A 144,179-nucleotide genomic window follows, 5' to 3' on the forward strand; every position below is an offset into this window, starting at 1 on the left:
CATCCGTTTATCTGCTTCAGACTATACATCATCATTATTATTATCATATTATTATTCTCATTAGGCCCCTATTGTTATATTGCTATTATAATTATTATTGTTATTTGGGGAGGGGGATCATAGTCATTAGGTTTTATAAGTATTAGGCACCCGTGGGAACCTACGGATCTCAGGGCTTCGTATTTTTCTTTAATGTTTCTTCAACCACGTTATGAGCGAAGAAATATACAAAGAATATTTTCGTCTTCATTTGCTCCCTCATTTCTGTTTTCATAATCAAAACTTGGTTTGATGGATCTAGAACCACCCGTTTATCTCATTGATATTGTTCATTGTTTTTATTATCATGATAATTAGCATGATCATTACTATCATTATTGTTGTTATTGTTATTGTTATTTTGTGGGAGGGGAGATCATAGTCATTCGGTTTTATTATTATTTTATATTATTCATTGACATGGGGATGAATCAAGGGAATTAAGGAAAAAAGTTTATCGGTCAAGGATAGTGAATATCTTTTTTTTTTCCGTCATGTCAAGGTTACTCTACGACTGATAGACGTTTCAAATAGTTTCATTATCATTGCTATTTCATTTTAAATATCAAAACAATCCAGTACCTGTCTTTCTCTTCCGCCCACTCTTACGTTATGGATCATAGCACCCCCTCTCCATTCATTTGCATTGGCCTATTGTATTATTATCATTATTTCAGTGTATATTATTGTTATCGTTATTATCATTATTATTATTACTAACATTATTATTATCATTTAGGGGAGAGGAGAGAGTTGAGTCATAATATAGGGATGATCAACCAAGGGAGGCGAAAATGTTAATTTGTTAAGAATTGTAAAAATCTGTTTCCCCCATTTTTCTGCTCTTGATAAAAAGCTTTTCTGAAGACAGTCCTGCGCAAACTGTCCAAAACTGGTTCACTGCACTAACATACGTATTCTTGTGCTGAGTAGGACTACTTCATACAGGCCTATATACCCCTAGTGTTTTTGTTACTATTGTGCTGAGAGAAATAAAATATTTTCGTCTTCGTTTGCTCTCTTCTTTCTGTTTCTATCACCAAACCTTGGTTTGATGGATCATAGAACCACCCGTTTATCTGCTTCAGACTGTACATTTTTATTATCATTATTATCATAATCATTAATGTCCTTCTTATGTTTCAGACTGTAAATTATCATCATTATTATCATCATTATTGTTATTATTAGTATTATAACTATCACTATTATTATTGTTATTATTATTATCATTACCGTTTACCTGCTTCAGACTGTAAATTATCATCATTATTATCATCATTATTGTTATTATTAGTATTATGACTATCACTATTATTATTATAATTTTTATTATCATTATTATTATTATTATTATTATTATTATTATTATTATATTATCCTTATAATCATTGTTATATTTGGGGAGGGGGAGATCATAGTCATTAGGTTTAATAAGTAGGCACCCGTGGGAATCCATGGGTCTCAGGGCCTCGTATTTTTTCCTTAATATTTCTTTTCCCACGTTATGGGAAAAAGAAGAATATTTTTGTCATCATTTGCTCCCTCTTTTTTATTTTTATCACCAAAACTTGATTTGATGCACCATAGAACCACACATTTGATGTCCACTTGTACTTGTAACTTCAAAAATTGGCGGTCAGCAAAGCGAGGGTTTCCCCCGCGTCCGCTCGTCTCATGAATATTCATGTTTACAGCAGCCATACAGTAAACGAATGAACAGCGGCGCGTGTACTCTGATATGGAAGGGTACGATCGGCAAGGACAAAATTTAAGTGGATATTTAGCCGTCCTGAACAGTCTGAGTACAATGATACCCGACTTGAGAGTAAACTAAATGACGTACCTGAGCTGCATAATATCCTGCAGTTGTGCAAAATACAATAAAATAACAGCATTCGTTGTTTTCATTTGGGCACGCCAATGGCGAACGTCACTGTACGTAAATGCCCTTGTATGACCGCGCCGTGTATTATACCATATGAGAGTCCATATCACGCAGATAGTGTTTCGTGTAACCATCGTCAATACATACACAGGCGCATGCAGGCCACACACTGGCATACCGTACCCACCCGAGAGTACATCACAGAACTCTGAGTTCTGTGGAGTACATTAATGTGTGCGTGCGTGCGTGTCCGCCGGAAGATGTCAGAGACTTCGCTGCACCCATCATCTTTAGTATCCCACTGTCTCTGCAAGCTAAAAGATGGACGATCGAGAAAGCAGGAGTCCAGCGCAGGATTGGTGAATATTAAAACGCTCGGCTCTTTCGTCACGCACAAAAATGCATTATGCATCTATCTAATTAATTTTTCTTTTTCGTCTTCGACGTCGACACGGAGGCGGAGCGGGGACGAAACCCGCGCCATTCGATGCAGGATACTCCCCTGCGGCCGACGGCACCGGTCGCAGCTGCCCGGAGCCGACGGCTCGGGAGGAGATAGACAATCCAGCAACGCCGGAATAAAACAGGAAATACATAAGGCCGCGACAACAACAACAACTTCGCGTATTATATATATATATATATATATATATATACAGTTGTAGTAATGTGTATACTGCAACCTTTTCATTGTTACACTCAGTAACAGACCCCAAAATAGAGGTGTATGTTAATGTTGGAAGTAATATGTAATTCATGTGTGTTTGTGTAGGAGTTCTAAGGAGTTGGGAATCCCCCTTTCCTCCCGTAATTATTAAAAAAAAAAAAAAAATCACGGCGAGATTGCGTCCGTATAATAGAGAGATCCGGATAAAGGGAGGCCGGATAAGAGAGGTTCAACTGCATATATATATATATATATATATATATATATATATTTTTTTTTTTGAGGAGGGGGGGGGGGGGGGTATTACAAATAGCTTCCCAGCAATAATTCCGCCCTGTGAAGTTACTTGAATGTTTCGACAATCTCTTAAGCATAGTTACAGACAAGCACACACACACACACACAACACTTTTCCTGCATAATTATGTGCGCAAAGTAGAACTACAAACTGATTTATAGAAACGTGGTATAATGTGGCCCTTTGTACAGTGTTCTGTATAACATGTGAAACGCTGCGACTTTGAACATGACATTTCAGATACAATGGAATCCATATAGGGCCTACTGTTGTTATCAAGCCGCTCGAGCAAATACAAAAATCTGCGGCCCGTTTTGTCCAAGGTGACTACAGACTTAACGGTTACAGTTCGTTAATCCGAAGGTTCGCTATTCCGAAGTTTCTTTAGTCCGAAGGTTCGTTATTCCGAAGATTCGTTATTTCGAAGGTTCGTTAATCCGAAAATTACACAAAGCTCGTTATTCCGAAGGCTCGTTACGGACCCTATTAAATTTCATTTCGGATCAACGAACCTTCGGAACAACGAACCCTATTTCATTTTCGGATTAACGAACCTTCGGAATAATGAACCCTATTTCATTTTCGGATAAACGAGCCTTCGGAATAGCGAACCCTATTTCATTTTCGGATTAACGAAACTTTGGAATAACGAACCTTATCACATTTTCGGATTAACGAACCTTCGGAATAACGAATCTTCGGAATAACGATCAGCACCCGACTCGACAACATCTTCCACGCCACAAATGTTCAGATTAACGAACCCCTTTTTTCATTTTCGGATTAACGAACCTCTAGGTATAGGGAATTTGTGTGTTTCGGATTAACAAACCTTCGGAATAACGAACCTTCGGAATAACGAACAGCACCCGACTCGACAACATCTTCCACAGCCCTATAGTATCAGCACCAATTACTTGGTTGGGACAGCCTAGAATTCACTCTCGCCGCCTTCTTGCACAGTGAGCACTTTTTCACAAAAACCAACATCACCTGGTTGTCATGTCCTTTCCACCTGATATCATCCCAGCTAACTACATTGGAAGGCAACATCATCAACTCAAATACACAGTTCCATATAGGTCCACCATTGACGCCATAAGTATTCATTCTACCCAAGAGCCATAAGACTATGGGATCGCCTGCCGGGACCGGTAATAACCACTGCCGACCGTTATTCCAAGGAGCTGCTCTACCCATTCTCAGAACAATGCATCCTCATGTTGGACCTGCCACCATGTAGGAGGATCGACGTTGTTTTACTCGCACTCTTGAATATGAAGTTTATAAGCTACAGAACAACACGAGCACCTTCACAAAACGATGGTCTCACAATAACTCACTCTTCACGATGCACGGGGAAAACATCACATGGTTGATATAATAATTGATATTATTGTCAATATTATGACCTCCATTGATTTTGTGTCACTCTCAGCTCAACATATTTTAAGCAAAAGTATGAGAATTTTTCATGCTGACTATAAGCACAGCTTATTGTTTGATTTGGCGGCCATATAGGGCCAGTTTCCACCTATTATTGATTGACACTCCTGATATGTATTAAACACCTCGATTTTTATACAAATAGTGAATGGTCACGAGTGCAATGGTACGAGATTTCGCACGAGGTGAAAGATGGAGGCGCTCTATTCAACGAGGCGAAGCCGAGTTGAATAGTGCGCCTCATCTTTCACCTAGTGCGAAATCTCGTTCCATTGCACGAGTAAAGACCATACACTATTTGTTTTATACAACGTCCAAGTAGATCTTTGTTATTTGGTTGGAGGATCGTTGGGTAGGTCTAAGTAGGCCTATATCTAGGCCTATAGGCCTATATATGTATGAAAAATATTGCCATACTTACATGTGGATCCACTGCGATTCTCTTTCTGGCTTGTGCAATCAGTGTAGATACAGGTCACAGCTAGAGCTAGCGCTCGCGTACACTAGCACTACGTAGGCCTACGCGCATGCATGTACCGCACACGTACACTACTGCGCTAGCTGCATGCGATCCTCAATATGCAACACACAGTACACGCAGTACCGTACAATTTCTCGAACCGTGGAATAGAACGAAAAAATCGTACCAAGTTGCACGCAAAAATAGAACCAAAATTGCACGGCGCGTTGAATGGAGTACTTATTGAATATCACGTCACCAACAATCCTCCAATCAAATTACAAGGATCTACTTGGACGTTGTATAAACTGCATTATAGAAACGGCAAATCACCCGTGATGTACTAAATGCAAAAAAAAAAAAAAAAAAAAAAAGGAGGAAAATTTCGAGGACGAATGTGTTTCCCGCTTAAAATAAATTGTATGTATGTATTATAATATGTTCCAATGTGAATAGCATGCAAGTGTGATGTAAACAAAGTATCTTTTTGAAAAGCCACGAAGTTTTCCCTTTCTTCGGTGTAAAGCTTATTGCCTCCCCATAACGCCGCACAATATTTTGCGATGTTTATACCCTATCCGCTGTTACCACAGTATGTACGCAATAACCTGGCCAAATAAGCATACCAGAGTCATTCATGTATACCCGCTGAAAACAGCTAACTAGTTTTCAACAACACCGTCATGAGCGTTCTGCTAACAAGCTGACTGCAGCACTTTTGTAAAATCCCCCTTTAGTTGTTATAATAATGCAATCATGCCGACCTCAAATGCAGTCATTAAATATTGTTTGACTTACCAATCATGCAGAGCCATGCAGTTCATTTACATTTGCTATTTACTGAATTCCCTGATTTGCATTTAACACTTCGATTTTATTTTGTGAAAATTGTAAACCACCCGTGATGTATTAAATGCAAAAAAAAAAAAAAAAAAAAAAAAAAGAGAGAAGAAAATATCGAGGGCGGATATGTTTCCCCCTTTTTAAACACCTTGTATGTAAACACCACGTTCACTATGTGAATATCGTGCAAGAGTGATGTAAATAAAGTACCACTTTGAAAAGTCAAAAAGTCTTCTTCTTCTTCTTCTTCTTCTTCTTCTTCTTCTTCTTCTTCTTCTTCTTTAATGCAGTCCACCATCTGGTGTATTTTCGCACTGTTGATAGTGTATTGTTGTATGATAGTGAGACTGTTGTACACATACTAAATGGCACCCCCTCACGACACACAGCTCAAGTTCATCCCAGTATAGCTTCATATAAGAGCTGCTTCAAGGGATTACTATATCAAGGTATCAAGGTATATGGAGAATCAATGGATACATATTGATACATAGACACGTCTGCAACACACAAACTCTTCACCACATCACATTGTAATTATACTTGTATATAAATTGTCCGCTAGTCGTAAGGCTAGGGTAACTTACAGTGAAACATGATGGATATTGTTCTTCTTCGCTGATGAAATCCAGAGAGCACCCCAAACACACTAGGCAGACCTTGCAACCTCTGATCTACCGTACAGCTGCGACGGGTATGATTATATCCTGTCGAGAAGAAGAGGAGCGTCCACCGAATGTAGCGTTGGAAACAATAATGAAGACTTTAGCCCTCCTCGGAATTCTCGTCCTTACATCACTCGTTTCCTTGACCGGTGGAGTTTTCGTCCTTATGTAATCGATCATTCTCTTGACCGCTACCCCATTTACCATCCCTGTTCATCTCGCGCCACTGCCATTCAAACATTCTCCTCCGGTGACTTCACGCTATATCGATTTTACTCAATACGGATTAGTTATGTAATTGTCCCTTGGAAAGAGAGCGATTCCTCAAAATCGCTCTCGAGGCGAATCACACGTCACTCTTGAGAGAACTCATTCTTAAATTCACGCTGGGTCATTTTGCCTCTGATGAAGATTCTGCTAGGATCGAAACAACGGCGTAAATCCATACTGAGGAGTGGGGGGGATGGTCACCATCACCACGATTACAAGCCCATAACCGGACCGGCGCAGCCTTTTTTTTTTGGGGGGGGGGGGGGAGAAGCTTTGTGCCCCCCTCCCCCCCCCCCCACACACACACACACACTTTACAGGGATCGGATGCCCCACTCTTTTGCATGAAATATAAAGTGGGAGAAAAGTGGCAGCAACAACAAAAAGACTTTTTGTTCTTGTTGCTTTTTTTTTTTTGCTTGTCAGACGACTTTCGGCGGAAAATCAGACCTTAAAAGTATGAAAACATTTTTTTTTTTTTGTGTGTGTGTGGAAATATCTGTGAAAGGGAGCGGAACGACCGAACGGGGGAAGGGTGTGTATGGGGGGTGGGGGTCGGTATCCCTCTCCCACACGAGGAAGATTTTGCATTTTCAGACCTGAAATTCAGCGATCTGGTGCTCACTTGTGGTGAAAATTTTGTTTTCTTTTCTTAAAAAAAAAAACAATAAGAAAATGAAATATTCACAATATATCATTGAATGACAAAATCGTGGTATTTCAGCTCTTGCTGTGCGACATCACTGTGAAGGCCTACTAAATAATGGGGCCTATCATCGGCGTAGACAGGATTTGATCTTAGGAGGAGCGGTTATGTGAGGGAACAAATCAAGCGAGGGGGGAGGGTATGGTAGGGGGGTTTTAGGGGGGTTTCCCCCTCCTACGGTGAAATCTCTTTGCGTTGACAATTTTGACATTTTTCAGTCCATAACTGCCGTTTGTAGCTATATTCTTCGCTTTGGAAATTAAGGGGGGCACACCAGGCGCAACTGCTGTCAATCACTGGCAGCAACGTCAGGAGAATGGCATAGCGATTAAATGCGAGCGAGCGGAGCGAGCGAGCATGAAAATTTTAACATTTTACAGTCTAAAAACTGCTGTTTGTAGCTATACTTTTTCGCTTTGGAAATTAAGGGGGGCCGCATCAGGCGCAACTGCTGGCAATTACTGGCAGCAACATCAGGAGAATGGCATAGCAGTTAAATGCGAGCGAGCGGGGCGAGCGAGCTTGAAAATTTTGACATTTTACAGTCCAAAGACTGCCGTTTGTGGCTGTATTTTTTCGCTTTGGAAATTATGGGGGCACACCGGGCGCAACTGCCGGCAATCGGGCAGCAACATCAGAATGGCATAACGATTAAATGCGAGCGAGCGAAGCGAGTGAGCTTGAAAATTTTGACATTTTACAGTCCAAAAACTGCCGTTTGTGGCTGTATTCTTTCGCTTTGGAAATTATGGGGGCACACCGGGCGCAACTGCCGGCAATTACTGGCAGCAACATCAGGAGAATGGAATAATAATTAAATGCGAGCGAGCGTAGCGAGCGAGCTTCAAAAATTTGACGTTTTACAGTCCCCAAACTGCAGTTTGTAGCTATATTTTTCCGCTTTGGAAATTAAGGGGGGCGCACCTGCTCACAATCACAGGCAGCAACATCAGGAGAATGGCATAGCGATTAAATGCGAGCGAGCGGAGCGAGTGAGCTTCAAAATTTTGACATTTTACAGTCTAAAAACTGCCGTTTGTAGCTATACTTTTTCGCTTTGGAAATTTAGGGGGCACACCGAATGCAACTGCCGGCAATTACTGGCAGCAACATCAGGAGAATGGCATAGCGGTTGAATGCGAGCGAGCTTGAAAATTTTGACATTTTACAGTCTAAAAACTGCCGTTTGTAGCTATATTTTTCGCTTTGGAAATTAAGGGGGGCGCACCTGCTCACAATCACTGGCAGCAACATCAGGAGAATGGCATAGCGATTAAATGCGAGCGAGCGGAGCGAGCGAGCTTGAAAATTTTGACATTTTACAGTCTAAAAACTGCCGTTTGTAGCTATACTTTTTCGCTTTGGAAATTTAGGGGGCACACCTGGCGCAACTGCCGGCAATTACTGGCAGCAACATCAGGAGAATGGTATACTGATTAAATGCTAGCGAGCGAAGCGAGTGAGCTTGAAAAATTTGACATTTTCCAGTCCTAAAAGCTGTCGTTTGTAGCTACATTTTCGCTTTAGAAATTAAGGGGGGCCGCATCAGGCGCAACTGCTGGCAATTACTGGCAGCAACATCAGGAGAATGGCATAGCAGTTAAATGCGAGCGAGCGGGGCGAGCGAGCTTGAAAATTTTGACATTTTACAGTCCAAAGACTGCCGTTTGTGGCTGTATTTTTTCGCTTTGGAAATTATGGGGGCACACCGGGCGCAACTGCCGGCAATCGGGCAGCAACATCAGAATGGCATAACGATTAAATGCGAGCGAGCGAAGCGAGTGAGCTTGAAAATTTTGACATTTTACAGTCCAAAGACTGCCGTTTGTGGCTGTATTCTTTCGCTTTGGAAATTATGGGGGCACACCGGGCGCAACTGCCGGCAATCGGGCAGCAACATCAGAATGGCATAACGATTAAATGCGAGCGAGTGAAGCGAGTGAGCTTGAAAATTTTGATATTTTACAGTCCCACATGTCCTTTGTGGCTGTACTAGTATTTTTTCGCTTTGGAAATTAAGGGGGGGGGGGCGCACCGGGCGAAAACTGCTGGCAATTACTGGCAGCAACATCAGGAGAATGGCATAATGATTAAATGCGAGCGAGCGAGGCGAATGAGCTTGAAAATTTTGACATTTTCCAGTCCCAAAAACTGTCGTTTGTGGCTGCATTTTTTCGCTTTGGAAATTAAGGGGGCGCACAGGGCAAAAACTGTTGGCAATTACTGGCAGCAACATCAGGAGAATGGCATAATGATTAAATGCGAGCGAGCGAAGCGAGCGAGCTTCAAAATTTTGACATTTGACAGTCCAAAAACTGCCGTTTGTAGCTATATTTTTCGCTTTGGAAATTAAGGGGGCGCACCGGGCGAAAACTGCTGGCAATTACTGGCAGCAACATCAGGAGAATGGAATAATAATTGAATGCGAGCGAGCGTAGCGAGCGAGCTTCAAAAATTTGACGTTTTACAGTCCCCAAACTGCAGTTTGTAGCTATATTTTTTCGCTTTGGAAATTAAGGGGGGCGCACCTGCTCACAATCACTGGCAGCAACATCAGGAGAATGGCATAGCGATTAAATGCGAGCGAGCGGAGCGAGTGAGCTTGAAAATTTTGACATTTTACAGTCTAAAAACTGCCGTTTGTAGCTATACTTTTTCGCTTTGGAAATTTAGGGGGCACACCGAATGCAACTGCCGGCAATTACTGGCAGCAACATCAGGAGAATGGCATAGCGGTTAAATGCGAGCGAGCTTGAAAATTTTGACATTTTACAGTCTAAAAACTGCCGTTTGTAGCTATATTTTTCGCTTTGGAAATTAAGGGGGGCGCACCTGCTCACAATCACTGGCAGCAACATCAGGAGAATGGCATAGCGATTAAATGCGAGCGAGCGGAGCGAGCGAGCTTGAAAATTTTGACATTTTACAGTCTAAAAACTGCCGTTTGTAGCTATACTTTTTCGCTTTGGAAATTTAGGGGGCACACCTGGCGCAACTGCCGGCAATTACTGGCAGCAACATCAGGAGAATGGTATACTGATTAAATGCTAGCGAGCGAAGAGAGTGAGCTTGAAAAATTTGATATTTTCCAGTCCTAAAAACTGTCGTTTGTAGCTACATTTTCGCTTTAGAAATTAAGGGGGGCGCACCGGGTGCACCTGCTGTCAATCACTGGCAGCAACATCAGGAGAATGGCATAGCGGTTAAATGCGAGCGAGCGGAGCGAGCGAGCTTTAAAATTTTAACATTTTACACTCCAAAAACTGCCGTTTGTACCTATATTTTTCGCTTTTGTTTGTCCCACTTTTATTTGAGAACCATCCCCCCCCCCCCATCGACGCCTCTATACATATTAGGTTGCTTTTGTTAAGTGAAAGATCTGCTGCACACTCTTTGATAAATTAGGGAATATACGTCTATGTCAAAAGTGTACAAAGTTTATCCCTTATCCTGTATAGCGGACCTTTTGCATGTTCATGATTGCAATACAACGATCTGGTGCATAGTTCTGGCGATATTTGGACAATTTTTTATTAAGAAAGTTCGAGATTTGTCCTCATCTCGGGAATTGCTTGGGGGATAAATGATTTGTCTGTCTAAACACTTCCTTTGGGGCGGGGCAAATGCCCCTTTGCCCCCCATAGATTCGACGTCCCTGATCTTCCCTTGGTATGCCCATAGATGTATCCTGACTGAGTCATCAGTCACTGTCGTTTCTCAGGAATGATTCAGGAAATGGAGGGGATTCAATTATGGCGATAAAGTTGTTGTTATTGTTTGTTTGTATGTGTTCGTACATATTTTGCAGATGGTCCCCAGTTACTCGCGTCATAGCATGTTTATTTTCATTTCATTTCAATTTATTTTCATATTTCTCACATATATCACAATAAAGTATATGAATACGAAAATTATACAAAACATAATTCAGATGAGACTTCATCAGAATGTACAGAAGTTTGATTTGGTATAAACACGAGGTCTGTATGCATGCTAATTACACTGTGGTCATAATGTGAAAAAAATATGATGGGGCCTGCGTAAAAGCATTAGCTTGTACAGCCGCAGGTCCCGTGAGTAATCAGATCAGGGGAAGTTTAAAGTACGGATGTTTTTTTAAGACCAACTATATCTGGGGAAACCGATTAGAACAAACAAAACAAAAAATCCAATTAAATATATGTCACTAAATAAAAATACAGAAAACAGAAAGCTTTATATGTAGACCTATACTATTTGACGTTGTCAACGCCTGAGCCATACCTTACAGTATATGTCGATGTTACTTTCTTCGCGAGCGAGCGAAGCGAGCGAGCGCTTGAGAAAATTATACATTTTCCTACAAGATAGAATACTGTTCAGCTCTGTTACCTGTCTGAAGGCCGGCGTACAAACGTCATGCAATATGCCAAAATTTATACAATCACATTTCTGCTTCCTCCATTTTTCCCCCTCAAAATTCAGGGGGGGATGATTGTACAGGCCATCCCCCCCTCCTCCATTTCAGGGGGGGATATATCCCCCCCATCCCCCCCGGGATTTACGCCCATGGATCGAAAGCTCAGGCCCCTTTTGACTCCATTTTACTCCTTTGACTCGCCACTATTGGATTATCAGTTTTCAGCAGTTTTTTTTTTTTTTTTTTTTTTTTTTTTTTTTTTTTTTGCTACACTTAAATCTTAAATTGACGTTGTGACGGCCGTACCTATACTCGTGTATAACAAAAGACACCATTAGGCTGTCATGGATAGGTGGAGAAAATTCGAGTTGGGCAGAATTCTCTTTTCCCACCATCCTTTCTCCCCTTACGTAATATTCTCGAAATTTACCGTCAATAGTAGCGGGTGTGGCTCTTGTCTTCTCACACTGAAATATAGGACTCGCATTGCCCGTTCCAGATGGAAGCTTGTGAATTTATAAGGTATCTATTTTGGGCGGCGTTCTAATGATCGCTAATTAAGGATCTCCAAAGAATGATAGAGAAGTAATAACCATGCTATTCGTAGAATTGTTTGGTAACCCCCCCCCCCCACCCCCGAGGAAATGCCTTCAGCTCCCCCACGGCTTTTCACACTTTTGTCATTCAGTTCACGCACACACACACACACACACACACACACACACACACACACACACATCTATCTAATCTTCTGTCAATCTTTATTGCACTGATATTTACAGTTTGTTTTTAGCACGATCGTTTGCTTCAGGCTCAAACCAAAAATCAAGACGTAACAAATCAAAACCTTCATAGAATTTCTAAAATAGTATACCTTTGATAAACATGAGAATGAAATGAGGGATGGGAATATAAAGTTTCCTTAAGATAAATAGAAAACAAAATGAAAAGAGCTTCTTCTTGATTGTTTCACCACGCGATACTGGCTGTACTGTTCTTCTTGAAAAAAAAAAAAAAGTTAACGCATTTGCCCTGACCGATCAATAGTTCTATTCGTGCGGGTAAATCCCCCAAAAGAATGCAGGACGGGGTGGAGTGGGAGTATAGGTTTATACCGCAATCTAAGCATGTGGGTAAGGAAATTAAATGGAACGTAGATGACAAAACCTTTGATGGTGGTTTCATAATCCGTTCTTTAATATTCAAACGTGAGCTGGGGGGGGGGGCAGAGAGTGGGCCATGCTATTTTTAGTAATTTGGGCTATTTACAGAATGGTAAGCAACTTCTAGCTGGCATCCAAAACCAGGCTTTCTAAGAAATTCTAAGTTAACAACTTTTTGGTTTGTTTACCTTTTTTTGGTGATATCTAGGAGATACCAAGTTTCTCACCTGCCTGGAAGTGAGTTAACTGCAAGGGAGCGAAACGAAAGAGTACTTTACAAGTGTATGACAGATGATGTCATTGACAGAATCTTGGTTTGGAAGGGATTTGTTTTTGTTTGTTTGTTGTTGTTGTTGTTTTTTTTTTTGGGGGGGGGGGGGAAGCAAATCTAAGTATTCTGAAGAAATGTAATAGAAGACTTTGAGTATACTATGACACACATTTAGATATTCCTTTGGCCATATTACATAAGTGATAATAGGCGATTATGAATCATTACAAATAACATGTACTGTGCATTGCATGGTCCCTTTAATGAATGTCCAAAGAGAACAGCCACCTATTTTAACACGTCAAGATCTTGGGGGGGGGGGGGGGGGGTTGCAAAGGAAGCCTTAATCTTAAAGTAAAGTATTGGTAGAGATCAGGATTCAGCTTTTAATGCAAGATACTTACTTTATGAAATGTTGATGAGCATACAGTATTCTATGATGAATTCAAATTTATTTCATGAAAATCAGTTTTGAAATAACTGAGATATCCAAAAACAAAGTAAAACAAAGCAATCCTGATAAAAGGTGGGTCCCACTTTTTATCAGATCTTTATATGTTGGATATCTCAGCTATTTCAAAACCGATTTTTCATCAAATAAACTTTGAATTCCCCTTAGAATTGTATGCTCTATAACATTTGAAAAAGTGGATGAACCTACTGAAATTTATCAGGCCTGTCCAAAAATCAGAAAAAACAAAATGCAAAATTTACCAACTGAGAAATTTGTTCTGTAGTGTCAATATACTTACCCGTCAACAAAGATATAAAAAGATTTTGAACAGTTGTGATCTTTTTTTTTTTCTTTTTTTTTTTGAGGCGCACACAGTGTATTTACAGATTGAATTTCTTCTTCTTTTTGTTATTGTTATTTTGGTTTTGTATTGTCCTGGTGTTACTGTATTTTCTAGTTTTCTTGTATAAATAGCATCAGTGCGCTTAGAAAAACTTGTATACCTGTGCCATATAAATGCAATTATTATTATGTGAAATTCTAACAATTAAACCAGCAACTGAAATATGTGTCCTGTCGAGAAAAAAAAAATGGACAGGTAACATCAAACAACAATGACAAAACCACTCATTATTTATCTGCATTTTCAATATATTTGGCTATCATTTGCATGTTATGTTGACCAGGCTACAATTAAATTCATGATAAATATTCTTTTGTAACATATAAAATTACAGCGAAATATCGACATGTTCATCTTGCACATTGTCGCTGATAGGTATTATAGCATATAAGTTACAAGTACACATAAGAAGTAGGCAAAATATGTATATACAGTACATCATACAATACCTTGTCATATTTGACGTAAAGACTTTGTCCCCGTAGCAAAATAAGTGATGATATTAATCCTCTTCGCTGGTGAGGGTAAGAGATAGATAATTCTATCCAACAAAAATTATATTCTACATTTTACAGCTGTCTCTGATACATTCTTCCCGCACTTCAAGCTGGGAGACATTGTAATAATCAGATGATGCATGTCTTACGCAGTGGCATTTTCCTTGAACAGTATACCTACATGCACTCAAGATGAATACATGTAGCAAAATCACCATGTACCGGTAGATGTAGCCGCAGTCACACGTATAAAATAGTGGAATGATGATACCACTCCAAATCTCAAGATTTGTTGAGTCTCCCGATAATTCGTGTATGTGCGAATCCCACTGCTTTCTTTCTGTTCTGCCTCTGCCACTGTGATGAAAATGGCGATGCTACATGATATACCATGATTGCTCACCTGCTGATTGCATAAAAACATATTTGGCAGACACCAACACCTTGTGCTGCTGTTCAATTTTGCACGGACGAAAAAAACAAACAAACAAATACCAGCAGTTTTCTTTTTATCCTTCACAACAATGTGGCGACTCTTGAGCTGTAAAAACGGCAGGCGGCCCATCTCATATATATGTAATAATGTATCCTATGAAATGAATGGACAGATTGAATATGTGGAGAATGAATACATTGTCCCTTTCATTCATGCCTGCTTGATTTAGCCATGTCATGCGACAAACATGCATGCAAGTGTATTGAATTGAATTTCCTTCATACTGAATTCTTCAAAGCTACACAATGAAAAGGTTATTTCATGGAGTGCTGTCCTTTCACCTCTACATCCGACAGTTGTTTGTTTTTCTGTAGTAAATGTTCCCTCCTGTACTAGGATGAAATCATATACACATTCAAGTTGACTTTTATAGAGCAAAATCAGAGGCAGAAGTTTCGAAAAAAAAAACACAAAACACTTGGAATGTAAGAGAGTGTTATAGAATTCCAAATCTTTGACGTTTTGGCATCAGTGCTACAGTTGTGGAAATGACATGGGGCAATGATGTTGTATCTTCAAAGGATTCAGAGTAACTTGCATATAAATCTGAAGTACATTTAAAGTATGAAATTATCACCTTTCATTCTGCTTAATGAAATAAACTGCACACCTTGATTAGCCTGAGTTGTAATGAATGATTTTTCATATTTGGAGGGAGTTAGTTGTCAAGTTCTACACAAGTGACATTGCTTGGTTCTGACAATATGCTCAGTGTGCACACCAACGGTGGAGTTGTGCAAAGATGATGTCATAATCTCATCTAATTTGCATATGACTGTCATCAAAATGGCATCAGCATGAAAGCATTGGAATTGAACACAGTCTGGGTAATGGCCTTATTGCATGCTGTTCGCGACAAGACAGAAACAAAGCATGAATTCATCGTGAGATGATTGCCACATGCAATCATTTTATCTGGCTCAAATCTTTTACCACCATGTCACCAAGTACATGTACATTTGAAGAGTTTCATTGCAAAATGGGTCAAATGCCATTTTTACACATTTTAAAGGAAGTCCATCATCAGACAGTGCACATTAAACCTCTCGAATGACAACTCACTTGTTGAACAAGGATTTTTCTTGAAGCTATGATAAATTATATCCCATATTTTCTTATCATTTTCACTGTTTTTATTTCAGCAGGATTAATTGCAAATATGTCAATTGACAAGAATGGAGTTAACTCCTTTTGCAAATCAAACTTTTCATTTGTATTGTTGGGACTACAAGAAATGTACACCTTCTCAACTTTCAGAGATGGGTCCCTCATCTGCTCTTTTTCTTCCTTTTTTAAGTGCTAAGTTAAAATTGTCCTATAAAGACAAAGCAGATACTGAAGGTCCTATTCAGCTTTGGGGGCAGTGATTCAAAAAATATTCAAGATATCACATTTGATGCATATGCGTAGGTCTTTTGTACCACAAAACATCCTACTATATAAAATTTTTGCAATAAAACCTAAAATATGAGGAGATATTGTTTTTTTTTTCTCAATAAAACGTAACTATAGATGGTTTAGTCTGGAAACATTTTTATCATGACTATTCACATTTTGTATACAAGTATTCAACAATACTGTACTTAACATCAATTTTACTGATTCAAATTTTTTACAGTGGTTGTTTCTATCCCTAACTGTTATTTTAGAACTATTTAAAAGCAGTAATGCTGGGTTTTTGTTTCATCTGCAAATGGTAAACTATGCCTTGAATTGATTTTGGCAACAGTGATATACCCCTCAATAACAATGTGTGCAATCAGGTACAAAGGGCAGTGGGCGACCCAAAGTGTCCAGAGAGTTGGACAATGGACCACAACAACCTACTCACTCCATTGCATAATCCTCTCACACCCAGGTGGCCTGTCTATTATCATTGTAGTTCTAACAGTGTTTGGGGTTGGGGATACAGTGCCTGCATAATTTGGAGGTGTTTCCGTTGCATAACTCTAAATCCGAAAGACTTATCGGTGTCTTTTGTACTTCAGTGGTAATGAGGGGTAGGTTAGTTTGCAAGTCTGAAATTTAGAAGTGATGGAAATTGTCATAATGTGGTGCTGACACATTGTTGCAATATGCCAAACCCAGAGATCGGAGTATTTTCATCTGCAGTATTACTACAAAAGAAATGGCATCCTGCCTACATACAGCATATAAAGAAAGAAACAAGCACTCTGCGAGCGCAAACCCCCGCCATGCCAATAACTCATTTCCACCCATACACGCATGAAATTTCACAATAAAAGAAGCCTTTTGTTACGTCATCAGCTTCCATGCAGCTGTGTGGCGCCTTGGCCGAGCAGATCACGCGCTTTAGTGCGTGTTTGTAAACCTCCAGTACGCACAGCTAGAACTCCACAGTTCATTGACCTTAGATGCCACTTGATTAAAAATCCTACCAAAATCCAGAAAAATTCCCGCATCACTACCAAAATTTAATCACCTATTCCTTGTGTTATTACTGACTTTTCCTGCAACTTTTTGAGTTATTTTGCAAACAGACAAAACAATGCTGATGATCACTACACCTCCTCCTTCCTTGGCAGAGGCAATTACAAGTCCATCATGCAGGCTGCAAACGAGCGAGAGCCATTTACTGATAAAGAGTGCAACTATATAATGTGGATGAATATTGAATGGTGAATACGATACAAAAATATACTATTTTCAATCTATGGTACAGAACATTTTGTTTCATATTTTACAGATATGCATCACAATGCAATCATATACAGGAATTGTCAACAAACATGTTGATATATCCCGAGATTACAGAGTGGCACTAGACGGAAGGACTTCTTCAAAGACACATTGCAGGAGCTAAACACGAGATGGGTGGTATCTGTCAAAAACAAGCTCAATAAAATTCAATAAACACCACCTCAAGAATAACAACTAATATAGACATAAACCCTCACACTGCTAAACACCTAACAGGACTGATTTTACATTTTTGGAAAGAAAGAGAGAGAAAAAATATTTTAGTCACGAAATTAGTGATATACATAGTGTCTGACGTTTTTATTTTGATATGAGGTGCAGAATTTATTGAGAAACAAGGGTAATATGTTACTACAAGACACTAAAAAAGCAACATGGATGTTAATATCAAATATATTATACTCCCTATAGCTAGTCTTATACAAAAGGCTTTGGCACAAGCACTCCAAAACTGCCACATGATTTATCCTTCCCATGCTATTTTGCATCCTTTTCACACTGGGCATTTTTCTTGACCTACGGACACAGCTGACCCTCTGTCATATTGGCTGGTTAAACTGGGGATGGTATGAGAATCTATTCATTTCCTGTTTGAAACTGACGGGGTCATTTACATATTGTATTGGTTTAATGCAAGCCAAACACCCTACCATATCATGCACTTACATGTACTTTCCTGTGCAATTGCTTTAGTGGGCAGTTCCACTATGCAGTGTGCTATTGATCTGAATTACTCAGAATGACAATGATATGTACTTCTGCTGCATTTTGGTGTACGTAAATCTTTCTTCACTTTTCTTTTCTTGCTATTCACGTACATGTACAATGAAACGTGCTGGTATCATTGCAGAACAAATACATCTTCTGTATAGGTTGTTAGCACCTCACACTGGTACCAATCATGTAAAGGAACTAATGCGCAATGCAAATGCATGTTGAATTAATGTTGTTTCAGAATACCCTCAACATCACTTATGAACCCCAAAGAACATCTGAATGTGTGTCACATATTTTATTATATTTTTTTCTCCTAATTTTTTTTTTTTTTTTTTTTCAGAAATATTACTTTGAAAAGCCCACGAAAAACCTCCCGAACCTTCGTTCGGTTAATATCATTATTTGTCAATCAAGTGCTCATATTTGATTAAGAAAAGACATTGGAATGCACCTCTCCCTACACTGAGTATAATCTGCACGTTCCCTGCGATGTCTTTTGTTAGTCATATTTAGTGACAGGTAAACATGCAAGTTCTGCTCAATCTACAGGAAGGTGCATTGCAATGAGTTCAGTCTGTTAACCCGTTGAGGACGAGTCACGAGTATACTCGGGCAAGTGTCTATGGGAAATGCGTGTTGTAGCAAAATAGTCTGTTGTCAATGAGTTAATTATTATAGTATTTGTGAGTACCAGTGATTTACAGATGATGTCATTGACAGAATCATGGTTTGAAAGTTGTTGTTGTTGTTTTTTTTTATAACTTATTTGGCTGTATCCGAATTATCTGTTTAAAAAAAAAAAAAAAGAAGAAGAAGAAAAATTACAATAGAATATATTGCACACATTGAGACATTCTTTTGGCCACATATGTAATGATCCATGTATCATGAATCCATACAAGTTAACATGTACTAGATTTTTTTGATAACCACACAATTCTCACAGGATGCATCAGCTTTATGTAGAGATATAAAAAGGCAATTCTTCTTAACTTTTAAAGAGATGCTGTAGTTGTGTGGAACAAATGGATCCAGCTGACATACACATATTTGTAGTTGTCAGTGTTTGTAGAAACGCTGTCAGAATCAGATGATAGTTCATCCTCCATAAACATGCCATTTTCACAACTCAGAATAGCCAGTGGCTTTTAATATATTCTTTGATGACCTATCTTGAACAAATACATAAATGTACATGAAAATTCATGAAAAGAAATGCACCAGATAAACATGAGACATAGCATAAGGGGATGTATAAGAAGCCCAAGATTACGCTGTGGTAAAAGATCGAAAGCTATGATGTGATTAACATTAATTTTGTTTTTGTTTTGTTCTCCGACTGTAGCAAATTTATATGAACAAAAGAAAATAGGAATTTAACATGAGGAAGTCTACATAACAACTACTCCTTACCTCCAATAAAAATGAGCAATGACAAAGAGAGAGAGAGAGAGAGAGAGAGGGAGAGAGAAAGAAAGCAAGGGAGAAATAATGACTGGAAACAAAAATGTTGGTACTAAATGCCCATCAGTTCATTACTGTTCAGTTTCCAAGACCATGACTGTGTACAAAGTTCATGAGACCTTTGCTGCATAGCACTGACGTTGCCCATCATCCTCACAAACTTGATTTGTCTTGAAGAAACAATGACAATAACTTTGTTTTTCCCCCTGGTTTGCTTCACAGAATCCTGCAAAAACATGCTCATCCACTGACGTGTAAGTTCTAATGGTCCATCCATGATTCCAGCTGTAAGTAAACAAAGCAAAGATTCCTTGCCAACACATAGCCCAGATGATCATACATTGTACATTCCGCGAGCTACGTGCTCGTTTCTTCAAAGCGTCAGAGATTCCCACGGGAGGTTCGGCTTCGGCTCAGTCGACGATGTGAAAGATGAGTTCCAGAATCACCGGAGCGCCCTCGTGCTGTGACACGGCGCCATGTACCACTGGGATCAACTCATTGTCCAGGTTGTTCATGTACTGAGGCGGGAGAAGGTGACCTTTTGACCCTGACTCGTATCCCACCTATATCAAAGTTAAACAGACACACAAAGTCACTCAACATGGCTTCCTAAGGGGAAGTAAAATAAGGCATCCTATTCACATTGCCATGGCAAGTTAGTATGCAAGTTTCGCAGTAAAAACAAGTATTTATGTAGTACATCAATTTTTACACATCATATTACATGGAAATGTCAAATCAAATTGCATTTTTTTTTTTTTTGGTCAACTGGATGAAAACATACATGAGTATGCACATATGCAGTATGCATTTGAGAACACACAGATACATTTTTGAGCTGCTCAAGGCAAAAAATTCAATGACACAAAAATATTGATGTTTACAGTAAATGAATGAACCAGATAGGAATGACAGGGGTAACGCACCTGTTCCATGTCAATAGTGACCCTGAGCCCCAGCTTGACGAGGCCCGCCTCCCGAAGCTCGTTGAGATTGGGGCTGAGTGCCAGGCAGAAGGCCGTGGCCAGGCTCTCGGCCAGACGGCTGAGGTCCACCGGCTCGGGCACGTTGGGCCGTCCCAGGGTCTCCCCCTCCCCCAGCCCGTTCTGCAGGAAGAAGACCTCGGTCCAGCGGATGGCCCGGCTATGGCCATGGTAATCCGTGCTGTTGTGGATGCGTACACTCTCCACACCGGCCAGGGAGCGGCCATCAATGGGACTTGTCACCCTGATGAATTATATAAAAAACAAGACAACAAAAATGACAAACAAACAAAAAGTTTAGAAAGGAGAACAACCACATGTTAACAAATTCATGGATGCTACATCAGTGCAAATCTTGATTATGAATTCAACCACTTGTAAAAAGTGTCCTACAAGTCCCAAGTTGCACAATGTTGTACTGAGTATTTCATTTTTGCATTTTTCATGAGTCAGGTGCTATTTCTGTATTTAAAGACATGCAATAATTTTGACTCTGATCCCAATATGAATGTAACAATTACTTATACATTTCTCTGCTCAGTACCATACTCCATGATCGCGAAATTAACCACTCGCGAAATCGTCGGGAAGTCCCAATTTGCGAATTTAAAGGCATATACAGTACGACAGTACAGGGAAACTGCGTAATAATGAAGACTTAAAAACTAACACAATTACCTTGTTATATTACACTTCTCACTGTATCAGGGTATCAAAAAAAAAGAGAAAGAAATATAAATATTGGGGACCTGCAAAACATTCTTGTTATACGAGGGCTTTGCTACAAAAAGTCACCCCATTATAACAAGCTCACTTTCAACACGATTTAGCTTTTAACAAGGTGAATTCGGTGGTCCCAATTTTCCATAACAGTATCTATTTGGTCTCTTTTTTTTTTTAATATCTACAACGAGATACCAGTTACAACAGGGTAAAATCGGCAGTCCCAGCGACCTTCTTTTACCACGGTTTCCCCGCATCTGACCTCTTCATAAGGCCAAAAAAAAAAAATTGTTTGTTTGCCCTTAATTGTCAAAACCCAAGAGGGTCGGTAGGTCGGTTTTTTTTTTTTTTTTTTTTTTTTTTTTTTTTAATACAGGGTACCCTTTTTTCCACGTCAATGCACTCAAAACTCCAAGAGATTCATTCAAATTTACGTCTTGCCAGGGCCCGGTAAGCGAGGTAGAAACACTCACTGACAAACACTTATAACGTTCATCTTTGTTAAATTTTGCAAACAGCTCCAAAAAAGTACCTTCCAGTGAGATGCTGGCAACTGAACTACAAACAGTTTTGGTGCCATGACAGCTGGTAACGGATGCTGCAAAAGTAGCCATTTTGTGAAGGGCTGCACACTAACCCATTTTTTCTGCCGGTTCGACCTGTCTTTGTCGGACCGGTAAATGCCCCGTTTTACCATTTTTTACAGGTCCGAACAGAAAATTTACCGGTCAACAACGACAACATAAAAAACATTAAATGACTTGCAAACTTATTTTCTTGTTTTTTATGGATGTACCCCCCCCCCCCCATGTACATTTTACAGATTAATATTTATTTAAAATTTGCATTATCTATTGCACAAGAAATTTAGAAATAAAGACAGGAAAAAATTAGAATGTTTGTTTGGATGTAAATTAGTGTAAAATGATAATGAACAAAATCAGATTGTATCAAATGCGTTTGTGACTTTTTCTAAACATCAGCGCACGAACTTGCTGCGTAACCTGCTCTTGGTGGTCAGTTGGATTGCGATGATTTAATGAATTATTTTAGCTGTGACATTTTCTGATGCACGCGATACAAGGGGTTCTTTATTTTTCGCATTTGTGCATGCGTTCTTGAAAGTACGACATGCAGGGCCGAATTCGCAATCCTTTTTGCGCCCATTTCCACCTCAAATATTAGCGGGATTGTGACGATTTCATAAATTACTTCGGCTGTAATATTTTACGATGCACACGCCAAAAGGGGTTGAAAAGGCGTCCTTTATTTTTTCCCGATAAACTCTTCGAATTTCGTAAGTTCGTTCTTAAAAGATGTACCACACGGCCGAATTCATGATACTTTTTTGCGCCTATTTGTCAGCGGGATTGTGACGATTTCATAAATTACTTCGGATGTAATCTTTTGTGATGCACGCACCAGCTAGAATGGTTGAAAATGCGTTCTTTATGTTTCTCCCCATAATCTCTTCGCATTCCGTATAAACAAAATGCGTTCTTAAAAGATATACGACACGGCCAAAAATCATGATTCTTTTTGCGCCTATTGTTTCCTCAAACTTCAGCGGGATTGCGATGATTTTATGAATTATTATTCGGCTGTAATCTTTATGATGCACGGGCCAAAAGGGGTGGAAAATGTGTCCTGTATTTTTCTCCCTATAATCTCTTCGCATTTCGTACATGCGTATACTTGTACGACACGGCCGAATTTGCGATCCTTTTAGTGCCTATTTCTACATCAAATATCAGCGGGATTGCGATATTTCGTTAATTATTTCGGCTGTAATCTATTGTGATACATGCACCAGAAGGGTTGAAAATGCGTTCTTTATTTTTCTCCCGATAATCTCTTCGCATTCATGCATGCGTTTTCAAAACTATACACTGCATGCAGGGCCGAATTCGAGATTCTTTTTGCGCCTATTATTGTTTACTCAAATTTCAACGGGATTGCGAAATTTTCATGAATTACTACTCGGCTGTAATCTATATCACGCAAGCGCCAAATGGGGATAAAAATGTGTCCTTTATTTTTCTCCCGCTAATCTCTTCCCATTTCGTACATGCGTCCTTAAAAGGTATAGACACGGCCGAATTCACGTTCCTTTTTGCGCCTATTTCTACCTCAAATATCAGCGGGTTTGTGGCGATTTCATTAATTACTTCGGATGTAATCTTTTGTAATGCACGCACCAGAAGGGTAAAAATGTGTTTTGTATTTTTCTCCCCATAATCTCGTCGCATTTGTGCATGCGTTTTTGATAACCAACACGGCATGCATGACTGAATTCAAGATCCTTTTTGCGCCTATTATTTCGTCAAATTTCAACGGGATTGCGTTGATTTCATGAATTTTTATTCGGCTGTAATCTTTTATGATGCACGTACCAAAATTAATGTGTCCTTTATTATTTTTTTTCTCCTCTATAATCTCTTCGCATTTCGTACATGAGCTTTTGAAAGGTGTACGACGCGGCCGGCCGAATTCATGATCCTTTTTGGGACGATTTCTACCTCAAATATGTAAGCGGGACTGCGATGATTTCATGATTTATTTTTCTCCATAGTATTATATCTTCACATTTTGTGCATGCGTTCTTAAAAAGTACACGGAAGGGCCGATTTCGTGATCCTTTCTTCATTGTGAGATCATTCTGAACGAATGAAAATATTCATTTGTGAAATGACTGTGTAAAATGAAACTGTTGTCCCAAACGCAATCAGATTCATTTACTGTATCGCTGAATATCGAATATGTTTTTACTTTTCTAAAAATCGACACAAGTAAATTAGTTCTAACATGTCAACTGCCACGCTGCTGCGAAGCCGGGATCGGATCGTGAGTAAAATGACCCAGAAATGCGTGCGCTTCTAATTCTATCAATGCTTCTTGTCTGGCATGACCGCCGATCGCAAGCAAACGAAAAGCAGTTACACTGTACATGCTTTGCATGTATTGCATGGCATGGCAGTGCGTGAGCAGCGCCAATGCGCAAGCTTGCGCGAATAACTGGTCGCCAGTGTGCAGCCCTGTACTAAGTGCATTATACATGCATTGATTGGATTTCGTGCGCGGCCCGAACACAATTACGACGGGTCGATGAGATGAAAAGAAAACAAACATTTTTAGACTATTTTTTATTCTTTCTCTAGCTTAAAATTGATAATTTTGGGTTTAAAACCATTCACAAATTTGTAGAAGATGAAATTTGTGGAAAAAAAAAATAAACTTGAAAGAGCAAAAAAAAAAAAAAAAAAAAAAAAAACGCGACCCGAAATTTCCGTGATTTTCGGTCGGTCGCGAAGGGCAAACAAACCATTTTTTTTTTTTGGCCTAATGAGGTTCCACTGTACTAGATATGAGTGGCTTCTCACCCGACGTTGAAGTTGGTATCATCGTCCACCCACTGGACCAGCACGGTTTCCTCCGGCACGAGGGATTCACTGCTGCCGCACGGGATGGTCACCTCCTGCATCTGCCTCATGGCCTCCTTCAGCTGTGCCATGGTCTCCGGCCGGATCTGGACCATCAGACCGTCCTCCACGATGCTGGACTTGGCCGTCAGGCCCGAGCTGGCCTTGAGCGCCCCGTTGAAGACCACGAAGCTGGCCCCTGTCACTGCAACAGGCCCACATGGAAAGAATGGCATGTAATTTGTGATACACATGTTTACTGCAAAGGCCGCTTGAAAAAATACTGTGTGATTTGTGGTATACATGATTACTGCAAAGGCCATGCGTAAAGAACATACATGATTTGCGATGCACACAACTACCTATGAGGTGATTCCCCTGGAATCATTATGATGTAACAGCATCCATGGGGTAACTCTAGGATGGTCTGAGAAAAAGACTGGAAGAAAATGCTCTTGGACTTATACAGGCACCTTCTTCCAAACTAAAGAAATTCTCACAAATCTCAAAACTCAGCATCGAAGTAAAGTGCATTATCTAATTTTGAAGGAAAAAATTGCATTAATAAACATTTCGATTGAGAGAATGCAGCAATATTAGTGGAACACGTGAGTGAAAGTGTGAGAAAAATTGGACAATCCGTTCAAAAGTTATGAATTTTTGAAGTGTTAGTGTTGCCATCGCTGGAGAAGAAGACTACTACAGTTTGTGACGTCCCATGTGTAGAACGATATAAAGAAAATTAATGTTTTCACTTTTCTACCACAACAAAAGAGCACTTGACTTTCAGAAGACAGGTGGTATAAAGTGACCCTTAACACATGTTAGTAAAAACTTAAGGGAATGTGTACGTTTTTCAAAAAATGACCCTTTGTGGAATTCACTTTATATTTTCCTTGTATCATTTTATGTATGTGACGTTATAATCTGTAGTAATCTTCTCATCAAGTAGTGACTGCACAGAAACTTTAAAAATTCATGTTTGAACAGATTTTCTGAATTTTCTTCAAACCTTCACTGATGTGTTCTACTAATATTGCTGCATTCACTCAATCCACGTACATGTATATCTAGGTGAACTTGTCCCATAAGTGATAACCCACTGAGGACAGGCTGATTTTGCTTTGACAAACATTCCCTACAGACACCTGCCAGAGTTGGCGTCAATGGGTGAAGCCTTATTGTGCTTTGTTCATTAATGGGCTAGCATGCCTGAGTGCTTTCTTTGCCAATTCATGTCAGTCCAGAACTCAAGTGTCAACCAATGCAGATTACCTAATCCCCTAATCCCTGTTGCATCAGCATGACCTTTCTCTTTTGGACTGAGGCGCAATGCTTTACATGTGTGGGCTTCCTAATCTACAACTAATTCAAGTTTGAGTGGATTACGAAACAGTGAGGTGGAAGGGCACACAAAGGGTTCAGCCTACTGGATTTCTTCCTTTTTTTCGTCAGACAATAAAACCAGTTTACGTAAGTCAGAACTGGACAACATTTTACGTCACACACCAGGCCATACTCATCAGAGAGTGGTAGTTGAGGTCTGCCAATTAAACAAGGCCATTGTCAAAATCCCAATCACAAGCTTCTCACTATGTTATTGTTGGTTAAGCCTCTTCCTCTTTTGAGAAGAGGCACATTGCTCTACATGTGAGTCTGGTGAAAAAAACAAAACTAGAAATGTTGCTATGGCGACTGGTATGCCTCCACCATAATGCATGGTTCTCCTGATAGGTCTATAGTACAATGTCTTGACAATGTGTGAAGACAGTTTCACATAATTGACAAAATATTAAAATGACAAGTTTGTCACAAATGTGTTGAATGTTCACTTTCCTTAAGCAAGGTTTAATTGGACGACTGGCTATACTGTCTAAGAGTGCAGGTATTTGGGGATTTGAGGATTTGTACCTGACTTTTGATCCTTTTATACGTTTAAGGAAGAAATTACATTTAGCACTTTCACTTCACCTTTGACCTTTTGGCAAGAAACTTCCAAGAGAATCTCTATTGGGTGATACATGCAAACACTAAAGTTTCAAGAAAAATCCTGCAGGCATTGCATAGATAAGAGGGAAATAGTGACATTTTGATGAGTTGACCTTGACCTTTCACCCCTGACCTTTGACCCATGACCCCTAAATTCCCTAAATGATCACTGCTAGTTAGTACATGCATATGTACTAAGTTCCATGAAGATATCTTGAAATATTTGAGATATGGAGAAAAAAAAGAAATTTTAACATTTTCACTTGACCTTTGAACCTTGACCTTAGAACTCATGAACCAAAACTCTCTGGTGAATATTTATTTGGTAGTTCATGTATACACTAAGTTTCAAGAAAATACCTTCAGGCACTGCATAGATATGGGGGAAATAGGGAGATTTTGAACATTTGACCTTGACCTTTTGACCTTTGACCTCAAGCATGTGCACCCAAAAGTTGATAGGCACAACTTCACCCACTCATATATACACATGCCAAGTTTCATTAGGATACCTCAAACTGTTTTTGATTTACGCTGTCCACAAAAATTGATTACGGACGGACGGAAGGACGGACGGACAGACGGACAACCCGAAAACATAATGCCTCTGGCGACACTTCATGGCGGAGGCATAAAAAATGTGAGGATATAGTTTCACAGACTTTCCAGCACACAAGTCTATACACACACTCACCAATCTTCATTGCTCAGCACCTTATCAAAGGGGAAATCCTGTCCAAAAATAAATTAGTCTGATAAAAAAAAAGAGTAAAATCTTACAAATTCAAACGGTAAAAATTCAACTGAAATTGGATGAAAAATAAGGAAGTTATGAAATTTTGAAGTTTTCCTTAGTTCTGCAAAACAGTCCTTGTAGAGTAGATATGAATATGCAAATGAGTGAGCTGACCATGTCATACCCTCACAATTATTCCATTGCTCGTGTACAAAAAATGACAAAAATTCAATGTTTCTGTCATTGAAGTCTAAAACATGATGTTATTCCTGGTTGAATAACTTCAGAATAGTGTTCAGTTAGATATATTAGGATTTGAGCCCCTGGCATGATTGCATTTGAATGAAAAACTGGAAATTCCAAAATTTTATGTACAAACTATATGTCAAGTTGTGAGGGTATGACATGCTCACTTTGCCATTTGCATATTCATATTGACCATTCAAGAACTGTTTCCTATGAAATTAGCAAAACTTCCAAATGTCATAACTTCCTTATTTTACCACTGAACTCGTAATATTTTACTCTTTCTTATCAGATAACTTATATTTGGACTGGATTTCCTCTGTCTTGCACATACCTGCAGCACAACCCTTTCTCATTCATGCTTAGAGGATAACGGCATGCAAGTCAATCATACATGCTTGAGTACTATATAAACATCTTTCTTTCTTTTTTTAGGGGGGGGGGGGTTATTTTCGTAAATTTTGTGAGTCAGATGGTATTTGTGCATTCAAAGGACAAGTTCACCTTCATAGAATGTTGACTGAGTGAATGCAGCAATATTAGTAGAACACATCAGTGAGAGTGAGGAAAATGGGACTATCCGTTCAAAAGTTATGAATTTTTAAGTTTCTGCACAGTCACTACTGGATGAGAAGACTACACAGTGTGTGATGTCACATGCATAGAATGATATATAATAAGTAAAACATAAAGAGAATTTAAAAAATTTTATTTTTTGAAAAAAAGTACACATTTCCTTGACTTGTCACTGAAGTATGTACAAGGGTAATATCCTTCCCCCTGCTTTCTGAAAGAGGCAAGTCAAGTGTTCTTTTATCATGCGAGAAGAGTGAAAATATGTTGACTTTTCTTTATATTTTCTTTACATCATTTTACACGTGACATCACAAACTTTTGTCCTTTAAGAACATACGAAAATATAAACTCTGATCCTGACCAGAATGCAATGTGCACACGTGTATGTGCTGGTATGCAGTACACAGTACATGAGCAAGGTCCGTGATAAAAGTATATTCCATGGTTGCGAATTTAATCACTCCCAAAAATGTCAGGAACTCCCCACTCGCGAAAAATCAGATTTGCAAAATATATGGCATATGAAGTAGCTGATTCAACTTGTCACTGTTTCCCTGAAGGGCAAGTGGGTGGGGCCTCACCTTTTCGCGGCTTGTTCTGGATGTTGATGGCCTGCGTCTGGTACGTGCCCTGGTCGTTCTGCATGCAGACCAGATGGGAGTCGGCATCCTGACTGAAGGCTGCGGCTAGCGCCATCACATGCTCGTTGGAGTTGTTCAACACTTTCATGAGCTACAAAGAACCCACACATACATGTACATGTTAAGAATGTCAACATCCTCAAACTGGTGATTAGTAATAAACATTCACTCAAATTCAAGAAGGTGGTTTAAACTTAGACCATAGTACAAGACCATGGTCTATAATGAGTGTGAAATAAGCGTATCTTTGACATGCGTGTATCAATGCGCGTTTGGTACTGGCCATCTGTTGGCGTACGCAATCTGTCAATCGTATTTACGCGGAAGAAATTTGCATAAACCATGGTTTACACCATGGTTTACACCATGGTTTCAATTGAACCACCTTCGTAAATTCGTGCAAATGGGTTTCAGATGTGGATGCAATTAATTTCCTAAACCCCTGGTTGATCATACACTATGAAAGGTGATACAGAAAACATTTTCGGTTGGGGAGAGATATACAGCTGTAAAAGTAAGCTCCAACCAACAGTATATTTGACTAGCTATTTTCCACTTTAATTTACTTCCTCAAGTCAATGATTCTTTGGCACCTTCACTGCCCATCTGGTGATGGGATCAATGGAACATGAATAGATGACAATGTGTCTTCAGGACCCCTAATCAAGGCAGAGTTATTCTTTATAAGGATCACTTCTTTGATTTTCCTGGGCCAAACGTAGGACGGTTTCAGAGTCAATTATGAAGGCGCGGCAATACGGTGCAATTAACTCGCCAAAAGCATATGACCTCGAAGCCTCATTTGCATGAAGTAGACAGCTTGTGTACGCAAAACCACTGGGGAAGTGTTGCAGGACAATTGCAATTCATATCTCATCTCAGAAACCATCGAATGATTAAATCTATACAGCAAATTGAAGAAGAAACTATTCTCTGACTCGCAATGTTAGTTATTTTTGGTTTTATTGAGGATAAACCTGTGAAAATAATGTCAAAACTTAGCTTCCAAAACAGAAAATTTGGTCTCAAAACAAGTGTCTTTTTTTCACATTTTCCTTCAATGCCCCAAAATAAAACTTCAGTATATGACTTATGGTAGTATATTCATACTGTGTTCCAAATATCTTTTCTGTATAATTTGGCGCACGGTTATGTCGGGAAAAAATTGAGATCACTGTCACTTGTGACCCATGTAAAATCCATAGCGTAAGCAGTATGCACTCTGATGTATAGGTTTTTGTGCTGCCTGAAACAGTTGAAGCACATTGCAGGGTTCCTCTCTTGCCCACTCACCACCCTGTGGACCGAAAACCGAACCCTATCGCATTGCGCCGAACCTGACACGCTGATTGGCTAAGCGTGCACTGACCAGTAGAGAACGCATGCGCAGGAGGATGATCTAATTGTGCATGTCCAGTATTTTCTCTTAAATTCGGTTGTCTTTTTGCTCTTATTTTCACCAAACTACTAATTGCGCAAACACGAAACTTCGCAGGTAGTGAGTCTGGTGTCTACAGACTAGCAATATGTTAATCAAATGCATATTCATGCAGGGGCAGACTTATGTCCAGAAAAAAATTATAACCCTTTCCCACCGTTGACTCAAACAGAAAAACACACATATCTCTAAAGATACATCAGCATTTTCGCCCAAAAATCATATGAAGGATGATATATCCATATTAGATATATGTGTGAAGTTTCAAGGGATTTGGTGGTAAAATAAGGGAGATATGAGAAGGTGAACTTTCGAGATTTTTTTGTCCTTCCCTCCGCACAGTGTTAGATGACCGTTACGAGTTCAAAAGCTTTGGCCTCTTTTCGGTGAGTTAATTGCACCGTATCGCCGGGGCTGTATGAGGACATCATACCATCCAAAGCAAGGTTTTTATTTCAAGTGTAAATGATAAATTTACAGTCAGTTTTTTATTATTATTAATATCATTATTATTATTATCATTATTATTATTATTATCATTATCATTATTATTATCACTATTATTATTATCATTATTATTATCATTATTATTATTTTTATCACTATTATTATCATTATCATTATCAGTATCATTATCATTATTATCATTATTATTATCATTATTATTATCATTATTACTACTACTACTACTACTATTACTACTACTATTATTATCATTAATATCATCAATATTCTTTAATTGTACATTGAAGCTGGATATCATACATTGCACACTGCCATGGTATATTATTCTGTTTTGTTAAAATTGATGTATTTTTCATTAAGAAATAAGAAAATACAATGAAATAAAATAAAGAGTGATAAAAATATATAAGGGATTGGCCACTGAGAGGGAGTGCCAACAGGTACATGTCTAACTTGGGGGGGGGGGGGATTCTGAAGAGCAATCAGGGAGTTTCTTGTGTATCACACAAATCTCTAACAAGGAAAGAAAAGTATTCCCACATCAGGAAGGCTTATATATATATATATATATATATATATATATATATATATATATATATATATATATATATATATATATATATATATATATATAGATATAGATATATAGATATATATACTCCTAGATGGGTCATTTGGAAGACATTTCCATTTGTTTTATATGCAAATTTATTATTACATGTTCAATGGCAGTTTACGCAATGGAGACACGAAAATTGTCTCCTTAATGACCAGTTGTCTCCCTAATGAAGACACTTCCCCCCAATATGTCTCCCTAAGGTGCCAACTAGGGATATATATATATATATATATATAGATATATATATACACACACACACACACACATGTATAAATATATTTTTTTGTTCGGGGGGGGGGGGGAGGGGTGGGGGTCAGGATAGTACGAAAATGTCAATATTTCAGTCAGCTTCCTGCTGTATCGAAGAGACTAGGCTGCACTGCAATCGAGAGCAACCACCAATCAGATCAGGTGCAACATACCATGGACTCACCTCATCGTATCTATTTCGCGGAAACTTGATGACCGTCTGTCTGTCCTGCATGTGGATGACCACTCCTCTGATGACCGGCAGCTTGTACTGGTAATTCTTGAAGTCCTGACGAAAATTAATGAATATGAAAGTAAATAATGATCCATGAATGTTTCTTCTTTCATGACATAAATCTACATCAGCACCTTTCTTTAGAATTGATGCAAACTAGCCTTCCTAAAATGGCACTATGATGGGCAAAAGACAGCACAAATGGTGGGAATTACAATGTACTTCCTTTGCAGAAAGCTCAGAAAGAAAGAACAATGACAGAATATCACCCCTCTTCTTCAGTTCTACTGAAAGATTTTAAGGTTCATCTTTAGTATTTAAGCCTGTAAATGCCTGCATTAGATAGTCATTGCCAAAATAATATCCTGCAGAATTTCAAAATAGGCTAGCAATTTCTTCATTGAAAATAATAAAAACAAAGCATTAAAAATAACCACCAGCTATCATTGCTGAGCAAGTTAGAAACATCACAATTTCTTTTATCCGTCTAATTCATTCATGTACCAACTCTAAAACTGTAAATAAAAAAAGAAAACAATATCACGTAAAGAGTAGGTTGATTAGCTTTTGATGGCCATACTAGTGCCATAACGAAAAAACCACACTTCCTTATACTGCACTACAGGCTTACTCAAATCGAATAACACACACTTTACTGAATTGATTGGGAACAAGCAGATTTGAGTGACTGATCTATATTGCAAGCATTCTCTGATGTTAATTGCTCCATCAAACCATTTTACAATCGACATCACTCAACTCGGGGCAATGCCCCTACTCTTGCTGCGGAGCTCTTTTACTTACAGCAAGCAGGTTCATAATGGTGTGGCCAATCTCGCCAAAGACTGGTTTTCTAAACCTTACGCTCATCAGTGGACATGGGTAATCTGCACAGGAGTGAATAAACAGTAATAACATAACTACTTATATATCTTATTTCAACTACCTATACCACCCAGATATTTTTGCAAACGAGGAAGTCGCAGACATTTTCGATAAAGGGTTTCATGATTTGACACAAGGTAAATTGTCAGTGCACAAATGCCTATCCGAGTACCAATATTTTCACGTTTTCTTAAATTTGCAGCCCTACAGTGATTCGCGAAATCACGAAGATCATGAAAATCCTTGCAAAATAACAGCTTTTACAGTAAACAGTAATGATCAATGCTGCCACTCCTAAAAATACAGTACATGTACTGAGAGTATGCTAGAATACCCATCCTGAGTAACACTGGAGAGTCAAAAATCCCCTTCTGCTCTGCTTTAATTGCTTTATAGAATACATTTTGATGATCATTTCTACAAATGCCCTCTTAAGTGGGGCTCATCACTCAAATATTTATTCATCCATTTATCTACAGATGTATCTATCTATCTACCATGGTACCTTTCTATAAACTTATGTCTGTAAGTCAATCACCTCCTCGCTATAAAGTCAAATATTTTGTTGTTGGGTTGAATTTATAGTATTTTTCAAACGTAATGCATATCATGCCCCCAAAAGTTGTAAATCATTTAATACTTATTTTTGTTACTTGTCTCACATTCTGCTGCAATTTTGTCATTCTTATAATTACATTTCTTTCATCTTTCATTGTTCATTTGCTTATCAATGATGAATACAGTCTCAATGCAAAGCTTTTCAAAAACTCACATTTGAATTCTGTGCAGAGGATTGAATACATACAATCACTGGTCACTGGAGAGCTTATTCTCAATACAAAACTCCTTAAAGGGATGGTATAGTATTGGTAGAGATATGAATTGGGCTTTCAACTTTTTGCGAGATACCAAGAAACCACTTAAATGAAATAGTACAGACCATACCATGCTATGAGGAATTCAAAGTTTATTTGATGACTATCAGTTTTGGAATGGCTGAGAAATCCAAAAACAGAGTAAAACAAAGCGATCGTAATAAAAGATGGGTCCCACCTTTTATTAGGCGGGCACTATTTTGGATATCTCAGCCATTTCAAAACCAATTTTCATCAAATAGACATTGAATTCCTCTTGGAATTACTATTCTTTCATATTTCATAAAAGGTTTCTCATTATTTCACACACAAAAAAAAAAATATTAGAAACCTGAAGTTGGGTCTCAACCAAAACTATATGATCCCTTTAAACAAATTGTTTCTCCCCAAAAAGACTCACATCTGAACTCAGCGCCGAGCCTGAGAAGCAGCCTGAGGGGAAAGACCTTGGCCCAGGGGGTCTCCCACTTCTGGAGGAGGACGGCCACCAGGTAGGGCGCCTCGGGCAGGATCAGCTTCTGCAGGCACTGGAAGGTGGGGCGGATGTAGAGGAAGCCCCCGTGGTCCCTGCTACCAAGGAAACTGCCTCCAGAAAACAGGGTGTGGCTCATGTCTGTTACTGTGATGCCTACAAAAGAATCACACACAAAAAAAGATGCTTCCTTTGCTAGTTGCTATTCAGAATTTTACAGCCAACATTATGGGCCTCTTCTTATCAACAAATGCACCAATACATGTGCACGATCACTACGAGTGTGAGCAAAACACAATCATATTGCTCTATATAAATTTTATAAATTCTTTTTCTACCATACACCAGGAAATTACTGAGATGACTTGTAAATTGGTCTAAACTGATACTCCCATTTGGCAGTGGGTGAATAGAACGTTACGAGATGATTGATTGTGTCCTAGCAATCACACTGACATTCACTCCAGCACTGAAGATGAGTGGATACTGCTGTGGCCTGATTTGCTGATCATTGATTATGAATTAAAAATATATATATATATATAGAAATATGTAGCAACCACAATCAGGTGTGCTCAGAGACTGTAGTATGTCCGGTAAACTTTTGTGGTTTATGTTTTCCATTTTCGCCATTACCCAACTTAAATCTTGTTATCACGATATTCTTTCATGCATTTTTTATACATACATTGTAAGTGTACATTTTAGAGCATAAATCAACAGTTTTGCAGGCAAGTGAAAATTATGTTCTCCCTTTAATAAAGGTACTACATTCTAATATCAGGATGTCCGTGATGGAGAAGCAAGTGTATGAGTGAAATGCATAGGATTTTCTGAAGTCAAAGGTCAAACAAGCTACAAGGAATGGGTACACAAGGCCTGATCATGAAGAGAGAAGGGGTACAAGACTCACCCCTCTTGGCGTCTTCATACAGGCTGTACATGTGGCAGAAGATGTCTCTGGGGATGTCCTTCTCCTCCGGTAGACACTCCAGGACGACCACCACCTCGTCCTGCCCGACGGTGGCCAGACCTTTGGAGCTGAAGCACCAGCAGGTGCGGTTCACGCAGCAGTTCACTGCAAGCACCGTCGGTACAGAGCAAAGGATGAACAGCAATTGAGAAAGATTAACGCTACCACCACTGCTGGGAATCCGTTTGCAAGTAACATCATTGGCAGCAAGATATTATTCAGAGGGGTGGAGGTTCAGGTGTGAGTTTCTTCAATTTGTCTCCCTCTACAAATGAAATCTGTTAAGATTGCAACTGCTGATCTGTAAATAAACCAACATGTTGCACTGCGATCTTAACAAATTTCACTTGTAGAGGGAGACAAATTGAAGAAACTCACACCTGAACATCATTAAAACTTTGATATTCTGGTCGTGAGAGAGTTACATTTTACCCCACGAACTGATGATGACATCACATTTCAAAAGTTTCAAGAGTTGTTGGTGCACAGGAATGGACTTGCTGTCGCCTATTGCTACTACTCATTGCAGCTTCAAAGGGACACTAAGCCTATCTGACTCCTCAGCATTACTTATGACATAGAATATCTTGATTCCTCCAAACAATTACATGAATAATAATAATGATTAAAAAAAAAAACAGGAGTTACTTTCTGAATTAAAGAAGAAATCATTCTCTTTTCTCTCATTAAGTATGTATACATATACATCTTTATATAATACAAATCAAACATTTGTAAATGGTGTACATCATATGAAAGTCATAGAAAGGTGTAAACTTCAGCCAGTGAAGTTTGAATTGGATGGCTTAAAGCCCATGGCTTAAAGCCGGCTTCTTTTTACTCACAGTCAACTATCTGGACCACCACCATCAGGTTCTTGCTGAGCACGAATACAACAGGATCTGGATTCTCACCTGGTTGAATAAAAGACAAGAATTTGACTCCACAGTATCCGACTAGCAGCAGTAACAGACAAAGCACATTATAGTATGATAATATTATGTATTGGTACCCAAATAAATGTAAGATGAGAAAACAGCATTACTCTTAATAATGGTTTCTCTAAGAAAAAGGACCTGAAATTAAAGTCTCGCAACATGCATGGAGAAGCATGAGGTGAAAGCAGGAATTCATTGTGCAGCTAGGAGAAAGCAAAGCTTGAATTTCAGCCAAGTCATCTCTATTGGACTACAAAAGTCATTTCACAGCTTTTTTTGTTTGTTTTTCATGACACATTCAACTTAAGGTGATCAAGATCACCATGAGTTATGGAGCATAATGTAAGGAAAATGTGTTACCAAGCATTATTGCATAACAATGAATTCCTGTTGGGCTGTAGGCAAGTATGGTCCAGTTTTAATCTGAGATGAGGTGGCATTACATATGGGTAATCAAACACCATTTCTTTGATGTTTCTTTAGGACAATTGTGACTCTGCACCTCAAAACAAACAAAAAGTCGCCAGACATGAACTTTTAGTTAAGACCATATTCTGAAAGAACAGACTTTAAGCTTTAAAATGATGTATAACTCAAATCAAATGGACTCTCCTAACCTATCTAAATATTGGAAAGAAAGCACAAACTCAGGAAAAGTGTGAACTGAGAAAAGAGGCTCTGAAGTACAGTGTCTATTCAAGCGCTTAGTCTTTACCAAACCCTGCTGGTTGTGCGATGAATGGGACAAAAAACAGGAAGTACACCACCAGAGTAACAACAATGAAGGGATTATCAGATTATACTGAAATTAAGCATGCCTCATTAACACATTCTGTCAATAATCAATACCAACTTTCAAAGAAGTAGCACTATCCTTTCAAAAGTTATTAGAGTTGAAAGTGAAGAGTGTGGACAAGGTTTTACAGAAATGAAAAAGGGATTCTAAAGACACACCTAATCACACTATTCTACCAAAAATGTTCGAAATAAACTGCTAAAAAAATACACTTTCCTGCCCATTTTATGATACCAAATTTTAGCATAATGTAAAAGAAGACCCGCTCTTTCAGAAAATATGAAAAATTCAAATTCGGCTTGGTTGACCCATTTCACTTATTTTCAGTCCTCACGCAAAATCAGTGTGTGCGACTTTATGTTCGTTTTGAGGTGCACGGTCACAATTGGAGGAAAATGCAAAATAGAAGACATATCAACAGATTTCATGAACTCATTCACTATGGAGACAATTCAAAGATTTTACTTGCTCATCTTTTTCTGTTCATTTATCTAATACAGTCAAACCTGCCACAGTGGCCACCTGTCTACAGCAGCCACCTGCTGTATATGGCCACTAACAGCAATTTCCTGGAAGGAAAATCCATTTTGAAGACCCTGTGTATAGCTTCGGCCACCTGTGTACATTGTAACAGCCACATTTTTCATCTCCCTTGGGTGGCCGCTATAAATAGATATGACTGTAAACTGTACATATTTTTTTTTTTTTTTTTTTATCATGTTGGACAGCAAATTTTATCAGTAGGTGTTTTTCATGACTCATCCTCACTGAAGCGGTGAGATGATTGAACGTGGAAAATGATGCCAATGAAAACATATTTCCCTATCATTTTATGCCTCTACCATCAATAAATTGTCATCTTGGAAAAATATCGAATATTAATACAAAATTAAGGGGATCACTCAGTTCTCTGCCTGTTTTAGCCTGCTATAAAGCAGACACCATCAATGCATAACCTTCAAGAACATAATGTCCACCAGACTCTGCATGAAGCTACTCACTCTTAAGATCAGAGAGAATCTTTTCCATGCTTGGGTTGTCATCGACGGAAAATTCTGCCCAAAAAGGAAGAAAATGGAGCAATAGATTTCAAAGAAACTCACATAATGATGCTCAAGGTTCAATATCACTATCATACATAATGTAGGAAATGACTATATTTCAAGACACAGAAAAACAGGGACATGTACATGTATCTATCAACACATACTGCCATTTCTCCTTCTTAAGTACAAATGAAGGCACTCTTGATGCTGGATACAAACTCTGGAATACCACCCCAAATATATTCCTGCATCCTTCTTTATCAGAACGGGTCTCATGAAATATGTAATACAAGAATACTATTTCGAAATTAATGATATTACCACCTTGGTTTGTCTTTCATCTCGACTACTAGCTGTCAACATGTTTTAAAACCTTGATACATGGAAACCCCATTTGCAGTAAGGTTGCAGGGAACACCAACTTTGCCTTACTATGACCAGTACCTCATAAATGAAGTGAAAAAGAGACCATCTTAGTACAGAAGTGGAAAATCTGGACCAGTGAAGTCATTTTGGTAAAAGCAGAACCTTGTCGTAAGTGAGCTTTTTTATATGAGGGTTTCCCTGTTGCAACTGATTGACAATTGGCCCTTCACTGACGTAAATAAGCACCAATTATTCAGTGTTTAAAGGACAAGTTCACCTTCATAGACATGTGGGCTGAGTGAATGCAGCAATATTAGTAGAACACATCAGTGAAAGTTTGAGGAAAATCAAACAATCCGTTCAAAAGTTATGAATTTTTGAAGTTTCTGCTCAGTCACGGCTGGATGAAAAGACTACTATAGCTTGTGATGTCACATGTGTACGTTATAAAGAAAGAATAAAGAAAATTCAACATATTTCCATTTTTCTCGCATAACAAAAGAACACTCAACTTCTCTCTTTCAGAAGGCAGTGGGAATAATATTACCCTTAACATAAGTCAGTAACAAGTTGAAGAAATTTGCATTTTATTCAAAAAGTAAAGTTTTGTAAAATTCTCTTTTTTTTTCCTTATATCGTTGTACGCATGTGACATCATACACTGTAGTAGTCTTCTTATCCAGCAGTGACTGCGCATATACTTAAAAAATTCATAACTTTTGAACGGATTGTCCGATTTTCCTCAAACTTTCACTGATGTGTTCTACTAATATTGCTGCATTCTCTTAATCCTCATGTATATGAAGGTGGACTTGTCCTTTAAGAAGAAGCCATGACAAAAACTCATGGGCATACACACTTGGATTAGACTCAAACCAACGATCTCCTGATTACTAGACAGGAGTCATATCCACTGGACTACCAAGCTCCCACTTGACAGCCAGTGCACTCCCTGTACCACTGCCATCTTTCATTCCACCCTCCATGTCCTGCACCCTATCTCCTTCTTGCGATCCTCACCTTCACAATACCCCTCACTCTTCTACGTATACCCTACTATTCTTTCCTGTAAAATGCAAATTTTCTCACTTCACAAACCTCACCTATTTTTCTTCTATTTTTCTTCAGAAGTACTACCCACTACCGGCAGACCACAAATAACATCATATTACCTTTCTGCCATGCAAGAGACTTCCTACAAATATTAAATATCACAATCTTTATCTTTTTTTAAATAAAAGTCTTGTACAAATGACAAATATATTGTAACGGATGTAACAAAAAACCCTTTCCTCTGCACCTGCAATCACAGAGTTATCCCTACACAAACATTTCCCTAAGCCAACAGGTCTGAAAGATGATGTATTTCAAGAAGACGAGCAGAGATGAGTACCGACCTCCCTTCACTTCTGTGGTGAGAATGACTGGGGGCAGCCTGCTCTCATCCTCCGGTATGAGGCTCTTGTGCCAGCCCTGCCTCTGCAGCCGCCTCCGGTTGCCGCCCTGCAGTTCGGGGATGCCACGGATGGAGGTTGGGATGGCCTGGGACTGGGAAGGGGGTTCGACGGGTGCGACTGTCACACCACCTTCCCCCACACCTGACACCGCCGGGGTCTCCCCACTATCCTCCGCTTGCACTGGCGACTGGCCGGAATCCATACCAGGGGCAGTGCCGTCTGAAAAATGGACGTTTCTAGTCTCCCTTGGTCTGGAGCCTGAGGAAAGAAGGTAAGTACCATAATTTCCTGTTCTTGCTCAGTAATCCCATTTTCTTTTGTCAATGGCATGCCACTTTATACACTATGTCACTCTTTCCTGCTATTCATTTTTCCTCCATGACTTCTCAAAATCTGAATTGTTATTACTTCCTGACACTTGCTGAAAGAAAGCTTAGCCTTCATTCTCTTATTTTATGCAAAATATTGTATGTCTCTGTCTATTCTTAGTATTTTCATACAATGTAAAAAAAAAAAAGATGGAAAGAAAAGAAATGAGAAACAGCAAAGCAACACGTGCCTCAGCATAATGTGGCCAGTAACTTTGTAACTGCACTATTAGAAATTCCTAGTATGCTGGTATTTTAATTCAGTGGTGATCATTTCTTGGTGATCTCTTCAACACAAAAGCATGCACACAAGCATCGGCTTGTATCGTTGAGATGTGGCTATGCACCATTCTCAGTGCTACTGTAGGTCTTTCCTCACCCTCTGACATGGGTCTCCTGAGAACCGACTTGCTCCTCTGGATGGAGCCGTCCTGAGCCGGGCCTGCCTCGGACTGGGCTGCCTGGCTAACGGCCGGCTGGTGGGCCGGTGAACCAGCCGGACTGTTCTCCAGCGACGTGTTGCCGCCTTGCCTTCTCACTCGCTCTAGTGCCTCGGCTGGATGGAGCGTGGAGAGAACAAAAAGACACAGACATAAATTAAGCATCAACAACTGCAAAGTTTCTCATGATTGGATTTGATGTGATATATTTGAACTCTGAATATTAACACATCACAACTTAAATCATAAATCCTGATATTCAGCAGTTTCTATCATGCATATTTGTACACGAGGGCTTACGGGGAGTGCAGCTTTTAAAGGGGAAACATACACATGTAGACAAACATTTATATATAATTGCTTTGGTTGCATGATATCAAATGCTTCTTCATTGCTAACTTTTTAACTCCTTAAATTGGCAACAAACTTTGAGAGAATAAAGTTTATGTTTGTCTTTTAATTGGCAAATTTCGGCAAATTTCTTTGTCTGATTTTGCACAGACTTAATTCACTAGTTTCATACAATCTTTCTCCAGTAAGAAACATGCAGTGAAATTCACATGTGCTAATTTCATGATGGGAAGGTAATAATTTTGGCAACAAAATTTCCCTAGGACTTGAAAGGTTAAAATAATAGATAGCTGTCTCACTCACAGGGAGAAACCACTGTAGCAATGTAAAAGTCCTAGAGAAATAGTATCAGAGTCCGCTTCTACAAAAAAGTATGAGAAATGAGTCCTATCATAGACTTTCAAGAGATAGAGTGAAAATCGTTACGAAAAGATACCACATCCATAGAATTCTCTGGTATAATGAGTCCTTTTCTGGGTCCTGTTGCATAAAAAGATGCAACTAAACATAAGTCAATCCTGGACAGAAAATTAAATATATGTCAGATATCGGCCAATCAGAATTGAGTATTCAGAGACTTATGTTTGATTTCCTGAGTTGTGATTGATGTCAACTTATATGCAACAGAGCCTGGTTGGTATACATGCCTGTGAGTATTGCATTGAGGCAGTTGACACACACTCTCGCCTCCTTGCTGTCCATGTACTTCAGCCTGATTCTAATATTGCAGCACTTGGAACAGAACACCTGATGATGAGATCGAACAAAGAGGGCTTTGTGTTAGCCTGCCATTGATTCTGATCACATATAATACTACAATAAGTAGGCATGACATGTTCTAATAGTTATAGCCATAAAAGTTTCAGTTTGGAAAGAAAAAAATGGTCTGTGTGGCCAATGCTTCTTGGGTTTAAAACCAGCACTTTCTTAAATGCATATTATAATGCAGAACACTAGTATATCTCTCCACAGCAATTTTACAGATTTTGATCTGAATGAATATATTAAGCACTGATGATAAAAGATGAATATTTACAATGGTAGATATAGAAACTTTCAATATGAGCAAAAAAGGAATATGTTAGCAAAAGATGGCTGCTGATGTAAGTGATTTGTCTATTCAAAGAGAAGAGGGACCTGTATTTATATAATTTTGCAAGAACTGGGGGAGGGGTGGGGTAGAGCAGGGGGGTACGTTCATACCTTCCCACAGGCACGGCAGTGATGCCTTCGCTTTCTGAATGTGAACTTGACGCTACACTTCATACAGGTGGGTGCCTCCGAGTCAGGAATCCAGATTGGTGCAACCTCCCCGGGCACGGCCAGATTTCCCCCCTCTCCATCCTGCCCCGGCAGCATGTGTTGGGCATTGAGGGCATTGTTCTGTGCAATCATGGGGTCGATGCCCTCGGGAATGGAAGCATCACCATTCTCCACCACGATCCCACTGTCAACCGGCACCATGGCATGGGATGCCTCAGTAACACCGTTCGGTCCATCCACCGGAAGAGCAAAGTCCGGAGTCAGAGCGACATTGGGCGGTGTAGTGAAATGGGAGGATTCACTTCCTCCATACACGTAATCTTGAGGAGTGTCAGTTAGGGAGGGGCCGTATCCATTCACTTGCTCATGGTTGGTGTGGTCAAAGTTAAGGGTAAGCCCCTGCCGCGACACTACGGGATGCTCCCTGGTTGTAGCCTGCTCCACTTGTTGGTAGGTGGGAGGATCTGGAGGAAGCTCCTGACTCTGGTCAGCAAGCTGGGCATCAATACCCATCTCTGGCACCATACCAGGCTGAATGGGTTGGGCTGTTGAGAGTTGTGCGGGTGCCCCAGCAGGGAGAGCTAGGCTTTGGACTGGGGCGAGATCTTGTAGGGAATCACTTGTCCTGACTTCTTGGGAACTGGCAGCATTGTTTGTGAGGGCCTCGCCATACTGGCCTTGCGGATGTTGCATCGCCAATGTGGTCTCCAGAGCGGTACCCTGTTGACTATACTGCTGACCACCAACACTCTCTGGGAGAGCCTGCTGATGAATCTGCTCCGAGTGGTTCACAGGAGTTCCAAGAGAACTTTGCGGATGGACACTTTCTGTCTGGGCGTCGATGGCAAAGCCCATTGTATTACTCTCAGGGGGAGTCAAACTGTCCCTACTCACGGTAACTTCAGGTTGCACATTTTGACTGACAGAGGGCTCCTGCAGTACTTGCATAGTTGATGGTATTTCCGAAAGTTTATCCACATTCTCCGAAGGTCTCTCCTCTTCTGTGGATGACTCAAACTGTTTTCCCCCATAGAATGGGTCCATGCTGGAAAGCTCATTGCTGCCTACTTTTGGACCATGTGAATGAATATCCATCTCATACTGGCGATCAAGAATTTTTGACAGTGGACTAACTCTATCATCAATGGTTTCCTGATCATTTGGAACTAGCAGGGAACTACTTTGTGGTCCAACACCTGTATTTACAGGCGCTAGACCAGAAGAGGGTAGAGTATTGACAGAACTTGGAATTTGGGAATTGTTCCTGAAACTATCAGGAGCTGTATTTTGCAGCATGACACCATTATCAGATGTCCCCATTTGTTGGCTTCCTACTGTGGTGTTCACATTGGGCAGAACGGGACCAATACTGGTGCTCGGTGATCCAAACGGAGCGTTTGTGGCAGGGCATGGCACACTATTCCCAGACACATCACATGCCAAAGGCTTTGAATCCAATCGATCCAACTCGTCCAGGTCTGACTGGGACACCGTCACGTTCTGCAGAGTTCCAAATCCAATCACTGGCCCTTTGCCAGAAACCTTGGTCATCTTCGCGTTCCCATCTTTGGGTACCTCCTTGCCTTTCTCAACAGTGTTTTTCAGAGGACTCTGCTCAGGAGTTCTGTAGCCTGGCAGCTTTGGCCTGGCACCCTGCCTCATGTATTCCTGCATGATTTCTGTGTCAACAGGTGGTGTGCTGGAGCTCAGCGAGTTACTTGCTGGTGAACCCTTTCCAGTAATAGGCTCTTCCTCACTCTGCACACTGGTATTAACGTTGGTCCTGGTGTCCTGGGATAAAGTTTCAATGTTACTGCTCTTACCAATGCTGTTGTTCTCACCACCGTTCAAAGAACTATAATCCTGAGATGTTTTCTCTTCTAACTGTGCTGGATTTGTAGTTTCACTACTGGGCTCTTTAGTTGTTTCATGCTCAATGTATAGTTTACTGTCACTGCTGGTTATTTCAGTCGTATCAACAGGAGAGCTGTCTTGCACAGTAGATCCCTCCATGAAGCCATTTGACAAGCCACTGTGTGAGACATGCGGCAAGGAATTCTGTTCTGTTGAAGTCACAACATGAGTTTGCTCCACCGCACTGACTTCTCCGATCCCTGGCTGCGGGTCACTGTGTGAACCATGCTCCTCTGTCGGGGAAGAGGTCCCAATGCTCTGCAAATCACTAATCGACATTGACCGGGTTGAGCCACTGGACATGTATGTGGTGAGGTCTTGTTTATCCAGCTGGGAATTGCTATCAGAGGCAATGTCACTGATCACACCCGTAGTATCGGGAGTATCACTTTTTTGTTCAGATCCTTCCTGGTTACTCTGGGAGGCTAGACTTTCCTGCAGGGCTGAGAGGAGAGGTGAGGGCTTTGCGGAGGGGGCAAAGTCTGCTTCCGACAGGTCGATGAGGAGCTCGCTGCCTGAGCTGGATGCTGCATCGGACTGGGACCTCTGATCCCCATCTACTGCCCCGTTTGTGAGTCCTCCCCTCTGGATGTCCTCCACGGAGAGGCCATTGGCGTGAGGTGACAGCCGTTCCAGGTTGAAGTCCGGTTTACCGCCGCCGGACATGTTGCACTGAGTGCTGGGCCCCTGGAGGTGAGAAGGAATGGCCTTCCAGTTTGGCTGGGCCTCACCAGGATAGAATGATTCTGAAAGGAAGACAGAAATGATGGAGAATGTTTTGTTAATACCCACAGCATACTGAAACAACTTTGGTCTCAGAAACTACACTGTGCATTCTGTTAAACATTAAAACAAGTATAAAATCTCATTTCTGACATGATCAAGAATAAATCGTCTACAATGCTTGCAGATTCAAAACATTATCTATATATTACAAGATGATTAAAATGAATAGTGTATACGCCAAATATTTTGCGAGGTTTTTGTTTTCACAAATTTTGCGAGTCAGGTGCTATTTGCGAAATTAAAGACTTGCAAAAATAATGACTCTGATCCCGATATGAACGTGATGAACATGTATACATTTCTCTGTTCAGTACAGCACTCCACGATCGCTGATTTAACCACTCGCGAAATCATCGGGAAGTCCCGATTCACAAATATTTAGACTCGCTAAATATACAATGTATGGTGTATACAGTATTTACTTCTAAAAACAATGTTCCACAAAATAATGACAAATGTTATGCAAGAGCCAAATTTGCAGGTTCTCCACTGCCTTTGTGAGCAATATTGCTCCTCTGACTCTAAACCAACCATTGAATGTATACAATGGCAAAAAGTGATGCAGAACATTTACTACTCATCAAATCTGAAGACCCATTCAGAAGAAATATAGTTGGCACAAGAAGTTCTATGAACCTTAAAATCATGATCTGGAGAAACAGGAAAATGAGTTGATGAAGTCAGAAAATACACTGGCAGCTGCATTGCTAATCTAAGCTCCTCAAGCAAGTCTGTCCACAGCGAATTGAAATTTATAAGCTTGTATACATGTGAGTATACCGGTATGTATACTATTCATTCAATGTCTACTGGCGAACTTCACATTCTTAAAGGGGAAATCCAGTCCAAACATAAGTTAGTCTGATAAAAAAGAGTAAAATCTTACAAGTTCAACAGTAAAAATTTGACTGAAATTGGATGAAAAATAGGGAAGTTATGACATTTTTAAGTTTTGCTAATTTTTGCAAAACAGTTCTTGTACAGTGGATATGTATTAAATGCAAATAAATGAGCTAACCATGTCATAACCTCACAATTTTCCATTGACCACACATGTACAAAACAGTGATAAAAATTCAATGTCTCTGTCACTGAAGTCTGAAACATGATGTTATTCCTGGTTGAATATCTTCAGAATAGTGATCAGTTAGATATATCAGGATTTGAGCCTCGGGCATAATTGCTTTTGAATGAAAAACTGAAAATTTCACAATTTTATATGCAAACTATATGCAAAAATTGTGAGGGGATGACATGCTCACTTTGCCATTTACATGAAATGGACTGTTCAAGAAGTTTTTCCTGCAAAATTAGTGAAACTTTGAAATGTCATAACTTCCTAGTTTTTTACCTGATTTCGATAAAAAATTTCAACATTGAACTTGTAATATTTTACTCTTTCTTATAAGACTAACTTATAATTGGACTGGATTTCCCCTTTAAAGGAATCTACATACTGTACATTTGAACAAATGTGCTATCAAAACAAGAGGAGGTGAATGAAGGCACAATGTTTTTGTATTTTGCTATGTTGGTTTGGACTGGATTTCTTGACCTTCTTTTGAATCCCATGATGCCCAGACAAAACTTTGCCCTCCAGGTCCTCTAAGGAGGACAAAGAGCATCTTAGGTCACCAGGTAAGGACAGATAAGTATGGGAAGGGCCGTGCAATGAAGGGGCACTGGGTTTGATGCTCCATATGAAGTTGGCATTCAATGCGCCTTGCCCATGCAGATTTGATTTAGGCACTAGCACTTTGGTTCCAATATTCAATCACTGCTTATCGTTTGGCAAGCGTATCCCTTATTACCCCTGACCTTGCCTTACACATTGAAAGCCATGTTGCACAATGATGTACAAGCCTATTGTAAAAAAAAAAAAAAATAACAAAAACATCTTCATGTACACAGTGGAAAATGCGATACATTTTGTCCAAAATGCCTAAATTCCATTCCTTATGAAATCCTACATTCCCACAAACATTAAACTAGACCGATCCAGTTGCTATCAGGCAGTCAAGTGAGGTTTATAAATTATATAATCACAATATCTGTCATTAAAGAAATCCTCTTCAGTGATTAGTCTACACAGTATCATGACCAAAGATAACATTCCTATGATGTTGAAAATTACATGTCAGTGGAGAAAAATGTGTTATACCGTGACAACATGAAGGTGCATGTTGTATAATGCAACACCCTGAATGTTGTTGTACATACTGGTGCATGCAATCGATCAATGTTTTTGTGTTTTCATCAAAATTAGCTTGTATAAAGTGATATCAATACCTACCTCACAGACACCTTTGTAAATCATGTTCACTGTGGTACACTGATCATTTGCAGTGCAATATGCAAACATCTTTAATTACCTCCGCCAAGGGAGGAGGTTATGTTTTCGTTACCGTTGGTTTGTTTGTTCGTTCGTATACGTGTATTTGTCCGTGTGCAAAATAACTCAAAAAGTAGTGAACGGATTGGGATGAAACTTGCAGGAATGGTTGAGAATGACACAAGTAACAAATGATTAACTTTTGGTAGTGATCTGAGAATTTTGGGAGAATTCATGAAGGATTTTTGATATTTTGGCAGATAGGGTCAATGAACTTGGGAGTTCAGGCCGCGCGTATTTGAGGTTTGCATGCGCACTAGAGTGCGTGCTCTAGTTTCTGCTAGGGCGAGGCGCACCGTGCAGCTGAGGGTTTATGACGTAACAAAGGCTTCTATATTGGGAAATTGGGCGACTTTCAGCACACAATGCAGTACGTATGGGTGGAAATCGCTGATGTCTCTATGGAAGAACAAGATCAGTGGTGGAAATGAGCTGCATGCTTGGCGGAGGCTGCGCTCTCTGAGTGCTTTTCTAGTTTAACAATTTAACTAAAACATCTGTTTTTTAGATTCGTTGGATGGATAAAACTAATCTATGATACACTAGTTGTTTTGAGCCAATAGTGAAACTTTGGTTTCCTTGGTGACAGAAATTGCACTGGTTTCTTTGGGGCTGCATCCTTCAGAAAACAGTGCTACAATGTATTCCTGCCACCTCAAAAGCTCACATCCCAGAGACAATCACACTCTCTCTGCCACCTCGCGATCCATAATATTTCAGATGGAGCCTCTTAGTGCATGGTACATTTGTTTACTATGATGTGATGGATTACATGCAGATGATTAACTAAATATGTAGAGTGCATTATGTAATCCAGTTTATGTGTTGAAGGAAAAATCCAAATTCATTTGTAATTTTTTTTTTAAAGGTTTGTATAATATACAGTACACACTACTGAATACCACACTTCTTTTTCATCTGCTTTCCTTCAGGACACTGCACTATGTACCTTTGATTTTTTTTTTCCTACTGTGCAAAGACATTTTATTTTTTATTTTTTTTAATTAAAGACAGTACAGTTGTAACATGAATTCCTGCTAGCATTGATAATCGTGCCTCATTTCAATCAGCTGTGTGACATACGTATTTTACTATACTGTACTGTACATGTACATGCTGTAGGACAGTGTACGTACACTCATTTCAAGCACCTACAGACCAGAGAGCCATTAACACTACTGGCACATATTATAATGGTGTATGTGACCTTGATGTACATGTATAATTCAGGCTAAAAAACTGTGCAGGCATACAGAATTACACATACAGTTTGTATCACAAGCATTGTACGTCACATCTATGCATTTCACACCAGGGGCCCGTTTCATAAAACTTGTCATCAGTGACAAGTTGTCATAGATGTGACAAGCTACTGAAATCCTTGCATCTGATTGGCTGAGAGCAAATTTGTCATAAAAATGTGGCAGTTGTCACTGATGACAAGTTTCATGAAACGGGCCCCAGGTCTACTAAAATTGTGGCGACTGAAAACAAGGCTACAATAATCACATGGTACCACACTATCGGCACAATTACATCACAATCCAAACATTTGGAGGAGCAATACTCTGTCATACACCTGCAGTGATACAAATCGTGATGATACCGTCATTTCCATATTGAGCCTTGACAACAGGACAAGCTCAATCAATGTAAGAGTATTTGACCTAAAAGAGGACCTATATTTCAAACAAACAGTACAAAGTCCACTAAAATCCTTCAATGATTGTACAGCAGAGTTATTATTCCCTCTCTTATGTATGTACAAATTGTATTTTCTATAATCAAACCTGTCTATAATGACCGATCATGAGAAATATGAAAAGGGGGTTGTTATTTAGGTGGCCGCTGCATACAGATTCGATGTAATAGCCATCGTGATAGATACTTGCAAAGTCCCACAATTATGTGTACGACAAGATGCTACCATATCACTTGATTACATCACGAGTGCTGGTACTTACACATTTAAAATGTATGCATGCATGCACGTACAAATGTAAGTACAGTATGTGCATTATGTTTACAAAGTCACTGTATATTTGTGCTATCAAACTAATCGCCCTCCTTCTTCAAACGATCACACGTTGTCTCAAATAGCTGTACAATACAAGTTTCAGCAGTATCTGTCTGATGCAATGACCAAGACAGCTTGAGGATATTCTCCCCAATGTGACAGTTGTCTTTGGGCAGTCAGTGTACATTTTTTTTGTGTGTTTTTTTTTGTTTGTTTGTGTGAACAATTTGGTCCAAGTGTATCATCAAAATGCTAAACATCATAGTCAAGTGAGTAACATGCTGTTCTCTTTTGAATTGTTTGCATTGTTTACACTGTACCTCATGCATCAAAGTGCATTTTTGTTGCACCATAATATGCTCTTCATACTTTGTTGCAAGGCCCTGCTACAACCACGAATGTACACTAATAGACTGTCCTAGATAAAGTACACTTTGGGAAGTAACATTTCCTGTAATAAATTTGGCAGCAAGATACAGTATCAACGCCTTTTATAAAGTGAACTTCACAATCCTGAAACCACTGTCAGTATTGTAGTTTCATAGATGAATCAATCATATCACTATGGAAATAAAAGAGCACAGCTTACATGTAGCTTAGAACTGCAAACAATGGCTCTTAAATTGAGTGCATATCTCAAACTGCAACGTAATAAAAGAGTAAACTTAGATTTGAGAATTGAAAATTGCCTCCATAAAATATTGGCAAACTTCAGTTGGCTGTGCCTACGCAACTCCACATCTATATAGTTGTTATCACAATGCGTGATGGGGAAAAAAGTTTGTTACAAGTGTTTCAACATTGTACAACGCAAGTCAAACGCAATATTTTATGATGACATGCATGCATTAATTAAGTAGTTGACAAGATTGATACTGAAGTAATGGTCTATCAATCTACTGGCAATGGCTATTTAAACTTACGATCACTGCATTTCACATGAATGTCGCCACCTACATACAATATGTACACTGCAGGAAACAAATCACTGGCATCAATGGCATATTAAATGAACTTGATATATTCGGAGCGAGGCCGTGAAATGTTTGGTGAGACCCTAACAGGCTTACCATATGGTTTTGAGGGGATCACCGATCCCGTGGGTTCTGCTAGACTCATCTCGTCTACACGCACCGCAGGGCTCATAACTGGCTCGCGGGGACAGACACATTGCGGCAATAATGACATTTGGAATATTACACACACTTTGCAGTCATGTCAGTGTCATCGCACGGGGAATGAGTCATCCAAAGTACAGAGCACACTGGAGAACAGTGTGTGGTGAGATAGGTCCTTACTTTAAAGGGAAGTGTCAGCTAATCAACTTCCCGCTGGATGCCGGCAGGTTTTTCAGTACCACATGATGAAGTAGTCAGATTCATTTTATATCATCACATATTGCTTTTAAAATCACACTTTGACAAAAAGATAGCAAAGAAGAAAGACGAAGACCAGCCTAGTTTGATCACACAACTAAATTTCTGTCCTGGTTTCAACGAATCCCTTCAACCAGAACAGGGGACGTGCAAGATTTGTGCAGAATCACTGTACATCTAGATCAAAGTCTTTGCTAGCAGCTAGCCTGATTTGAAGATGTTTGTTTCCCATCTACATTGGAAGTTGACTGGGTTAGTATGACAGTTTCAGTCCCTTTTGCACATACCTGAAATTAATGGCATTCAGAAGTCAATTTTTGCAACATGACGCAAAAAAAAAATGTTTTAAATAAGATTGTGTTTAGACACAAAATGACAAAAATATGTGAACTATCATGATGCAAACATCAGTAAATCTTGGATTTGCTTTTATAGAAAGCCCTCGCAATCTGCCAAGCACAATGCGTGTGAGGGGGAAGTCCTCCAGCGTGGGATCTAGTCTAAATTATGCAGGTTGAGACAAACCATGACAAAATTTCACAGAAAATATAAAATACGTAATGAATACATGTATTCACTCACATGATGTTGACAATGCCCCATTGAAAACGTATCACATAACAGCATACCATGTACATCAAGCAAAACCTTGCATTTTACTTCTCTACAAACTATATGCCACAAAATGGCATAATACCATGTTTTCATCATAAATTCATAAGGTTATGCATCTCAGTTGCATTCTCCAGTTGCATCTCATTACACAAGCTATCGTTTACTGTCCACCTACGCATATTATTGATTTAGACCCTGACCCTGCCCTGTATGCAGGCTCTACAGTCTATAAAACAAAACCTTCTACAAATTGGTTCACCTGCAAGATAACATTGGAGATACAGTTGTATCTTAGCGCACAGAAAGGAATATCTTCACTCCCAGGGTAGATAAGTACAATTATGCACACATACAATACAAACTATACATTACGGTAGATCTGTCACAGAACAATGTGTTCAGTCTGGCACACTTTGCTCTTTTGTCTGAGTTTCGAGATCTGTAAATTCACATAAACTGAAGCCTTTATTGCCATCTCTTGAGTCATGTGATGTGTGTACTGTGTACAGCACAGAAATAATCTCTGGCTGGGGGTACAGAACGTTGGTCATATCACCTAAGAATATCCATAACACGGAAAGCAAAACCCTGGCTTGACTACATGTAGGGTATTTGTCGATGGCGGTTTAATTGCCTTTTTCCTCCTTAATGACTAGGTACATTGTAGGGCCTAATGGTCCTATGTCTTGAAAATAAACACATTGTATCAGCTGAATATCTGGTAGTGGCTGCTACTGATGTGCCCCTGTCTACATCCAATGTTATGCATATTGCATCTATAGGGTGACAATGAAAAGAAGCCAACCAGGTATCACTCTCACACATACAGTAGGATAGTGGCCTTGCACCTTGGTTTTTAACAATAAACTGCACAGTATTACACTGGTAGTGCACATGTATGAAAGTGGCTTGATGTCTGGCCAGATTAAAACCATTATCGTGCTTCATTCAAATCTACTGTATGCAAATTTTATAAATACAGCACTAAAGAAGTTGTACCAATGTCCTTTTTCTCTTGAGACATTTCCCTGTGACCTTTTTAAAAACACAGCATTGATTGTTATGCTCAATTCACATGTGTACATTAATTCATGGTATCAAATATATTCCAATTCATCTATTACAGTATAATTGAAGAAAAAAAACCCACTGAAGTCAATTAGATGCAAAGTTTAATAAGACTGCTTCCAAGGAAGTGAATTTCTGCTCCCCATGAAATGTGAGTCACTGCTACTGAGCAAAACTCTGTATCACCATAAATAATTGTTGCTGGAGCCTAGGATAGCTAACGTGATATATGTTGTATCAGAGAATATTTGATGTTGTCATGGGAACCCTTTTACGTTTGCAAGTGGGTGCACAAATTAATCTACCAGGTTCAGACCATCAAATACATACTTTTTCTTTTTCTTTTCTAAAATGTGTGACCACATACTGGTGGGATGTACAATTGCTCTGTTAAGTGGCATTATTGTATACCTCTAACATTTGTATTTTGAACAAAGACAGCCAAGGACAATTCAAGGAAATGTTGATATGTTCCCTCTTGGCAAAAGCAGGAAAATAATGCCAGAATGAGCAGGAAATGGAACAAAAAAAAATAATAATAATGGACAGGAGGCATGTAATTCAAACAGCACAAGACCTCAAAGTAATTTGATTATCATGTGACCCATCAGAGAGCAAAGACACATTCTAACTTTCACTATTCTACCATATACACAACATGTAGACAGTGTATACCACTGGATGCAAGAGAGGGAAAATCCCCAGAAGTGAAAAAAGGAACCAAAAGACACTACGTACACTGACAAATGTTTTAACATACTAAATGATGTACCTTGAACTCCTGTGAAGATGAATTTGCAGCTAAAATTTGACCTTTTACTACAATGCTTTTTGTTAAGATAAATTTGGATATCAAAGAAGAGTCAGCAACCTTTCAATCATGAGTATAACTTTGGAAAAATTTTATCTTCCTTTCAGTTCAGAGTGGTTCTTACGTACTGTACATCATAAATGCCATAATATTCATGATACGATTCAGCTAATATTTAAGAACAAAATAACAGCCATCTCACTGACTATTACAGTTTGAAAGTTGGGTAAATAAGATAGGGACAATGTCGTAAACCAGATATATATTCCTATCATCCAACATATCGACAATGTGAATATCCTTGTACCACTTTTGAGTTTGTGGACACTCATGATCGAGGTAGGTTTGACTCAATGTCATGGCCATGGCAAAAAAAGCAGGCTACAGCTGTAACTTACATTATTTCTACCCCTTTGTAGTGCAGCCAGGATATCCAAACCTTCCCTACATGGTCTTGAAGTTGCCTACTACTAAGTATACAGTGTAGTTGACCAACTACACATGTTCCTTAGAGTAAATCTACTGTGAAATCCAAAAGAATGTGAACTCTCAAAGAATGTGAACATAGCCCTTCACATCGACCATACAATATGTAATGTCAGAAAGCCTACCCAAGTTAAAAATCTGGGACACATCGTACAAAAATTGTAGCTATGGGGGTTGTGTCACAGACTCACAAAAAATCAGGGGGTACAGAGGTTGTATCCCACAGAATTCTGCAAGCCTTTCTGCCAAAATGTCATTTGAGCACCATGCCACTTGCGACAGGAACGCAGGAAATTGAAGAAGGAACTGCGGACGGAGAGCAGCTGCACTGCATATTCCATTACTTGAAGAAAGCTGTGACTGCAACTGGACTAGGTTTTGGGCACAAGCTTCAATTTGCCACAGCATTGACCTGACATAGAATTTGCAGTGTTACTTACTGAAGAGAGAGAAAAAAAAAATCAAAGGTAACTTGTAGCTATATGAAATCACAATCTGCTAGCACTGTGTACTAATACCAGGTAATATTTTTTTTTCTCCATTTAGCATACTTTGTCTTTTGGATACATTTGTCCATAATGCAATACTATTAAGGTACCAACACACATGATATCCTCACTCCAAACAGCAGCCCTTGATACACTAGGATCCTACGCATAGCTGTAAACAGCTATAAGCCTACAAACTGCAAAATGAATATGGACATTGTGCCCCCTACTAAACTACAGTTTGTACTCAAATTACAGTCATCGTCCCATAGTAGGACATGAAAGAAGTCATGTAGAAACATGATTATGACACAAGAAGAGACAAATACTACTATTTTGCCATTCACATTTCTTAGAAAGCTTATTTTTGTTACTTTCTATTAAGTTTACCAAATACAAACTGTATTTGCTGATCCAAAGAGAGCACTAGATCATTGAATTTCAATTCTAAAAATAAAAAACTCCCTCATCTGGGTATAACATATTCTACTTTGAGTGTATTCCCAGAACATTGAACATGTTCTTACCCCAAAAGAATAAATTTCTGCCTACATAAGCCATAAAGCCATGTCTGGGCCTAATGGTTGTATTCTCACAGCATGCTTTCCAAACAGTTAATAAATTATACATTGTGTACAGTCCTGTACATGGTATACTATGAGCAAATGGCGAAAAAAAAATTCAGTTTGATAGGCATACAAGTGTATACTGAGTACATATTGTATGCTATGCCCACAAATTTATAGGCTGCCATACCCGTAATCCAATAGCCATTGACATTGGAAGTCGCTTCCATTGAGCATGACGGGTAAACAGACATCTATTGACAAGTGCAAACATTCCTTGTCACTCCAAATATCTGAAGTTAAGTGACCCCTAATACGGTCTGCACAATGCTGTACCAGGCAGAGATACCTGGTACAGTGTACATGTGTAATGTCACTGACCTTCTTTTACACAATTTAAAGGGATGGTACAGTATTGGTGGAGATGAGAATTGGGCTTTTAACTTTTTGTTGGATACCAAGAAAACACTTATGAAATAGTACAGAGCATACCATTCTAAGAGGAATTCAAAGTTTATTTGATGAAAATCGGGTTTGGAATGATTGAAACATCCAAAAACAAAGTAAAACAAAGCGATCGTAAAAAAAGTGTGGGTCCCACACTTTATTAGAATTGCTCTGTTTTGGATATCTCAGCCATTTCAAAACCAATTTTTATCAAATAAACATTGAATTCCTCATGGAATTACATGCTCTTTCATATTTCATAAGAGGTTTCTCATTATCTCACCAAAAAATGTTAGAAACCTGAAATTAGGTCTGAACCAAAACTATACGATCCCTTTAAGGTGGAGCTTGATGAAGTACAATGTACAATGGGACAAGATACAGACAGGGGCAATTATGCAGTACAGTCTTTTGACCTGTACCATAAAGACAAATGCATCATGCACATACTGGTAGCATGGCCGGCGGAAAAGATTTGTGCACCATATAAAGGAATACATAAGGTGTCATCACTTTGGGCCCCCCCCCCCCACTTTTTTTTAACCCGGAAGTACGTAAGTGGCACTAAAAAGAAATAGATAGAGATCTTCAAGTGTGAGCGCGGTAAGGTTATGTTTTTGCGCTGAAGACCCCCTTTTTTTTTTTTGCTTGCCAGCCGAAGAAACCCAGAAGTGGAAGGGGACAGATGAGCTGAAGACATTTTTTTTTGTTTTGCTTGTTAGCTCATTAAACCCGGAAGTGTCCCCCCCCCCCCCCCCCCCCACTTTTGAAAACCCTCCGCCGGCCCTATGGTACAATGTACATGTATGTGTGCTTACAACATCGTGTATATAACACTGTATGCAAGCAATTGTATGGCATTATATATTGCACATAATTTGCAGGGGTTTACGCTATTTTTGTGAAGTTTGTGAGATGGGTGCTATTCATAAATTCAACAACACGCAAAAATATTAACTCTCATCTGGATATGAATGCAACATGCACACATACACATACGGGTACACAGTACACAAAAACAAGGTGTGTAATGATACAGTTTAGTACTTGGCGTAAGTCTTGACGTGCCTATGTAATGTGTGCATGGACAAGCACATTTCATCCGAAAAATAAAGTGACTGATAACAATTTTTCCATCCATTGCTGTAATCCATGTTCACAAGCTGTTTTAAAGCGCTCACGAAAATGTCAGGAAGTCCGGATTCGCGAAAAATTTGACTTGCCAAGTATATACGTACTTGTAATATACATTGTATAACAAACGCAAACAGAAGGAAACTGACCAGAAATGAATGTAATTTGTATAATAGTGGAAAAATGAGCAAAGAATACTGATGGAATCCCATTTTCTTTGCTTACAAAGTATTTCCCACCAATATAGTATATTTCATATGGCATACTATGTACATAGTAGACAAGGAACTCACAATAGATGTTTTGATCAGGTTTCACAATGCCGCTGCAGGAAATTCACAGCCTGGGGAATTGTTTTGTAGTTGTACAGTCAGTGGGTACGCAGGCACATCACGAGGCTCAGACATCTGCTACACAACACAGTCTTGCAAACTGATCTTTTTACACCCATTATGCACCACTATCCAGCACTTGGCAATGGTCCCAACACATGTACTGCAGTACATGCATACAGGGAAAGTGAGGTCCAGTTTTTCGATGCAGCAGAATGCAATAGGTGAAAAAATTTATGCTGAGCAGTATACCCGTATGCCTCCGAACACAGTCTGTTCAGGGGGTAAAGAACCTCAATTACCCTTCTTTACGACAGACACAGTGAAGCTCAGATCTTGTCTTAGAGATTTGGAGATTTGGGTTCTTTTCTTCCTCTGGAGATAATGGATTCTTTCCATAAAGCCTAAACCATGACTTCCTTCACTCACTACATCTCATTCATAGGGTGCAAAACAGACTAATTGGGATTTCCTCTACATCTTGTGGGGAGAGGAGTCTGAAATCTTAATAGCCAGGTCTGCGCCAGTGAACATCCCTCATGTTTTCGGCTCACTGGATCACGGGTTTGGATTGTTGGCTGATGACTTTTAGAAATTCCTCAAGCATTTTTTGAGACACAAAGTGAACTTCAAAACAACATTAAAGTATGCAGTGTACACTCTGGGTTGAATTCCTGCTGTATTGATGGGAAAATACTGCAGGAATGATCCAACACACTTCAATACTTCAGAATGAAAAAAAAAAAAATGGTGTAATGCCAACTGAATGCCTCTGGGTGTCAGAGTCACAAATTCATGTGTGCATTGAGCTGCGTTTTACCATACATTACCTCAAATTGCCATGTAAAGAAAATATGTGTAATCCATGTCAACAAAATGTAAATGGACATAATCCATAAAACTTTGAAAATCATCCGACCTACTGTACACATTGGGTAAATGAGACAATTGCCAAGAAGTTGACTTTTGACCCTAATACTGTACATAATGGTAATTACAGACTGTACACTATGTTCTAATGTCAGGCACCCTGTCATACTTGTACTTCATCAATCCATGCACAAGGGTATTCAATAACACAATTTCTTGTGATGAATTGCTTTAAATACACAATACTAATGCTGGTGTAACTACCTGGTGGGTCTTCATACAGCGCTGGGTATTCCCTCTATTCCAGTCTGTCTTGTGCTCTAAAAACTTTTGATAATGGTTGAACATTTCTCTTCAATTTCATCCAATATTGTCATTCTTATCAAATTTTTCTGATTCACTTCAAATCTATTGTATACAAAACATGTTGAAATTCTAATGTGAGTCTTTAAGGCAGTTACAATGTAGGTGAACAAAATAGAAATTTCATAAGGAAAAAGAGGGCAATGCCAATTAGTCAACATAATTTGTCTCTGAAGGCCTACACAATTTCATCAATTCCTCCCCCCCCCCCCCATAAAAAAAAACACGTTCACGGGAATCAGTTCTCTAAAATGTTTACAGATTTACATTGTATATCTACCTCAAAGTTTAGCATTCATTCATATCCCACCCATCATGCAAAAGATTATTATTGGGAAAATTCTTGAAACTTATCATACAGTAGCTCAAAAGTATATGATATGACATCATGGTCCTGATCTGGAACTCATTGACTGACGGTTTCAGACACAGTTCTTCTCTACAACGTTTAAATCATCCTTAAAAAAAAAAATAAATAAATAAAAAAAAAAATCTTTGACTTGCAATATATCTTTCCAATTAGAAATTTGCTTACCAATTGATTTCACCCCTCCCCCCATCATAGCTCATAGCTACATGTATTGGATTGCTGTACAATTCTTATTTCTTAAAATATACATTTTTAGGAAATATTGATTGATTTTGATTTCTGTAAGGTTCTAAAAGGTTCTCTTAAACACTGATACTACGGTTTATCTTCTCTTCTCTCAACTTTTTCTTTGTTGTCCCTTATTTTCTATTTTGTCTTGTTATGGATTCCCCTTGTATTGTCCTCCTTGGTCAAATGACATTAAATAGATGTATGTATACTTGAAGTTCATTAATATGTATAATGTGAGTATGTGTCTTGTTACAATTGTACTTCAGTTGAAAATAGGGAGAAGTATAACATACCATAATGGGGCAAGTCCAAGATAAGGTCCCCTCAGAAGGCAAAATTTCATCTTTGCTCAATATTGACAAGTTTGGTATCATTTTGAAGCTTATGAATTGAAGTTTTTATTTCCATGAAGGAAAATATGATATTATGTAAATGTATGCAAATTTCAAGGGCTTCATTTGCATAAACGTGAAATACAGTGTTACGTATGGGACATTTATAAAAATTCATATTCATTCAAAGGAAAACAAATGATATTTGATTAATATGTGGACATAGGAAATTGATCAAATAGTTTAACTTGGTATGAAAATTTAGAGATTATGCAAATGATTACCCGGTATGCAAATTAGCTCGTGTCCTATCATGAGATGTCCCATATGTAACAAATTGAGGTAATTTTTTTTAGGTTTTTTCTGAAATTTCTAAGGTTATTGGAATGCCCTTTTGGAAAGTTCTAATTTATTGTTTAGAGAAGCTAAATATCATAGAAAGAAGAAAAAATAGTAAAAGAAACATTTTGCATTAGGCAATTGAATACTGTTACGTATGGGACAAATGCGTTACGTATGGGACATCCTCATACATATTGCATGTAAATGCATGTAGTTAGCTGGGAGGGTCTCTCAGTACACAAATGGTCAATCTTCCTGAAGAAAGCATCCCAATTTTGCAGCTACTTTTGAGTTATAGACACTTGAAACAATACATTCAGAAAGGGGGAGGGGGAGATGGCAAAATACACAAAGAAAATCAGCATTAAAGGGATGGTATACAATTGTAGCTTTTGTAGAAATGGGGATTCAGTTTTTTCAACATTTTACGAGATAATTGGAAACCAATTATACGAATTATTAAAGAGCATACAATTCTAAGACTAGAGGAATTCAAAGTTTATTTGATGGAGATCCAATTTGAAATGGCTGAGATATCAAAAAACAAACAAATACAAAGTAAAATGAAGTGGTTCTAATAAAAAATGTGACCCACCTTTTGTTAGAACACCATGTTAGAACACCACGTTTCTGGATATCTCAGCCATTTCAAAACGGATTTTTGTCATGTTAACTTTGAATTCCTCTTAGAATTGTATGCTATTTAAATATTTCATAAAAGAAGTGCTAATTATCTTGTAAAAGTTGAAATCAGAATTCCCATTTGAACCAGAACTGTACAGTCCCTTTAAGTAGAGACCTCTGATTTAAAGGGTACTGAAACCGAATACACAAACAGATTGAAAAATTGCAGTTCAACTACAAGTATATTGGGTACTGTTCACTACACAATGTAGAGCTCTAGCTACATTGTAGCTGCATTGTACAACACATGTGATGATAATGAAGATGTTACTTCAAATTTGTGTTTTCTGGATCATTTTTTTTTTTTTTAATTGCAAGTGACAACAAATTGTCCTTATTCAGTTTTCAGTAGTAGCCACGACAAAAATCATGGGTATACATACTGAGGTGTGACTTGAATCAATGACCTGATTGCTAGACAGACATCATATATCTACTCGATTTCTGGGGTTCCATTCAGCAGGTATTGCATATTTATTACAATTAATATTTCTTGTGTCAAGTTGATTTTTATTGAAACTGAATGGCAAACGGTGCTTCATTAATGGAAGTAAACACTTTAGTATTTAATTTTTTAGTAGTAATTTTCCTGATAAAAATACAGGGCATACATACTCAGGTTGGTCATAAAAATATAGAACATGATTAAAGATTATGATGGTAAATATTTGGGGAATATTGTTCCCTTGACAATCTGGATCAGTATTTGAGTAATTTCAACTGATTCCACCTCAATAACTAAGCAGAAATATGTTTATGGGTATTTTGCAAAATTATTTTGCAAAATACCCATAAACATGGTTCTCCACACACTAAACGAATGGGGGACAAAAGGCATGTATACTCAGGTTGGTCATAAAAATATAAAAATATGATTGAATATGATTATGATGGTAAATATTTGATGAATATTGTTTCCTTGACAATCTGGATCAGTATTTGAGTAGTTTCAACTGATTTTACTTCAATAATTATGCAAAATACACATAAACATGGTTCTTCACACACTAAACGAATGGGGGACAAAGTGTCCCATACGTAACACGTCATGTCTGTCTTTAATTAGAACCTGTAATTACAGCTTTTGCCTCATGACATGAAACTTACCTCTGATAATCTTGAGTGTTGTGACTTTCATCACAGTGAGTTACAAGTTGTAGAATGAAATACTTTCAGAGAGTTTTGAGGTTGAAAAAAACGTTCAAAAAAACAAAATTTTTCTGGTCTCATACGTAACGGCACATATTTTCTCTTCTAGAATATAATTGTGAAGGTCATTTTTCTCCATCTTTTACATGATTATACTTCTCCTAGATATCAATCACCATGATAAGGTTCAATGTGATCAAAGGCTATTAACACTATTTTTCAGGTCATAAAAGTCTCTGAATGTCCCATACGTAACGCACGCGTTATCTTGGACTTGCCCAATGCCCAGAGGCCATTATCCAAGTCAAGCCAATTACTTTATCAATAACGGTCTCCTCCACCTATTCCTTATTGAAGGGATAGTATAGTATCGATGGAGATGAGGATTGGGCTTTGAACTTTCTGTGAGATACCAAGAAACCACTTATGAAATATAAATACAGAGCATACACTGTACCATTGGTTTCTCATTACAATAATACAGAGCATACCATATCAACTTTGAATTCTAAGAAGAATTCAAAGTTTATATGATGAGAATTAGTTTTGGAATGGCTGAGACATCCCAAAACAAAGTAAAACAAAGCAATCCTAATAAAAGGTGGGTCCCACCTTTTATTAGGATTGCTCTGTTTTGAACATTCCAGCCATTTCAAAACCAATTTTTATCAAATAAACATTGAATCCCTCTTGGAATTGCATGCTCTCTAAAAAATTTCGAGTGAATAATTCACTCCTCGGAAGGAGTGAATAAAATTTCACTCAATTAAGAGTGACTTTCACTCGTTGTCGAGTGAATTTCACTCTTGTAACGAGTGAAATTTGTGTGAAACCCATTCGCCGAGTGAATTCCGAGTGAAAATTAAGCCGAGTGAATTCTGAGTGAATACATAATTAAACGCATTTGGCTAGGCCAATAGAAATTGAGAATTCCCCTGTCATGTGTTTACTCTAAGCCAATCACCAGCCGCAATTTCCCCTGGCTTGGGCGCGGGCAGGTTTACCTTAAAGACCTAATAAAATGGTTTAGGCATTTTTTTCTCAATGATGTAATAATATTAAATGTTAAATTCTAAGTAATTCTATGGTTGTGCGGGTTTTTTTACTGTTCTGAATTTTGTTCTATATTTGTTAACATAATGGATGTAATTTCCTCGGTTTTGGAAAACTTGCTATACTTTCACCGCATGCGGCGCACTATCACTTCTAAATTGTGATGACGTCTAAGAACGGAGTCGTTCACGACCAGTCTAGCCGTAGCCAGCGAGCTGGCAAGGCTATGCTAGCGCAGCGCAGCGACAGCCGGCGCGCGGCCGGCGGCTGCACTGGCTAGCGCTGGCGGGGGAGCGAGCTAGCGAGCGCATAGATATAGCATGTGCTGCGCTGCACTATTGTCATTGGCTAAGCCTTTAGACAAAAGAATATTTAATGAACTGTATCGGATTTAATACTGCCAATAATACAGATTACAACTGTGGTACGCTTGGATATCCATTATTTTCGGCAAACTCGTGAAATAGGCCCCACCACTGCGTGTCTGTACTAGTAATAGTAATACTACGGCGACTCGCCTGTTTCAGCCCCACCGTGTGGCGTTCATCTCGGTAGGTAAGCACGGCGGTGGGGCTGCCTTCCACAGTGAATACTCGTGAATGCGGCGAAAATGACTTCATAATATGGCCCTCGGCTCGACTAATTCAACGGCCAATTTAACCATAAATACAACCCTACCTAACCCTAAACCCTAGGAGGACCTACCCTTGCTTGCTATAAACGCACGGGTACGGTGCACGCGTGACTGCGGTGGGGCCTATTTCACGATAGCCCCACCACCACTGCGTGTCTGTACTAATACTACGGCGACTCGTCTCGCCTGCTTTATAGGCCTAGACCTACTCGTGAATCCAGCCCCACCGTGGCATTCATCGGTCACGGCGTTTGGGCTTCCTTCCACAGTATGATTTTTAGCATAAAACAAAAACTACTCGACCAAAATTGACGATCATTCTTGGTATCGTTTTTCTTAGAAAATGACGCATCTAAATTACTGATCATATTGCAGAAACTGACTATGGGAAACTGGTTAACGTGTTAGGCTTTTTTTTTTCAATTTTTTTTTTAGCCACGACCCACCCTGTAACAACATATCCCCCTAACCGTTAATCGTTAGAGTGTAGCCTCTGTACTACTACCAAAGATTCTGCTAATTACTAGTCTACTAGACCTAGTGCCGTAGTGGTAATAGTACACTACTAGTAGTAGTACTAGTAGACTACTACTACTAGTAGACTATTATAACTACTAGTAGACTGCTACTAGATCTACTACTAGACTACTACTGGTAGTTTAACTTGTAAGCGCCGGCCGACGGGCCAGGCCACGGCCGGGACGCTCCCGCTTGCTTGCTGCGGCCGGAGTAGCCGCTCACTTTGTGAGCGAGCTGGGCCTGTTCTTCTAATCTACTTACTAGACAGTTACAACTTACAATGTCAGTCATGTAGAATACAGTGTATCCTTTCTAACGTTAAACTACATGGGGGCATACCAGACATACCACTCTGTATTTCCCAGGCGATCGTTTCCGTGAGGTCTATTCTCGGGCTTGGTGCCATGTTCATACGCTCTTGCACTGGCAGCGGGGGAGATGCAGCTGGTTCATATCGGTAAGGTGCAGCCCCACGATAACGTTCTGGTTCATCGGCTGCCTCTCCCTCCCCATCTTCCCCTTCAACTTCATGTGCCTCCTCTTCCTCTCCGCTGTCGTCAGAGCTGCAGTCTTCATCATCATCATCAATGTCGAAGTTTACCCATATAGGGGAAGACATTATGCTCGAGGTACCAGGACTGGTATCTGTGCAAGCTAACTTAGTGATAATGTACGTGGTAATGCGTACATGTCGACAGTCAGTGTGTCGACCGGGAGCGCACATCCCGCGGGGCCCGGGCCTGGCCGGGCTAGCTATCGTGTACGCGCGTGTACCAAGCTAGTAATCTGAGTGCTTGTGCTGAGCGGCGTCTGCTTAGGTGAGCACAACTCCGTGCTTATACGTCATCAATCGGTTCAGGGGTGTTGGTCACGTGACTATCTTTTTCGCAAAAACTGCAACGGGGTCCTCCAAAAATGTGATATTTGGGGGAGTTTCTAGAAGCGATGAAAACCGGAACGACACTGACAACATATTTACATTGATAATCATGACATATATTTTACATTTCTTGTGCATATTAAAAAAATTTGCAAGCATTTTATTAGGTCTTGAAGAGCGACGCGTCGCCTGTGCGTGGACTGTGACACTGTGTGCAATTGCGTGCTGTGTGCTAGCTGTGCGTGTATTATGCATAGGATCACAGATTTACGTGCGTGTAAGTGCAATCGTGAGAATCTGAGCCTGGATGTCGTGATGGACGGGAGAAAATGTCTGTCTTCAAATTGAGTGGGGCGGAGATATTATTCACATTTTTGAAGGTAAGCAAACCATAGATCGATCTAATTATAGTCCTCTCAGTAAACGACCATTTATGTAAGTTACCTTTAGGGTTCTATACGAATAACCCCGGGCCCGTACTGGCGCTCCTTCGAACAATAATAATGTACGGTACAAGTACAATGGTTTGTACACAGTTAGCTATATGGGGCTGGTCATATTTAGAACACCTTTTAATACGAACAGCTAGAATCCGAGGCCGAAACTCAGCTGTTGGTACACGCTAGGTGTTGGGATCTAATAATACGTTGAGTCATTAGACAACACTTTAATTGTACACGTTGGGATCTAGGGCTTGAACTATTCACACACAAAAAAAAGAGTGATAAATGAAACGTTGGTCGTTAGTCATTGAATTGACATTCGTAAGCATATCATCACACAGAGATTACTGTGGTCGAGTGTAGAGATCGAACTTATTCTATAGGGTCCTAACTGTTACTGAGCTGTGCTAATTAAAGCAATACATTAGAAGCGCCTAGCGCCAGACACGTACTCTACATTGCTATTGTTGAGTTGACAGCCGAATCACTGACACTGGTCTGTGTTGCCAGACGAGATGGTGATCTCGATCAGTACGGTAATAAAGAATGGTGAAATTTGGTGATTATTGTTCATGATATACTGTATGTAGTAAAAAGGACTTTTATTTGCTGCTACATTTGAGCATCCAAGCAGCTGGGAGAATACCACGTACACTACATCTGTAGCTCCCACGTCATGTGTCGTGATCATCTACTACTGTACTAGGTAAGAAGTATGGTGTGTGTACTGTTCGTGTTGGTCCACTGTGACATCGCACTTCTAGCTGAAGATCAGCGTGCTCACACATCATGGAGATCGATCCCCTTGTAGCAGACGATGACTGGTACTATTTTCAACATTGTTTTTTATGAAAGTTATAGTACAGGTGACCTTAGGTATTGAAATTTGGCAGAGATCATCTTTGAGTCTTTAATTCTAACATTAAATATGCTGATGTAGCTAAAAAAGTAATTAGGCCTATTAGCTTTTGTATTGGTGCTCACTTAGTATTTGTGTGGACAAAACAACTGCATGGTCTTGTGGAAATGAGTTCTGCATCCATTTCTGAACATTGTGTTTTCATACTTTCCTCCAGATAAGGACGTAGACATGACAGCTCTTCGGGAATGATGGTGATTTAAAGGAACTCGGTGTAGGGGTCATCATTTGGAGAACTAAGACAGATATTGATAGCTGTACAGTCTCTGTCACACGAAGAGGGTGCAGATCACCAGATTGCAAAGTACCAGATGTGGTCATACAACGACTAGCCATTGAATTCAGGGTTGACGAATGCTGGAAACACCGGGCCAACATCAGCGAAGGAGCCTCTGAGATATGGACTTCCATTGCATTAACCCTGCTGTAAGCTATTCTGTTGTTTTCCACAATGATTAATGAAGGGAGACTAGTTTGAGATTGATTTATATTTATTTTACATTCTAGAGTCTTAGTAATTACATAAGAGGCTACATTAAGAGACTGAATGCTTGGTTGGTTTTATTTTGTTTGAAGAAATGATTTTCAAGATACTTCATGGAGCAGTTTTGGAGCTGTCCTTCCCTCTAACAATGGATGTCTTGACAGGTTAGTACTTGTATTTAAGAAAAATGTGTACCCTGTACTTGCTGTATCGACAGAAGTGAAAACCATGTTATGGTCAGTCTTGAGTTGTGTATTTGAAAGTAGAGCTGTTGCTTATGTCAAATATGTATGTTAAATGATTTTGCTCTTCAAGTTTATGATATAAACTGGAGGAACCTACTATCCTCATGCCATTTGTATTATTCATAAAACCATTAAATTTTACTTATTTGCCCAGGAATTCAACACACACATCACTTCAAGGGGGAAGAGATACTTCAAAAGCTGAGGGAAGGAGTTCTGACTGTTCCGAGGAGACATCTGCACATCAAGATCATTGCAGCATATTTGTTGTTGAAAATGGAAGCAGAAAACTGTACAGCGTAAGTTCAATTATGTAAAATATTATTATTATTCATATATTATTATTATAATTTGAAAATTGGTTTGGAATACCAGTTTCCCATTGTCATGTCTTGTCTTGTACTACAATGTACATTTCCATCCAATATATAACCATGTAATTTGCCTGTTCATTTGGTTTTGTGTTTTTTTTTTTTTTGGGGGGGGGGGGTCTTCTCAAGTATAGAGAAAAGCAGACTAAAATTTGCCCCCCCCCCCCCCAAAAAAAAAAAAAAAGGAAAGAAAGTAGAAGGGACCGGTAAGTGTAACCTTGTTAATGAAGTGATGGTTATAGATTTAAAAATAAAGACTGGTATACTTGTATAAAACATGTAAACAGAGTGTACGTACAAGACTCCACGCTGACTTATTTTCGTGGTAGCCCCATCAGGCCACATGTATATTGATTTGATAATAGTCCTAATACGTATGATTTTTTTAATCATCACAATGATTAATAAAAAAGTGGGAGTTGATGTGCCATGAAGTTCAATGGATAATCACATCTTGTATAAATTTTTCTACTAACTGTGCACATTCACACTTAACCTATCTGCATGAAATGTTCATATGTATTAACTGATATCTGGCTCAAGTAGCAATAAATGTACTTGAAACAGTGGTACTGAATAGCAATAGAAATTAATACCAAGAAAAAAAAAACATAAAAATAGTTCAGCCCCTTAAAAGATTAAAATGAGGGCCAAATTTTTGATTTTTGCGTCGTAGAATATGATTAACATTTTTCTTGCTTTCTTTTTAAATTCAGATACCAAGTAGTGAGCAAAGGATGTTGTGGCCAAGGCAGTTGCGATGCAGTACCCCACTTTGTGAGACACCACACAAGATGCAAAAGGACATGTAAGTTTTTACTCGTAAGTTTATGTGATCTACAACTTTTTTTAGCCCCCTTTAGCAGAAAGATTAAGTGACATACATGGTATCTTATTCATCTAGCTTGCAAAAACTTCAACATTTTCAACTTTTCTCAAGAGCTAGTGGACAGAATTAAGCAACCAAACGAGGAGTTGATCATCCTTGTTTAGTTAGGGGGCAAGGACCCAAAGTTTTTCAGATTATGGGCATGACCCCCCCCCCCCCCCCAAAAAAAAAAAAAAAAAAAAAAAATGGCCTTTACAGGGAAATTGCATCTATTTCTTAATAAACTCATTGTGCAAATATACAAGCAATGTGGGGATTGTGATGTACCTTCTCATAGATGTCTAATAAAGTTGTGTGCAGATTGGCCTGATTCCATGACTTGGGTTCGATGAACGTTAACTTCAACGTAACGTAATGTAACTTAAGTTCCAACATGCCAGTTGCGTCGTTCATTTATAGTAAACCTATTCTCGTTTTCTTCCATAAGAATGCCACTACATGTATTTCTGCTGCTATCAGATCTTCATCAGTTATAGTCAACTCTGTGCCAAAGTCAAATTTGTTGAGACTCAAGAAAAAGCTTTGACTTACAATGCATTTTTATATTTCAGGAGTATACCTGTATGGCAAGGATCATGGATTCATTAAGTATTGTTTGAAGACCTTGAGGAGCTATGACACCACACATCACCTCAGGCAGAGAGAGAGAGAGAGAGAGTAGTTGCAGCTCTCACCAAGCCCCTGACCGAGCACCATTCCAACGTTAGATTAGAAGCCCAATGAGAAGAGATGGCTACCATCGGTGTGTAGGTCTAAATACCCTTGCTTTTTCCTCTTTTGAGATACAGCATATGCTCCTCTGACGTTGGAACTTACATTCTTGTTGAAGAGTCAGCCTCATCAGGCTCAGCGGTAGTTTAGCATGAAGCTGTTACCAGGATGTACTGCAGCACTTCAACATTAAAAGTAGAACTGGGCTCGCCGACGAAAAGAGTTTGTTGCATAGAATGTGTGATTGTTAATGTTTTAAATTGTTTATTGTTGTATATACTAGTAACTGAAAATAGTTTTGACTTATATAGTCAAAAAAATCTCCTCTTCATGGCCACATGTTAATCAATACATTCATCTGTGAGGTGTTCCAAGCATATCAAAGAATGTTTGGCCACACACAGCTTGGCATTCTGCATGATACGAATCTGGCTGCGCTCATGATTAAGCACCCCTTTCTCTCCAGGCAATTCTGACTTGCTTTAATAAAACATTTTTATGGTCTAATATTCAAGAGAGAAAACTGTTGACAGACACTCGTATGTTATTTTTTTGTCTTTCCCTCATTTTTTTTTTTTTTTTTTTTGGGGGGGGGGAATGCTACAAATAGCAGCTAAATAGTAGAATCTTTCAATGGTCATCCATGCTCTTGATATGAAGATCATGTCTCCATGTTGTGATTGAGTTACCACATACCTTTGTCACCCCTTTGATTAGCATTAATGCAGTACAATATGCATGTGCTCAAATTTATTGCATTCATCTTCTTTGGAGTGGGGGGGAAAATCTTTTAAAAAAATGAAACAAAATTGATGGGAATCATTGATCCCTAGGGTTACGGGACCCAGAGTTATTTTGTACATTTTCACCTTTATGTAATTGATGTACTGTACTCTGAAAAACTTGTGGGTAGAAGCTCAATTGGTTCAACTTCTTTTTCCACGAAACATCTGCAGCCCATCATTGATAAATCCACGGCATTAGAGTAGATGGAGTTAAATAGATCAGTTCACTAATGGGTAATTCCATGAAGTTGGGGCAGTGTCCATGTAGCATCGTGATATTTGAAAAATACATTTCAGCATAACTCAATATTAATGATGCTATACATTTATTGTTTGTAGGCTTTACATTTGCATTGAGGCCACACATTTTCCTGGAAATTTTGTGCCATTCAGACTCAATTTTGATGAAGTTGTTAAACAATATGTAACGGTGTCCTGTAGCATCGGGACGTGTCCATGTAGCATCGTGATATTTTAAAATTTGGTCCTAAGAGACAAATTATGGCAATTAGCTTGACCAAAATTTGATGCAATATGCATATTTACTAGATTAGTCAGATAGCTAAATATTTCAAATTTCCTGTACACAGTTTTAATTTTAAAAGAAAATTACAAAATGTATCACGATGCTACGCGGTGTCCTTTTTTGTTACATTTGGTGGACACCGCGTAGCATAGTGACACATTGTGTAATTTTCTTATAAAAGTAAAACTGTGGAAAGGAAAGTTAAGGCATTTAGCTATCTGACTAATCTAGCAATTATGCATATTATATCAAATTTTGGTCAAGCTAATTGCATTAATTTGTCTTTTAGGACCAGATTTTAACTATCACGATGCTACATGGACACGTCACGATGCTACAGGACACCGTTACATATTGTTTAACAACTTCATCAAAATTGAGTCTGAATGGCACAAAATTTCCAGGAAAATGTATGGTCTCAATACAAATGTAAAGCCTATAAACAATGTATGTATAGCATTATTAGTATTGAGTTATGCTAAAATGTAACACTTTGTGCCCCAACTTCACGGAATTACCCTAATGTGCCAAGTCAAACTTATGGATAATTCTTCCCTTGATCTCGTAACAAATTATTAAGATAACCTGCAACTGACAATCATATTTTGATATAGAGTGTTAGCAGTGATGTCACAATTGCCCACCATAAGGCTGCGTTCACATAGAAGTATATTATTTGGGTATTGGGGCTCGTTTTCGAGGCACGCGAATAGCTTGAATCGAACGATAGGATTTCCTAACACCGGTTCACATAAGAGGGCACTATTTGAATGTACCGAATAGCATAGAATAGTATAGCAAAGTGGGAAATGAGCTTGTTCGATTTTCTTGCAGCGTATACCGTCTCTCGTTTATGAAATAATGACAATTTTGGTCTGGATTTGCCCTTTAGCAAAAATAAGCATGTAGACTGACATTCTGATGCAGTTTAGAAATTGTTAATAAGATTTGCTGGGATGTAGGAGGAAGAAATCCTCACTGCATGGGATGGCGAGTTGACGGTGCGGGTGATGGTGTACTGGGTGCCCGAATAGCGAATAGCGAATAGCGAATACCATATACTTCTATGTGAACGCAGCCTAATGAAGTCAATTGCCTAAACCGACTAGAAATCAAGACTGCATACAAAAGCTGCAGCAATGTTTACTTCAGGGAAACCTAAGGCAAAAGAACACCTTTGTTTAGAGGCATGCATGAATGAATATTGATCGCCTTTGCTATGGAAGCCACCATTATGGTGGCCAACATGACGTCACATGAAATCACTCTATAAGAAATTCAGTTTGCATGCATTAGTTGTTGCTACATCTGGCAAAACTCGGAAGGATTACAAGTGTTCAATATTGTACAATGATGCCTTATTTAGGTGAAGAAGACCAATGATATGATACATGTTGTGTCAACTGTATTGATTGCAATTCTTTTTCCATAAATAGGCCCGGTTGAGGGGGGGGGGGGGCTACGAGCCCTCCTTCCCTTTGACATTCCATGCCAAATTTCATGAAGGCATGATTATTTGGGGGGGTTATTGATTGTAATCAATAACATAAATATTTTCATGCTGGACGTGTTGCTGACAAATTTCATTGAAAAGGCATGAAAAACAAAAAGTAAGAAACAAAGAAATACTTGAGTAAATAGAAAAAAAAATAGATACTTCAGAATTTTTTGATGGCACAGTTTTTTCTCTTTCATTTGCTATGGAAACTAGAAAGAATATCTACACAAAAAACAAAAAAATTGCCTTTTTGGAACTTTATTTATGGCAAATGGTCTGATTTCATGCTCAAATTAGCATAATTTAGCCAAGTGACCTTTTTTGTTGTTGTTGAAAATCAACATTACCGTTTTATAGATTATGTCACAGGCAATTTGTGTGTGGATTTTGTAATGATCGCACGGTTGATGGCCGAGGTCTGGGGGGTTCCAGGGAGGCCCCCCTCTGGCTCTATCATCTACATAAATACCCCACCTAAAGCCTACTTAAAGTCAAGACTATGCTTCTCTGATCGAGTATGTTTAGGTATTTATACAATGTACTTGTAGAGCATCACTGTGTAACATGACAGAGGATCCAAACTTGATTAACCATGCAGTATTGAAAATTTTTGTATTTTTGTCAATTTTTCGAAGCAATCACAATCCCTACTACATGTGTAATTGTTTTTGTATTATAATGTAGATAATGGTGACTATACTTTGCAAGTCTTTTGTAGCTTATCATTGAACATGCAATAATTATATTCACTTGTAGTCGAAAATTAAACATATTCAGGAAGGGTACTTGTAAAATTTTTCACTTTTGCACAAACTTTATGAATTTGGCATATTTTCGGGGAGATGTGTGATGTTAATATTTGAAGAGTTTGTTCGCAAAAACCGATATGTCCATTTTTGAAGATTTTGAAGTACGGTCTCTGTCATAAAGTCCAAAATAATGCCTTTTAAATTATATATTGGTCACTACATATAACGGTACATTTTTGAAGTTATGATCAAAAGAAGCAAACATTTTCTTATTATTCTCTTTATTTTTCTTGACCTTTAATCGCAAATATCTCCATTTGGCACATATGGACTTAGCAGTTTTTGCAAACAAACCCTCCATTTGTAGAGCTTTGGGAATGACAGCTAGAATAGCATATTTACAGGGACCTTGTGATGATTATGGTGACAGTTGTTCTTAAATGATAAAAATATGTATAATTATTATTGGCCACATAATTTATGGAAAACCAGATACTCAGCACATGAAGACTGTTTGTAATGGTGTACTGCTCTGCAGTTGAAGTTTAGATATTTCAAGAGGAATATTCCTTTTTTTTTTAAATTTCAGGTGATCCAGTGGACATCACACATTTATTTAATATAGAGAATCAGCTCATTAAAAAAAAAAACATAACATGCGCAGCATTTAGTACATTATCTTCTTATATCCCCCTCAATGCTACTTAAAGAAAGAATAAATTAATAAGAAAGAATGAAACAACAGCCATTTGGATTACTAGCTTATATTTATTCAGTTTCATGTATTGATCCAGCTCGGGTAAGAATTACTTTCAAAACTGGAACACAAAGTTGGCAATGCACTGGGCTACCAGTGGTGGATCGTTGGCTTCTAAATACATGCATTAATATTAACGAATATCTGTATTATGAACGTTGCTTGCTGTTTTTGTTTGTATTAGTTTGATTGGTATTCATTATTCCAAAAATGACTCCAGACCACCTAGGTTATTCCCAAATTCATCACTATATTGTCACTTTTTCTTCCAGGGTTGAATAATTAGTGCACTGAGTGCTGTGATCAATGGGGATAGAGATGTGTGCTCATGTAGAGTGTAATTCCGTTTGGGATTGAAAAAAGATTGAAAAAGGATTGAAAAAAAGAGTGAAAAAGGAGTGAAAAACCTCCGGAGTTAAAGAAGAGTGAATACAATAGGAGTGAATTGAGAGTGAGAAAGGAGTGAAAAACGACTGACAAAAGAGTGAAATACCTCAGGAGTGAATTTAGAGTGAGAAAGGAGTGAACATCCCAGCAAAAACATTTCCGTCTTTTTTCACTCTCTTTTGGAGTGAAATTTCTGTTCACTCGAAATTCACTCCACTTCTAGTGATCCTTGACGTCACTACCAAGGGGAGTGAAAATCGAGTGAAAATTCACTCTTTCTTTTTTAGAGAGTGCTCTTTCATATTTCATATCTCATTATCTCACCATAAAAAGAAAAGAAAAAAAAGTTAGAAACCTGAAGTTAGGTGTCAACCAAAACTATATGATCCCTTTAATAATACAAGTCCCATGAATACATGTATAGACTGTATGTTATACTATTCATGTCACTATCTACATTTGTATTCTTATGAGTACACTTCCTTCAATATTTTCATGTGAAAATATTTGATTTTGTCATAATGATTTCTTTCATACAAGTGAAGAAATAAAACAAATTGAAACTGAAACAATGAGGTGGTTTCTCTTAACAGCACTTAAGTACTCTACTACACATCCACCTCTCCTCCCATTCACTTGTAAGCTTTTGGTTCTACACCCATCATGAAAGCTCAAATGGAAGTATACTGCTGGTCATCAAAGGCATCCATTTATATTCAAATTCAAAATCAATAGTGCAACCAAAGTGCAAAGCTGCCTTTTCGTTTCATAAACCACTGTCACTATTTCACAGAGTAGCATACCACTCTCGTTACTCAAATTTAAAGGACAAGTTCACCTTCATAAACATACGGATTGAGAGAATGTAGCAAAATTAGTAGAATATTATCATTAAAAGTTTGAGGCAAATCGGACAATCCGTTCAAAAGTTATGAATTTTTGAAGTTTTTGTGCAGTAACCGCTGGATGAGAAGACTACTGCAGTGTATGAATAACTTAGATGTCACATGTGTACAACAATATAAGGAAAATATAAAGAGAATCTCACAAAATTTCATCTTTTGAAAAAAGTACACATTCCTTTGACTCGTTACCGACATATGTTATGGGTAACATTATTCCCCCTGCCCTTAAAAAGAGGCAAGTCAAGTGCTCTTTTATTATGCGAAAAAAGTGAAAATATGTTGATTTTTCTTTACATTTTCTTTATACTGTTGTACGCATGATATGACTCACAAGCTATAGTAGTCTCCTCATCCAGCGGTTCCAACATAAAAATTTGAAAAAATCATAACTTTTGCATCGATTGTCCAATTTTCCTCAAACTTTCACTGATGTGTTCTACTAATATTGCTGCATTCTCTCAACCCTTATGTTTATGAAGATGAACCTGTCCTTTAAACAATAGAAACTGTAAGCTCAATATGGTATTATCAAAGAGTCAGAGTGCATTCATACACATCTATGTACAAGCGTTTCCCCTAATCCAATATTGAAGTTCTTGGGAAAGGCAGTTTTCTTTCTTAATGAATATATCAAAATTTCATCATATAATGCAAACAAATGAAGTACATAATAATGATACATACTTTTATGTATGATAATTTTGGGACCAAATTTTAACTTTGTTGTACTTAACAAAGTTATGTTATACACTGTTGTAACTGTGTTTGTTTTAACGGGAGTGCACTGCAATGAGAACTCACAATCTGTCATGAGGTTTAACGAGTGGACAACATTCTACTCGTAATCAAGTAAAAGGCATGATTTTTTTTTTCTTATCTTTGTTCAACAAGAGTCCTCTGAAGTCTACAGACTCAAAACATGCAGAACACCAAACTAGTGAGAAGCTTCCAAAGTGCCCTCTTTGTACGGACTTAATTTAAAAAGCAGCTAAATTGAATGAGGAGATGAAGTGTACATGACCATCTCTGCTCAACAGGCAGACATGTACACATGTAGTACTAAAAGTTTGATTTCTTTGTGGTGACAGAAATGATATGTGACTTTGTCACAGGACTATCATAAAAAATGTTCTAGGTGTCTTTTTCTTAAACGACAAGTCCACCTTCATGTACATGTGGTTTGAGTGAATGCAACAATATTCATAGTAGAACACCTCAGTGAAAGTTTGGGGAAAATCAGACAATCTGTTCAAAAGTTATGAATTTTTAAAGTATCTGCGCAGTCACTGCTGGATGAGAAGACTACTCCAGTGTATGATGTCACATGCGTACAACGATATATTACAAGGAAAATGAAAAGATGATTTCACAAAACTTCACTTTTTGATAAAGTGCACATTTCTTCAATTTGTTACTGATGTATGTTATTAAGGGTAATATCATTTCCCATGCCTTCTGAAAGAAAGAAGTTGAGCACTCTTTTGTTATGCGAGAAAAGTGACAATATGTTGAATTTTCTTTATTCTTTCTTTATATCATTGTACACATGTGACATCACAAGCTATAGTAGTCTTCTCATCCAGCCATGACTGAGCAGAAACTTCAAAAATTCACAACTTTTGAACGGATTGTCCGATTTTCCTCAAACTCTCACTGATGTGTTCTACTAATATTGCTGCATTCTCTCAACCCACATGTCTATGAAGGTGAACTTGTCCTTTAATTTTGTCACTGTTTTTATCACTTTTCCTTATTCTTGATTTGGTGTATGGTACTAGTCTTTACTACTTTTCTCTTCAATTCTTAATATAAAAGATAGAATGTGTTAGTATGTGTACACATGTAAATTAAGAATATTTTGATTTAAGAACGCTTCATGAAAAACATCAACTATTTGTGGCATTTCAGGCAACAATGGTTTGGAAAATGTTTGAATCTTAGAACTTTATCAAGTCAAGGGAATATTGAAGTGGTGACCCCAGAGTCACAATGTAAGACAACATAATGACATAAAAATCACCTGCATTTTAAGACGTATGTTTCTACCATTTCCATGCTTTACTCTTCTTCAAACTGAGAATGTGGTAATGCTCAGTCATTCTTTTGCTACCTCATTCCACATATTTTCTCTTTTAAATAGAAATACTTTATACACCAATGCCCTCCTTTCATATGAGGATTGCTGCATAAAGAGGCTTTGCATTTTTTATTCAAGTTTAGAAAGAGAGAGCGAGACAGAGTAAAAAAAAAAAAAAATTGTAACGGAAAAGATATTCCTCAATTTATACCTTCAAGGATAGTCCAGATACTGGACGATTTTTATCATCCGCAGTCCCCACACACTCGGCACCCACCCAATGCGCCCAACCGCTGATTGCGACACTCCGCCAATTGGTACTCCCGAAAAAAATGTATTCAGGAGGGGTGAATTGTGTAATACAGTGTACATACAGACACCATCAACGTACGTCCGTACACACGCGGGCACACTACGAATACAGTCCAGGAAGTGGACTACTTCAAGGATCGAACAGGTGTATTTTCCCACAGTTGTTGGAGGGTAGGCCCCACGTTTAATGTTAGTCTGGTGAATTGTGTTCACATCAAATGACTGACTCCTATTTACATGCTTGTTTGTTTTCCTTTCTTCACAGATATCGAGTAAACTGCAATATGTACATATGTACACACACATACAATTTGTACATATATATATACACACAATTTCTCTCTCTCTCCCTCTCTCTCTGCTACTGGCACCCAAGACATTGAATGAAAAAGGCACTAAGGATTGCACAATAAACTGAAGCATTCTAAACTCGTCGGCCATGTTGGGGTTATATGCCAAACCTACCTTCATTTTGCTCGAACTCATCTAAAACGCGATCGAGGTCATCGGCTGCAGCCAGGAAGGAGTCCATTTTCTCGGCTTTTCCCCCCCTCGACCTTTCGCCCCGTTAAAATCCGACGGAAGAGTTCGGGGGCTTCACTACACCGGCGGCGGGTGGAGTTGGGCCACCACGGTGCCGCATGCAAGGACTGGGGAGTGGGTGTGAGCAAGCAGGCAGGCAGGCAGGCAGGCTGGGGCCACAGACGAGAAGGCAGCAAGCAAAATAGAGGACTGCGATGAAGCACGAAGCATTTGGTTGGAAACAACAGTCAGGGTGTCAACCCAGTGGGCGTGACTCTCAGAGCCACTATTCAACGCTGATGGGCAGAGAAATAGGAAAACATAAAATGGGATGAAAGTTTTATAGATAAGCCACTGATATCCTTGTCAAATTAAAAAAAAACATGACACTGAAATATGATGTCACAGTGCAAGGACTGAAAGATGAAACCTAATCATCAGCAAATTTCACATCATTTGGATAGGATAAATTTTTTTAACTTGAATGATGTGTTCTTGATTCAATCAATATTTTGTAAAAGTCTACAGTTCTTGTTGTTCTTGACATTGAAACCTTATTGACAACTGATGACTTTTTTTGTTCTTGCTTTTCAGAAATTCAAGGCGTGACAAGGTATATCATCAGATGTGCACTGGTATCAAATTTCCTGCAGTTTTTTTTTTTTTTTTTTTTTATCAATTGGTTATAACACTCGGAAAGATTTTGTTGTGATTGGAATGCTTTAAAGTAATCAAGTCCAATCTCCCATCTCTTCCTTTAAAATGATTGTATGTCATTATCACAAGATATTAAACATGCTCAATCAAAAAGTCGCTTGTTAATGTGTCATTCAAAGATACATACACTGAAAAAAAAAGCCTTCCATGATTTGCAGATCATGTGTATGTACCGTAGTAAATGGTGCAATACAATTTATTACCATCACTACTGGTGACAGAATTATTGATGTGTACAATGTACCATTTCCAGTAAAATTATGATGATGCTATTAAACAGCATTTATTCATCATTTGCATGTAAACACACACATTCTCATCAAGTGTATTTAAAGGACAAGTTCACCTTCATGAACAAAAGGATGGAGAGAATGTAGCAATATATCAGTAGAACACATCATTGAAAGTTTGAGGAAAATCGGACAATCCGTTCAAAAGTTATGAATTTTTAAAGTTTTTTGTGCAGTCACCGCTGGATGAGAAGACTACTGCAGTGCATGATGTCACATGCGTACAACAATATACGGAAAATATAAAGAGAATTTCACAAAATTTCATCTTTTGAAAAAAGTACACGTTCCCTTGACTCGTTACTGACATATGTTATGGGTAATATTATTCCCATTGTCTTTAGAAAGAGGCAAGTCAAGTGCTCTTTTATTATGCGAAAAAAGTGAAAATATGTTGACTTTTCTTTACATTTTCTTTATGCTGTTGTACTCATATGACATCACGAGCCTTTGTAGTCTCCTCATCCAGCGGTTCCAACACAAAAATTTTAAAAATTCATAACTTTTGCATCGATTGTCCAATTTTCCTCAAACTTTCACTGATGTGTTCTACTAATATTGCTGCATTCTCTCAATCCTTATGTTTATGAAGGTGAACTTGTCCTTTAATATCATCTTGAAATGAAAAAACAGGGTTTGAGGACACTTAATGGGTTATAAATGTGACTAAAACTACAAAGTCAGTATTAAATACAAGTAGTGATAGCAAGCCAGTTGTCTAACTGCATGCATCATCTAAAGAACAAGAGTGTACAGTGTTCTACAGCTGAAGACTACAGACAAGGGGTTGCAGGTGATTGGGAAATATCTACAAAGAAAGACAGTGCACATTCACAATCCATGCAAAAAATACAAATCCCGTCAGATCTACTTCACTTTCTAGCAGCATTTCATCCCTTCAATTAGGTGAAAGAATAAAAAAGGCAGGGGGGTATTTGATTGAAAGTGAAAAAGTTAGCCTTTATTTTTAATCCATAGGAGAGAAAGAATGACAATCACAAAAAACAGAGCACTTAATACAGACAGCTAGAGCGCATTTCACACATTAGTATCTCAATGTGCTTTGCAGACTATTATTAACCGAGTCACTTGATACGTACATTATTTCCAACCAACACTAACAGTGCTCAATCTCCACTCCCTGGGGAGCATTCCAGTCAGTCACAGCCATTTTACAGGTGCGCACATACTGATCAACCAACATATTAAACATTCTCATCTTACCAGGTACCCATTATACTCCTGGTGGGAGGAAGGCAGCAATGTGGACAAAGTGCCTTGCTGTAGGGGCAAATGTGTCAGGCTTCGCATGGGCTTGAACCCATTTTAGTCTAATATTTAGTCCCATCATGGACCTATAACATTGTAGGTCCCACATAGGTACATGTATTATTGTTGTTTTTTTTTTCACTATACAGACATGATTCAATTTCATAGCAGACAGTTCATATAGAACTAAAGCGTACTATCTCTCTTCTTTTCTTTTTTTCGGTTTCAATTCAGGCTGTTTTGACTTTTTCTCAGACATCCTTAACCCGTTGAGGACGGATTGATTTTGCTACAACATGCAGTTCCCATAGACCCCTGCCCGAGTATACTCGGGACTCGTCCTCAATGGGTTAATAGCTCAATACTTTTTGTAACCAATACCACTGAACACATGATGCCTGATTATGTAAGTCATGTACATGTACTGTACATACAAGCACTCCCATTGTTCTACTCTAATGACACAACACTGTAAGTGGCATTGCCACATTGCAGGTCAATTACAGTAGTTTGACCATGCTGTAAATGATATTTTCACACAATAATTTTTTTCTTTTTTTTCCTTTTTTTTTGCGCTAAGCAGCACAGAAACGCACATTCTTGGGTTCCTGAATTTGCATTGCACAACTGCTTTTATACTCATTTTCAATTTTCATCCATTCACAGACAAGTTGTGCTGCCCGAACCATTCCTCCACGGCCTGCACAGAAACTACACAGTACTAGATATGCGCTATACGAGTACGTGTATATTGATGACTACTACAAGTGTAGGGCATGCATGTACACACACACACACACACACTCACACATCCTTCATGTGTCCTCCATTTCTTCAAGCTGTCCTCTCTCAGACCACTATCAATCATCATTGCTTAATATACATTTCTGCCTCAAATTTTGACATCACCTCTTTCCACGCCAATCGAACTTTGCCCTACAGTCAGTTTATACTGTATATTGTACAAATGGAATTTTTTTCCCAGTATGGAAATTTTCGCCCATACAATCACTATATCGGTACACTTACATTTATTGACTAAAATACTAGTAAGTTGTTCGAGCGCTAAATTTAAAGGACAAGTTCACCTTCATTGACATTAGGATTGAGAGAATGCAGCAATATTAGTAGAACACATTAGTGAAAGTTTGAGGAAAATTGGACAATCGATGCAAAAGTTATGAATTTTTTAAATTTTTGTGTTGGAACTGCTGGATGAGGAGACTACTAAGGCTCGTGATGTCATATGAGTACAACAGTGTAAAGAAAATGTAAAGAAAATTCAACATATTTTCACTTTTTTCGCATAATAAAAGAGCACTTGCCTCTTTCTAAAGGCAATGGGAATAATATTACCCATAACATATGTCAGTAACGAGTCAAGGGAATGAGTACTTTTTTCAAAAGATGATATTTTGTGAAATTCTCTTTATATTTTCCTTATATTGTTGTACGCATGTGACATCATACACTGCAGTAGTCTTCTCATCCAGTGGTGACTGCACAAAAACTTCAAAAATTCATAACTTTTGAACGGATTGTCCGATTTTCCTCAAACTTTCAATGATGTGTTCTACTAATATTGCTACATCTCTCAATCCTTATGTTAATGAAGGTGAACTTGTCCTTTAACTTCGTAATATTGTGAATGTGCATTTGGCTTGCCATAAAGAGACGTTCGTGCGGTCATTTTTCAAACGAAGGCGGCGATGAATTGGGGAGCGCTGCAAAGAAGTGGAGAAAACAACAAGGATACAGGAGGAGACAGTGGAAGAGGTGAGTAAAAATGTTTGCTGATTAATCCTGTATATATTTTTTCCAGATTGGTTTGAAAACCAAGCTGGAAAAAATAATAGTAACCATTTTTATGCGGGGGGAACTGGGTCGAAGTTGCGTTAACCAAAATGGTTGAAACCGTCGCAATAGCGTATGTATCAATGGTGTCTGTCTAAGAAGCGAAAAACTGACCCAGCAAATGTCATTATTATAAACAGATAAATGAGAAGTTTTTCGCGGAATTTTCTAGACATAGGTCCTACTTGTCCGGTCAATTCTAATTTATACCTGATATTTGTGCTGGCATGTCTTATTTCATACACAGTGCTGCTTTGTATTAGATGTAATTTACATTTAAATACCAGTAGCAGGCCTGTCTAGGCTAACTTGGAACGTCTAACTGTTTAGATTAACTGAAATCAATTGCTGATTTCAACTAAAACAACTAAAGTACAACAAGTAAATTACGTTTTACGGTTAGAGGGCCAGGCCAGGGCAGGGGTCTACATCGTACATCTCATGATCATTCTTGTATTTTCTCCTTTGAAATTGTGGGCATAGTCTAGTACATTGTATTTTGTGACTCAAAGAACTACCAACTTTTCTCACTTTAAACTTCCTGTAAAATGTACTTTACAATCTTCTCTCCTCTTCATGGCTGCAATGATGTCATTTACTCATGATGGATCATGTGCTGTGGATGACCAGGTCCATGGCATTAGCATTGTCATTAACATTGGCTTTATGCCTTTGATTCGTCAGCTTAGATTTAGTGAGGGACTCGTTCGAAAGGCAAATGACATGCTCACATAAAAATACAAGCAAATTACTAATATACTGACCAGCGGCCTCGGTTCGGATGAGGAATTACGGCTAGATACCCTGGCTCTATTACAAGCCGATCCATGTTTCCTTGCACACAGTAAATGAGACGCAGTGTCACTTTCTGTCTGTGATGTGTAACGTGTAGGCTGCAGTTCGGATGAAGATCCCCGCAGTATCTACTGCAAATGTAGTTACGTGTTCTGTGTGTACAGCAAGTGTACCTCCTACATGTAGCGACGGCAGAGGATCCCTATCTGTCCCCCTTCCTTGCGCTGTTCCTAAAATCCGATCCGATCCCTGACCCACATCAAGCATGCGCAGTTTGTACTTCCGCATAGACATTATTTACGTTGCATGCGGTTCATTGCATGCCCAAAAAACGAGACCGAATGAACCCATACTTTGGCTTCGCTGTGTTTTTTTTCGAGGTCGAGGATATCTTCGGAATTTCATCCCGAGTGATTACAGTTCAACGATAGATGTGAAATACGTAAGTCGGTAAATAGACAATCCTGGCACCCAATATGGAGTGAGTGTTCACTGCCTGCCTACATTTCATTTGTGTTGGTGTAGCCTCTAACTCTGTTACAGTCAACAGTTAGTTTTTAGTTCGACCCGGGTGCCGTAGATTGCGTACAATCGCGGTGCCCTGTAGTCCCATTCGTAACTATTTATGTAGCGAGTAAAGTACAAGTCGTCATGCAGCTACAAATAGAACCCTACTAATAACTGGAATTCTGCTAACTCTCGTGATCATTATGCCAATCAACTTAATTCACTGATAGATAGGCAAGCTGCGTATGTATAATGTCAGTGTCATATGAGATAGTGGTCATGAGACGAGAGAGGATAAGTTTTAGTTGCTTTACATGTAAATATGCCCGGCCCCTGGCCCTGGCCTGGCATGGCCGTGAGTTGAACATGCGAGCTTTTTTGTTTTGTTTTGTAATTTAATTTTACATAGGCAAAGTGGGATTACATTGGATGTGCTGTGTGAATGTGACTGCAATGTGTGAGTGTGATAGTACAGTATAAAGGACAGTAGCGAGTACATCTCGTACCGAAGTAAAAAGTGTTTTGTAGTAAAGTTTAGGCTAACCGCGAACCACTCCAGCGACCCCATCCCCAACCCCTGTAGTCTGTACAGAGCTGTTACTGGTTACAGCGCCCTGCACCGGGGTTAAATTTAGGCCTACTATGCTGAAGTTGCACAACAATCATGATCAACATTGTAAAGAGCATTTCTGTTTAGAATATACAGTGATGTGCAAGTTACAAATCATTTGTCAAGGTTAATTTATGGCACTCTGAGTCTTGCACCTACCTAGCCTAGGCTAAATATTCTATTTAGATTATATTGTTATATACTATCCATTAACTTATAGAACCCTCTAGTTTAAGATATGAAAAGGGCTCAATCTGTGCGAAAGTTTAAATGATCATGGTTTTTTTTTTTTTATGACTCAAACCTACGTGTATGTAGATCCTATTGTAGATGTGTCTCAACAAACCAGGATATCATAGAGATCCTCAAAAATCAATTTTCCATATCTCTGAGTCCAAGAAAGAATATTCCGAAATAATAGAGAAAGCTTAATCTGAAGGAGGGGGAAGAGAACAAAGAAGTTCTTTAAATACTGTAAAACGAGGAATATTCGCATGCATTGTGTAATTTTGTGAATTTTGCGAGCACCAAGATTCGCAAAATTAAAATGCACGCGAAAGTTCTTGTCTGCACTGTATGCATTGAATGCCAGTGATTCATGCTGCGAAAAAGTCTGTCGGCTCCAATTCGCAAAAATTTCATGCCTCGAATATATCATGTTTTTCAGCATTGGATACATTGTACTGATTTGATACTGACTTGGATTGACCTTTATCTTTTTCTTTTCTACCAGTGATAGCTGAATGCATGGTAGGGTACTCAAATGAAAGGCTGGCGGTCCATCTCCTCTTTCAAACACCTTATACGCTACACCTACCAGAGAGGGCGGTGTTGTGAACCAAGGACAACAGATCTAAGCCGACAACTTTCCACATCCCATAAGAAGTTCCTCCATCCATCGTTCTTGGCAAGTAATGATAGGAAGACTGCAGTAATGGCATCGTCCGGCCTCAGGAGAGACAGGAATATCGTTTCCCAGGACTACGACTATTTTCTTGTGCTCGATTTTGAGGCTACGTGCTTAGAGCATGAGAAGATACATCCACAGGTATAAGTATTGTATTTCTCTCTATTTTTGTTTGTTCTGTTTTTGTCCTTAATTTGTAAATTGATGAATGGTGTCATCTGCGTGACCAAATTTGTTTTTAGTTTATATCAGCATCAGAATGATTTTAAGCTCATTTATGAGTCAGTATCTTATTAAGTACTGTGATCGTCTCTATACTCTATGTTGATTAGCATTTCAGGTCAACATTAAGAGTTATAGTACCGCTAACAATTGTCCTGAAAATGAGAGTGATGAGTGAATTTTATACTAATTTTCTTTTGTCTTTCATGAAAGGCTTTTTAAAGTGATCTTTCAGTCTGCAGTCACCTTCTTTGTCTCATTAACATGCTGCATTATTTCAAGCTTGCTTGACAACAAGCTGTCACTTTGTTTAAAATTTCCTTAAAATACAGATGTACTTTTTAGTCTACAGTGTACTTTCCTACAGCCAAAGTTGGAATTAATCATAAATTGAATTGAAAATAAGAACCTACATTGTAAGGTACACTGTATATTTGTTGTTACAATGTATGTGTAGTGTAAGTAGACAGTACTTTCATTGAGTAATTTTTTTTTTTATAAAAGTATACAGAGTAGACAGCTGGTACTGGAACATGCATATCAAATGATTTTTCTTCTATCAAATATTGATTTTGTGGAACATGGCTGTTCATGCAATAAGATACTGCAAAAACTATGTGATAAATTTATAAAGCAGAGCTGGCGTATATGTGTATGCAGGCATGTTACAGGAATCTGCCTCACAGAAACATGAATAGGTATACCTTGTACATTCACATGTTAATATTGTCAATCTTCCATCCCCGCCATCTCAGGAAGTCATAGAATTGCCAGTGCTGAAAGTGAGCGGGAAAACATTTGAGACAGAGTCAACATTTCACCAATATGTGGAGCCGCAAGTTCACGGTGTTGGAGAGTTCTGCACAAAGGTAGATAATAAATTGTGTCATCAGAGATATATTGCGTTGGGAAGCAACTATTATTGTCAACTTTTTAACAAAAATGATAGAAAGCTCTTAACATAACATTGTCTCTCCTCGCGAAGAGTTTAGAAAGTTTCCATATTGGATGGTTATTAAATGATGTATGCACACGAAACATGTGGATGCATCTACATCATGTGTAGATGCAAAGATTGATGTATATTTGTAGAAAATGCAAGTGCAATCAAAGTGTATGTACTCAGAGGCCAGCAGGAAAATAAAATACCTGTAGTGTACACTGTGTTCATTAAGTGTCTGGTTTGTTGTTTCCATTTTCAGAACTCTACTGTTTCTCCCTGCTGTACATATCTATACCGGTCCTGTTGGTACCCATTCAAAGAACTCTGGTTACATACTAGAGTTCCTCACCCCCCCCCCCCCCCCCAATCTACCGGTAATCTAAATGTTGTCAGAAATGGGGACAAAAGAGAGGGAAAATGTCGTCAGTAATTTAATACATGTAGAAGTCCGCTGTTAACTGCCATTGTCACAATTGTCTAGGAGAGGATATTGATTTCAATCTAATCTGTTCAGTCTCTCATTATCTTTCTCCCTCTCTCTCTCTCTCTCTCTCCCTCTCTCCTGCCATTTGACATTTACCAGTTGACAGGCATAACACCAGAAATGGTTAAAGGTCAACCAACTTTTGCAGAGACATTAAAAGTGAGTTATCAACTCGGTATTGAATCATATTCTGTAGATGTACATTGTGGTATATGTATGGATATCTTCATGTCTGTGACATTGAATGCTTGGATCACAAATTACTTTCAAAGAGTATTTGCTTAAAAGGAGGATTGTAAATTTTTTTCTTTTGATTGTAGGTGTGCAAATAGGCTGTCTGTTTGTAAGTGTGTAGTACTTGCCAATTGTGAACTAATGTGAATGTTATAAAGCATTAGGTCCTAAACTGAATTCACTATCACAGACTAATATCTGCTACTTACAGACATAGTAAACATGGATTTTATTATAACTTAAGAATTGCATTTACATTCGATTGATATGGAGATTCTGAGTTCATAACTTACAATGTACAAGTGTACTTGTTTTCTTGCAACTTTCCATATGTACTTGTACCAAGGCAATCAAACCCTCTTGTTTTGTACTCCAAGTTTTCATCAAAAGTTGTTTAATATGGTATTTATAAAGATGTGGAAAGCATCCTTGCTGTGAAAAGAACAATGGTATTTGCACCCCCTCAGCAGTGATAATACGGTAACATTATATATTCTTTTTATTATTTTCTTGCAATATGTCATGTGGCTAATTTTTTTTTTCCCCTTAAAAGAAAACTGTACTGACATTTTCTAATTGTCTGATAATTCTAATCTACATTTTTTGATGCCAACAACTGGAAAGAGAGGATTCTAAAACCCAGGATAAGCCTGTAATGATTTTTTGAAAATAAATGAAATCGAGCAAGCCAAGGAACGATCCGCACAATTTGGCATGCGTCACAGGTGCCAGCCTCCGACTTTAGCAAAACGAACTACACATGTCAATTTACTGATGAAATCTCACATGAAGTACTGCAAAAACTGTTATTTAATAAAATTGCATTATGGAGCTGAAATAAACATGTTAAACAATATTAATTAATTTTTAAAAGGAATCTCTTCAAAAGCTTTTTATTTAGATAAAATTTGTGGGGAATATTCCAGATATGCAAAATGAAATTGGCATCATTGTCCGAACGTGCTGCCCATAGAAAACTGTGTGTAAGTAACGTTGCACTAACTATACTAGGCATTGGTGATGAGCGATAATGGTTCGACAGTTCAAACTTATCTAACGAAGATGAGGACTGAGTGATAGTCAACGGCAATCACGGTTTACGCCTAGTTAGAAGAAAACGGCACCCAGTACACATAGACTCTAGACTAGAACTAGGACTAGGACTAGTGAGCAGTCAGGAAATACTTTATGACTCATGTCCACTTGCTCACGCTAATTGGAACCAAATCGCAAGTCGGGAAGCGTAAATGAAGTTGTCAACTTTCCTGTCGTCGCTAAAAATAATCTGCTCTGTACGACTAAACAAGAGTGATCGCGGCATAGGCCCTACCTGCCTGCGCACGCACAGACTGAAGTTAGCCATGTAATATGATGAGACAAATCTTTCAAGTAATTGGGAGAAAAAAATCAATTTATAAATTATTTGAGCTAAGTCGAATGGAAAATATAGTTCGTAAATCACACAAATTGCCAAAATCATGACATTTTTTAGTTTAGTTCCCGCGTAAATTCCCCGTTCGCAAAGTACTAGTCGGCTAACTTCAGTTCTAGATTGTGCATGTCGCGTTTACCATGATCTCTCGCAAAGAGTGGGGTTTTTTTAGTGACGACTATATTCTGTAATTTTGGTGGGATTTGGTTCCGCGAAATTTGAGACAGCTGCATGAATAGGACAGTACACAAGTGCAGCCTGCTAGCTAAATTGGGCCTAAGCATCGTCTGCTACTCGGTACGATTTAACGCACGCGTATGCGAGAGCTTGTAATCAGTGATATAGTTGGCACCTGTGACGTCACATTATCCGGGCTCGTCAGCTCATTAGCATAATTCTCACCCAAAAAGTTCAATTTTTAACATGAAATCACGGGCTAAATCGCTATGAAATTTTAATTCTGTTTGCACCGCTGGGTCTTTTAGAATTAAAAGAACAACATATGAAAAAAAAAACGGTACAATGCCCTTTTAAGAGAATGTGTAGACATTTCTCATTTTACATTATGTCATTATTTTTCATAACAGAACATGCCAGTGTATTGTCTCAAGACACCCCCTTATACATTGTACATAACAAGTAATCTTCTTCAGGCTGCACTGAAATGTTTCATAGTCACTGAAAAGAGATTGTGTAAGGCATAGAAGCCATTCACTTCAGATTTTACACTTGAATTGGCTTCCATTTGTTGTTTGTTTTGTTTGTTTGTTTGTTTTTAATGCAGTGTGTGCCTGATTAGAACATCAATATTTTAGGCTAGTGCATACATGTAGTTTTATCAAGAAGGATAAGTCAAAAATGAACTGTTCGTCTCATGTTTCAAGCTCCTGAATGACTGGATGTTGCGTGAGGGACTACTGGATCCTGGTGTGAAGTCTATATTTGTCACGTGTGGGGATTGGGATCTTAAAACGATGTGAGTTTCATGCTTATTCTTAGTGTTTTACAATTACTCCCGAAAATGTCTCATTATGCATATTGTTTGTGTTTGCCAAGATGCAGTCAAATCTGTCTTAGCAACCACCCGTCATGTACGACCGCTAAAGACAATGCCCTCTGAGAGAAAAAGCATGTTGAATAACCTGTCTATAGCGGCCACCTGTCTAAAACAGCCGCTTTTTTGGTCTCCCTTTGTGTGGGCGCCATAGACAGATTTGACTGTATCGTGCATCATAATTTTACTGTTGCATGTATTATAGTGTCTAATTTTTGTCTACTAGATGGTAGTGTGATGCAGTAGGCCCTATTTCATAATCAGATTTATTGTTGTTGCTCTGATCGTTTGACATGTTTGACATGTTTAATGTGTTGAGAATACCTGTAACTTACCAGTATGCAAAATAGGTGGACTTTGTATGAGATGGAAAGATATTTTGTAATTGATGGGAGTTCACTCAGGCAGAAATACTGTTGCAAGATTTGTTATACTTCAAGGGGAAGATGTCTTATTAAGACACTCACACTTAGTTTATGTAATCGATAGTATGGTATTATGATGATCAATTATCAGTTAGTCCTTGTTAACCTGATTCCTCAGACATAAGACAATCATCAAATTTAAAATTTTGATCAGCTAATGTCATTTTTGCTTTGATTTTTAACTTTTTTAACTTTGGTATTGAGACACTGTCTAACCCTAGGCAAGCCCCTCTTTGATTATGGTTTCTCTTTGAAATCCTAGGTTACCGAGTCAGTGTGGCTATTTTGAGATTCCTTATGGATCATACTTCCGACAGTGGATCAACATAAAAAAGGTAAGTATAATATAATTGTACCATCTTTAAAAAAAAAACACACACACACAAACATAAACCATATCAGATACATGTACACATTGTACTATCATAGTGGAAAATGATATGCATTGTACAGTCAGCCATGTTTACCTTGAATCAGTCAGGATTTAAGAAAATGGTTTGACATTAAACAAACTTCGCTTTCAAATTTACTTTGACTTACTGGTATTCAATGTTGGACTTTTTCATTGATGTTCAAAACGGCGTGTGTAATGCCAATTGTTTGTATGTATGTCACAGTTGTTAATTGATTCAAATGTGAATAAATGGAATGGAAATGGGACATCTTTCTTGTAACCATGTTAAGTAGTCAAAGATAAGGACAGATTTAATCTATGAAAAGATATTCATTAATGCATCAGGATTTTTTAGAATCATCTTCTTTTTTGCCACAAATTAATCAAGGTAGGTAAATTCAAAAGAATAATGAGGCCTTGGTCACTGTTGTAATACATTTAAATTGAATGTGTTATCTCTCCATCCATACAGTCCTTTGCAGTGGTGACAGGTCACTTTCCGAAGGGAATGATGCAGATGTTGGAGAGACTGGACCTGAAGCATGTTGGAAGACATCACAGTGGCATTGGTGAATAAAAATCCACTAGAATATGTTTACCCATTCCTCCCACAATTCTCCGAGAGCCTTTTAATTCCCCCAAATGAGATTCGTTTATGCAGGCCGACAGAGAATGGAAATGTTTCACCTGTGCAAAAAGCAGTCAATCAGTACATGTATCCCCTTTCTATGGTCAACTACAAGTGCCATCAGACAATAAAAATATCGATCGGGCACGATGCATGAATATAATGTGTCCTGGTGGGCTCACAAACTCTTTCGTACTACACAAAATTGACACTAGAATGGGGTCAGTGAAAACCCAAATTTACTGAGCACAACCGTGTTTGCTATGTGCATCTTCATAGGAATTTTATATCATAACTGATGCACACTGTACTGGAAAAAAGGCAAATAATAGTGCAATACATGGAGTTTTAATACAGAAAGAAAATAGACATTGATAGAGGAAACTCTAATCTTTCAATCAAAGCCATTTTCTGAGCAGCATAAAACAAATAACGAATTTAGGTCATGAATGCAGACACTCTTGTCTACATTTTGGAAGCCTCTTTAATGCCAGGTTCCTGTAACGAAGGGGTTCACAAAAATAATGGTAACAGGATGAAGTATGATTACCAACAAGTAAAGAATAACAGAATGAATTAGAAAATGAATGAATGAACAAATTAACAGAAGATTGAATAAGCAGGAATATCCTTAAAATGTGTGAAGCTGCTTTTACACAAGCAAAACTATGGACAAACTTGACGGTGCTCTGCCGAACCAATAGTCGTCGATGTTATCTTGCAATTAACTCTAAATGCATCTTCAATTCAGTTAAAGTCAATCACCAGCCTCGGTTTGAGCATGATGCTTATCATAATGCATTACAAAATTGTACCTCTCCTTCTCTTCTTTTCTTATTTTTGTTTGTTTACTTATTTGTTTTGTTTTGTTTTATCAAATGCAGATGACTGTCGCAATATTGCCAACATCCTACGAGCTCTCGCCCAGAAGAGATTTAAATTCAAGCAGACTGGCAAGAGGTGACAGGGTTAGCAGAGATGACAAGATCAGCAAAGAATTGATATCTACATGTATTGTTTTCTAGTTTTTAAAAAAAAAAAAAAAAAAAATGTGTTAAGTGTGATCCTGGATCACACAGAACACCTGTGAAATGTTCCTAGAAGAGATTTCATTGAAGTTGAGGTCAAGTTCTTGATGGAGGATATTCTCAGCTTCAACACGATTTTCAACTCGTCAAAATTAGATGTGGAGAGCCACCAAAATAAATAATTGAAATGTCAATACCGGTATGTAGCACTTCTGCCTTTGAGAGAAGGGGCTTTGAAGACCAGGATTTGTTCAAGTGCATTTTAACCCGTTGAGGACGAACTGATTTTGCTGCAACACGCATTTCCCATAGACACCTGCCCTAGTATGTGTGGGACTCGTCCTCAATGGATTAATAAACCCTCATTTTTTTGTGTGGAACAGAAAGGTGCTGTAAATCTCTGTGGCAACCAGCAGCAAGATGGGATTATTATCAGATGAACTCAGAATTTGGTACCAGTAGACTTTTAAATGGACACTATTCTATTCATAACTATGAAAATGTATCAGAGCTACAAGTGTGTACAGCCTACCATCTTAAAAGATTCTGCAAGGTTTATAGTTTGTAGCACACACTAGACTCCCATATATTTCATGAGTGGAAAATAGCTCCAATGCTTCCTCAGCAGTCAGTCAAAACTAATAAAGTGCAATTAAAAAGTCAAAAGATAGTCAAATCAAGTGCTACTCTCTGGCAGTGTCTCTGCATCTGGCCTGAAGGCCTTTTCATCTACTGTCAACCAAATTGCTACATGAGAATTCGAGACTTTGAGACATCCTGAACAGGAGTGGGTATGCCCGTATTTTTACATGAGTGACCACTGAACATACAATTTTGTATTTAACTGATAATGTAGACCTCGTCATCATATCACACAATTGGAGGTACAGCACTCATTCAACAGAAATTAAAGGGAAAACTTTCATTGTTCATTGTCCAATTTTAAGTTCAGAGATGAAATTCTATGCATACTGTTTTCAATACACATTACATTTACCATCTTTTAGACAAAATCCCAATGAAGGTTTTGGAGACTTGCAAGAATGGGCTGCTATTCTTAATCTCTTCTTCAATATTTTGCTCCCAAAATGAAGATAATCCAACTTTCCCAGAAGTCATCTCCAATCTCCAGTCATGTTTGTTTGTTTGTTTTTTGATCCAAGTGCACTTTCCTCACATGAGGTTAACTGTCATGTATATGTTGAAGAAAAAAAAAATGTATGATTTGTACTATTGTATTGTGAAACAATACATGTCACTGTACAGTGTAATCTATTTAGTATTTCTTTATTTAAAATCTTTTGTGAGTGGTTAAAATTATTGTGTACAATGTAGTAGCAATGGGGCTTTGCTATGGGGATGACAGCAAAATGAAGCTTGAGTAGAAAAAAAAGAAAAGAAATTAAGTTCATTTTGTACCAAATGTACATCATTTCCCTGCATCAATGTAGAGTTACAAGTATACATTTGTACAATTGTATTATCATTCTGTGGACAAAATGAATTGCAGAACCTGTGACATCTATTTTGCATTAAGGTTTGTGTTTTGAAGGCTATAATCCAACCTTGCAATCATGTCAGAGTCAGACATGTCGACAGTCAAATGTAGTGTAGGCATTCAGTTCTATTCATTGTGTCTGTAGTGTCTGTCTGTAACAGTCTCACATTGTTCTCATACAGTATCTCATAACTTTGTATCTTTTTATAAGAGTATACACAGCAAACCTCATCATGGTCTGTGCAGTTTGTATGTTCTTGCTTCATTTGATGCTCTACAAACTTTGAGATGATTCACGTAGCACACATGGCTAGGGGGAACAAAAAAGTTTGACCGGCTTGGGAGTCATATTTGTTGTATACTGTATATACGTGTATATCTGTATTTCTCTACAAGGAAGTGTTGCAGAATGCATTATATTTTTGGGTGTCCGTCTATCCATCCTTCCGTCCATCCATCCATAATCAAATCTGTTGATGATGGTACTGAGAAATGTTGAGGTAATCAAATGAAACCTATCATATTTATGCATGAGTGGACTAAGTTGCACCAATCAACTTGTGGGTGCACATGCTCGGCATCAAAGGTCATCTTTCAGGGTCAAATTCTAAAATTCCACAATTTTTCCCATATCACTGCAATGCCTGAAGGGATTTTCATGGAAGAGTGTTTACATGTAGTACCAGATGTACAGTGGACTCCTGTCATAACAAATTCCTCGGGACCGGCAGTTTTCTTTCGTTATATCAAAATTTTGTTATTGCAGAACAAATAAACGATGAAAAGACATAGAGTGGATAATGTTGTATCCTGAATTTTTACTTTGTTGAAACCGGAATTTAATTACAACCGTTTTTGTTATAACAGGAGTGCACTACACTACCTTGGTCTCTGTATAGCAGAAATAATTCTCGCTATCCTCACAAAACTTTGACACTGATTCTCTCAGGAAGTTTTGGATCATGGGGTATAAGGTTTACGGTCAGGTTAAAATGCTGGCTTTATAATGCTGAAATTTCATGATTTTGTCCATACCTTTGAAATGACTTAAAGGACAAGTTCACCTTCATTAACATAAGGATAGAGAGAATGCAGCAATATTAGTAGAACACATCAGTGAAAGTTTGAGGAAAATTGGACAGTCGATGCAAAAGTTATGAATTTTTAAAATTTTTGTGTTGGAACCGCTGGATGAGGAGACTACTAAAGCTTGTGATGTCATATGAGTACAACAGTATAAAGAAAATGTAAAGAAAATTCAACATATTTTCACTTTTTTCGCATAATAAAAGAGCACTCGACTTGCCTCTTTCTAAAGGCAATGGGAATAATATTACCCATAACATGTCAGTAACAAGTCAAGGGAATGAGTACTTTTTTCAAAAGATGAAATTTTGTGAAATTCTCTTTATATTTTCCGTATATTGTTGTACGCATGTGACATCATACACTGCAGTAGTCTTCTCATCCAGCGGTGACTGCACAAAAACTTCAAAAATTCATAACTTTTGAACAGATTGTCCGATTTTCCTCAAACTTTCAATGATGTGTTCTACTAATATTGCTACATTCTCTCAATCCTTATGTTCATGAAGGTGAACTTGTCCTTTAATGTTTACAGGTACATACATGTCCTTGCAATACATGTATAGTATGATGATTCTGTAGAGAAAGATTTGGGCCTTTACTGGGTCAAAGGTCATTTGAGAATGTTCATACGTTGTATTTCATTATTATTTCACACACCTTGTACTTTGAAAATGGCTCAAAGTCCTCAGTGGTTGCTTATGAAGGAAGTTCCCTTCTTCTGAGAGGTGTTTCCCCCCCCCCCCCTTCCATTTCCATTGTCCAATCTATTAACTCTTTATGTGCCATGGTGGAAACCCCGTGTGCCACGTTATTCTGAGACACGAAGGTAGTCATGCTCTGAGAAAGAATTCTGTTTTTCCAATTTGTATAACTCCTACAAATTTCTGTTAAGACGGGCATACTAGTAGGCAAAGTTAAAGAGGAATGCCAAGCTTTGTTTCGATATAAATTGCATGACGAATCTATTTTCAATTTTTCTTTTGAATGACCAGTTGCTACATTACTGTAAAGGCATGACTTTTGCTCGTAAAATCGTGACAAAAACTTAGAATGTACGAGCAAATGTAGTTGGGAACGCCGCTTGATAGTCAATCACCACATAGAATGCAAGCCGTATATGAGAGGAACAAAAGCAGGAGAGACGCTTTTATTGTGCCGCGGGATTAGCGGTGATTAGTGATTTATCGATCGGTTTTGGCGGCTTTGTCTGTCGAGCAGAATATGCGAAGTTGGCACGCCGTCGACTGAGTCGGACGTGCGAACGTGGCACATAAAGAGTTAAAGTTAAAACTAAAGTCTTAAGTTTCTCTTAAGTTTCTAGTGGTATGCTTCCATGTGCAAATATTTTACGTGTCATGTGTGCCTTATCTGTGATTCATTATGATTACACTGTATTCCTTTTTTTTTTTGCATTGCGTTACTATGCAATGTGGAGCAGCAATGCATTGTGTCAAGAGTGATCATGAACCATCAGAATGTATGATAAGTTACTTCTGTAAATGATGTGAACTATTGCATTAAATTGCAACTGCATTTAATCAAACTCTTTCAGTGAGCTTCATTTCAATTCAAAGGGAATGAAACCCCATATGAGTGTATATACAGGGATAAAGTGAATGCATAAATATTAGTACAAGAACACTTTCTTTTGATACACTGTGTATCATTTTCCTGCTGTGACATCACAAATTATTGTACAGTGTCGTCTTCATATCCAGTAATTGCGGCACTGAAACTTTAAAAATTTATTTATATTGAACAGATTATCCAATTTTCTTCAAACTGCACTGATGTATTCTACTAACATTTCTGCATTTGCTCACTCCACATGTATATTTGGGTTCATCCCACACTTGAATTTAATATCTTGACATAATGGAAATATGGCAGTTTATATACATGTACAGACGTACATTATGTAATGTGCTTAGAAATTATGTGCTCTCATAAGGCTGAACTCCTGCAGTCCAAAATCTTAGTGAAGTCATAGCTCATGCAAATTCCATTTACTCTACATTTAAGCCACTGCTTACCTTTGGGAGCGATGATTACAAAAAACACATTTGATGCATATAATTACATACAACTGTAGTTCAGTTGCATCACAAAACATCCTACCATAGCACTAAAAATTTCATAATAAAGCCACAAATAAAGGAGATATCACTAATTTTCTCAGTAAACCATAACACTGTAGATGGTTTATTCTAGAAACAGTTTTTATAGAATTATTGTTCATATTTTGTATATTCAACAATATGTGTACTTAAAGGGAAGATAAACCCCAAGAACAATGTGGATTGAGTGAAAGCAGCAACATTAGTAGAACACATCAGTGAAAGTTTGAAGAAAATCGGACAATCGATGCAAAAGTTATGAATTTTTAAAGTTTTGATGTTGGAACCGCTGGATGAGGAGACTACTAGAGGTTATGACGTATGAGTGGACTACAATATCAAGAAAATATAAAGAAAATACTACAAAAACCCATTTTTCATGAAAATTACAAATTCCATCAACTTGATATTGACATATGTTAAGGGTAGCAATTATTCCCCCTGCTTTCTGAAAGAGGTTGGTCCACTGCTCTTTCATAATTCTAGAAAAGTGAATTTTTGTTGAATATCCTTTATATTTTCTTTGTATTGTTGTCCACTCATACGTCATATCCTCTAGTAGTCTCCTCATCCAGCGGTTCCAACACCAAAACTTTACAAATTCATAACTTTTGCATCGATTGTCCGATTTTTCTCAAACTTTCACTGATGTGTTCTACTAATGTTGCTGCTTTCACTCAATCCACATTGCTCTTTGGGTTTACCTTCCCTTTAAAGGGTGTGTACAGTTCTGGTCGAGGTGAGGATTTAGCTTTTAACGTTTTGCGAGATATTCAGAAACCACTCTATGAGATGTCAAAGAGCATGCTGTTGTAGGGGCATCAAAAGTTTATTTGATGAAAATCGGTTTTGAAGTGATTGAGATATCCAAAAACAAGGTGAAACAAAGAGATCCTAATAAAGTTGTGGCATGTCGCCTTTTATTATTAGCACTTTTTTGGATATCTCAGCCATTTGAAAACCAATTTTCATAAAATAAACTTTGAATCCTTCTTAGAATTACATGCTCTTTCATATTTCATAAGAGGTTTTTCATTATCTCACTTAGGAATGTTCAAAACATGAATCCCCACCTCAACCAGTACTGTACAGTCCCTTTAACATTGATCATACTGATTAACATTTGGTTGTTTCTATCCCTAACTCAAATTTTAGAACTACTGTATTTTGAAGCACTACAGCTGTTTGTTTGTTTGTTTTTAATCTGCAAATGGTAAATAGTGGCCTTAATGTTCTGCTACTGGGAAGTGAAACTGAAATTCATGATTCTACCAGAAGCCCAGCCACTCTTTAGGAACTCTCGTGTTGAGTAGATACTATGAGGCAGTGCCATCTCCATGCTCTCATTTTAAGGCTTGCCTCTCAAAGGATGATGGTTTGATTCCAAATTTGTCAAAGAGAACAAAAGGCAACTACACCAAACACATCAGCTTTTCCTGCACAGATGCCATAATATCGAAACAACACTAGCGAGAAAAGTGCATCATTCACTGCGTCATGTTTTCACAAACCTTCAATCAGTACATGTACATGTACAAGTAAACCTTAAACAAATCGGCAATATGCATGACAAAAATTTGCAACTTAAGCAAATGTTGATTTGCTACTACGTTGTATTCGGGAGTCATGAAAAAATACTCAAAAAAAAAAAAAAATGTTTATTGCACCGACTTATTCAAGGTTTACTGCTAATGGAGTACATGTATCCCATCCAGATTTCTGGATTGTCTTGTAATGTTGGATGTGCCATTATGCAAGCCCCCTAAGTCTGTTGCCCTCAGTGGAAAATGTCCAGTCTATGAGGGCATCATTTCAGTCATCATCATGAACAAATATTCGGCAAAGACATGCAGCTTCAATCTGTCTTCAGCACAAACATTGGTCAAACTAAAGGCATTTTCTGAATTAAAAATGAAAGAAACTGATGTCAATGCAGATACACGTAACATGTATTTTACATGAGGGGCACTGTGTAAATGCACCGAAGTGGCATGGCTAAGTTCTGGCATTTTCAGTGTGAGACTATGACAAAACAAAAACAGACAAAATATGACATGGCAGATTACTGTATGATTTAAATCATGTTTGGTAGTTTTATTTTGCTGCCAAATAAGGGCAAACAATAATAATTTCACTGTGTACTCTGTCAAGTACAACTGTTCTTATTATTTTCAACAGATGGGTACATTTTCAAGTACATGTATTATACAACACCTTAAAAAGAATGTAGCTATCGATTGGTCAATTGCCCATCATGTGAAGTACAATTAAAAGTTCCATCGCACAGTCTGGCTGTCAGCCATGCAATTTTGTTTGAGCAAAAATGGAGAGCGCATGGCTAACATCACCAATTTCCACTGACTCCCGTGCTAAACTCACGATTGGCTCAAAGTTTTTGTTCCATTCCATGGCTCTGATGTCACAATAAACAAACATTTGCCACTGGCACTCAACAATTACAAGCACACTTACAAGCGCAAACCAAAGACAGTGCAATAGGAATTCATAGATTACGGTACTTTCCAAGCATTTCAAAACAACAACAAAAACTGAATTAAACAGAATCTCAGCCTACATTAGCCATTCCAGAAAAGCAACATCATCTTTAAACAAAATTTCCTGTCTTCTTTTCTCATGCTCCATTTAGGTTCAGATCAGTGAAATCAATATCAATTAGTTTGCCTGATTATTACTTTAGTATGACTTTTATACACAGTTACTTTGGTCTTGCAAAATATCACATACATGTAGTTGCTCCACTAATACTCCTACCATCATCTTCATAAATATTCTGATCTAACAGGTTTTACAGAAACATGAACTTTGGTTCTCTCATGCTCAAAATAACATCAATCTGAAATATTTCATGTGTACCTGTAATACCTGTAACCCTGTATTGGGTTAGAGCTGGTAGTAAAAGCATAGCACAGAACTGCACAAATATTACACCATGATTTGATTGACGTAACATTGTGAAAATTCAAAAATCTTATATGAGCATCACGACAGAAGAGAGGAAAAAAAGTAAGATGCCACAAAGAGAAAATGAGAAAGTAAAGAGGTGATTACAATAGGAGAGGAAGCAAACAAGGAATGTAAGGAATCAAGTTAAAGAAAGGAATGTAAGGAACGTGGAGAACAACTGACAAATACAAAGTGAATGATGATAGAAGAGAGAGAAAACTAGAAATGTCGCTATGGCGACTGATGCCTCCGCCATAATGCATGATTCTCCCAATAGGCGTATAGTACAATGTCTTCAGAATGTGTGATCCATGATAGTTTCAAATAACTGGCAAAATATTGAAATGACAGGTTTGTCAGAAATGTTTTGAACTGGGTTTGCTATAATTTTCTAAGAGTGCAGGTACACATACTTGGGGAATTTTGGGGAAGTTTATGCATTGAGTAATTTCCAAGGTATATACAAAGAAAGAGTGTGATGACGGTACAAAATAGATTTTTTTTTTTTTTTTTTTTGGGGGGGGGGCATTGAAACCTGGCCTTTGACCCTTAACCTTTGGCCTTTGACCTTCTGGCTGGAAATTTCCCGCAGAATCTCCATTAGGTAATGCATGTATTAAGTTTTGAAACTAATAATGCAAGCATTGCATATACTAGTATATGAGGGAAATAGTACAATTTTGAGGAGTTGACCTTGACCTTTGACCCCTGAATATTGACCCATGACCCCTAAATTCCCTAGATAATCCCTGCCAGACAGTACATGTATGCATATGTACCAAGTTCCACGAAGATACATCGAACCATTTGCGAGAAAAGTAATATTGCAACATTTTCACCTAACCTTTGACCTTTTGACCTTTGACCTTATGACATGAAACTCTCTCTGGAGAATCTTTACGCAGTAGTACATGTCCACACCAAGTTTCAAGAAAATACCTTCGGGCATTGCATAGATATGGGGGAAATTGCAACATTTGTAGCATTTGACCTTGACCTTTTGACCTTTGACCTCTTGCCAATGTCACTAAAATCTACTCAACTAATTGTCCTATCATACATCATCCTTGGACCAAGTTTGGTGAAAGCTGCTTCGTCCAGTTTTGAGTTATCATGTAAACAGATAAATTTTAGGATTTGACCTTGATCTTTGACCTTTGACCTCTGTCCGATTTCACTGAAAAACTAATCAAGTAATTGTTCCATCATACATCATCCTCCAACAAAGTTTGGTGAAATTTGCTCCACCCAGTCTTGAGTTATCGTGTAAACGGATACAATTTCATAATTTGACCTTGACCTTGACCTTTGACCTTTAGCCGATTTCACCCAAAATCTAATCAAATAATTGCCCCATCATACTTCATACTTGGACCAAGTTTGGTAAAATTCCAGTAAATATTACTCAAGTTATCGCGTAAACGAAAGCGGACGGACGGACGTACGGACGGACAGACAACCCGAAAACATAATGCCTACGGCACCACTTCGTGGCGGAGGCATAAAAATGTATACAATGTAGAAAGGAAATTGAGACATCGTCCGATTAAAACTTTGGACGAGATTGATGTGGCCAGATGTAAGTCTTCCAGGGGGAATTTCAAAATGACACTACATTTTGAGCTGTGACTTAGAGACATTTCAAGAGCTATCTTATCTTTTCCCCAAACAGACAAACAAAGAAACAAAAATACAAAAGAGTGCTCTTCTGCTTCAAGATCAGATGGGAGTATGATGTTGCTTTCTATTATAAAATACCAAAATAGTATTTCACTCATGATTAAAAATCTTTCTTACAACTTTGTATGATGATTTATCCCACATGGATATACCAATATCTATACTGATAGGTTTTGCTATTAAATATCTGCCTTCATCACAGCAGATATGTTTTCTCTCATTCGATATTTGCTGGGCCAGAGAATACATTTTATCTGATATTTGTCAAGAACCAATTCTGAGGAATTTACAATATGATTGTGGTTGCAAACATATCATAGGTTACCGGTTTATGAACTAAAACTACATGGCAACTCCAAAGGTGACAACTACAGGCCCAAAGTAAAGGGAAGACCTCTTTATAAGTTACGCCTTATCATGACTGGAATCAGAGAACAGCTTGATAGTATTCCATTCGGAACACTAAACATATGCAATACTGTACGAGCTGAAATTTGTGTGTACAGACATTTTCGTGAATTGCTACTTGGAGGACATTTTCGCATGTTGTTAATTTCACGGTTGCGAGGGTCTAGCTGAACTTAGTTATTTGCGAGTTGTTATTTTCGCGTGTTGTTATTTTCGCGGTTCAAAGGCGATTCGTGAAATTCGCGAAAATAAAACCACCACAAAAATTTCAGCTCGTACAGTACATCATGTCTCCTGGTATTCAGCAATCCCAGACACAACAGATTACACAAGAGGCTTAATGTTGCCCCTTTGACCTATGACCTGCTCATCAGTGCTCATCATCACCAAAGCAATGTATCATTCTATCTTGAACACAGATGCACTCTTTCTGTGCCTGATCGAATTTAGAACAATGCCACCCAGTGTGAGAAAGCGCTTGCCTTTTCCAGCACTGTGGTTATATTGACATCTTGGGGTGTGATCTATAACCATTCAACATCTGCTCCAAGTCAGATGCAGGGGTACACATCAAAACAGCAGTCCCTCATGATCTCATCAAAATAGTATGCCATGGCTGACTGATTACCAGCACAGCTGGGTCTGCCGATGTCTTCGCACGTGGCAAACGGTCGTCATCTTTCATCGCAGCTTGCGGATTGTCCATTCAGAAACCAGCCAGTGCATCGGCCAAGCTATTGACCATTTCCTTCATCTTCTCCTCTGTCATGTGCTCCGAGCATGAGAGTGCGTTGACCACGGCGATGGTGGCTGCGATCGTCTTGGCGCGCACCCAGATCCGTCCATTCATGCCCAGCGCAATCTCAAAGGGGATTCTCTCACCTAGAAGCCTTATGAGGGGCCAGTCCGGTGAGAGGAGTCTGCAAAGGGTAACAGTATGAGATGGTAAAACAATGCGGCTTTGGTATCACTCTTTCTCATGCAGTTCAGTTCCACTGCAGCAGGAACTGAGTGGGAACGCTGCACACCAAGATCTCTCTGCCATCCAGATCAAAACACTTTTGCAAAATGTAGAAGTTTCAGGGGGATGATTTGGACCATTGTAAAAATGCAACTGAATGTGAATCATTACCCAAACTTATAAAGTATCAAAATACATGCTCATGTTATTTTTATCTTCCCAGCTGTTTGAGAAGTTTCTCTCACACAATTCATGCAATACAGATGAAAAAGAAGAAAACAAGGGGGAAAAAAGGAATAGAAAGTTTGCAGAAATATTCATTCATTATTTGTTGCCACACATTTCAGGCTATCTTAGAATGTAATTACAGCTAGTTTTGTGGCAAAAACTACTTTCAAAGAAAAATGTATTGCACCTTCTGAAAACATTTTAATTAGAGGCACATAGAAATTCCTCTAAAATCAGCAGGGGATGGGAGAAATACATTTGATTAGACAATGCTACTACTTACCTCCTGACAAGTCCCAAGGTACACTGGAACATAAATCCTTCTGTGCCAACTGACCCCAAGTCCTGGGATCTCCCACTGCTGTCAATACACACCAGCTCGGGCTCCATATCCCTGTTGGCTACCAGTAGCTTGGCGTACAGTACATCTCCAACCTACAATTGATTCAAAAGTTTGTTAGAAAGCACAATCTGAAACTCACATGGTGTTCCGCTGGGAAAGATTGTACCATAATTACAGAACAGTTGATGCTTTCATAAAATTTGTAGCTCAGTGTCCTTTCATCACAATTTTTATTTTCAGTTTGTAGTGAATATTGTGAAACCATTAAAAAACACAAACACATGTAGAATGTTAAAGTACACAAAATTTACCAAAATCTCCCCAATTTCACATTCAAATTTTATTACTGTCAGCTAACATGGATTTGGTAGCACAAAACCCATTAATCTATTAGGTCAACCTCATGAAATTGACTCCATAATATCGTGACAACTCCAACATGCCTTACATACAGATATGTATACGAGACACAGAGGGAAAATGCATTTAAGAACATCATTTAATCTACAAACTGCATGAAAGGCTTACACTGTAGTAGAGCTAAAACAGACATATTGGTCTACAATTTTATGACATATACTTTACTTTATCGCAATATGAAATGAAAACTGGGAAAAAAAATATTAATAAAGGCAACACTTTACCATGTCTCATAGTGATAAATATGACTTAATCTTGGTTGAACCAATCCTTTTGCTTTATCGGGGCATATTACTCACTTGTACATTGGGTCTGTTCCTTTTGGTCGCTCCCTCAAAAGCCAAGTAAGACAGGATAGCCTGTGCACTTCCCCCTATGTCTACACGAAATATATCTCCAGCCTTCTGCGTCACAATGCCCAGCACTTTGTCCCCTTTGGCAGGCACATACTGTCGGGTTAAAAGGAAAGAAGGATCATGACAAAGAAAACATTCTAAAAAAAACCTACAATCTCTTGCATGCTATGCTTTATTAAATTAGTAGTGTAGACACTAGAATATATCTACTACATTCGGTTCAAGAATTCACTCAGAATTGAGAGTTTGATAGACTAATGTGTTTGTTGGTATTTTGTTGAAGGTATCATTTGCAAGAATTATAATCAATACATACAGATTGTAAATGTGTACGGTAGTTTACACATCACAGACATGGTTGGTGAAAATGTCGTGAATATTAAATGCCTTTTATCTTTTTCTTTTGTTCAACTTGCATGCTACTCGTTGGGCCCAATCGACCATCCCAACTATCATGATGAGTATGAATAGAGTAATAAATTAGTTAAATTACTACCAGTTTTCAGCCACCCTCTAGAATCCGGACACTGTCACTAATCACATGCTAGCAAATCACATTATTTCACATACTGGCACTGTCATTCACAACAGGAAAGTCCCCAAGTCACCCCCCCCCCCCCCCCCCCAAAAAAAAAAAAAAAAAAAATAATAATAATAATAATTTACAGCCAAAATCCCAAATTTTGTCCTTAAATAAACTTGAAACTTGAAAATGCAGAATCAGTGCAAGGGCCCAAGGCAGTGGTGCAACTTTTCCAAAGCGTGTGCAAATTAAGTCGAGCACTAAAAATCGAGAAATACACTGGTCTGTTGCGAGATTTTTCACGTATCGCACGCTCGAGTGTGATGTTATCGACAAAAACACAAGAGAATGGATTGCAAATCTGTCAGAAGTTCTTGCTGCATGCTAGTGCAGCGTCTACACAAAGTTACTGGTCTTTGCTCACAATAGTCCCATGTACCGATTATTTTGTTGCCTAATAACGATCCTTACCCTCTTTTGATGACAGTCAATCCAAAACACGTTCGGTTTCTTGCATTTCAAGAATCCGGACTTTGTCGAAATTATCTTTTCACCATCTTGCCTCAATCCTGGCCCAAGAGTAATACCTCCCTGTCCCACTTGGTTGTCTTTAATCCTGTTTGTAGCATCATCACCAGGCATGAGAACCTCACGTGTATAAATAGGAATGCTATCCGCCATCGCGAACGAGTGAAATCAGAGATCGCACATATGCAGTATTTACGTGAAATAGTTTGAATCAGCCGAGACAGAATCCCATTGCCTGTGAGAATCCAATTGAACAGCGCCATCATAAGTCTAGTGTTAGCTGAGCGCTTGATAACTCGTGGGATAAGCTTTTAGTCTGTCTTTTCTTTCTTTCTTTCTTTCTTTCTTTTTATGCGGGGGGGGGGGGGGGGGGGAGGAGGGGTGTTCATTTTGATGACCTGTGGATGTTGCTAAACATGTTCTTAATACAGTAAGGTCTATTACATGAACTCTAAACTGCTTTTTATTTATTTATTTATTTATTTATTTATTTATTTATTTATTCAGTTTTCTTTACCCAGGGTAGCCCCATCAGTGGTTTAAACACTGTTATCCTAGGGGGCCCTGCAACAGAATGACAAAATATAACAGTTCAACAAACACAAAATAACAAATCAAGGACATTCCTTTTTACATCATAACATCAACACAATATCAATACTCTATATAAATGAAAAAATGCAAGATTAATCCTTGACGATGATAATACACAAACTCATATTATTTGAGAAAAAATATCTTAACATTAAACAGGAATATCAAAAATACCCGAATTCTACCCCAAGTGAGATATGTATGCTCTTACGAACGCTTGAAGCCTGCTTGAAGAGAGGTGGCGTTTCGGACTTCAGCGGGGAGCTGATTCCAAATACAATATGATGCATAGTGTGAAAACGATTTTTTTTTCCCCCTGCATGAGTTTTAAGTGACAAAGGTTTAAAGTGACAAAGAGTTTTAGTGACAAAGAGTTTTAGTGACAAAGGTGAAAACGATTTTTTTCCTGCTTGAGTTTTAAGTGACAAAAAGTTTTAGTGACAAAGGTGAAATCTGCCATCGCATAGGCTACAAGACTCCACCGAGAATCAAATAGTGCATTAGATAGCATAATTATTATCATAGATAAAAGTTCCCTCGTCTTGAAGTTATTGCTTGAACACATTCTATCAGACGTGATAACCATACAGTATCGCCTTTTCCATGGAGTCCTGTCTCCATAGGATGTGCAATTTTATACAAAATTATAATTCCTAACTTCTTGACATGTTTGGCTGGCATTATTCTATCTAATGATTATAACTCATTTTGTGTTTGTACTGTCTTCGTAATGTACTGTAGTGTGTTGTGTTTCCTTGCTGTATTTCTCGTTTTGTTCTTACCTCTGTATATTTGTTCACCCCTCGTTGTATAAAAACATGAAAATGTTTACCACCAATGCATTTTTTATTGATTATCCGGGTCGGCCATATTTTAAGGAAACTTTGAATTCCTCGTTGGCTGCTTCCCTTCAGCTTTATGTATTCCATAGATCCGTCTTTACTCTGTGCTTGTCATGATTGTTAATCATTGTTATTCTCTGTTGTTGTTTTATGCTGAACAAATAAATTCAATTCAATTGCGATCGTCATGAGATAGATCTAAGAGACACAGGGGCATCCTCAGAGGTAGCTCTCTGAGGACCCCCTTCCTATAATAATTCTTGTCTCTCCTATCATGTGGAATTGGAAAGAATCCCTGATAATAGAATTGTTATTCAAATTTATGAAATTCTTCCGTCGAGATGTTTTCATTGCAACTGATTGACAATTGCCCTACATCGACGTAAATAAGCACTGAATTGATCAGTGTCTTAGTAGTAGCCATGATAAAAAATCATGGGCGTACATACTCGAGCAGGATTCGAACCTATGACCTCCTGATCACCGGACAGGCGTCATCTCCACTAGACCACCGAGTTTTCGCCCGACAGCAAGTGTTGGCTCTAATCCTTATAGCATGCATCGGGTACTGCTTTGTTATTCAAATTTATGAAATTCTTCCGTCGAGATGTTTTCATTGCAACTGATTGACAATTGCCCTACATCGACGTAAATAAGCACTGAATTGATCAGTGTCTTAGTAGTAGCCATGATAAAAAATCATGGGCGTACATACTCGAGCAGGATTCGAACCTATGACTTCCTGATCACCGGACAGGCGTCATCTCCACTAGACCACCGAGTTTTCGCCCGACAGCAAGTGTTGGCTCTAATCCTTATAGCATGCATCGGGTACTGCTTTGTTATTCAAATTTATGAAATTCTTCCGTCGAGATGTTTTCATTGCAACTGATTGACAATTGCCCTACATCGACGTAAATAAGCACTGAATTGATCAGTGTCTTAGTAGTAGCCATGATAAAAAATCATGGGCGTACATACTCGAGCAGGATTCGAACCTATGACTTCCTGATCACCGGACAGGCGTCATCTCCACTAGACCACCGAGTTTTCGCCCGACAGCAAGTGTTGGCTCTAATCCTTATAGCATGCATCGGGTACTGCTTTGTTATTCAAATTTATGATTTTTTATCATGGCTACTACTAAGACACTGATCAATTCAGTGCTTATTTACGTCGATGTAGGGCAATTGTCAATCAGTTGCAATGAAAACATCTCGACGGAAGAATTTCATAAATTTGAATAACAAAGCAGTACCCGATGCATGCTATAAGGATTAGAGCCAACACTTGCTGTCGGGCGAAAACTCGGTGGTCTAGTGGAGATGACGCCTGTCCGGTGATCAGGAGGTCATAGGTTCGAATCCTGCTCGAGTATGTACGCCCATGATTTTTTATCATGGCTACTACTAAGACACTGATCAATTCAGTGCTTATTTACGTCGATGTAGGGCAATTGTCAATCAGTTGCAATAGAATTGTTGTCCTTTCAGGGATGGTACAGTATTGCATGGTGGAGATGAGAATTTGGCTTTAAACTTTTTGCGAGATACCAAGAAAACACTTATGAAATAGTACAGAAGATACCATCTTAAGAGGAATTCAAAGTTTATCTGATGAAAATCGAGTTTGGAATGACTGAAACATCAAAGTATAAGGTAAAACAAAGCGATCGTAATAGAATGTGGGTCCCACACCATATTAGAATCGCTCTGTTTTGGATATCACGTATTCTCGGCCATTTCAAAACCAATTTTCGTCAAATAAACGTTGAATTCCTCATGGAATTACATGCTTTTTCATATTTCATAAAAGGTTTCTCATTATCTCACCAAAATATGTAAGAAACCTTAAATTAGGTCTCAACCAAAACTATACGATCCCTTTAAGGTTTATGAAAAACAGAAATGCATGTTGTCAGCCGGTAAAATGTGACAAAGCAGCAGGCCCACGCTAATCAAACTTGTTGATAACCGCGAGCAAGGAAATGAGTCGCGACTTCAACGTAAAAGTCTTTGTAAGGACGATGTGACTTTGAGGTAAATCTAGCTATTGTCAATATTGAATCGGAACAAATACGTGTCCTTCGCCGCTTGAAAATGAAAATAAACAAACAGGGGGAGACTGTTGGGGATTGTTGGAAATATCTCACGATAGGTGAACGTTCTCGCACAAAAATGAAAGTTATCGTCTAGACCAACTGCGACACAGGAAAACCTTTACAAACAGCTATACATGACGCGCCTGCACCGCCCACCAGACGCAGATTCAGGTGCGGCACGGGTATAAAATACAAACATTAGGAGTAGTGACCGAGAGTGCTAAGAACCCCCTCCCCCCATCATTGCTTGCGCGGACATTATCGGGTGCGTGCCCCCCCCAACCCCCCCCCCCCCCCCGTACTCAAGAGGAGCTCGCTGCATCAACCATGGAACCATTCTAGTCAGACAACTTCCGGATGGACATTTTCGTCTTCAAGGAAGCGGTGCGCGTTTCTATTGTCTAGTCTGCTCAGAGTCATTACGGTAAATGTCTCGGTCTCAATTCTCCATGGGCCCCGTTGGCGACTTGAGATGGACACTGAATAAACTTTGACACTTTATCCTCGATCATTGAGAATTTAAGGTTTCTGGGACGAACACTGAACTAAGGCTTTCTATAGCTCAATCGGTAGAGCACCTGGCTATCATAGCATTTTTCCACTTGAAATATGGTGGAAAATACTGCTAGGAAACTGAATGTGATTATATGTGAATTTTTTTTTTTGTCATTTTCATCAAAAATATGTTTCCATGAAATTTTAAGTTGAGAACACAAACGATTCATTAAAACACACACACATGCATGCACACACACACACACACACACACACACACGCACACACACACACACACGCATTCACGCACACACACATACACACACACGCACATACACTCTAAAAACGCAAATGTTGAATCAACATTTGAAAGGGCCGAGGAGTGACAGCATTTTTGAAGTGTTGCATCCAACTTTTAAAATAACATTTTAAATGTTGAATCTAGCAGGAAAACCAACACTTTGAAAATGTTGTCACTCCTCGGCCCTTTTAGATGCTAATTCAACATTTGTGTTTTTAGAGTGTACACTCATACAACAAAGAAACGATGAAAGGAATGATACATTAATATGAAAATAATTGACTGCATTATCTGTTTTACACAACATTGTATGTATTTTTCATTCTTGCATAGAAGTAGTTAGATAAAAGACAAAAAGCCAAGGAATCATCGTATAGCGAAAGCCACGTGGCCATGTGGTCTCACTTCTGCGTGAATCCCCAAAATATAATGGCCATATCCGTGCAATGACAATAATGAACGTTCAAACTGTCGCAATTTCCGCCCTATCCTCACCCCGTTTCTGTGCTCCCTTGCTCTTTCGCCAGTCTGGAGGCGAAACTGATTGCTGTATCAAATTCCATACTTACTGGAATTATTCAAGTATAAATAAACGTACAGTATAAAATATGTATAGGACCTCGATCCGGTCATCGATTATCCGGATTCTCTGTTATCCAGACGTTCACTGGCTGACATTTTTGGTTTTATGTATCAGTGACAAATCTCACTCAAAACAAACACACGTTCAACCATTATTGTGCGAATACATGACGGGACATAATGGATTATTCCAATCATTACAGCTCGTGAGACAATGTCAGTGACCGGTGCCACCACGCTTGTGACTGGCACTGAGTGCACAGAAGCGGTTTACAGTAACAATGCAGCGGCAGCATTCGACGAGTCTTTTATCGATATCATTGTCGATCAATAGCAATGAAACAAACAATTCATTAAGGGATATCTTACTTATATTTCGTTTCATTTCCGTATCAATTGATCAATTATGAAACATGACAATGCCATGCAGATAAACATAATTAGTAAATTGGTAAGAACATGTATATTTCCCTGGCATGATACTAGTAGAAAGTGCTGGACATTATTTGAGCATATCTCTCTTATCCGGCCAAATCGAATATCCGGACACCCGCCGGTCCCGACGTGGCCGGATGATCGAGGTCCTACTGCATATAGGGAATTAAACTGGACACAAAAGACCAAAAACATTAAAGGGGCTGTACAGTAATGGTTGAGGTGGGGATTCATGTTTTTTACACTCCTAAGTGAGATAATGAGAAACCTCTTATGGAATATGAAAAAGCATGTAATTCTAAGAAGGATTCAACGTTTATTTTGTTAAAATTGGTTTTCAAATGGCTGAGATATCCCCAAAAGTGATAATAATAAAAGACTACAGGCCACGCCTTTTATTAGGATCTCTTTGTTTCACCTTGTTTTTGGATATCTCAGCCATTTCAAAACCGATTTTCATCGAATAAACTTTTGATACCCCTTAGAATAATTGCATGCTCTTTGACATCTCATAGAGTGGTTTCTGAATATCTCGCAAAACGTTAAAAGCTGAATTCTCACCTCGACCAGAACTGTACACACCCTTTAATTACAGTATACATGTATGATGTATGTATATCCCAGACAAAGCAGGATTGAATCAGTGAACCTCCCAAAAGCAACAAAAATGGAAGAATAATTATCAAGGGGCTTTTAGCACGCACGCGCACATAGACAAACTCTTGAACAGAAGACCACTGCACGTACGCGAACTAAGTGCGATGAGAGTGGTTTCACAACTCAGGAAAACTGAAACTAGTTGGTAAGTCCTAGAGATCTTTTATGTATAAAAATACGCATTGCAAGTCCGACATGATTTGTCACTCAATAGAACGGAAGTTCTATATCTAGAGGTCTGGCATCGCAAGTCCGAGGACATTATTTGTCACTGGACAGAACGGAAACGTCGACAGGAGCATCGGCTATTTTATCAAGAAGGTGAAAACTCTAAAGATAGGACGGCAAGGCAACTTTAGGCAGCTCGCATTCGTCCCCAACTGTAGGAGTTTTGGCGAGTATCAAAAAGTCACATTTATGATGATTACTTATCATTGTGTGAAGAATGAACCAGAGAAAACACATGAAGATCTATAACCCAGACTTTTTTTCTTTTTCTTTTTTTTTTTTTTTTTTTGGGGGGGGATCGATGCCAGAAATATAGGAAAAGAAGAAGAAGAAGACGACGACGACGACGAAAGAGATGTTGAAACAAAAATAAAAACAAACAAAGCCGAAAATGCAGTTACAACTATAGGAAAATGGACGTCACCTAAATGTGAGTGTATACTGCTTGGAGATCAATCATGCGCAGCATATGTCATAGGAAGAAGAATCGTTAAAACTTGTCTGGAAAGAGCAATGTCATAATGGAACAAGGCGCAAATTTACATTTTTATTTATTTGGTCTATATGTAACTGTGAATTTTCTGTAATCATATACATACATGTACTTTTACTCTGTACGCATGACGCTACTTGCCTGTGGACTTAAAGGTATTAGCCCACATTTGTAAACCTGCAGCAATTGGTCTCATAGTTGGCATGGAGTTTGGGTATGATTGCAGTAACACCTGTGCAAAATTTCGTTCCAATTAGTCCATTACTTTCATAAAAATAAATGAAAATGCACCGTATGCATGCGTATAAAAACGCTCGCTAGCTCCGGTCCACGCGCGTACTACATGCATGCGATACATGTGTAAGTTAATGTACGTAGCTATAGCCCGCGCTCGCAATTCGATTTTGGGTCGGGTTGACCCGGTTTGAAAATTGATTTTAAAACGATGATTTTCTCTCTTTTTTTATCGAATGGTATAGACAGAGAGCAACAGGTGAGGTATGTTACTGTTATAACTTGTACTTGAAGTCATATTGGACCTGTTTTATGCAGTTTTGATTTTCGTGGGTTTGCAAATGTGGGCAAGTACCTTTAACTAATGCTCTCTTCTTATATTTGCAATAAAACCGACACTGAATTTAAAAATGATTGTTTAGCATGCAGTTCAGTGCTTTGAATATGCAAGTTTTATCTAGGGTGAAGAGCAAACATTATAGCTAAAGAGCTGAGATGTATAGCGACCTATTATCTTCATATCGTATTTTGATATTCAATTAATGATGTCTTCTTTGTCAACCTTCAAATCTTATAGAACTCACAACAGAAACGGAAAAAAAAAACTTGTTTGAGCCCTCTGTCGATTAACCGATCTTGTGCGGAGTATCACAGCTTGGCCCCTTCAAATTTCTATCAGCAAGAAATTTAGGGCGCCGCGAACTGCTCCACCCATCTGTGTTATTATAGATCCCAGGAAACGGTCAGTTTCAAAATAATCAATCATTTATACACGGAGACAGCGTGGTCTGTCGCAACAAAAGGGAAAGTTCGTTTTGCGGTTGCACAGGACAGTGGTGAGCGGGAGTATGCATCCAGATGATAGAAGGAATAAAGCCCGACATTATAACAGGTGCGCACTGGGCGTAGTTAGATGGTCACGGACAAACCTGTCATGCCTGGTTTACGGACGAGCTTGGGCATCATCATCAATAGACAGGCTTACTAGACACACACATTCGAATGTTATGCTTTATTATCATTATCACAATATTATTATGGAAGTTAATGTTGTCAAATTTGACAATTTTAGATGATGACGTCATCAAATATCATATTTTTTTAAGGCATATCTCATACATTACTATTTCGGCTAGATTTCAGTATGTTGTTCATTTCTCTCTGCAGTTTTTTTTTTATTCGATGACGTCATCACTGTAGAAAAATCGATGAAAGCAAACCTTGTAAAATTAAACCATTTTTTTTTTTGAAGTGCCGATTGACTTCGAGCTATAGCCTTCTTATCCTTAGACAAATTTCTTCCAGATTTCATTAAGTTGTAGCTGATTTATCGCTTTTGTAACATGCCCTCTGTTAAGACGGCATGTCGGGATTTCGTATACGCTTTGGATTGAATTTGTAACTCAGGCTTTAATTTACGGGGATTTTGTGGAGTTATACTCATTGTGTATATGGGAAGAACATGTAGCTTATCGTGCGCAAGATGCCAAGTTAGAATATCATTCCGTTTTCCTATAAACATATCAAAATGTATGGCCAATAGCCAATTGCCCCCGATCACGAATTTAAAGGATCACCTCTGTCAGTCTTGACAAATTTCTAAGTCAAGTTTTCATTATCACCATTATTATCTTTACACAGAGGTTATTCCTGACAACCAGAAAACTTGCCCGAGCTTGCCCGACATAGCAGCTATCGATGCAGGATGGATTCCAGCTATACTGAAGTTTATTCATCAGGAAAAGTTAAATGAAAAAGCTTGTCACAGTGACCCCCAGGAAAGAAACAATAACATCTTGTAAATTCGACTACATTTTAGTTATTGATAACCAAGTCGTATATTTGGTGTAAACTGATATCAGGACAGGAACAAAACAGAGAAATTCGATATGACCTTTGCAGCAAAAACTATTTGTTTGTGTTGGGGAAGGGGAATATAATAACGGTTACAGCTCGTTGTTCCGAAGGTTCGTTATTCCGAAGGTTCGTTTTTCCGAATTTCATTCTCGAATGAACAAATCTTCGGAATAACGAACCTTCGGAATAACGCCACAAGTATTAATGTTCGGATTAACGAAACCTTTTTCATTTTCGGATTAACGAACCTCTAGGCATAGGGAATTTGCGTGTTTCGGATTAACGAACCTTCGGAATAACGAACCTTCGGAATATCGAACCTTCGGAATAACGAACAGCACCCATGATAACATATTTTCATTTCAGTTTTCTTCCGTTCAGTTCCTATCATAACAAAAATCACTGTAAATATTTTGGACATTTTTTTTCTATACCCCCATAACCCAGCCCTTTAGAAGAATCGGACAAATAAATTGATCTTGAAACTGAACGACTTAACATTTTCTCCCGGTTGACTTAATCGCCGTATATAATATAGGTGGGCGTTCATGTTCATCTATAAATAGATTATGTTCGCCTGCATTGTGGCTTTGAAAGTCGGAATCGCAACAACCATAGTTGGCGTCATTTATGCTCCACCCTCATTATTCGTCTGCGTAGCATATCGACAAACAAGCTTGTTAATCTCAGGAGCTTTTCTCACGTCACCGAGCAGACGTTGATGTCAAAGAAGTGTCTATACAGTTATGACACACGGATGACTAGATTTGTATATCAGGACTTTACTTCCTGCTTCTGTAGGTGAAACGGTGCCCTTTTACAGGAAGGGCATGTTACAGTCGGGCAAACCTTTTTGCCGAGTCATTCTGATAGGTCACAGTACTGTGTGATGGCAGCGTTTCAAGCAAGTACATGTTTATATAGTCATGAATAAACCACTAATTTTATTGGCCTATTCAAGTGATGATAATAATAGAATACCTCGATTCTTACAGCTCAGACGAGTCAAAAGTATTCATCCCCGTATTGGCGTAATCATTTTGTTTGTTGGGCGTTTCTTTTCCTTTAAATTGTCTCTATATTATAAACTCGGCCATCCACACTTATAAACATGATTCATAAACACGATATTGGAAGCATCAAATCGTTTCATTTCCCGTCAGGACCCCTAATTGCTGGAATACACCAGAGTCGTGAGGGTTCAACATTGTACACGTAATGATAATGCCCTACGACTTCATTCTTTTTCTTTCTTTTTTTTTCTGTAAAATAAATCCTCTTTGCTTTAAATTCAATACAATTCAATCTGACATTTATTGCCATCCAAAAAACAAAAAACAAAGCATGCATTACAAAGTTATTGTTTTATCATTTTGTAAGATGTACTTGATATAAGGATCATAAAGTTATAATAAATTATATGCAAGGGTTCGTAGAATATGAAAATAGAGTTAAAGGAAACCAAGCGAAAGGGAACGTGATTTATAGGGGAAATTCTTTCCACGCATAAAGACAACAATGTTTATGATCAGCAAACATATATAGCGGCATCAGTTTATTTGTTTATTTGTGTGTGTGTTTTTGTTGTTGTTATTGTTTTGCTTCATTGTCACAGTTGTTTCCCCCTTTATGTTTTACCATGCAAAAATGACGATTATACATGTATAACAATCACATTATGTAAAAAGGAGATGAGTAAAAATCGATGATCGTGATAAGATTGGTACTGTATTGATAAAATCTTCCTAAACAGTTTTTCTCTGATTGTTCAACTGGAAAATGTTGAGCCGACTCAACGTCATGTTTTGAATAAAGCTGTTCGATGAAGGACGAGTGAGCTATTCATAAAAGCAACAAACTTTGTGACTTCCGCGATGTTACTACTTATATATAGCATGAAGATAAATGTGGATAGAGGGAAAATGTGTAGTTCTTTGTCCTATGCCGCATGCATGCATTTACGTATTAATGAATTTCCGTTTGATTTACAAGGATTAAGGGAAAACCATCAAACTGTTAAAGGCATAATATATTATTGACGTCGGGATAACAGTGTTGAGCGTCACGGGGACATGTTTTGCATTTATAGATCACATTCGATTATTGAGGATGGTGATAGTTTTATAGTATACAAGATCATAGTCAATCCCTCACCCCCATCCCATACAAAACGAAAATATAGGCCTAATTATGTAAAGGAAATAGAAAAAATGTATAAAAGTTAAAAAAGGCAAGCGGTTAAAACACATAGATATATGGAATCGTTGTTTCGGTGTCAGTGTTTGATGGTAGTTATATTTAATTTATGGAACGATAAACAATTATCAATGTGTCATTTGGCCCGCTGTTGTCTGCTCTTCGACATCACTACAAAGTTGAAAAAGAAGAAGGTTCTTGTTTTCTTCTTTTACATGGAATCTAGGAACTAATGCGCTCTGTAAGAAATCATACGACTTTTAAAAGATATTTCAAAATTAATCGTTTCTCTTATATAGGCCTAGTAGGCCTACATTTAGTTCAAAATCCAAGCTAATAATATATGACAAACCTTTAATTTTTGGAAAGTTTGAATATCTGATATCAATGCTATTCTGCGTTGTGACAGATTTATCTAAACAAACATTCAAATTGCTAAAACGCGATTAAAACCTAAACTTTCATCACAACAATAGGTTCTACCAGGTAATCAACTCCAATGTTCATCACAACAATAGGTTCTACCAGGTAATCAACTCCCTTGCAAACTTGCTTTCATGGAATATTCCGACGCCGACTTAGTGACAATGCATGCTATTATATTTCAGACAAAGGGATGCTATTTTTAGACACTGGCGTGGAGTGTCATGACGTGAACATCAATTTCTGGGACTACAGCAAAAGAATGCACGTTTATATAGCAGTAGCCGCGCGACGTTTTTAAAGGGATGATATAGTTTTGGTTAAGACCTATGGCTATAAGCTTCAAGTTTCTGACTTTTTGATATGATAAGAAACCTCTTATGAGTATGAGTATGAGTATGAGTATGAAAGAGCATGTAATTCTAAGAGGAATTAAATGTCTATTTCATGAAAATTGGTTTTGAAATGGCTGAGATATCCAGAAACAAAGTGATCCTAATAAAAGGTGCATGGAACCCACCTTTTATTAGGATTGCTTTGTTTTATTTTGTTTTTTAATATCTCAGCCATTTCAAAACCGATTTTCATCAAATAAACTCTTAATTCCTCTTAGAATGGTATGCTCTGTAACATTCCATAAATGGTTTCTTATGATATAGTATCTCACAAAAAAAAGGTAAAAGCTCAATCCTCATCTCCATTGATACTTGTGTCATCTGTGTGTGTGTGGGGGGGGGGGGCGCTACGGACGGGGAGAGGTCAAGGGTCAATGATGATTTTGCGTACAGAAACGCTTTTTACAATATAGGTCCTATTATGCTTTATTGAAATCAGAAAGCTAAAATAGTCGATATCATTCCTACAGACTTCGACATGCAGACTGGAGGTATATCAACAACATTTGGATAATTGAACTTTCATTATTACTTTTTACTTACTGGTGGTAGTTGGCAGATCACTTGCTTTTACCGTTTTGTTGCTTTATCGTGATAACGTGGGTGACAGGTTAAAGGTGGGTCCCACCTTTTATTAGGACCACTTTGTTTCTGGATATCTCAGCCACTTCAAAACCACTTTTCATGAAATAGACATTTAATTCCTCCTTGAATTACATGGTCTTTCATATTCATAAGAGGTTTTTTTTTTTTTGTTTTTTTTTGTTTTTATTATCTCACCGAAAAAGTCAGAAACTTGAAGCTAGATCTCAACCAAAACTATACCATCCCTTTAAAGGGAAAGTAAACCCAAAGAGCAATGTCGATTGAGTGAAAGCAGTAATATTAGTAGAACACATCAGTGAAAGTTTGAGGAAAATCGGGCAATCGATGCAAAAGTTATGAATTTTTAAAGTTTTGGTGTTGCAACTGCTGGGTAAGGAGACTACTAGAGGTTATGACGTATGAGTGGACTACAATATAAAGAAAATAAAAAGGGAATTCAATAAAAATTCATTTTTCATGAAAATTACACATTCCATCAACTTGATACTGACGTATGTTAGGGGTAGCACTTATTCCCCCTGCTTTCTGAAAGCGGTTAGTCAAGAACTCTTTCATTTTGCTAGAAAAGTGAATTTTTGTGGAATTCCTTTTATATTTTCTTTATATCGTGGTCCTCTCATACGTCATAACCTCTAGTAGTCTCCTCATCCAGCGGTTCCAACACCAAAACTTTAAAAATTCATAACTTTTGCATCGATTGTCCAATTTTCCTCAAACTTTCACTGATGTGTTCTACTAATGTTACTGCTTTTACTCAATCCACATTGCTCTTTGGGTTTGTGTTCCCTTTAAGGTTCACTGCGGTGATGCTTTATTCTGTTTTGTCTCGTTTCTGACTATGATATGCGTGTAGGTGTGTATGATGTGTCTGCATATAGGCCTACATGATTTGTGATTCGGAGACATTGAATTGTGACTAAGTGTGAAACATGCTGATAAGTGTTGACGTAAACACAATGACACGATAATGCACATCATAACAGACGGAGAAGGCCACCAGATTCGTGAAAGGACTTTCATGAACCTATACCAGTATACGGATATAGGTCCAAGGTCCTGAAGAAAAATCGGTCTTCAAGAAATCTATTTGTGAAACATCCGCTTACACTAATTTGTACGCGTTATTTCTTTCTTTCTTTTTTTTTTTTTTTCAAGTGAGATTGATGGTGATTATAGTTTGGCAGTAAATAGTGGATGTCATACTAAAAGGGAATGTTAACAACAGTAGCCGGACGAGCTAACTCCTGTTTAGGTTGAGTAATCGCCTGAAATAAACTTCCTCTGACGTAAATGACAGCTTGTCATTGTTGTGTGAAATCACCGAAGAGTTCACCGAGATAGGCGTTTGCTGTATTATTACTCCCATGGTATGGTTTTTCCGTCTATCTCCGCAATGCAGTTTGGTGGAAAAAAAAAGGAAAAAAAAAAAGAAAAAGCGGGATTGTAAAAGTTAATACTCGGAAGGATTACCAAGCGTGATTACAAGGGCCATGACGTACTACGCAGCGGTAACATCCGATACTGTTATAACCTGCATTATTGTGACTAAGATAACAAGGCCTATAGATCTGGCTCCACTGCAAAATCTCACTCCCTCCCATTTATCGTGTTCAGAGGTTTTTATAGGGCGTCTCAATTCATCATTTATATCATGTAGGCCTATACATATATATATAGTGTTGGCTAACTTTTGAAATGGAATCATTTATCTTACGGGCAATTTGGAAAATCCGATCGATGCGTTATCTGTATGGGCGTACATAGAAAAACAAAACAAAACAAAAAGGCATAACTAAAAAGGGAATGTTTTATAGATCTGCAAATATGGGAAATAATAATGCCTTTAAATTCCATAGTGTTTTAGCCATATGTATTGATGAACATAATCTGTGAATATTAATCAGTTCACTGCGAATGTCAATGTTTGCTTTATTTTGTTTTCTTTGTATACACTACAAACATGTAATGATTTTGACGACGTTTAGCTGCGAACACTGCATAATTTGCGTGTACACATACACTCACAAAGAAAAACATATTCTTCATGTGTACACACACACACACACACACACATACATTGTACTATATATATATATATATATAATAAAATATAAAAAATAAAATTATATATATTATATATAATTATATATATATATATATATATATATATATATATATATATATATAATATATACATATAGTATCTATATACATATATTATTTATTGTATTTATTGAAATGTTGAGAATATTTTGGAATGTATAATATTGAAGGTTAGTTATAAGTTTAGTATGATCCAATATTTAGGTTGATTTTGTTTATTCGTTGTTGTCATTGACTGTGTAGGTCCTGAAGAAGGGCATTTCGCCCGAAAGCTTGAATAAAGAGGTGCAACCCAACATCAGCCACGTCTATGTGCAAGTTTTGCTGCCAAATATACATATATTACATATATAACACAGTCTCGACAGCCCTATCTGGAGTGCAATGTTTGCCGTGTGTATTGTACACACAAAGCGTATTTTTTGTTCTTTACTTATAAAGGACAGGATTTGTTTAACTAATGTTATCAGGTTTATTACTGTATCTGTACATTCTTCAGTTTTACATCCATCGATATCTCTTTGTGCTAGAATTATGCACTCCTCAAAACATAAAACTCATTCCTTGCTGTCATGTCATAACAGTTCAAACTCAACATTCGTTGCTATCTTGGACTTGAATACAATTAAATTATCATGTATCAACAATCGTACACACTTTCATCAAGTGCATCTAGTTACATTGTTGTAAGCATATAAGTACAGTGTATAGGAAATGATGCCGCTATGCACTATATGCACTAAGCTTTGGAGATCCTACTGATGTCATTGCATAGATATCTACATGCACTCATAAAATAGCATTCTAACACTCACAAACACACACACATACACACAGAGAAAGACATGTCATCCAAGTACACACATAATAATTGGTCACATGGCTTAAAAAAATATACAAGTAATTCTCTTCATTTATTGATATAAATATTTTCCATTACATAGTAATAAAATTACATACATTATTAACATATACTAATACAGTTGTATTCACACACTAAAATTTGCTTTTTAGCGCCAAGCTCCTATCTCAATTGACTGGCCATGTCTACACTCCTAGTAATAAATATATAATAATTTTAATTTATCTTTTAGAAGACGAATACCTGAATATTTGGATAAAACTCCAATACTTTTACATGTGTTATTCACAATGAGTTTATGTAGACTTAATGCAAATAAACTACACAGAGTTTAATATCTTATGAGACTCAATTTCACATGTACAACATGTATTGTTTTAACCCTAAAAGGGCCGGGGGGGGGGCGGAATCCGCCCCCCCTCGACGTTTCGCGCTATAATTCTGTAACGCGAGAAGGCCTCATCGCGAGGCTTCTTGACTTTCTTCGTTCAAGTCTTGCGCAACTTTTGAGACCAAATTTGCAACGTCCACGCATACTTTTGCGAAGCCACGCCCATTTTTGTAACGGAATGTCGCTCCAAAACGGGCACAATTTTGTGATTTTGTGTACATTTCCTATGGAAAACAGTGCTCTGTCATGAAAGGCATAAAAACCTGATTATTTTTACAATTAATCACTTTCATTGCTTAATTTTGTGCTAATTATGGTAGAAAAGTGGTCAGTGACAATTTCCAATGAAAAAATAAAGAAAAAACAAAAGTTGAAAAACAAAGAAATACATAAGAAATTCTGAAAACAATAAAATACATAAGAATTGAAATGAGTTTTGGAAGTTTTTGTGATGTACAATCGTTGAATATGCTAAAACAGATTTACAGATCAAAAATTAGACTCTCAATGCTTTTAATTAAGCTAAAATATCACCTTGAGCTTAATTTGCATAATTAATTAATTAAAATTAGAAATTGATTGTTTCAAAAAATCTTATAACACAATCTTGTAGATTATGACGCGGGTCTCACGCATGCAAAATTTCATCGCGATCGCACCACCGATGGCCGAGATCTCGGGGGGGGGGGGGGGGGGGGCGGAATCCGCCCCCCACCCGGTCTGAGCATAGCCAAAAAAGCCCGGCCCCTTTAGGGTTAAGTATAAATCCAGAACAGATTCTGAATCAATGAATGATGTTTTGAAGAAGTGCCCATATCTGCCACTTCATAGAACTTCAGGTATCACCCTGCAACACTCAACTTACTATTGACCAACTTTATCAAACAATTGTCATAAAATAAGGACATATTGTGACTCATAATCAATTATTCCAATATGTCTTACTGTCACCTTCAATTTAAATGCACGCTCATTTTTTTAAATTAATGAATAAAATTTTTTCCCCAAAGAAATTATGCGTCAAGACAAGGTTACATTTTCTGTGACTTGGTCAGAGAGAGAAACAAATTGATATCAAATATCTAGAGAAAAATTCCTGAAGGTATGGAATCCATGGAAGCCCAGTAACACTAATTTGTGAAATTCTCAAAACCATATTATTAAAATTTGGTGAAGAAGTGATTGTATTTTCTTCAGTGTATGCATATTATTTTCTACTCACTTCACAGAAATATAACTGTATTATCATTTAATCACACTAGTTCACCTGTTTTTAACAAATCTTATTTCTCTTCATTATTAATCAACAGAGCACAGATATCTGAACCAATGTACAATGCATCCAAAATTCACAAAGAAAACCACTTGCTGTAAATGTGTGAGATGTGTTGACCAAAGATTCATCAAAACGTCTAGTTATCCAACAAGGATTTAAACTTGTGCGCTGTGATGTCGCTTCATGTGTCCACTATCAAATTTGCCTCCTGCTGGAACATCATCTGCTCATAAATATGCATGAACATCTATTACACAGCTCCGACTCTCTGCATTTGTCTTCAATAGACAAGACAGTAATTTGACGAATCACACAGTCATATGTGAGCAATTATTCTTCAGCCTTAGATCATTGTGTAGACACATCTCAACAGCAATGTGACCGACAGCGGAGGGATGAAATCATAGGCAGAAATCCGTCCCACTTCTCTCTCATCCCCTCATCTCATCTCGACTGACATGGTATATCATACATGTACATGTCAACACTTATCTTTAACCCCCCGTGTACCACAATAATTACCTGTCCACAGGTATGTATGCGACATTTGTGCACATTTGGCCCTTTGGCGCAGAAAGTGTTAAGGCCCTCTCTCAATGCCTATTCATTGTGACACATTCTCTTATTCCAATCTATCCTGTATCATCACTAAGAAGTTTCAGAAATATTGGCCACAAGAGATGTTCTTATTTCTTTTCTTCTTTTTTTTTCTTGTTTTTTTTTTCTTTGTTGGAGTTAAGAGGTGAGCTGTACAGATGATTCCATTCGATATATTTCATTTCATATATTCACATGACTAACTTGTAAGTAGTAACTGCATTTTTTGTTTGTTCCTGTACATTAGTCTTTTGTATTTTTTTTCTTCTTTTTGTATGAGCATATTCCTTTCCCATGACAATTCACAAACCTTTGGTAAAGTAGGTAGTAATATTCTGCTTACACATCTTACTGTGACATGAAATGAATGGTATTGAATTCAACTAGCTTCTATTTCTTTTCTCTTTTGCTCGTTTCATTCATGTCTTGCAACATACAGATGGAGTCTTGTGGAATGTCACATGATACAGTAGGACCAACTTCCCTTCCCATACACCAACTGTATGTGCCGACACTTCTTCATTGTCCATTCAAAGCACAGCTGAGGTAATGGCATACTGTTCTTTTAAGTCTTACAAATCCACAAATCTTCCTACAAAAGAGTCCGTTCACCTCTGTCATGACCCCCACTTGACCTCCGTACAAGGAATGGCCATCATTCAGATATAGCTGATGCATGACCTGCAGATATGTACAGTATTTTAGCAGTACTCTTTGCCATCGATGCATCAAGCCGCGAATAGGTCATTGAACTCCACCTTTCTCAGTCTGTGGGTTGACCTGCCGACTTGTCGCCATGACAACACTTCAAGTTGCCAGGGTGACGTGCGGGAAGGTTTCGGCTTCAGACAGGTGCATGTAATGGGCTAGTAGTGTGTGGCATGCAGCATCCATCTTTTCTGGAACCTGCAACATTTGAAGAAATAAAATGGGTGGTACACAAGTTAAAGAAAAAATTGTAGTCAAAGAATATAATACCTGGTATAAATAACAACTTTTGTGAATCTGATATTTTCTATCGAAAGAATCTTTCTCCCCGACCTTGTGCAAGATATATCAACACTCTTCATTTGTAGCTAATGATGCACTCTGCATAGATTTCATGAAGCAAATGACTTGCTACGTAGCAATATTGCTATCAGGAAGTAAAAAAAAAAAACAACAAAAAACCAAAGAACAAAAATTAAAGAACAGAAATTATCTTGCCTAAACTTCATAAGCAGCTTACAAATGCTGCCCAAGTTGCATTATTCCCTTTGAAGGTTGTGCTCCTTGAAAATCAGAAGGCAAGACATCAGCACTTTCCGATTATCATAGGTTGGCCACAATCTAATTTACCACTTCCCCACATGTCCCTGGCAGAGCTGCTGTGTCAATAACATTGCTGCACAATGCTCCACAGAGATTAATTACGCTGAAAGCTTTCCCCTTTTCCTTTGCCTCAAAATTAATAAAACATGGTTTCACATGACCAGATTTTGGGTTCTTCCACAGAAAAATTAGCATTTCGCCTAAAAGCCTGTTATTCTCCCTTCCCCTCACTCCTGTGAGTACAGTACATTTTCCACGAAGAAGACTGCAATCAAGCATAAAAAGCATTCATCAAATTTGCTGCAGGGAAAAAAACCTTCAAGACCTATTCCAAACAATTATGAAAACTTCATGACGTACTGACAGCAAGTTTACACCATTTAATGGTTTACATGTACAAGCACTCAAAGTTTTGTGGTTGATTTTGTCTTGCTTTTGTCGTATCTTAGGTTAAAAAATCATTAATGTTATTCTCATTCACATGCCTTTAAATGCAACACGGTTTTATTTCGCATAGCACATTACACAGCCCTGTATATGCAAATTGTCTCTGTCTTTCTCCTCTTAAGTGCACTGAACTGAAAGTTTTCAAACTCTCATATTCTTACCTCGACTAGGATGCAGGAGAAGTCCTCGGACTGGTGTCGCCATGGCGACGGCTCCAGTGATTGTGATTCTGAGAGTTCTGCATCCTCCTCCGCCTCCTCATCGGATGTCAAGGGAACATCCTCACACAGCTGTCGAAGGGCTTCTGTGTCTCCCACCTACAATGATAACCAAAGAACAAAAAAAGAGTTGCATAAAGTGTGAATTCCTTTTGAAAAAAAATGCTGCAAATCAAGGACATACTAATTATCATCATGAACAACATAATGAGTGTAATTTTATAGATGTTAGGGGATACATCAACATTTCTCCTGTTTTCATATGAATTGCATACACTATAAGGACATGAAAGAAATGCCTATGGTGTACAGCTCTTCTGTTCGATCCCTGCAACAAGGGAATTTCCTTGGCATTCCAGTGACTGGTACATGTAGTTACATCAATAAGCATCCTACAAAACAACAACAACAACAACAACAACAAAACAAAACACTACCAACAAAAAACTCCAATAGGAAACAAAAGACAGGTTTTCCCCTAAAAAGGAACATTCTGCAAAAAAATTTGTAGCAGGGACATCAATCACAAGAAATGCTGGTACCGTACTAAACTTGACAATTTTACTGCTGGCGGCATGCAGCAGGAGCAGTGACTTACAAGCCCGCAAGTCCAGCAAACAATGACAAGGAAAAGGGGTGAGTTACAACGATTCCAGGGATTTCATATGTCACCTGGTAATTTGGGGGTCGCAATAACAGGAACTTGGGATCTAGCAAATACCGGAGAATATCTAACATATGGAAATGCCACCTTGATATCAGCGGACCAATCTGTGAAATCCAATATGATCTATTGACACTTCAAGTGTGACTGGTAGAAGGCAGGGGCTGTCCCACTTCAGCGCTTTATTTGTGTTCTGTGCAGCATACAGTTTTCTTTTAAGCTGTGTATTTCTCTGTTTTTATGATTAATCAAAAGAAACACAGCACACTGGAAGGTACCTGACCAAGTCTGTATACCTGGAAATGTTGATGTTTTTCCTGGGCAATAAGAAAAAGAAGTCCATATTTCCTGACAAAGTGTGTAAGTAAGAGATCAACCCTGGAAGGAGAACCTCAATACAACTCCTCCCTGAACAAAACATAAAGGCCACTCCATAAAACACAATCTGCTCTGCCTAGCACTGATGTCTGTGGCACGCAGTGACAGTTCCCTTTTCCACGAAAAACGCCTCCCGCCTAGAGATCCACTAGCTGGCAACAGCAATTCAATTTCCAGCTCATATTCAGAATGATAATATATTGTATAGCTGCACGACGCAGTCATGTGACTTTAGCAGCATTCAGCCATACCCAGTGAAAAAATAGTCTGATCATTCAGACCTACATGTAAATCTCTAATATCACGATACAGAGTGTCATATCACAGCAATTATATTAGGCCAAAGTGGAATATTATACTTTGTCAAAATCATCTCTTTATTCCGCAAAAAGTGGCCGACATGTGGTGAACAATATGAATAAAGTAAATGACATCCAATCACTTTCACAAACATTATAAAGATAACAACAATTGCTCATATTATAAAGAATTTGGGTCTGGTTACATCAAAACTACCAAGCAGTCATCCCTACAGCATAGCATCATTGTATGGCAGGCTTCCAGGAACAGGCCAATCATAAGAGGCAAAGAGCACTGTCAGTAGTCTTGTATTCGACGACCTGACTCATCATCACGAGGCTCATGAAAAGCTCGTTTGTTGTAAAATTTTCTTCTGAAGACAGATGTAACTGACATCAGATGGTAAATAGAATTGCAGAAGAACAGTGATATTGATATAGTAGCATAATTGGTTTACATAGAAAGTTGACAAAGCTGACTTATGCAGAAAGTATCTTTGAACCTTCTTGGTATTAAAGCTGAGTACACCCTAGCATCCCTTTCTTCTCCCCCCCCCCCCCTTCAAGGAAGCAAGCAAGCTGTTTGACCTCATGAAATGTGAGCTACTCTAACATCCAGAAATTGGGAAGATGATGCAGAATACGAATTGGTTCCTGGGAGTCAGGCTATATCTCTATTCACTCAGTGAGGTCATTGCCAAAGATGCTTTCTTAGAAGTGTATTACACACAATTGTTTTGTTTTATTGGTTTGTTTTTCGTTTTTCCCTCTGCCAACTGATGTCAGTAACTCCCCCAGAAGCAAGAAGGTCATACTGGGGTCATTGGCTCTAGATACACCTCCAGGACCAAACTCGACATTGTAGGCCTACACCTACAGTATAGTTGAATAATCATGTGAATCTGCCGAAATGATTTATAGAGAGCATTATACAGTGTAGGTGCTCTTAGGTCTAATTCTTTGTACTACATTGTACTATCAAGCAAATGCAGTGAATCATAAGCAAACATTGTGCTAAAGCTGCCTTCCTGACAGTGGTTCTCTTATAGCACAGAGCCCACTTCCAAGAAACCACAGAGCATTCCCTGTACTAGTCGGGATTGAGAAGGTCAGGCGAGGTCCCTTCAGGATAACTGAACGAATAAGACCCCGCAACAAAGGATTGATATCTTAAAGGCAGAACAGAGCACGAGAAGCCCACATTGTATTCCACCCTACAGGATTCACTGGGTAACGGCCAGGGTAACAGGTGAAAGGGGCAAAGTTCTTTGTTCTCTTAATGAACCGCATGAGGGTTCTTTCTCTCTCTGCGTGTTCTTTATTGGATGCTAAGGCAGTGGACTCTTTGCAACCAGACAAAACACAATGAACAAAGGCTGGAACATGTACATTCCTGTACACTGCCAACAAAGACACTCAGAGAATCATCTTGGACAAAGCACCACAAAGAAATGGGTGAAAATAGATTTACCCCAGGACAAAGGAGGTACGAAAATGCCACATCGGTCGCTTTTCAACAATTGAAAATGAAAGTAGGCAAATACACAGTGTTCATTCTCTAACACTGCACCATCATCACAATAATCTTTGCAGAGAAGGAACAACAGAGAATTCCTATTTGCATTCACAAATTGCGAAGACGAGGAGCCTTGATTTACATTCCAATGCTTGCCTATGGCTTCTGCCTGACAAAGATCCATTTAATAAGAGTTTGACAAGAACACACTCAACATGCAAAATTCAAAACTGCTCTCAATGAAACAAGGAGATAAAACAACTCTTTAAACTGATAAAGGCACAGTCTTATTCTCTAAAATACAGTAAGAAGTGTGAATACAATGGCACAGTCTCCCCTGACTGCATTGTGAAGAAATACAGACACTAGTTATTAAGGGACAAAGACATTCCTATACACAGCATGATATGACCGAGGTCAGCTAGACAAAGGCATTCCAAAGGTACCCATCCAGCAAAAAGCACACAGATTACACCTATGGAGTATAGTGCTGCTTTGCCACCCCAGCAGCTCTGTCAACCGATCTCTGCTTCACTTGAAATGGGCAAATTTGTAAACTGTTATCAAATCCATGTTCCTTGGGGTTTTTTTTTCTGCCACAAAGTACCTCTAAATAATTAATTATCCAATAAAATGTCTCTTTCCAGTACAATTAAACACTTGGAATCCTCATTGTGGTCAATGACTGTTGCTGCAATGTACAAAACGTTGGATTGGCACCGGAGCTACTTAACAAATTCAATTCAACCTTTCTTTTAAACTTCAATGAAGGATGTGTATGTTGAAAAGGAGTTAGAGGTAGTTGTAAGCTTTTGCAAAACAAAACAAGCAAGTGGCAGGTTGCATTAGCAGAAGTAATCTAAATGGCATCCGTGAAAGCCTTTTTCACCTTGATGTCAATGTACCGGTATCAAGGTAACAACTTTGCCCTACATGACCCCCATGCATGTCATACATAGTGCATTAAACAAGAGAGAATCTCAACACATGAATACTGTTATCTGGGCACATAGTACAATGCAAGGCTATAATCTCCCCTCCATGAAGGACACTGAACATGATTGAAGAAACACTCACAAACTACATAAATCATGCCAAGTATTGAAGGAAACTGCAGAGATTTACACCTTTTCTTTCATAAGAGAAAATGAGCCAAACATGAGAGTTCAACAGTGAGTTGGTTGCAAGAACACCCACTCTTTACTCTGGAAGCCTACATAATTATGTACAGTGTACTGTCACTGAGTTGTTTAAACCTTGACCATGATATGGCCCATTATGCACTGCGCACTGACTGTACCAGGGTGTACGAGTACGGGTACACAAAGAGAGAGAGAGAGAGAGAGAGAGAGAGAGATCTCATAGAGGAGTACCTAAACAAACAATGGCGAATACAACTGTATATATTCTATCCTGCAATTACTCTTTGATCTTATCCCATAACAACTTGCTGATTTTGGTCAATGCTTCCTAATTTGGAAATGCCAAAGGGAAAAAAAAAGTTGCTGTATACTACATGTAGACTGTAATTTTCTATCTGCTACTGTACATCTACGGGGTGTCAAGGAAGTTTACAATACTGTTAGAAGGCATTGGCCTCGCTCGTATGCAAATCAGGGGGTTTCCTGGTAGTGCCAAGGTAGCTGGGCTTTTGTTGCACTCCGCCCGGTTGAGAAACCTTCCATATCATGTGATAGGGGCAGGCGGGTCATGTGAGTGTCTTTGTTACACAGCTTGACTCTAAGCCAAGTGTTTTGCGTTCAGTTTCCATGCCTAGACAGGACAGCCTCATTCACATAGTTGTGGAAATAGCAGTGGTTTTAAGCAATTACAAAGGTAAAGAAGTTAAATACACACCTTGACAATATATTTCTAATGAATTTCTCATGATGCATTGTATGGTTTCAGACTTAGTGAAAGACCACTACCCACAAGAGAGAAGAACAAAACCAAACCAAGCAATATAGCATACTGCCTCTTGGCTTGACAATGGAAACAAGTTAGCTGAACAATGGCATCTTATATTTGATGCAGTGAAAACAGATTCTCTTTTGCATTATGCAACAAACATAATCTTTTTTAATATAAAAAGAAAGCCACTCTGCAGCTTATTTTGCAAAAAAAAACCAAACAGACAATTTATTGTCATCATAATTATCAGAGCCACTGAAAAGTGCAGTGACACGTCGTGCACCATGACCGAACCCTGTCAATATCCTTTGAAACATTGACGTACCCGCCGACTTTCACAAGGCAAAGGAAAGGAAGTGACAAATTTGCTACGACAGCGGGGCGGCTTCTTCTATCCGAAACAACAAGTGTTCACAACAAGTCGCACTTCCAGACGGCTAATCAGCCCTATCTCTGCGATGACACCATCACGAGCGACACAAACAGCCGTGATTTCTGGCTAATTCTAGAGGAAATGACACCCTCTAATATCTGTTTGTCGCTTTGTCTATGCCGAGTGCAGTTAGACTACCCGTAATGTAATTTTGCCATGTCATTGGCCACGGCTGTGCTAATCAAACCTTTCAGCAAAATTAGGGCATGGTACGCATACTGTACACACAGAGGCACATCGTACGACACTTCATGAAATCTTCCATTTCCTATTTCCAAGCTTTAAATCAGTTTCTCTTTGTTTTAAATACATGGTCCTTTTTTGTTTCTGTTTTGACCAAATAAAACCACTAATACATAGGATCTATGGACTATTTACATAGGTCTCCTTTGGGTTTTATTGGGACAGCAATCAACCAAAGCACCAATCAAATAATACACTGTACATGTACATGGATGGAAACAGCAAGAGTGTTTTACAAAAACACTGTGTGTATAGATAGAAGAAGGACACTTACCTTCAGCAGTTTAATCTGGTTTTCCCAGCAAAAAGCCTCCATCAGGGCAAAGTGGAGCTGGAGAGGAACATTTTCCATGCATAGATCGGCATGTATGCACAGCATAACTCTCTCTGGATCCCTGTTTTATAGAGGGAAAGGATGAAAGAAACAGAAAACATTGTAGTACTGTTCAATGTTTTAAGCTCAGGTCAACATCATAGGCATCAAATGAAAGACATGAAGTCGTAGTACTATACAAAGATGACAAAACTCAAGCTCTTCCCTCTTTGAACTGCTGTCTGTATGGTCTCTGAATTTTCCAACAATAGAATGATATACGATAACAATTTTGCTTTATTAAAAAGTCATTTTGATGATAAAACTATCCCAAATTCAATGTCAAGTGTATTTAAATGAATGGGCACAGAAATTAAAATCACTACATAAATGTGTATAACATATCGACAACAATGGTACACATTCATGACAGCAATGATAGGATCATGATCTTGATACTCACACATCTAGTTTCTTGGCCGCTTGATAGACTCCACATGTGAGTCTGTTCTCTGTCTTTGCCCGGATGAGAACATCTCGCAATGCAATCCCTGCCTCCAGGGCAGTCTCTGCACTGTAATTCAATGAGGAAAAACATAGAAAAACATTGAAATACAGGGTGCTTTACGTATGAAGAAGTCCATAAATTGCAATTTCACATCAAAATCCATGAGTGCAATGAGAAACAAATCTAGAAAGAAATTTCTATAGCTGCTTCCTTTTTCTGAACAAGCATCAACACATCATTTCACTTGTTAATAAATTGTTGCACCACCACTCCCTTTGTGACTGCACACACAACTTTCAATATCATTGTTTACAAACTTTGTCATTAAACTGACGAGAATGCATGCTACACTATACATAGGTCCTTACATGGTAACATCACTTTGTGTTTTGTCTGCACATGCGTTGTGTACTATTACAGTCGAATGCTTCATTCTGACAGCATCCTTACTGCTACTTATAATGCCTACTGGATACAGTTCCACTACATCTCAAATGAGTTCAAGTGCTAGCATTTAATAAACGGTAGATTGAACTTTGGACCAGCTCCACTTCAGTGACGTGTGTACGCGATATAATCGATTAATTATTCAGATGTACATATGTCCGTTGCAGTTTCAATTCCACTGTGCATATCAAATCTGTTAATCATTACTGGTGTTTGGTACTTAAGGTTTCATACATATATGTACTCAATACATATAAGAGCACTTAATTGGAACTGTAATGATTTGATTGTCATAGAATTCATACACAAAAGTTCTTGGTGTAATATGAGCTGTCTGTAAGAGAGAGAGACAGACAGACAGACATACATCAGGGAAATATATGAAGAGAAAGGCAAAGAGAAATAGATAGGAAGAGAGATCGAGGGAGTGACCAGTGTGAGATACGGGCAAGCAGGGAGAGATACAATGTAGAGACTGCTCGGTGACTTTGCAGATACAGTGTCCCTATTCCTACTTCCTGTGGCACACTTCCTGTGTGAAATTGAAACTTTGCATGTTTGTAAGCCTTCAATAACGAGGAATATCCTTATATGGATGAACCTGCTATTACACAGTGAAGATTACAGAGAACTGCATCCGCCACTGAAGGAATTCCAGGGTTCATTCATTCTCTACACCCTCCAAAAGTACAACAGGTACTTAGAAGCGGGCACACTGGTATTCCTTAAAAGGACTTTGGCATTTCATGAATATCATGAATATTCATGAGGCACAATTTATTAAATCCATATAGAGACGCTGGGGATCACCTCGCAGCATTGCTTTTTATAAAGGAGGGACTTCAGTCAATTTCAGTCATCCCTTTCATATTAGTTGTTACACTTGGAGTGCATGCAACCACCCATGACCTAGGCCCTATAGTATCCTACTTCATTCATGAAGCATGTTTCACAGAGACTGAATATACACTGCTTCATTTCACTGATAGGAGATTCTAAATCCTCTTTTTTTTTTTTTATCTTTTACGATTTTGCACTCAAGATAGACATCAGTTTTCAGTGGATGCTGAGATTCCAAACAAAGTCCAGTAATCATTTGGTATATTAACCATAATAATGAAGTCAAATATTGAAAATCACAGAAATTTATGACTCTGAAACTTTTAGAGTTTAGCACAAGTCATCAATGTCAATGGCATAACAATGAATTGGTAAGCTAAATAAATCGCAAGAAATCTTTTTTTTTATATAGAATGTTAGACAATCTACTGTATTTTCAAAAGAATTAAGCAACCCCATGATTCTTTATTATGCTCAACTCCCATGGCAGTATATTTCTATAATAGTTTAATAACCACCCCAGAAAAAGCCACACTTTAAATGAACAATTTAAAGAAATTATAAGACCAATAGGCCCTATTCAATAGCTGGTAGACAACTGACAGCTACTTTGGATACAATAAATAACATTTATATAACAAAACTGTGTACACATTGACAAGACAGATATGAAAGATTTTATCTTTCCAACTTTTAGGTGCTCTGCTGGATATTTAAGGGTGCCCACCATGAGAATTTAATCAGCTTTGGTCGAATTTCATCCAGTGTAGGCCTATCAAAAGAGATACTAGTAGGACATTTCTTTCATTTCTAGCTCTGGATCCAGCATTTCTCTCCTTGAAGCGATTTCCGCAGAGATTTAACCACATAGCGAGACAAAAGCTTTTGTTTGAATTGAACCGAAAGCGGAATGTGAAGAATGTGGACTGGCAGGCATGCGGTTGTGTGCGGAAGGGGTGGAGGCAAAAAATAAAAGGAAAGAATTTATCTGTGCATGTGGACTTTGAAATTCTAACAAATGATAACCAGAACTTCCGACTGGTGCTATAAAATAATACTTCCTACCGGTCACTGTTACAGCTGTATGCACTATCCAACCAGTCAGTACTGGTTTTTCGGCGATAGCGCGTATAGCGTCAACCAGTGAGTCCCCACCCGGGATTGGCTGCCCCCCCCCCCCCCCCCTTTGGCGCTTGGCGACTACTTTGTCTGGGTCATTCAAGACCGAACATGATAAACCGCATTCTTTTCTGATGGTAAAATATTTCACGTACAAGCCTCCTCCACCACTCCATGAAATAAAACTTGATGGTAAAATATTTCACGTACAAGCCTCCTCCACCACTCCATGAAATAAAACTTGTACGAACATTCGATAAGTAACAATAATAATAACAACTAAAACAAAACAAAACAAAACAAAACAATGCGCTGGCTGGGTGACGAAAAGGCCTGGGTATTTTGGTTGGTCAAGACGTGAATATAACTGCGCGAAATTTCATGGGCATGACGCAATACCCGCTCGAGTGTTGATCAGCATTCACCGGCCGCCGCACACAGTAACGGGGGATGCCAAGCATGTGACTCACACGTTTTGCGGCGCCACGCACAGGTGCATTCTCAACTATATGACACACATCGATTTTGCAAACAACAGACAATTTAGACGACATTTGCTCAAACCTCATCGTACTTACCCTATGCATTCACTGCAACCCTCACTGAATGTAATCTCCATTTCACCAAGCGTCATTTTCGGAGATGGCTAATAAACTATCCGTACGAAAGAATTATCTTTATGGAGGTGCGTACTCCGTTCTGTTCTCCACAACAAATTGGCGTGTAATGAGTAGCCAAATCGGATTCACGTGAATTTTGTTAAAGCGCGCGATGATCACAGGCTCTCTATCGGGTGCATTGTGTCGACGACGTACGGCGCGCGCCGTGCGTGAAGCAACGTGTCCCAAACGTTTCCAGTATGCCGTGGAATCAATGACGTGTCAGAGCTTGCCAGAGCGTAGAATGTAGCCATATCCATGGATCGGAGGGGATTTCCCTCCAAGTCGGTTTTTGCTCGTCCAATCATAGAAAGAATACAACATTATGAATATTGATTACGTGATACACTCGTTTTCATTGGCTAAGGTACGCGATTCTGTCAGAATCGTCCACCGTAATTTTAGGTACTTCCAGTTCGTGGTTGGTTGAGGGACTGACGACACGCTGTTACTCGTCAATCTAAAATTGCCAATTCATCCCGAGCTGACAGGATTTCAGCGAGTTATGAGGCTCGGTTGCAGAGACTAGTCAGATGGGGGGGGGGGGGGGGGGGGGGGTGTGGGGATGGGGGCCTTGTTGCCCTCTCTGTCGTACACGGTGTAGAACTTTCCTCACTGTGATGGGTTGACGACAGAAAAAAAAAAATGGTTTTATTACAAAAATGTTACAGAAAATTTCCACGAAGGTAAATGTACTTCACTGCCGTCACATGTCAAAAGGGTGTATCTGAACTCCGCGGTAGCACAATAATATCGAAAAAGTGTTGTTGTTTTTTTAAGTATGGATATTTGCACTTGCTTTGGAAGCCACAAAAATCATGTTTCATGATGGAGTTTATGTTAGGATTTACTTTATACATATATTTCAAAAATTTTTCTTTGATTATTTTTAGGTGATCCGAGTATTTTAGTTTTGAAACTATTTGTGACCAGGATTAAAGCCAATTTTATGTAGTTACATCCTTCTGCCAAAAAAAAAATTGACATGCATCAGCAGATACACCATACAAATTCCGTCACTGGCGAGAACTCCATGTTGCAAAAGGGTGTATCTAAATACTGTACTGATGGTTTCTATGTGGCAAGACTGTAAAGCCACACGCCTGTGTTTGTACCATCCTTACCTCCTTTCTGGTAAGTCTACAGCAGCAACATCACCGAGAATAGCAATAACGATAACAATTCTGATAGTGACGCCAAGGACTCGAATCTTGACACTGCATTTGTTTTTGTAGTTATTTATTTTACTTATAAAACAACAACCACAACACATCATCATCATCATCAGCAGCAGCAGCAACAACAACAGCAGCATCCCGCAGCAGCAACAACAACAGCAGCACCAGCAACAGCAGCAGCAGCAGCAGCAACAACAACAACAACAACAACAATAACAACAACAACAACAACAACAACAACAACAACAACAACAACAACAACAACAACAACAACAACAACTTAATATGTGTATAACCCGAATGTAAGGATTGACAATGCAATCCCGGGGTCCGTTTCATAAAACTTGTCATAAGTGACAAGTTGTCATAGATGTGACAAGCTACTGAAATCCTTGCATCTGGTTGACTGAGAGCAAATTTGTCATAGAAATGTGGCAGTTGTCACTGATGACAAGTTTTATGAAACGGGCCCCCGGATTGCCCTACAATGGTAACAGCATCAAGATTGACATTGATTTTGTGTTCATACTTCTGGCAAGGTTATTAAGACCAATCGTGTGATTTCAATTTGAAAAAGTATTGCAATATGAGTTTATCAGATTAATGATAATACATGTAGAATAAAGCAACATAATTTTATATACGGCACTGGTCCAGCGCAGAGCCTTCAGAAGGCTCTGGTCCAGCGCAGTGCCGTATACTGAGTATTCTTTATACGGCACTGGTCCAGCGCATGATATAGCGCCCTCTTGTGTTGAGCTACATTATAGTGTATTTTTGTTCCCTTGCCAAATTGATTGGCCCTTCCCTGTTGGTACAACTGCGTCCTTCTGCTCCATCATTATCATCATAATTAATACATTCTCTTTTCTCAATTGATTTGAACTCAAAATAGATTTTCATAGTTCTCCTCATCTTCTGTTTTAAAAGTCAGGCAAAGGTATATTAGCTAACAGACACGGAGAACACAGAAATAACAATTATTATTATTATTATTATTATTATTATTATTATTATTATTATTATTATCATTATTAATATTATTATTATTATTATTATTATTATTATTATTATTATTATTATTATTATTATTAATGGTATCTTTATTCAACAAGTACGTGTAATTATATGGTTAGTAATATGGTATGGGCATGGGTGCCATGCCAGTTGCATGCACCTTCAAAAAACAACATTGTTTGAATAGTAGTTGGTGCATTCCCAAGAAGTAATGCTGAACTAGTACTATCATAAAATGAGGCTGTTGACAATTCATGATAATACAATGTATACTGCTTTTTCATCAAAGTGTCTTTGTGTGAAATCTATTTACTACTAATCATCCTGTTTTAGAAACTGTTTCCCCGCAACAAGAGTTTTCATTAGCTCACAATCATCGGCTTGTCTACATCTTGCAAGTCATAGAACAATATCATTCCAGTATAATAATCATTTGAATGGATCAAAACTATTGTGCTGACTACCCCCACATGTTACCTGTGTCCCGTCCCATCTATGAATGTCTGTAAATTATACAGCTGTAGTACAGATTTAAAGGTAGGGAATCCCATTTGCATGCCTTAAATGAAGAGTTGTGTAAACACAGTGGTATGTTGAAGAGAGTATCATTTTAGAAACTCCCATAAAGTATTGAAAGTGGAAGGTAACATTTAGTACATTTTTATTGACCGTTAGATTTTGAATTGAATTCTTTTCAGGGCTCACCATAAATTCCAGTACATTACTAGGCTACCTTTGCAGACCCATGCACTGCATGTGTGTCCATCATGTATATTTTGTGAATAAAGTTCATCAAAACTTACAAACAATTCTTGCCACACACTCTATATGTTATTACATCAGCTCTTATACTTTTAGATTTGTGTTTATAGATAAAATACACAGAAGACTGCAACAAAAAGGCTTAAAGGCATAATTTACTATTTGCAGATGAACAAAAATGCAGCATTAGTGCTTCAAAATAGTTCTAAAATGTGAGTTAGAGGCAGAAACAACCAATGTAAAAATTTGAACCAGTTTAATCGATGTTAAGTCTTGTTAAATATACAAAATGTGAACAATAGTTATAATAAAAATGTTTCCAGACTAAACCGTATACAGTTATGGTTTATTAAGAAAAATAGTGACATCTCCTTAAATTTTAGGTTTTATTGAAAAAATGTTATATGGTAGGATGTTTTGTGATATAACTGACCTACACATATCCATCAAATGTTATATCTTGAACATTTTTGAAATCACTGCTCCCAAAGGTAAACAGGGCCTTTAAGTGTGGCTGACACACAGAACTACTGAGTAGTTAAGTTTTGTGCATTATTCAAATTGTAGATAACTGTTGACATCCAAATTTCTAAGCAGTGGCCTAAACAAGTCCCCTGAGGTTCATATTTAATGTTTTGCTGCATTTGGGGAGTTCTGTAAAAGGTATTCCCTACCTTTAAGAAATACCTGTTATCAGTGCACTGTAAAAAGTAAGATCTTCCAGAATTGTTGATCAAGAGTAAATGAACGCACATACATGATGTTTTGGGGAAGTCTGTGAACATGTAAGCCCCCTGGACCCCTCCCTCCCCCCCCCCCCCCAACATAAAAAGGCACTGCCACACCACAATCTCTGGGTCTGCCACACTCTCCCCAATCACACCAATTTTCATCAAAAAAAAATGCCGAATTCCTCATGGAATTACATGCTCTTTCATATTCTATAAGAGGTTTCTCATTATCTCGCCATGAAATGTTAGAAACCTGAAATCAGGTCTCAACCAAAACTGTACGGTCGGCGATGGGTGCATGGGTCTGGTCAAGGAGCTTCATTGTCTGGTCAAGTACAGATTGGCCTGATTGGAGATCCCCTGAAACGAATTGTGCAGGACAGCTTTATCCCTGATATATAATGAGGCCAACGAATCTTGACTTGTAAGCGTGTGCCTCTATGCACACATGGACATAATACACATGGACAATTATCGTATCGTTAATTAATTCATGCACCCGTACATCTCAAAAGACATTTTTAGCATTCTTCACTGCTTTGATCCCATGATCGTCACCGCCAGCAAGCCGGGAGAAGAACAAGACGGAGATTCGAGAAATCTAAAACTATATGCGCAGAAGAAAATAACTCACAAAAATCAAGTAAAGTGAATGTGCAGTTGTGGTGTATGTTAGGAAATCATACCTCAAACAATTTCGCTTGGGAGAAGCAGGCAGTTTTTAAAAGAAAGCTAACATTTTGGCAGAATGATTGCCATTTGTGATCTCATTATTTCACTTTTCTCCAGCTTTTCCAGAGCAAAAACATGAAAAAGGGACGGTATAAAATGGTAGAAAACAAATATCTTGCCATTAGACAAGATCTGATGCGTGTGCGAAAATGTGCGAATCAGCAATTACCCATCTTTTGACAGAAAATTTGTAATGATTTCAGGTTTGCTGCTCCTCCTCATCTGTATTTATTCAAAGACATTTCCGTCTGAAAAAGGCACATCAGCGAAACAAGACTGAAATGAGGGAAACGATTCTTTTGTTAGTGACGATACATGATCACACAATCGTTATTGTCAAGACACCGGAATGTACTCATAAATAAGATGCACATAATCAGGTGTCGGTGACGATCATTACATCAAAGAAAGACTGCCGTGAATAGTCCATGTATGTTTATTAGGTCCATGATGCACATAAATCACACGGAGTGAGCAGCCAATGAAAACCACTTCAATCGGACCACATTCACACGTTTCTTCACGTCCCAATTCCATAGAGAAGAGTCTACGCACTTCTGATTTCAGGATATACTCATCATAACCAAAGATTGAGTCCTAAGCCCTATATTATCTTAACTACAATAGAAGAGTTTGTTCGCAAAAACCGATAAGTCCATATTTGCCAAATGGAGATATTTGCGATTAAAGGTCAAGAAAAATAAAGAGAATAATAAGAAAATTTTTGCTTCTTTTGACCATAACTTCAAAAATGTACCTTTATATGTAATGAACAATAGTTCATTTAAAAGATATTATTTTGTACTTTATGACAGAGACCGTACTTCAAAATCTTCAAAAATGGACTTATCGGTTTTGCGAACAAACTCTTCAAGCATTCAATTGACGTATGCATTGTATGAAACATATTCAACAGCAGAGGGTATGGAGGGCAGTTTTAAAGCAACCACATGCAGTCAAACTAAGCAAAGAGGTACTAGGCGAGAAGTACTATTTGGAATACCGAATGAGGCGACTGATTCCACCAGTGCAAACTTCCGTTTTAACAGCGGCCGTGTAATATCGGGTGAGTTTATCATCTTATGTAGTGTAGGATCTTTGGTGTGGCAAATTTTCACGTGGCTCATCCAACTTGAAACCTCGTGGCGAATAATTCCTAAAGCTATCTCGTTAGTAGGTAACTCACCACAATTAAGAGACAAATTGCCCATAACCAAAATGCAAGTCAGCGTGAAGAATGCTAGTGGGGTGGTAGATCCAATTACCGGACGCTTTTTTTCGTGGCTTTGAATTCCGTATATACTCAGAGGATGAAATTTCGGCTAAAAATAATATCACTTATTCACCGACTCCTGGAAATTACGAATTCAACCAACTTATGCCAATTGTTCGCTCCATTTTTTTTTTTTTTTTTAGAAAATATGCTTCTAACATACCCCTCTGAAAAAATTGTCTTTTTGCGCGGTGCAAAATCGCATTGTATTACCGCACACGATTTTCGCAATGAAATAATCGACATCTTTCGCACCTAGTCCTTGCACTAGAATCACCTATCCCACAAATCACCGTACACATTCTCACCGAGCGGATGACAAAGAAAAAATCGGCAAATGAGGCTCAAATTTCTTATTTTACGGTAAAATGTCTGTCTTGAACATTTCGAACAGTTCACGCAATAAAACCTTGTGAGAAATCGACAACTGGTTAGACTCTACTTCTAGTTTACTTGCTTTGTCTATGGGAGCTGCACGCGCGGGCGATGAGTTGCGGGCCCCTTAGCGCACAACTATTCCGCATCCTTCGCGTTTGAGGACGATAGCTACAAATTTCCGATATCGATCAGTGAACTTTTGGTTCTACTGGAATCTTCAGCATTTTTCCTGTATGTGAGTGGGATTTCATAGAATTTCAGTAGTGAAATGTGATTACTTGTTACTTGTTGCAGTAATCCCATTCGCAGCTCCAAGGAAGCTATACCGGGATGCAAATCGTGTCATGTGCCAATGGAGGTGCCAAAGTGACAAGGTTGTGTGTGTCTCAAATATGCATAAGTATTAACTATGACGAGGTGCAGGTCACTCAACTATAAATGGAGGTAAAATGTGAATTTCTTCGTGTTTTTACATTTTTATGTCGCGTTTTTAGCGATTTCGGTCCACACAAAGTTCTGTGAGGCTAATCTACGAAGTCTCGCGCTTAAAGAATGTCATTAGTACGCAAAAATGTGCGTGTCCGGTAATACCATGGTGTCCGGTGACACCATGCTTGCCTATACAATATTGGCCCCGTTTTATTGTAACTTGAGCTTTGGATAGCAGTAGTGATTATTACATTGCCAATTTTTGTATTGCCTATATTATAAATATAAAGTATACTTTTAAACCATTCAAAAATCTTTAAACAAATGGTTATAAATAATACAATTTTTTTAATTGTATCTTATTTTTCAATAAAGTCAAAAAATCCAAATATCTTTTTTTTAAGCTTTAAAATGTAGAACTTAAAGTGTACGAGTCAGGAAAAGCATGGAAACAGTAAACAATCCACACCGCTAAGAAAGTGCTAAGAAGATAAGATTTGGAAATTTTCGGACGTCGACTTGCCTTTGAAGCTATACAATCAAATCAATGATCTGCCCTTGGCCACACTGAACATGTAATTTATAAAGGCCAACTTGAGGGTAAGTTTTACTCAGTGTTCTGGGCAAAGTCAGTCTCATTTTCATTTGTCAGTTGACAAAGTTTGTTGGCATGGCAGTGACAGGTGTACCGAAGGCATAGTCCCATGTCTTGACATTTGTGCTGGCTATATTTAATGCGGTGACGTGAACGCCCAGCCCTAGCCCTACAGCTGTAGCCAGGGCCCTTCTGCTCGCGGATCGCGCTCGCTGCAATGACAGTGCGTTGGGTCGATGCGGATGGCTACCATGCAAAGCTCAGGCATCATGGGCCCCATGACTTAATCATCAATTTCTCCCGCTTTGTAGGGATAACATGTGAGAACCTATCAGAACATGTCCTTCACTGCTTCAGCTGTGATGGAATGTAAATTAATCTAAAAACTGAAAAATTAAACCGTCTTGGAGTCGGACAAGAGTCCATCTGTTTGAGTACAATTTTAGACCTGTCCTTGTCCTTTTTTTTTTTAAATATAGTTTTATGGCAATCTCACACTAATCACAGTCTTTGGTCCCTGCCTATAGTGGCAACATAACGTAACCGCACCAGCGACCCCATGACGTACCGAGTTAACAGCGCCCCGCACACTGTTAGTACCGTAGTGGCAACAGTGCTTCGGTAGTGTAGGCCTACTGTAAATGCCCATCTGAATTTAATCCGTGACCATAAAAATAAACAGAGAACCCACTTTAATAGTCTTTATAATCTAATGGTAATGCAAAAATGAATGTTAAAGGGTGTGTACAGTTCTGGTCGAGGTGAGGATTTAGCTTTTAACGTTTTGTGAGATATTCAGAAATCACTCTATGACATGTCAAAGAGCATGCAGTTCTAAGAGGTATCAAAAGTTTATTCGATAAAAATCTGTTTTGAAATGGCTGAGATATCCAAAAACAAGATGAAACAAAGAGATCCTAATAAAGTTGTGGCATGTCGCCTTTTATTATTAGCACTTTTTTGGATATCTCAGCCATTTGAAAACCAATTTTCATCAAATAAACGTTGAATCCTTCTTAAAATTACATGCTCTTTCATATTTCATAAAAGGCTTTTCATTATCTCAATTAGGAATGTTCAAAACATGAATCCCCACCTCAACCAGTACTGTACAGTCCCTTTAATGAAAGTGTGAACCGTTGAAGATTGATGATGGATGAACTTAACTGTTACATTATAATCTACACACTCACTTTTAAATTACAGTGCAAATGTACTCTTTATATAGATTTGTCTAGGTTTGGGAACTCATGAAATATTGAAAAAGAGAAGAGTGAAGCACATTGAGGAGATCATGGCAGGTACAGTTCTGTAATGTCATGATGTGTCCCGAGGTCATGGCCATATCTTTAATGTCAACTTGTGTTTAGAAGGTATGCAGGCAGTATGATATGGCCTGTTCTGTTAAGAATCTGATGAGGTCATTCATGAAAAAGTACCTGTTTCTTGATGTATCAATGCAGAGCCTCATAACATGTAGATCTATGAGAAGAAGTTTTTCACAAATTGTAACATTGTTACAATCTTTATAATATTGGCTATTGCATTTGCACCACTTGTCTCAGTTGTACAGATTCTAATGAATGTCACATAGGTCTATAGAATTTAACTAGAGAAGTACTCTGAGAGCACAGACCTCCGCCAAGCAGCTCATTTCCACCAGACAGCTGATCTTGTTCTTCCATAGAGATCAGTAATTTCCACCCATATGTATGCGTGATGAAAGACGCCCAATTTCCCAGTATGGAAGCATTTTGTTACGTCATCAACTTCCAGCTGCGCAGCACTCCTCGCCTTAGCATAAACTAGAGCACACACTTTAGTGCGCGTATGAAAACCTCCAAATGCGAAGCTCGAACTCCCAAGTTCATTGACCCTACCAGCCAAAATATTAAAAATCCTTCATAAAATCCACAAATATTGTCAAATTACTACCAAAATATAATCACCTGTTACTTGTGTCATTTGCCACCTTTCCTGTAAGTTTCATTTAAATCTGTTCACAGCTTTCTGAGTTATTTTGCACATGGACAAACCAACAAATGCCGATGAAAACTTAACCTCATCCCTTGGCGGAGGTAATAATTGTTTGTTTCTGTTATTGCAGGGAATCTTGCAAAATTTACCAGAAATTGGCAAGTAAGCAATGCATTCCAGGGCATATTTACTGCTCGACCGGGAGTATGTCTTGCTGCAGAAAGATCCTGCTTGGGTGAGTGCGTGAGAAGCATTGTATTCTTGTTTTGTAAATCACTACCTCTGTATTGAAATATCATTGCAAAAATATCTATCTTTAGGTATTTAGATGAATTAATCAAGTCATGCATGTACTACCAGCATTCTACACACCCGCTACTTAACTGGGAGGATGCTTCCGGAATAAAAGTCAGTATACCGACTTTATAACTGTTTCTCACTTTTGATCTCGAAATACTACAAAACAACTCCATATTCCCAAAATTGCACCAGCCAGACAAGTTTCTTGGCAGAGCAAATTCCAAATAAAGATAGATTTTTAGTTCTGCCGAGTACTATGTTTTACCTTTAAGCTTATTGAAATTAAAGCTGTTCTGACCTAATGAATGTATTCTTCAGGGAATCACTGCTCACCCCCTGGCAGAGGATAACATGATGGAATGGACAGCAACCATCAGAGGAATGAAAGACACAATATGGGAAGGTATGAAATCATGGCATGATTACCATATCATGAACATTTTTATCACGATAACATAATTTCTTTTGAATCAACTTGTATACGGGAATATATTGGCTTGTGTATTAAGTGTATGGGTAGTTCAGAATTCAGTAAAGAATGGATTAATTGAATTAGTTTTCAAATTTTATTTATATGATGGTTTATTTTTTCCATCTTATTTTGTTTTGGATTTCTTCTAGTATTGCTATCTGGATTAACACATTTGTCACTTTCTGAAGAAATTTGTGAACTGTTGAATATTTTGATGGGGTGGGGGGATGGTTGAGATGAAAAGGAATGTCAAGTATATGATTATGAGGTGTAATTAATTCAGAAAATTTATAAAATCTTGCAATATCAGCTCAATATCCTGCACGCTTGTACCCTATTGTTTTTGTTATATTTATCACAGGGTATGGGGTTTTGTGTTTGTCTTATGATATGTTAATGTCATGAAAGAATATTTTCTTTGCAAGGCAAAGAATCCAACAAATTACATACAGAATCACAATTAATGAAAATCAACTGTCAAAACAACATGTATTCTGTAAGTGGGATGTAGTGCAAACATACTGTGGTCACAATTTTCTGTCATGTACAATGTTTAGAACAGCTATGTGGTAATGCAGGAAGAAGTGAATATGTTAAATTTGATATTTTGCTAAACTTGAATGGCAACAAAGCAGAGAAATGTGTTCACAAAATGGGATCACAAAATGTGGATAGTGCAATATTTATGCACTTGATATTGCACTAACCTTTCACCATATTTCTTTCTGTTTTTTCATGCAGGTGGCATATTTGTGCTGAGTCTGAAGTTTACCGAAAACTATAACCACGAGCCCCCAGATATACGATTCCACACCATACCATTTCATCCTAACAGTGAGTCACTTAAGTTTAAGGTAGCATTCCTGTAATGCCAATTCTTCTCAGTTTTCCAATAGAAAAAAACAACAACAGTCTTTATAGAAAGCAAATGGCAGGATCCTATAATTTATCAAGGTCTGAGTGAAAAGTGCCTTTTGCATTTGGCAAATACCCACTGCCTCTGAAATACCCCCCTTTTTTTAAAGGTACATACAGTTTTCAGAAGCAGTATGTTTTAACATTAAGTCTATTCTTTCATTAGTAATTAAAATTAAAAAGAAAATAATTGGTAAAGGTCAATTTCTGAAGCGCATATACACTGCTGCACTGCAACAGGAGACTTTCTTTTTGGTTTGGTTTTAGATTATATGTACCCAAGACAGCCAAAATTTATAATGAAAACAACTTGCTCAAATGTTTGCAGTATTACAAAAATGTAGACTATACTATAGAGATAAAGGAAACACTTTCAAGAGGTCATGGAGGGGAGGGGAGTTCTTTTTAGATTAAAAAACAAAATGGATGCACATGTTCACTGCCTTTCAGAATTTCATTAGAAAACCCAAGGGCTGAGAAAAAGAGCAATGGTTATGCAGTCAGGAAAATGAACTTGCAGAGATTTTGTAAGTTTTGAAGAATAAAGCTGCTTAGCTTTTGAATTGTTGAAAAATGAATGTTTGGTTCATGGTTTGCCTCATAATTGTACTTGAAGTGGGAATGAAACAGTGATACTGGAGATGCATGGTGTCTTGTTTTGACTGCAGCGTCCAACATCA

General features: G+C 38.3%; 5 protein-coding genes across 6 annotated transcripts in view; 2 read left to right on the forward strand and 3 right to left on the reverse strand.

Moving 5' to 3' along the window:
• Nucleotides 1–20,234: 20,234 nt before the first annotated feature.
• Nucleotides 20,235–81,859, reverse strand: LOC140236830 (uncharacterized). Its single transcript, XM_072316769.1, has 16 exons — nt 81,753–81,859; nt 76,802–77,154; nt 42,360–45,079; nt 41,804–41,903; nt 40,745–40,921; nt 39,938–40,255; nt 38,130–38,183; nt 36,240–36,308; nt 35,335–35,499; nt 34,350–34,577; nt 32,994–33,076; nt 32,139–32,243; nt 29,124–29,274; nt 24,957–25,200; nt 20,797–21,097; nt 20,235–20,433 (listed from the first exon to the last, which is right to left on the reverse strand). Exons 2-16 carry the CDS (start codon nt 76,866–76,868, stop codon nt 20,281–20,283), a joined length of 4,935 nt encoding a protein of 1,644 aa, XP_072172870.1. The 5' UTR covers nt 76,869–77,154; nt 81,753–81,859; the 3' UTR covers nt 20,235–20,280.
• Nucleotides 81,860–82,168: 309 nt separating this feature from the next.
• LOC140237256 (ERI1 exoribonuclease 3-like) lies at nt 82,169–90,644 on the forward strand. The gene is made up of 8 exons (XM_072317200.1): nt 82,169–82,225; nt 83,634–83,948; nt 84,785–84,898; nt 85,556–85,615; nt 88,007–88,098; nt 88,864–88,936; nt 89,468–89,564; nt 90,508–90,644. The coding sequence occupies exons 2-8, from the start codon at nt 83,664–83,666 to the stop codon at nt 90,585–90,587; spliced, it is 801 nt and encodes a 266-aa protein (XP_072173301.1). The 5' UTR covers nt 82,169–82,225; nt 83,634–83,663; the 3' UTR covers nt 90,588–90,644.
• Nucleotides 90,645–97,417: 6,773 nt separating this feature from the next.
• On the reverse strand, nt 97,418–103,890 carry LOC140236650 (exosome complex component RRP40-like). Its single transcript, XM_072316570.1, has 4 exons — nt 103,710–103,890; nt 102,659–102,808; nt 101,880–102,031; nt 97,418–101,327 (listed from the first exon to the last, which is right to left on the reverse strand). Exons 1-4 carry the CDS (start codon nt 103,878–103,880, stop codon nt 101,114–101,116), a joined length of 687 nt encoding a protein of 228 aa, XP_072172671.1. The 5' UTR covers nt 103,881–103,890; the 3' UTR covers nt 97,418–101,113.
• A 16,393-nt stretch (nt 103,891–120,283) lies between these two features.
• LOC140236805 (growth arrest and DNA damage-inducible protein GADD45 alpha-like) lies at nt 120,284–132,799 on the reverse strand. The gene is made up of 5 exons (XM_072316739.1): nt 132,660–132,799; nt 129,631–129,741; nt 129,129–129,249; nt 123,354–123,509; nt 120,284–122,340 (listed from the first exon to the last, which is right to left on the reverse strand). Exons 1-5 carry the CDS (start codon nt 132,713–132,715, stop codon nt 122,242–122,244), a joined length of 543 nt encoding a protein of 180 aa, XP_072172840.1. The 5' UTR covers nt 132,716–132,799; the 3' UTR covers nt 120,284–122,241.
• Nucleotides 132,800–139,699: 6,900 nt separating this feature from the next.
• Nucleotides 139,700–144,179, forward strand: part of LOC140236752 (ubiquitin-conjugating enzyme E2 U-like) — a 12,456-nt gene continuing 7,976 nt past the window's right edge. For both annotated transcript variants that reach the window (XM_072316680.1, XM_072316681.1), the window contains exons 1-4: nt 139,700–139,840; nt 141,943–142,047; nt 142,431–142,515; nt 143,326–143,418. In XM_072316680.1, coding sequence (XP_072172781.1) covers nt 141,982–142,047; nt 142,431–142,515; nt 143,326–143,418 — 244 coding nt within the window. In that variant the 5' untranslated portion in view covers nt 139,700–139,840; nt 141,943–141,981. The remainder of the gene's footprint in view (nt 139,841–141,942; nt 142,048–142,430; nt 142,516–143,325; nt 143,419–144,179) is intronic.

This window comes from Diadema setosum, chromosome 13 (genome assembly GCF_964275005.1).
Source record: "Diadema setosum chromosome 13, eeDiaSeto1, whole genome shotgun sequence".
Lineage (NCBI taxonomy): Eukaryota > Metazoa > Echinodermata > Echinoidea > Diadematoida > Diadematidae > Diadema > Diadema setosum.

Bases quoted from the DNA above. Each gene is read 5' to 3' on its own strand.
- LOC140237256 (XM_072317200.1), top strand. From the start codon at position 83,664: ATGAAAGGCTGGCGGTCCATCTCCTCTTTCAAACACCTTATACGCTAC. The intron at 84,899-85,555 runs GTAGATAATAAA...GACATTTACCAG, and splicing joins TTGGAGAGTTCTGCACAAAG to TTGACAGGCATAACACCAGA. The intron at 88,937-89,467 runs GTAAGTATAATA...CCATCCATACAG, and splicing joins AGTGGATCAACATAAAAAAG to TCCTTTGCAGTGGTGACAGG.
- LOC140236805 (XM_072316739.1), bottom strand. From the start codon at position 132,715: ATGACGCTTGGTGAAATGGAGATTACATTCAGTGAGGGTTGCAGTGAA. The intron at 129,742-132,659 runs GTAAGTACGATG...ATTGAATTACAG, and splicing joins GGTTGCAGTGAATGCATAGG to TGCAGAGACTGCCCTGGAGG. The intron at 122,341-123,353 runs GTAAGAATATGA...CAAATGTTGCAG, and splicing joins TCTCCTGCATCCTAGTCGAG to GTTCCAGAAAAGATGGATGC.
- LOC140236830 (XM_072316769.1), bottom strand. From the start codon at position 76,868: ATGGACTCCTTCCTGGCTGCAGCCGATGACCTCGATCGCGTTTTAGAT. The intron at 38,184-39,937 runs GTCGGTACTCAT...CTTTTTGGGCAG, and splicing joins CACCACAGAAGTGAAGGGAG to AATTTTCCGTCGATGACAAC. The intron at 20,434-20,796 runs GTGCGTTACCCC...ACTTTGATATAG, and splicing joins TCACTATTGACATGGAACAG to GTGGGATACGAGTCAGGGTC.
- LOC140236650 (XM_072316570.1), bottom strand. From the start codon at position 103,880: ATGCCTGGTGATGATGCTACAAACAGGATTAAAGACAACCAAGTGGGA. The intron at 102,032-102,658 runs GTGAGTAATATG...AATCAATTGTAG, and splicing joins GGAACAGACCCAATGTACAA to GTTGGAGATGTACTGTACGC. The intron at 101,328-101,879 runs GTAAGTAGTAGC...TACCCTTTGCAG, and splicing joins ACCTTGGGACTTGTCAGGAG to ACTCCTCTCACCGGACTGGC.